We start from the raw sequence: 144179 nt of genomic DNA on the forward strand, positions 1-144179 counted from the left end.
GGTCTGTCCATCTCCGTTAGGACAAAGAGCGTCCAGCAGCCCTTCGCACTTCTGAGCAAAGCCCCAAGGCCGTCCCTCGCAAGAGATCCTTCACGCTTGCCCTTGGGGCGAGCGGTGCCTGGTTAATTCCTGCAGCTGGCTACAAGGAAATATTTCTCCTCCCCCCGCTACCCCAGAAAAGCTTTGCATGTGGAACTTGTTAGAGATTTGTCCTGACCTTGTTTTTTAAACATAAGCCACGAGTCAGGATGGGCCAAGGAAAACATACCAGCGCGGGACACACCTCATCGGCTCCACCAGCGGCTCTGCAGGCACCGGTGTCGCCGCGGCCGGAGCCAAGGGCGAGCGGCGAGCCCATGGGGCGGCGCGGCCGGAGCGGGGACTCGGCACCGGGAGCTGTGGCCGTGGCCGGGGCGCAGCGAGGCGGTGCCTCGCGCTAGCCACAAAATGAGAGGAAAAAGGCTGATCTTCTTGGAAATGACACGATGCTGGCGCCGCGCATCCGGCGGTGACTTGGCGTGTGAGCTGGCGGGGGACGCCCGCGGGGGCAACCCTGGAGGTGTGGGCATGGGAATGGCGCCCGCGTGCCCTCGCCAGCCCCGCCGAGCAAGGGAGAGCGGTCCAAGGCCCGGACTGAGCGCTCCACCCTCCCAGCAATGCCTCGCCATCCCCAAAATTAGGCCGAGTTTACTATAGGTGGGATGTGCCTGTGTGGCTGATCAATACATTGACAATATAGTAACTGAAATTTTATTATGACTGCATGTATAGTCAGTACAATGTATACTATTACAATGACACCATACGTAGGGCTGTACAGATGTATATTGTCTCCCCGCTCTTGCGAGCGCTTCAGGCACAGGTCTCGCCCGGGGTGGGGCGAGGGGCGCGGGCCCTTTAAGTGGGCCCCGCCCTCCCGCCCACGCGTTCCAGGACTCACCGCTCAACCAACCTCGCTCCACCGCCTTTCCCCGCCGCCCATTGGCCAGACGGCGCCGAGAGTCCCGCCTTCCGGCGCTGCTAGCCAATGGGAGGCGAGCTGGCCGAGAGTCGGGGCTAGGTTGGTGCGTGTGGCCGATGGCCGGCGAGCGGCGGGTCAGTGCAGGGGGCTCGGGACAGGGCCCGCCACGGCGGGCGGGGGCCGAGGGGCGGGGGCCGTGGGCCAGGGGCCCTCCGGCGCTGAGAGGAGCGGGGCCCGGGGCCGCCGAGGCGATCGGAGGCGCTGAGGGGACCGGGGCCCCTGAGGGGATCGGGCCCCCGAGGCGCTGAGGGGATCGGGGCGGGCCCCTCACGCTGGGCTGGGGCTCCGGGCGCGCCGAGCCGCCGGGGACCGAGGGAGGCTGCGGGCGCGCCGCCGCCTCGCTGTGCCCTGTGGAGGAGCCGGCGTCGGCCCGGGGAGCGGAGCGGCCGTCCCGGGGCGGGGGTGGGGGTGCCCCTCGGCCCTGCCGCAGCGGGGAGCGGGGCGCGGGGCGCGGGAGGCCCTGCCTGTGGGGGCCGGCACCCGCTTCGCCCCGTGTGTCGGTGCGGGGCAGGGGCCAGGCCGGCACCCTGCCTGCCGACCCGGGGGTGCGGGCCTTGGGGCGGCCAGAGCCGGGCTGGAGAAGGCTTTTGGCCCTCCCTGCGGAGTGGTAAACGATAAGTGAAGTGCGTGGGGAGAGCACCCTGTGAGGAGGGCGCTTGGCTTACGGCTTATCAAAAGGCAGAGGTGGCCTGCAGGAGCGTCCAGGGAGACCGTGGCCTGAAATCAGAAGCTCTTCTAGCACAGCTGTGCCCCTGCCTGCAGCTTGCAGGTGCCATGCTCAATACTAATGAAATGCCATAAACCATTGTGGTTTCACCGTAAGAAACCCTTGTGGGTAGATTAAGAATGTTAAGGTCAGTGGAGTTCCCTGAGAATGTGGGGGTTTCCTACCTATACCTGAGCCTGACAAATTGTGGAGCTGAGGATTGAAAAAAAAAAAAAAAAGTAGCTTCCTAATAACTTAGTGCTGTAGGCCTAGCAATAATTAAAGTGCTCAGGCAGGTTCTTGTCTTTATACAACAAAATGACCTTGTCATTCAGGTTGAAGTTAAGTGTGGCTTGAGCTGCCCTTATTTAAAAAGGTGCAATTCCATGAAATTAAAATGTGGATTCTTAAAGTGTAGAGAACTAAGGGCTTCTAGAAAGGTGACATAAAGGATAATGTTGGTCAGTTTTTAATGTATATTGGTAGGAGATCTGATGTGGTTCCAGTCTATTGATCTCATGGATTTTTTTTTTCTTTTTTACCATACTTGAAGACTCATGGATCAAGTGACTCTGCTGCTTTTTTTATGAAATTATGGTAAGAATAGTAGTTAAGATGTGTAGCAAAGTAGAGTTATGTAGTGGTTTGTCCATAGGTAGACAAAAAAAAGGTTTGGAAACAATGTGCCCATTGTTGAAGTTTGTGTACATAAGGTTTCTAGTATTTCTGTCATTACTGGTAAGTAGCATCTTTTGGGTTTGCCCCGAGAAGCTCTGGGTAGAAGGAAAGCTTTGTGTGTGTGTGTGTGTGTGCACGTGCAACTACTGTGCTTTTTGTCTGTTCTCCCATATCTTACGTGCTAAGAAATACACACGGGTATTCAGGAAATTAAAAACGTCTGGTTTTTGTTCCAGGTGCTGGTATAAAAGATGAGGCTGAATGAGAGCCGGACAAGATCCTTCCAGGCTCCTGTCACCATCCATAATTACCCAGGCAGGCAGGTGTACGTGTTTCCCAATGGCCGATCTGATTCAGAAGAGTCATCAGAGGAGGAACTCAATGTAATGGAATTACGACCGAGGGGCAAGGAGCAGCAGCGATGCAGCACTTCTCGGGACAGAGTTGGAGATGTGGTACTTCTGGAACGAGAGATTACAGAGGATGATAATCTTAACAAGCTAGCCCTGCAGTATGGTTGTAAAGTAAGAGCTATCTCTGTTTGTTTGGTTTTAATTACTTTAGACGTGGTTTATGTGTAGCTTAGTTTCCAGAATGACAGGAAGGGGTGCTGTTGTCTAATAGTTTTGACACTGAAAAGTGTTTGCCCTGTGTATTTCATGAAGGGTCAATATCTGGGTAAAACTGAGCTGGAGAAAGGCAAAAACAACCAAACAGACAGAGTTCTTCAGCTAACAGCCTAGGAGGATGTTGTCAACCCCATGCCCTGCGTGACCTGCTTTCCTGTTTAATTTGGGTGATTAAGCACAGCATAGCAGTCATGATTTGTACTTAGTTATTTACGTGAGGGCAAAAAGTAGGAGGCTGAGTACAGAAATGAGGGTGAGAGCTCTGCTTTCAAGGAGCATACGGTTTTTGAAGCAAACTGAACAGTACGAAGAAATGCCACTCTGATGGGGTCTGGTTTGGGGGTTGTTTTCGTTTATTTTTTGAAGGGTATGAGTGTACCTATTGCAAGAAGGCCTAAGTCTAACAGGGGTGGACTTGCAGAAGGAGAGATGCCAAAGTCCAGGTGTTGTCTCTGCATGTGGGTTTTGACTGTTTGCTGTCCTACCCAGAAGTGTGTGTGGTTCAGCCATCTGCAGGCAGAAGGGAGTGCCTGTGCATGGTGAATTTTCTCCAGAGTTGGAACATACTACAGAATCCATTTTCTTTGTTCCAAAGCAGAGAGCTTGATAGAAAAACTGTTGAAAAGTTTAATTATGATTCTGTGATTCTATTCTATGATTACCTGATCTGAACGTTAGAAGTACCCTGTTGTTCGGCAGTTAAAGCTGTATTTTTAGAGCCTCCTTTATCTGCAGCTAGACTGTGATTAAAAAGTTCCATGATGCAAACAATTGGACAGTGACCTGGATGGGGATAATGATACAGTACTGGCTCAACTGCTGCAGTACTATTGCAGTCTGTCTTGCTTAACAACACAGCTGTGTGGTGCAGCTGAAGCAAGAGGGCTTAGAGGAATTGCGACAATTCCTCCCCTCCCATTCCCTTAGAAACGAAAACAAAACAAAAAAGAAACCCTTCTAGGTTTTGCTGATGAGCCTGATGCGTGTGAAGAAGCAACTCTGGCAGGACTTGAATAGGCTTTGATTGGTGCCGGGAGAGCATGAGGGCTTGGAGCTACAGACGTTGACTTTGTAGTCACGACTGTGTGCTCATCTCTGAGCGGTAGCAATTGCCTTGTTCCTGCCACTTATGCCAAATCACAGCAGTTTCGTGAACTCAAAGGAGGAAGACTGAACCAGTCTTTTGGTTTATGGCATGACAAAGCCTGCTGTGCCCCCTGTGCTGTAATTCGGGAGGGCTCAGTCCTGTCCCTGCCTCCCCTGCTGCCCCGCTCCCACAGCCCTTCAGCCGCAGCAGGTGCCCGGAGATCTGCTCTGCCCGCCCTGCTGAAGGCTGCTGGGCTTGTCTGGTGGGGAAGGCAAGCTGATGGGGAGGGACCAGGGAGTCAGGGTTCTCCTGCCGAAGGGAAAAAAATGTCCTGCTGCCTCCCTCCCTTCCAGAAAGGGTGCTTCTGACTCGTTCCAGTTAAATTGAAGAGGTACAGAAATCATTATTATTGGATATCTGTGTATTTGTCCATTTGCAGACTGGCTCTGATCAGTTTTCGTGTATCTTGTTTTACTTGCACAAATAAGCAGCTCCTGAAAGGCTACCAGGACATCAGCGAGGAAGATTTGTAGCCACAAATGTATGCAGCTGTGTTTAAAAAATCCAGGATGAGCTTCTTCTTGAAATCAATGAGAACTTGTCATTGGTTTCAGAATCATCAGGGTCTACTTGGGGTGGGGGTATCGAGACAGTGCAACAAACAGCTTCGTGCATGCTACAGATAGCTTGGCGGAGATGCAAAGCACTTTAAAATTCTCATTTTTACTCTTGACCATTTATAGACTTGGCCTGCTTTTGGCATTGTTCTCAGCTGGGACAAGAGGAGCTCACTGCAGCCAAAAAAATGAGTACGGAAAATAAGCCTAAATGGCTTGTGTAGCCGAGTGCTCTTGCATGCTTCCCATCAGCTTTGTTTGTCGTTTCTGCGTGAGTGCTGCTCCACTTGCTGTTTCCAGAGCCTTAGCACAACATTGCAGTGTTTGATTGCAGACACTGCGGGGGATATTTACTGTCCCAATAGTTTGCTTGCATTGGAACAAAACAAAAAACTGAAGCACCACCTCAGTTAGGAGGCTTTGAGCGAGATCGTTATTTCATAACTAAGTAATTTTGTGGGGTTTAAGTCCTGATGTTACGCTGGGGCAAGCTGTGAGGAGTCTGAACCGGCAGCTGAGGATTCCCTTCGCCTCAGGGGCACCGGATTAGGATCTAGATTAAACGTCTCATTTTCAGATTTCTCAAGCTTTGCAGGGTAAACGTGAGATTCGGGCATTCATCTCGCCTCTGCCCTTCGGCAGACTCTTGCTTTCTGGCTGTGACGTAGCAGACTTGCCACCTTTGCGCGGTAGGTGAGCTCGCTGTGCGGTTCCCTGACGGCCCGTACGGGCTGGAGGGGAGGTGCACGGAGAGAGGCGGCTCCGCAGGCAGAGCGGCCGCAGCTCCTCTCCGCTGCGGCCCAGCGCGGGGCCCCCCAGCCGGTGGGAGCTCCCCGCAGGGCAGGGAGCGCCGCCTTCCCCGTGCCACCTCCCCGTGCCTGCAAGTAGCTCTGAACGTTTGTTGCAACGGCAGAGGAGATGGTCAGGCTCCCTTCTGGCGTGTCATCTTTTAAAAGGAGATCTTTGCCCTCAAGGAGGTCTTTGCCCTCAACGATCAGTGATTTTGGCGCTGATGGCACTTCCACATTTGCTTAGGAAGTCAAATCGCTTTCTTGTTTTTAGTTCCCCCGTTTCATTGGTAGCCTCAAGCTTGGGAATGCAGTTCATACAGTAAGTGATGAGATTTCTAAAAGAACAAATCAAACTTCTCCAAAAGCGTGGTCCTTGTACCGTGTGTCTTCTGTGTGATATATTGGAGGCGGTTAACCTGTTCGTGTTGCCTTTCTCTTTGGTTTGGGGTCTCGCTGTGTTCTTTGTTCTGCATCCTCCAGCCTTTCCCTTGAGGTTCTTCCATGTCTTCTTGGCTGCTTTGGAGAGCTCCTTGCACTCACTGACAGTCCTGTTTGTTTTCTGTGACAGAGGATTAAGGCAACTGAGAAGTTCATGTACTTACTTATTAGGTGGTTGTCCATGCACACTGTATTAAGCTGTCTTCTCTTTATTTAACATTAAATAAAGAAACACTGCCTTGCCTTCGCCTTTTCTTTGATACCGGCTATCCTTGTGACTTACGCTGTACGTGTGGTTTGTTCTTTCTTGCTTTTCTTACTGCTACTTGCATCACTGAGCTGGGTGGGAATACCGCTCGCAGATGGAGACCCTACACACGAACAGCCAAAGATGATCACAGGTGCACGGAGGTTGTTGCCTTAAGCGTACCGTCAGCCGGAGCATTTTCCCACTGTGGAGAAATGAGCTGTGCGGAGCTGCTGTCGTGCAGAAGAGGGGTGGTGCTTGGGAACGTGAGCACAGGGAGCTCACGCCTGCGTGGGAGGGATGCTCGCCTGCGCTGCCAGGCTGTGAGCTTGCTCTCTGAACTGCGGTGTGCTCCGAAGGTGGAGCTCTGTGCACTCCGAAATTGCTTTCCGAGCAGGGGGAGGGTTTTCTCTGCTTGTATTGACGCTGTCCTCTCCCCTTAAACACTCGTGCGTTGTGAAAGGTATGAAAACTGTTTTTAACAGGATCTGTTTCAAAGGGTCTTCTTGCTTTAACTTGGATTAGAAAGTAAGTGAGAGAAAGGTAAAGCAAAAGGAAGAACCGTATTAAGCAAAATACAGCCTATGAGAGATACGGGAGCACTAGAGGAGGTCACAGCCTGGTTTAATACGGGACCATCCCTATCCTGCAGGACCTGGAGCATCCCTGGAGCAGCTGGGAAATTGCTGCAAAACACTAAGCCACTTGCAGCCCGGGCTTGCTTTTATTTTCTGGCTGCTGCTCGTACACTGCTTTTGTAGCTACTTCCTGCTTCAGTACTGGTAAAAGGCCGGGTTGCCCTGCACTAATATTCATGTCCTTTTTGGATTCTGTAGGTTGCGGATATCAAACGCGTCAACAACTTCATCCGGGAGCAGGACTTGTATGCACTGAAGTCCATCAAGATCCCCGTGAAGACCCATGGGCTGTTAACGGAGAACGGCAGAGACCTAAGGCCGCTCCCGACTGCGCCCTCCCAGGCCGGCCTGACGCTCGTGGACTTGCCGGAGCCTGATGACGGCGCGGGTGGCTCTGCTGACGGCGGGCACCTGAGCGACTACTTCAAGGGGATTGACAAGAGCATTCAGGACGCGGTGCAGGCGGAGGTCCAGCTAAACGCAGAGTATTGCGTGGAAGCACGGGAGAGGCCGCTGCCCGAGTCAGGGAAGCCGGAGACCAGTAACGGCGCGGACTGTGGAATCCAGTGGTGGAACGCAGTTTTTATTATGCTCCTGATAGGAATCGTCCTGCCGGTATTTTATATCATCTATTTTAAAACACAAGGCCTGGTGGCCCATACCTCCAACACAACAGTAACCTCAAATATTTCAACAGATGGATTGGAAGGGAAATTACCACAAAGCCCAGTTGTAGAAGAGAAATCCTAAGGGGGAGAGGCAGCCCAGCGCGCGCCCTCTCCTCCCGGCACTGAAGCCCATATGCCAGCAACTCTGACTCAAGTGCATTCAGGGGGATAACAATACAGATTATTTTTATTTTTTTAAGTAGCTGATGATATAGTCCTGAACTTGCCTGAAAGCGAGGTGATGTGATTTTATGGAAGAATAAGGATGCTGTGTTGCTTACGAAGCTCATCAGGCAGCTGGCTTAACATTCGTGACCTCTCTCGAGGGAAAGCACTTTGTAGCAATTTACTCATCTTGGATGCTTCAGGTATTTCTTAATGCCTTGCCTAAGCAGCGAATCCTTTGCTGCTGAGATAGAGTGCAGTATTAATGTGATTGGAAAGTTTGGGGGTTTGCATTTTAAGTAAACACTCTTTGCTTAGAGTAGGAGCGGGGACTCTTCTTTTTCTCAGAACTGTAATTTTTATCTCTTGCAGACCATGGCAGTGTTGGCATACTTAACCCTAAAATGACTTCTGGTGTGCTAAGCTAGGTGTGCCGTGGCACGGGGATGCTGCCAGCACCTCACCTTTTCCTCCTTTTGCGCAAAACTTTAAGCTGTGTTCATTAAGCTGCTTCAAGCCCACCACTGAGACCGGTGAGCCCAGACCATCTCCTTGGTGAAATCCTTCAGAGACAGCTCTTGAAATGCAGTGTCTCTGCAGGTGGAGCTCGTTGCCGAATCCGTGCTTTCGCTGGGGTGCTGCTCGTCCAGAGCCAATAGTTCGGCAGGGCCAGAGAGCACTGGAGGAGGCGGTGAGTGGAGCGTTAGGCCTGTGGTACGCAGCACGCGCTTCTCAAAGGCTCCTTTGTTGGGGGGAGGGCTGGCCAGTGTGACTTTTTGGGGAGCGGGGGGGAAAATCCGTAATGGTGCATCTCAAACAGCCGGTTGCAGTCACTGATTTGAGTTTCCTTCTAGTTTTCACATGAGGGAGCATTGCTAAGCTGCGTTTAGTTTGCAAGGTCCAGGAAGGAAGCCCTGCGTTACCTTAGGCAGTCACGGAAAGAAGCGCAACTCCTTTATCGGATGGGATGGTGAAGCTGCTGCACGGTAAACGTTTCTGTGAACCCCTGACGTTTGCATTAAAAAGCTTCTGAGTGTGTGGGAAAGACCGGTGACGCTTGGGAGGCTGGTGGTGTCCCGAGATGTCGGTAAGCCTGAGGTCCGTGCTCTTTAGGACGCGTCAGTAAACACTACGTGCTAGGAGCCAGCAGAAGAATGAGGCTTCAGGGAGCTTTTATTTGGCAACTGGAGGGCCTGCGGGCAGACGTAGGGGCTCTCCTAGACCCACGCACACTGGGGTATTTTTGTAGCACGCTGTCAGCTGGGCTGTGAGCAAGGGCCGCACCTTTCGCCAGGCCAGGGCAGCGCTGCCGTGGCACTGGGAGGGGAGGGTTTGCTTTCGGGGAGGGGTTTGGTTTTTTTGGTTGCTTACAGCAAAGGTGAGGCCGGGCGAGAGCTGAGGCACGGGCTGTGTTGTGCAGGTGCCAGGAAGCGCGGGGTGGGATTGAGGCGCCCCAGCAGCGCGAGGAATGCCACGCCACGCGAGCAGAACCACACGACGTAACACTAACCTGTGTTTCCTGCACCTGTCAAAAAAAAAAAAGTGCTCAGGAGTCGGAGGGAACCTAATTTTGTAAACGAGGACTCTAAAGTATCTTATACTGGCGGGGGGGGAACCCAAACAACACACCCTTGTATTTTTCTTCTGTGAAGGAAATGTATCTCTCTTTGTTCTAGGGGGAGGATTATTACATTTTTAAATAAAGCAAAATGAAATAAAAGCACAAGGGGCACCACCCACCCCAGATGGCTTGCGCTCTTTTTTTTATGGGGTGGTGTGGTGGTTTTTTTTTTTTGTTTGTTTGTCACCACAGCTGGGCGTCGCGCGGCCCAGCTGAGCGCTTTCCTCGCCACAGCTCCACGGGCCAGGAGATGGAGGCAGCGCCGCATGCCCTGCACTGCCCGGGTTTTCCTCATGCAAAGGTTGTTTCACACAGCCCCGGTTCGCCGTGCACCGTGTCCTTACTGCCAGTTCCAAAACACAGAACTGTGGCCAGCAGTGGCGCAGCTCTGCCCACAACCACCGCACCGGCTTGCTGGCACGCACCCTGTCCAGCTGTCTGTCCATCCACCCGGTGTGCAGCAGCACCAATGGCAGCAAAAGATGGGACCGTCTGGAGACACCGAGGGCAGGGCTTGTCTTGGGGGCATGGAGCTGAGCCCGCCCAGGGTGGTGTGGTTTTTTTTTTTTTTTTTTTTTTTTTTTTTGCCAAGTTTCTGTAAGGGCTTTGTAACAGGATTCTTACAGAGCCTCAGATCTTAATTTGACTGTAATGGTGTGCACATGTCCCCCAAATGCACAGTGACTGAAGGAACCATTGCTGCGGTGGAAGAACCACTACTTCCAGGCCACTACTTTCGGATGCCGGGAGAGGGGCCACGATGCGCTGCGCGCACACGCGCTCTGCAAACACGAGAGAGGCGGGAGTACACAGTAAAAGCCAGTATCTTTACTTTAGTGATTGCAGAATACAAATATTTTACAACAACCTCTAGCATTTTCTTAACCGTTTGATAAAAAGTTCACTAGAATATTTATTGTATATTGAAGAAAAAACAACACATTCAGGGAAAAAAACTGAGATTAACTTACTCTTTTTTCTTAAAAGATTCGTCTCAAGGATGGCAACAAAGTCCAGCTTGTGCCGCCAAACGGCTTATCATCATTAAACCGTGAACAGCTTCTTTGTGAACTGTTGACTACAAACATTTACCAAATACATAAATCTCTTTTAAAAAAGCCATTTTAAATATAGCAAAGCAGTGTTCTCTTGCACAGCAAAGTGAAGAAAGTTTCTACTAAGATTTAAATGTTTACATTTGTTAAGTCTTTCTTTCACATTCTGATTTAACTTCTTCCCATGATCAATTGCTAGGAGTTATTTTGTTCCTTATTTACTATGTATTTCTTGTGCGCGCAGTAATTCGCAAGTTTCTGATGCATTAGTGTCCTTTAAGTGAAAGGCAAGGCTAAAGCATTTTTCTCTGACGAATCCCTGATAACGTGTATTTTTAAACACCATAGTGAGAGCTTGGAGATGGAGAGGTGATTTGTCACAATAGCAGATAAAAATCTTAAATCATTCAGACGTGAATGGGTTCAGACTCGGATCAGATCCACTTGCAACTTCATATTTATAGTTAATTAAAAAAAAGTATTTTTTTTTTACCTGTTGAAATATCTGTGCTATGTCGTCTTTTTTTTTTTTTTTATAAAACATTTTTACAATTCCTAAAAAAGTACGTTCCAAAGTTCGATACTTGTTATTAAAAATCAGGATTCCCATTTATTCAACGGTACGAGATTCTCGCCCTGAGGCGGGAGGTCTGTGAAAAGACTTGTTCTGCTGAGTCTGGCGGAGGGTTTGGGGCAACCTAGGAGCAGTCCCGTCAGCGGTTCTTAAGAACTGATTATTTTTTTGTTTTGTTTTTAATTCATTGGTGCAATTTCAATACAAACTCTAACCCTTACGTAGCTTTTTTTTCTTTTAAGAAAACAGTAATCATACTGTTTAAAAACCTGCATAGAAATAAAGACTATTGAGATACAGTCAGCAAAGCCATCTTATAAGGCACACAAGAAAATAGACAGTAAATGTGAATGCAGAACTCCCACTCGGATGTACAGCAAAGTTCATATATGTGCATAAATAAAGAAAAAAAATCACATAACTTTTCAGAGCATTAAAGGTTCTCAGAAGCGGTAAGTGAATTCAGTCACTTTGGAAACAAGAGTTGCCATCAGAAAGAGCCTCAGTTTCCTCTGCTTCTGCAAGCCCGTAACTAACTGCAACAACTGGAGAGCCACTTCCAAAGGGAAGCGGCTGAAACGAACCGAAACCTGTCCGGGTTCGGGATTTTTTGAAGTTACCATGACAAGAGGAGACGGGTTTGGAAGCCGTACGCGCTGACCTTGTTCTTCAGTCACACGTTAAAGCAAGCGGCCGAGCAGACAGCTGTCCCCGCTGGATTTCCGTTTCTCACACTTCTTAGTCACAGTATCAAGTAATTTTTTTCCAATTACCCCCCCCCCCCAATTATTAAAAAATAAAAAATTTAATAAATATCAGGGATAACTTTAAAGGAATTTGGATAATAAAAGAGCACTGTAGTTTCTTCCCCAGTACAAGAACCACCAGCAGTAAGATCGATTTATTCATATCTACGCGATCTGGTTCGCAGTACAACGAATGCCTCCCGCGTGGGGGAAGGCGAGACGTGGAACCGGGGCCTGGAAAGGGACCAGATTGCAACGGGGGAGGAACCCTCCCCAGCGCGAAATCGGCTCCACGGAGGCAGGCTGCCGTAAGCCGGCGTACCCAGGTTTTGGCTCCCGAGACATCTTGCCGCCCAGGCGCGGCTTTTACCCGCTCCGAGGGACGGTCTGAGCGGGGCCCGGACGTCACCGGGAGAGACGGCGCTGCCCGTGCTGTCCCTGTCACGGCACGGCCAGATTCTGCAAGTAAGATCAAGCTCCCGGAACCAAAGCGCAACCCAAACACCCTTCTCGGAGCCAGCTGTCGGACACGAGGGGTCTCCGGATCCCTCGCTCTATCTCACAGAAGCAGCGAAGAGGAACAGCAACTTTATTTCTGAGGCTTTCTCCCAAACCACTTACCAACTTCAAAAACCATTTGTGCTCATCTGATATGCATTATTTCCCTATCATGAGAAATTAGGTCAAGTTTTTCCACTTTTTTTTTTTTTTTCCCCCTCCTCAGAAGAGGCAGTTTTAAAATGATGCCTTAAAATGTGTTGTAACAGATTTTTTATATTTATGCAGGATGAACTTAACACCGGATTTTTTTTTTTTTTGCCACTTTGCTATTTATATACATATATATAAAATGTATAATGAAGCTTAACCATACAGCACAGAGATTACAATTGAACGGCACACATTCACCACCAGTGAGGGGGACAACCCCTTTATACACCCTTTGAAAAATCTGGATAATAATATTAATAATAATTAAAATTCGAAGAAAGGACAGTATATTTAACAAAATAGTAAATATTAAACAGTGAATACTCTACTTAATAAGGACCTCGCCTTTTTTCAAGTTGGCGTCAATCCACAAAAATATACTTTTTAATCTGGTGAACGTACAATACATAGGTACTTACACCGAAGGTGATAATATACTTAGGATACTATATACACAAAGAGTTTGGCTCAAATTTAAATTTACATATAAGTGTTCATGGCTTATTTTTCCCCCAAGGTTCCGCCTGCAAGTTTTTCCTTTTCATCTTCGAAAGCAAAAACTAGAAAGTCAAAATAAGATAAAACTATACTCTACAAAAAAGCTACAACATACAGCTTTGGCTTATATAAATAATTCATAGCAGAATGTGTTCAAAAGTACTGTATATAACTTTATATATAGTCTTCAATTCATTAGGGTATTGTTTTCTTTAATATAAAATATACACAAGCTAAAATCCGTTTCTATATTTTTCAAAGGTATGAACGTAAAAACAAATTTGTCAAACATATTCCAATTATAACTTAATATATTAATTTTATTTTGTTAATGTTCTATTTGCTAGGCTAATATTTTCTGAATATTTCATGCGAGTTCTCTATGTCTCTCTTTCACTCATTAAAAAAATCAATTCTTTGACCCAATATGCTTTTTTTTTTTTTTTTTTTGCACGTGCAAAACAGGGTTTTTGTTTGTTTGTTTGTTTTATTTCTTATAGCATCAGCCCTTCTCCATGCACCCTCTGCAATAGAGACCCATGCCAGGTTGGGTAATATAAAGGTCGTTTTATGTACAGTATTGCTTTCTTCTTCCTGCTTTTCTACTGCTCTGCTGCTACAAAGCATTATTTCTTAACTACAAGTAACCATACAGCTTGAATAAAACACGCAAGGGACATTACTACAGGCGAGCCCTCTCGGTTTCTGCAATCTAGTGTGGTAGGATTATAATGCGGGTACAATGTTTCTTTGCAAAACAGGTTATATTATTAAAACACCAAGTCCGGGTAAGTGCCAGGCTAGATCAATACCTATAGGATTGTTCTGTTACATTTTACCATGGGACATCTGCAGCTATACAAGAAGTTTGTCGTAAGTGCCTGATGATTTTGTGTATGCTACACACACTAGCACATATATATGCATGTGAAGATATATATATGCACGTATGTATATACATATAAATATACTTATGTCATGTCCTTATTTATAAATTTAGATATGTCAGGACAGTTCATTTTGAGAACGCAAAACTGAAGAGGCAACACTGCGAGTTTATGTCACCCACGTGTCCATCCTCATTCGTTTTACCGATGGACTCTCCCTATCTTCGGAATTCGGTGGCCTTCCCAGCACGACAGGCGAATGGAAATCGCTTCTCGGGTCTTCCCGATCGCTGCCGTCGTAGGAGCTGCTGGAGCTGCTGAGACTGTCGACAGGAGAGCGACCCATTTCCTGCCGCGACTGCTGCTGCTGCTGCTGCTGCTGCGCTTGTGGCTGCTGCTGCGGGAACCCAGAGGGAGTTACACGGTCCCGGGGAGGTGAAATTGGTTCAGATTTTATGTTGATGTTTTGGTTGGTATTAATGGATAAATTTGAACCCTGAGATAGCTGGCTGCCAGTACTGGGAAAAAGAAAAACCAAAAGGCAGAAATAAGAAAACTCGAAAAAGGAAAAGAAAGTGACAATTCACGTGTCTGCGTGATGGTGCGGTCTTGTGGTTCAACACCCTCACAATGAGTATGTAAATAAATGCAGCTTACTGAAGCGAAGAAACAAAGTTGAAAAAAGTGTTAATTAGAGGTCTGAATCATTTATAGAAGTTACAAGCAAACAGAAATCTTTCCAAACGTTTAAGTTCATCATGCAGGTGACTCCTTTGTAAGAAGCTGGGCCTGCAGGGACACGGCTCGGCAGACAGAGTACAGAACTCACGGAAAAAAGGGAACAACATGGAACGTGAATTGGCTCTTGCAGCCAAGGAGCAAACTTGAAAGGCACCGCACCATCACCAGCAGACAAGAAATTAAAATGGTCTCGTGCTAAATATTCCCCCCATGCAGATGATGCAGCTTGAAGTGGCAGAAGTTCCCGACTGGATGCGGTACTGTACGGGTATCGGATCTACTTACACGAGGGAGCTGAGGGCTGCTGGACCGAGATGGTGCTGTTGCCAGGCAGATACCTGCCCTAAAGACAGCATTCCTGGGGAGTTAAATCCCTGCAAGGCAGACAGGTCTGCGCTAGTCAAAGAGTAATCTGAAAGGGAAAAACAAATAAACAAGAAAGCAGTTGATAGATCTATTTTTTTATATATACATGCATATATACACACATACATATATTTTAAAAAGTGAGTATATGCGATACGCACGCGCGCACACACAAATACAAAGGCTTTCTGCCCAAAACAAAGGCAGGCAAGTGACCCAAAGGAGTCCACACATGAAAACTTTGCAGTCTGGGAGCACTCCTCCTAACTTCACAAGGAGCTTAAGAGGACATAAGCCTCCAAATGACAATGTTTTTGCATTCTGCTTTCAATTCCTAGATGTTGCTGTCTCATATAGCTGCTTCTAAACCCACAGGTGCAACACATTTATGCTTTTATATATATTTTTTTATATATATATATATGTGCCTCTTACAGTAAGACAAGTATCTGCATTTTTACAGATTTTAGTCTGCATGGAAATTTCAAAGTGAAACAAAAAGGGAAGAATTAATACAAGTCATTAGAAAGGAATGGCGTTTCTAGCACTGAACTTACTAAAGAAGTCCCAACTCTGGCTCAGTTCCCCGAGGGCAGGCAGCAGTCAGAGGAGACGCAGAGACCATTTGGCTGCCTCGCGTTACAAAGCGGGTCACTGTCCTACAACCCATATCCAAAACCACCCAGCGGAAGGAGCAGCGCTGGCTGCGTGGGCCCAGCTGGGACCCCCGAAAGGCAGGGACCGCTGCACGTGAGCTGCAGCCCGGGCGGAGGCACAGGCAGGGGCAGGGGACGGATGCCTGAGGGATGGGTGACCAAAGTCACTGCCGCTGGGAGCCTCCGAGACCCCTCCGTTTGTGCCCTCCTGCTGTAATGCATCACATTCTCCCTCTGCCCACAACAGCTTCGCTCGTTACTTTATGTCTGATTGAACGGTCACCTCTGTGTCAAATAAACAGAAAGAAACCTCTTTATTTAGAACAAAACATTATAATTGTTTAGAAAGACAACTTAGCAGAAAATACAATATATTCCTAATCAACAGTCAGTGACTGGCTGTTAGTTTTGGCTAGGCCAGAATGCTTAGACAGTTCTCACTTCATTCACACAGGGGAAGTTATTTTCACTTTATCACTCACGCTTTTCTTTCAGGTTTTAAAACAAAGCCGCAAACACTTCTCTGCTTTTAATTATTTTGCAATACAGCTTCCTTAAAATAATCTCTAGTTTCGTGAGAATGCGACAAAACGCTAGCAGCCAAACCTATTTGATACTGCCCGCAGACGAACCAAAAATTCTGCTTAAGTAGGGCCCGTGTTTTGTTTTATGCTTGGGTTTAGGTTTTTTGGGTTTTTTTAGTATTGTCCTAAAGTGCCAGCACCGTTATGACTTGTCTCTCTCGAGACAGGCTTTCTCAAACAGTTGCCCCACTCCCATCCACCAACTCGTTTGCTGTGGACAACTTCCAGGTCTCCCTTTCACCAGGTTACAAAGGCGGGCAAGCCCAGTGCCAGCAGGGCGCCGGCCTCTCGGAGCCGGGTACGCACGACTGCGAGAACCCCCTGGGGACCTCGGGCAGCCCGGCTGCACCCAGCAAGTGAAGCTACTTAAGCTGCCTTTTTGTTTCATTTCTTCTCAGTTGACATTTTTATTGGAACTCTGAAAAACCCTCACAAGTATTTCTGCGCAGATTTGGAAAGGTTTTTCCCAAGCTGATCAGTTCAAAGCCCTTTTGCAAGACTAAACTAAAAACAGAAAAAAAAAAAATCCAACCCTCCAATGACTAAGACATGCACTCAACCTTCAAAGCAGCCAGACCTATGGCAGTGTGGAAGTGTAGTACATGTAAATCCTTGAGATGGATGTGCTGCGCTGCACCAGTGGGATTTCTGTGAGAGCAGACCTGAAGAAAATGTTTATAGGAATTCAGTTTCCATGTGGGTTTTGTTGGGGTTTTTGGGGGTTTTGTTTTTGGTTTGGTTTTTTTTTTTTTTTTTTTTGCAATTACAGATCATATGATACTGGACAATTAACTTCTGGTACTTTAGACAGAACATGTCCAATGACAGGGTTTGAGGAGATACTTTTCCAAAGAATACATATGCCACTACACAATTAGCTGCATTATAATTTCCCTAAATAATCATATATACCTGCTAGCAGGAAAAGCAGCACACCAATTTCTATACATGAGTGGCTTGATGCAAGATGGAAAAGTCATTCAGACAAAAGAGTGCCTTCTACGTGACGGAAACCATTACTGCTGGGACCCTAACAACAAGATACCTTTGAAGTTTGTGCCTTTGCAAAGTAACTGACCTAAAGCCAGTAACATAATTTATGGCTAGATATGCTCTGGCAAGTGTAAGTTACTATTTAACTGATCTCTGTGGGTTTTGAGTATTTTTTTTTAAATGCCTAGATTGTTTTAGAACGAGTAACTCGGTTCCTTCTGGCCCTTCCTCCAGCAATCTGCAGAAAGAGTATTTCTCCAGCAAAACAAATTATATAGAATAGTGTATCTGTGCAAAACTAATATCCAATGTTTTAAATTAAGGATCTAAGAGCTGAATCTATCCCTTCCAGCCCTGCAAAAAACCCAGAAAAACAATTTAGGTATCTAAATTTTATCTTAGTCCTTGGACTGCAAAACCAAAATTGCTATGTAAGTGGTGACTCCCCTGAGAATATCCAGATGACAACTTAGTTTTAACATCAGATTTCTTTTTGCGAATCCCCTGAAAGGCTCAATCTAACCGAAACAATTTTAAAGCGTCTGAAAAACACTAAAGGCTAAAAGCTTTTCACAAATTATTGCATTATCAAAGGAAATGGACTGGTTTTTAAAATCGTATCTCGATGATAACAGCACTTGTCCACTGCGTAGGACACCAGTTTGAGCTGTCTCTGCTGCTTCCTGAGATTCAGACCACAGTCCCTCTCACCCAAAAAGCCTGTTTTAGCCATCAGCTTCTAGGTTATTCTGGATGAGGGAGGCACACGACACTGCTTCCCGAAACAATGTCAGACCGCATGAGAGAAGGAAGGGGTTTATTAGGTGACAGGTGAAACTCAATGTAGGTCTTCTGAGCAGGGACCAGAACTATTTTGTTTACTTTAAACAGCCATTAAGTGAAATAGATAAACAATCTTTGTGGCAAGTATCAAAACAAGATCTCTATGTCCGGCAAATTCGTACTGAAGTTTATAATCCAAAACAAGTCACCAATCCCAATTCTTCACTCTGCTCATTATACTGTTATTGCAACCCCATCTTCTCCTTCATTCATTTCTTTAGACTTTAACCCCCCTCAGGGCAGCGATTATTTGCATAAATGTTCAACAATTTAGTTGGGTGCTACCGCAGTATAAATATTTACTGTTGCCGATGACTAAACAGTCCCTCTCAAAATGCAAACCTCACACACACCAACAGCTGCCTGGGGGCAGTGCCTCTCAGGCAAACCCACACAGAAAGTGGCCCACGGGTAGTAAGCGTCAGTTAACGAGCACATTAATACAAACAGCTGCAAATACAAAAAGCTGTGAGTTGTTTGGCTGGAAGATGGCTACAAGGCTAAACTAAAAACTGTAGTGAAGACTTTCAAAGCTAAAAAAAGTGGAGAAAGTGTATAAAATTGCATCTTTTTTGTTGGGAAAATTACTGTGAGTGGATGGCTACTCTATCTATTCCATCTTCCATACTCCTGGTGGGGCCCCTCTTTGCAGAAAAGAAAGAAAATTACAAAACCTCTGTATCACTCAGGTTTTAGACATTTCCTACAAACCTTGAAGTTTTTTTTTGGATTTGTCCTGACCTTTGCACAAGAGTAAGAACATTAGGTCACTGACAATAGACCAGCGCAGCGTTTTTTACCCTTTCTTAAATACATTCTCACAGAGGTGCCACCAGCGTTGCCGACGGGCTCGGCTTTGGGCAGCGGCAGGTACGTTTTGGAGCCGGCTGAAACGCGCTCTGTCTGACACTGGGGCAGCTCCTGATCGAGTCTTAGAGAAGCCACCCCTGCAGCACGTGTGTATCCTCGTCCTGTCCTGTCCCCACTTCCAAATCCACGTAAACCCAATCCAGTGGCTCCTTAAGGAAAAGCAATTCATTCCCTCCTAGTATGCCCTCCACTGCCTCCCAGCTTCCTGAGCATCTCTGCTTGCCAGCTACTTGTGTACGGGCAAAGACGATACAGCTCGAGGGGAGAGACGCTACTGGGGAATCTCCTCTGCTGCAAATGTGGATTTTCCTAGATTCATCGAAAGAAGACAGTAATACTCTCCAGCCCTTCTGCCTAGCCAGAGAGCCAGAGCTGGTCAGCCATACAGGGAAGCTCTCTAGCGTAGCTCAGTTCCTAAGAGCTATCATTGCAGAAAAGAGAAGCAAGAATGTTTATTTTTTCAGAATTTGAAAGTCTACCAAATAAGACATAAACATTGCCAACACAGTGGTCCCCAGTTCAGAAATTCCTATTTTAACAAATTATAGCACTTACATTTGAATGTCTTAACTAGACTTCATCTAAGAAGAGCAAACTGGGGAATTATTTCCTTTGTCTTCCTTTTTAGTTTTAAGCAATAGCTACTTTAACTCTTACGAATTTATTGACACTTATCTGCAATGCATTTTCTCTGCAGGTGCATTTGAAAATTAAACTATGCATCACAGATCAATGGTAATCAACCTGATGCCATCAAGGCTGCAACCTTTCAAGGAAATTATTACAAAAATTCCTTTAATGATTACATTCAGGGTCTGTAACAAATAGAGAACCTTGAGATTGAAGTCAAAATTATCTCTATTGGTATGAAGACAAAATAGGAGGCACCACATCATGAACTACTTTCCAAACCGGCAAACCAAGTATCACTTATATTACCAAATTCCCTGCATCACACCCATCTTGGATAAAAAGTAGTTTTAAGCTCCTTCAGGTATTAGAGGCTCGCAGTGGTGAAATGCTGACGATGCCTTCCCATGAGTCCCTACCTCACTGTCGATAAAACTACTGAGGAGGAGAAGGCCCCATCTGGGCTTTGTACATCTGGGCTTCTTTTATAAATTGAAAGCCCCAGTAGAATCCAATTCCTTCCTGCTGTTGGAACTGAGCTGAGCAGAACGAAAGGGACAGCATGCTCTGAAGTATCAACTACTGCTTAAATGCGAGGCATTTCAGTTCTCAGCTAGATAGCTTGAATACTACTGCTACTATAAGCAATGCGTTTCATTGCGTCTCTCTCTATTCAGCCGTGTGCAACCTGACTGACTGAAAGCTTCTTCCTGATGTAAGTCTCAACATTTACACATTTTACAAGCTAAAAGTAAGAGCCTTCATTTGAACTGAATAGGAAAATAAAGTGAAGTGTCACAGAAATGCAAATGTGCTGGGCTTATGAATCACAAAAGCCTTGTACTTCTGACAAATCAAGCCACTTATTAAAAACAATGCTTACCAGTGTTGTAGGCAGTAGGCATGGCCGAATACACCAATCCCTGCGGAGGCAAGCTTGGAGTTGTCACAGACACCACAGGGGTAGCAAGAGGCTGTGTAGATTGAGAACTACTTATCCTTTGGGTATTCTAGAAACGATTAAAAATAACAACATGTCTTGTGATATCAGTTAGAACAATGGAAAAATCAAGTGCTAATATAAAAATAGCATTCAATTAAAATGTGTTGCTTTGCTTTATTTTTTAGTTACGAAGGCATCCTTTTTGTCAGGACAGATTTTCTAAACAAGCCAAAACATTTTGAGACAACCAAAATGATCTTGGCAAACTGAAATGAAAAACTAATTAAGACTCACTGGTCCGCTTCCCGTGCATGCAGATTTCAATAGTATTAGAGTTGCAGGACATAAAAATAAATGCAATTTCTTGGGCATATACACAACAATTCTCAGAAGTTCTTAAGTGATTTAGGAGTTTTTAGTTTTAGGGGTTTTAGTGCAGATGGTGAGGTGCAGTTCCACCAGAAAAGAGTCTCCCACTTCCCAGCTCTTTATTCCATTTTCAAAATTTTATCTGCCAGTTTTGACACTGTGCTGACTACACCTGTCCTGAAAGGAACACAGAGATCTTCTAAATTTGTGTTGATAAGACCTCAGTGATAAAATAATCTTGCTGTTCCCATGGTTCCTGAGAAACTGAGAGAGTACTTGTTATAATGCAGATACGTTTCAAAGCAAATGACATTTGAGTTCACACAGAGCAACTGTAGCTATTTGTCCTGTCAAAAAGCAAACTGGATTGTCCCACATGATCTGTTCTAACTGTAGGCATGATGCAGCTTTTTAATAACAGCCTGCCTTCCCATATACCAGAATGAACATCTGTAGCAAACATAACACTCAAATTAAGCTCATTAACCCAATTTGCTGTTTAGAAGACCCTGTATTAAACACTGTGGTGAATACCACCAGACAGCAAAGCTGCTCTGTCACAGAACGTACAAGAGTACTTCATGGAGGCAACTTTAAATTTGTCTTCAAAATATGTAGTTCAACACCATTTAGCCATGCCAGGCACTGTCAAGAACAGGAAAGGCTACATTTTTTTTTATTTTTATAAAACAGATACTTAGTTTTACCTACAGAAGTCTTAGAAATACTAGAAGTAGCAGAAGTCTCTACACCCTGTGTTTCTACATTCTTACAGAACCATTCCCAATGAAGTGAGCTGGATTTCAAACTGCTGAAAATATGTTTTTAAAGCAAGCCTCCCTCTATCTCTGAAAAAAACATTTGCTACAAAAGTAGCAGGCTTTCATCTCTTTGGTAGAGTTCCATTTCCTAGCTTTAAAAGACTGAAGCTCCTACTGCTTTTTCCTTATTTTGGACAGGTATACAAGTATTTCAGGATCTGCAGCACTTAATTTTTTTTTCCCCCACTCTGATCTTGAGGAGTGAGCAATATTAAAAATGCATGATTCCCTTCATAATAATGGAATGAGCAGGTACAGAAACATGGCTCTATTCAATTTTAAGCTTAAACTTGCGAAGATGAATCGAGGGCTATCAATCCTTGGCTTGTATCTTTCCAATTTAAAGAAAAAAGTATACCACAGCTACCATACTAAAATTAGCTACAATCTTCCACCAGCTACCAGCTGCTGATCTCTGTTTTGGCTGGCTGCTGTTGAAAGCCCACCTTTGAGCCTCGCAAGAATTTGGAGGCTCTTTGGCATTTGCTCCACAGATGTACCCACTCCGCTTCAGAGCTCCCAGATTTCAAAGCTCTAAGTCACAGAGAAAGTCCCACTGATTTTCTGTGTAATTTATCCCTTTAAATCACTTATGTACTTCTGAAAATCTCCACTAGACCAAGTTTATCTGGCGTAAAGATGTGTTATTAGAGCAGATTTTTGTGTCTGTCAGGAATTGACCTTTTTCCAAAGCTTTCTTGGATGGCAGCCTATAAAGTTGGGATTACTGTATAATGGAAAAGTTAGAGGAGTATACTGGGAAACAATCCAGACCAAAGGATTTCCCTATGGGATTTTTTTTTTTTTAATGGCTAATAAAGGTGGTTTTCTGAGGTAATTTATTTCTGAATATAATTCCTAAACACTCAGCCATACAAAGACACTAAGTAATATTTAGATGTGTCTAGTATTTGTTGTACTCGGAGATTGAGCCAAAGATTCATGAAGACTTTCAGGATTTTTTTAAATTGTTTTTTAAACTGGTGCAAATGATAGCCGTAACAGGAAGAATTCAGTATCCTTATTTCATGCTGTGCTACCGTTCCTAGCTGGTTTTCATATTCAGCGCTCAGTTCCAACCACACAGAATGAATGTTCACAGACGTGATTTGGAACTGCTTTCTAGCACCAGAATTAGCATCAGAAATTAGCATAACAAGAGACGTAATATTGCAGGTGTAGTTCATATTCCTTTACCACGTTTGAGGAAGACACTACTGCGTTTTCTTTGGGTGAGCTTTCTTCCCCTAACAGAGGAGCCCAGTTTTAAAAACCACTAGAGGGCCCACGCTCCATGCAGTATCCTTGCACCAACCCGCCTTCGTTAAGTCGCATTATTTCACGCTGCAAAAAGCATAGCAATTTTTAGCAGGTAGGCATACCTTAACTCAAGCGCTTTTGCGTAATTCCAATTGCAATGCTATTTTGATTAAGTGTTTTTACATTGAATTAAAGCTCTTATTTCTTGCACTGGAAACCAGACACTCCTCTATGAAGGTGAAAAGAACATGCATGACAGCTGTTTATAACTGCAAGTCATTCCAAAAAAACCTTAAAAACTTAAATACAGACTTTCAAAAATCATTTCCCCTTACTTTTGTAAATCTATTGCCCGTGTTTCAGGTAAAAATCAACCAACAGCATGCATTCATCAAGAAATTTATCTAAATCGCTATATTTTCCATGCTTTCATGCAATTAGAGCCTCATATTAGCAACAGGTCCATGTTCAAAACCAAATCAAAGTATGTAATAAGCAGACTTGTTTGTGTATCTTTACAATCGCACTCTGATGCAGCATCTTCTTGCATGGTTTGTGCTACAGCAGCTAAACAATTTGCAAATTGCTCTAAAAATAAGTTATGAATTACTTTAGCCTTGCGTTATTTTCCAGACAGAATGCCAAAAGTTAAAACCTTTTGGAAAAAAATAGAGAAAACGCAAATCCCAAGAGTCTCCTTTCAAAAGCAGAATATCTTTCCACTGGAAAAAGGTAGAATTATTCATTTGCAATTCTCTATTCCTTTTGGTAAACAGGGAACACCCCTGTGGTTTGATAATCTCACGCAGGATGAAATAATTCTGAACTCCAAAAAGGTGACCTCACCACCAATGATGTAATCGCCTTGCAAATAAGAGAAGTAATACAGGGCTTGTGTTACAATCTGAAGAACTTCATGAGTGAAGCCACTTTCTAAAAATATTCCAGTAATTTAGGGGATGATAAGTGGTTATTTATATTTTACATAAAAGACAGTAAATATCCTATACACATGGACAGTTACTCTGTAAGGCTCTTTTCCAATGTTCCCTCCAAGAGAAACAGAAGTATTTTCAGGAAAAAAAACTAGAAGTTTACAATGGAAAGTGCTAGACTTTGGATGTGTTTTCAACTTGAATTGGTCAGGTTTTGAGTCCGATAAAACAAATGTATTTTTGTCTGCTACCAAGGGAACACTGGAATTATTTAAAATATGTAATGAAACTACAGTTAAAAAGCTGTAGTAAAAGTAATTTTCAGTGTCTTGCTCTCTCTCATCAAACGGTAGCCCAAACTCACCAACTCCAATTCATCCTCCTCCGACTGTACTCAGCAAACAAGAGGGATAACACAGTTACTAAAAATAGCATTGCTTTCAAAAATGAAAGAAAAAGTCACGTTTGTGCTTCAGGATTTTCATTTATTTTAATTAATAATACGAATTTGCCACCTGATTCTGTAAATAATACTACTAGGAAGTATAATACTTTACGTAATTCGGGTCAATTAAAAAATAACAGTACTGAAAAACACACATGCTTTGCCAAAATTAGTGCAGAAAGAGCTTAGTGAAAACAAGGACGCAGCTACACATTGACAACATATGTAACCATGGAACACAGCAGTTTCTGGCTGGACTGATCCCATAAATATCCAAGCTCAGTAACAAAATATTTTTCACATACAACCATCATACCATCCCAGCACCTCTACTCTCACATCTCTTTCCAATTGCCTCAAAAGAGACAGACAAAACCTAAATTGAGTGTTATGTTGTTCTTAACAACACAACAGTAAATAGGTACTGAATACTACTAACATTAGAACAACTGCATTAACATGATCCTCTTCTTGTATCTATTTATAATTAATTTAAAAGTGTATTTTTCACTTTAATAATCAGCCAGTGTATTTCCTATGTCTTCTGCACTTCAGTATTCCTAGAAAAACCTAAAGCTTCAAGAATCATTACTCTGAGGATAATTACAGCTTTTGTTACTTGGATTAATTTTGTATTATTCATCATGAATACCAGTAACAAATGTAAGCACTTGTGGTATCTTAAAAACAAATAAGAATTATACAGACAGTACTTGTATTGTTTATATCCTGCTCCTCTTGGTTATGGTTCATTCTTCCATACACAGAAAACAGAAAACGTACACATAGATGTTTAAAATTCCTGCATGACAGTGAAAGACCAAGACCAAAGGATCTGGCCAACCAAATTAAAGGGAAAAATAGAGTAACTCTTCCTGAAAGACCTGTTCTGGTCTCAATGCTGTGGTTGCCTCATGCCTGACACGAAACTTGTCTGCTATTCCAAATCTAGGCTGAACAAACATTACACTACCAACATGCCAAACTGCACAGTAGCATTGAAGAGTACACAAATAGGGACTGAGCCTGATCCTCATTACTCTTTTATGCCTTCACTGAAGGCGTGACATCCACCATAGAACACACAAGGTTGCATTCCAGCACACCACATCAAACAAGCGTGTCTTCTCAGACCATCATTACCACTGAAGCTCCATTTTATATCCCACAACCATTACGATCCAGGAAAAACAGGTACAAAGTGTGCTTTAGGGGATGTTAATACAGTTCACATCACCAATAAGATGAGCCATTCCTCCACAGAATAATGCATAACCCTTTTTAAAACCCACATCCTCCAAACCAGCAAAATTCTCGGTACCAAGTCGGTGAGATGTCATATCAAAACAACAAAATCCCAATCTATGTCTCTAGGATTGCATTCTAATTGCACTTAGGTCAGACTGCTATTTTACACTTTAAAAAAAAACTCCTTACAAATTTAACTTCTCCCAAGGTAACAACTTGTAACTTAGATTTTCATTAGTGAAATTTCAGAATACAAACACATCTCAATTACTGTAACCTATAGTAAGCAGATGACATAGCTTCCCCCTGTGCATGTGAGCAGAACACTTCATTTTTACAAAGCCAGTCATAGAACAAATGTTTTAACTTACCAATGGTGGCATCATACCCTTGCTGGAGGGTGGGATGACAACACGGAGGTCAGGTTTGCGGTTGTTCATTCCAAGATTACCTCCTCCAGGGGGAGGTGGAGACTTTGTCGGCATGACTTTGCCTAAGCCATTCCCACCACCAGTAGTTCCAAGTAGACTTGGTGAAGCTCGAGAATTCACAAACCCATTTCCTGAAAGAGGAAAAACAAACGTACCGTAAGACTGAAGAGAAGTAGCAACACAAAACCTTGGTGCACGTGTACAAATTTCGAAATATTTCTTTTGTAAAGCTTCCAATAACAAACTTCTCAAGAGGCACAGTATTGAACAATCGAACAAACAAAAACCACTTTCACCAGAAGATCAATACGTAAAGGTAATATCACCTCAAGGGCACAATGTGGCAGCTTAAACGCTGAGAAGAGCGTATTGCCAAAGAACTATTTCTAATAACATCTGTTGTTGTGGTTTTTTATTTTGCCCTTTGAAGTTCCTCCATGCTGAACTTGCAAAAAAGTGGGTGCTTTTGCACAACCCCACTTCATCCCCACCCCCACAGAACATGAACTATACTGAACTGCTGCCTGTGAGAATAAAAAAAATCAGCTCTTCAAGTCTCTATTTCTAAAATGTATTCTTCAAATATCTTCAAGATCTGCAGGACTCCAATATGTATTCTCTAATAAAATTAATTTCAGTCTCAAAAATATATACTGTCTGATTATTATATTTAGCAACAATGAGGGGAACAAATCCTTTCCCTTCAAATTCATTCCAAGCTCTGGACACAAATATACATGCCATTTATGCCCATCAATTTATTTTACACAAGTAAAGTAGAATTAGACCAGCCAAAGCCTACAGGTCCTGGCTTCAGCACTGAAATCTCCAAAAGCTGAATACGCTAAGATACAGGCCTTAGCTTACACTCAAAACACATCAGAAAAAAGTAACAAGACAGTAAAACAGTTAAGTGCTTAGTATTCCATTTTCCTGAACTGACAAAAGCACCAATCATGTTAACCAAAATATGTTTCTCAAAAAATTTTAAAGCCACATTCCAATGATTTTATCATATTTACAGCAACAATTCCCACAATACACACACCTTATTCAGCTGCAAATGAAAAAAAAAGTTGTTAAGCGAGGAGAATTTCACAACAGGGAACCCTATAGTTCACACTACAGAACTTGTGTATGGGCATGTATAAATAAATACAATTCATAGTAAGATTATGTTTATACTAACATTGCAGTTCTGAAAGCAGGCTTTATAGTCACAATTCAGGGAAAAGTCTATTACACAAAGTTCACTGTCTGAGAAATTCTCTTCTAATAGCCTGTAGCGCCATAGTGGCATGAATTTTGTATTATTATTCTAATTTGAATAGGCCCCTATGCCCAATCCAATTTTATTACATTAAGTACATATTAGTCTAAAAGCCATTAAAGTAAGAAAGTTGTCAGTGTCACACTCTACGTTCTTCAGCAAAACTTCTAATGCCTTTAAAAGCTTAGCAAGAATAAGGAACAATAACATGCATCAGTAACAGCACACCACTCGATGAAGGTGACTGGTACTGCTAAGATACGTGGCTAGCACATGTTGAGAACCAAGGTGTGAATTCACCAGGATGCGAACGAGGCAGCCTCCTCCAATACTACTGATCCTCGCTACATGGTGGGGGAACTGCCAAATGCAATCCTCGCCTTTTCATGTCCACCGTAAGCGGAACCCTACATATTGTTTTAGCCATTTAGACACAGAAAAAGCAAAGATTAATGTAAGAATTACAACAAAGCTCTTACGCTGATCTGAAGATACTCTACTGAAAGGTCTTTTGGAAACAAAGCTATTGCTAAATATTTTTAAAGAAAAAAATTCTAAGTAGATAGAGCTTACTGGAATTTGCAACCACAGTATCCTTTTCACATATGGAGGAGCAGTAAATTCACAACTTTAAAGCCAGGATTTCAAATTCTGGATTTACTTTCTTTGTGGATTTCCTACTGTGCCAAAAGCCTGACCACACATGGATGATCTGATATGTCCCTTGAGTTTTTCAAGGTTAACAGAGCAAGGAGGAGTTATTATAATTTAGTACTTTCCTAAAGCATTTGTATAGGAGGTGTGGGAATATGTTTTCTGAGAATTCTACCATTTAACTTGGAAGTTATGGGGGAAAGAAGGAACACAGACAGCAGAAAGGAGAAAAAGCTTTTTATGTCAGCATTCTTCCTTCTGTATTAAAAACCACAGCAAAAACCCATTTTGTGATTAAAGCATCTACATTCCTCAGTAGAAAACAGCAGAATTTATTGGGATGCTTCTAGGTTTGTGATAAAATTTAGTTAAAGTGGCTGAAAAGTTGGGCTGGAGCTGAGAATACATACTAGAGCTAAATATACTCTTGACTGCCAGGAGAAAACTAGCCACAGCTAGGTCACACAGAAAAACCAACCAGCAAAAAAAGAGAAATTAAGTTGTGTGCTACCCCTAAGGTTCCTGAAACTCTGAGACAGTTTTCATGGAATCATGGTTTGGTTAAATAGTTATGCATCAATACCTATCCATTAAAAAGGACTGCAAACATTACTTATAGACAGCCTACAGAGCATCAGATTGCAAGAGAAATCTTGCACAACGGACAGAGTAAAAATTAAGTGGATTTGGAAACAGATGTGAAGGAGGAAAAACTATTAGGAAATAGCATCATTTTCACCAAATTATATTTTAAAATTGTTACAGCACCTAATGGAAGGTAAAAATGCCAGACCATTTAAAGAACTAACTGTTATAAAAGAAGTAAAGTCTGGGCTTTAATCTAATAATAAATAGCATTTTATTACTCACTAGGCTGTCAGTGTTACCTTTCATATGCCAAAGCTGCAGTGATCTGAGCTGAATTTAAACTTCAGAACAATAACACCTTGTATAAACAATGGAGTTCTGTACAGCATTTTAGTCTATCCTATGATACCATTTCCTGTCCTCTGTTTTCAAGTATTTCGGTAGCTCGTGTGTTAAATCTGGACAGTGTCTTTCTTCCACACCCAATACAGTCATTTCCTGCAGCCCTTATTACAAGGCTCTGCCAATCCTTCAGAAACATTTCATGCTTTTAGTGGTGCTGTCAAAAACAACAAACTCCTTGCCATTGCCTTCGCTGCACAATATCATTCAGCAGCAGGGCAGAGTTAAAGCATTTGTTCTGACAAAAGGCTGAGCATTTCTTAAAACGAGTGTTTAGAAAAAAATATATTACGAATGGGAGAAACAAAAAAATGTCCTAAGTGTCCTATGGGTATTAATCCAATAGCAGCCCTTTGTTATAAATAGCATGCATTGAACATTTAGCAAACACTGGAGTATCTATATTGATTATTTGAAGAATTATATGCTGGGGCTGCAGTAAGACTGTAGAATATTCATTTTTAATATGAAACTTCAAGCCTTTTTTCCCATTAATAATCTAATAAGAAAATCAAATTACAAGTTAAGAGTGAAAGGATAACTAAAAGCATGGTATTTCTTAGAGTAAGGTCAGGAGCCAGAAAAAGATAATGATTACAGGATGATGCAACTATACGGCAGTTTGCCAAACTGACGCTTTAATAACCCCATAAATTCTACTTACTATTTTGTATAATACAGAAATTATATCTACCCCACCCACTACAGATCTTCCCCAAAGGCACTTACTTTATGTTTAAAAACACTATCAAACTGAAAAAAGGAAACAGAATATAAAATCCTACATAAGTGTTAAATAAGACTACTGGGTTTACTTCCATCAGAAGAGTTTTATTTAACTCTTAATTCTTTAAAACAGACTATGAAAGTATGTTCGAAACAATTCTTTGGAAAACAGACACCAATGCAAAGATGATAAGCTCTCAATTATATGAATCATAATTTAATTAGATTTTACAATAACAAACATTGCCAATGTATATTAGCCTACTTCTTGTTTAGGCAGAAAACATTTACTTTTGAAGTAACTTCTTTTCTGAAGCTAAATACTAAAATCCACCCATTTCAACAACTGTATATTCTGCCTTCAGAAACATAATACAGCTTAATCTCATTTATTGTCCTGCAGCCCAAGACGTAGCATTCAATTACATGAGCCAGACTCATATTTCACTATATAAATCACATCAGCTGAAACAACGAACACACGTGGCTGGAAAGTACTCCATGTACTTATTACTACTCAAGGAATAAATTATAGTCATTGATGCCTTTAATCTTTTTTTGTGGTTCACCTTTGGAGAAACTGAACAGTTATACACAGTTTTGGAAAATAATTGTGGGCAAGCAGCTAAGCAATATAATATTAAGCAAAAATAAGAAGGGTAGTAAATAAATATTTATGCCTCAAATGACATCATACAACCCAACAAATGTCACATAATTAGAACTAAACTGAAAATTCTGTTTGCAATAAGCCATCGGTTCACTATGCATCTTAAAGACCAGGAAAAAATATCTACTGAAGAAAATATTTGCTTGTAGGACCTTGAGGTAGGGCGTGGGTGCGGGGAACTGTATTGCAAGTAAATACAACAACAGCATTTCTCTGTGCATTAGTTGCTCAATTTATTTACTTTTTTTTTTTGGTGTGACAGCTTTAAGTGGAATTTAAAAAAAAAAAAAAAAAAAACACAAAACGAAACAGCATATGCCGTTCATACCATTTTCAGCTTTGCACAGAAATCACTGCTGATTCTATCAGCATTTCAAAAAGCCAAAGTTCTCTACTAGCTTTGGAAATAATTTACTACAACATCTCAAGGAAGCTGAAATAAATGTATTTCCACTCACCTTTACAAACCAATACTTCAGATAATACTACAATTAGAATTAAAACATACCTTTGACAGTAATGTAAGATTTTGAGACATCTAACATGTAAGATTTTTACTTCTAAGGTAGTACTTTAGATAATAAAACGCAGCAAAAAAAAATACACATGACTAAGTGTCAAGGGAATGCTTACTCATGTTACAAAACTAAAAAAACCCTCATTTCCCAGGTTGCTGGAAATTTTTTTTTTTGCCTAAAGCTACTTAAAAGGAGAGACAATTTTCAAGGATATTTAGAGTTTAAATGGGCCTTATTCAAGACCAGGGTTATTATTCAGAATGCAGCAGCAAACCTAAGCCAAAGGCATGCTGCTTTTGTATCTAAATGTTATTCGACTTTGTGTGAAACATGAGCAGTGGTAATAGGATGCCTTTTAGGTCTTTCGTCAACTGAACAGTTTACAGTTAATGAAATCAGAGTTCTACTTTCTGAACTTGTTCATTTCTATGCATCTATATAAAGCCAATGTAAAGAATGGTAAAGAACGTACAACAGAAGTGATGATGTTTGTAACATCTGAGGATGTGTGGTGGTGTATCCTGGGCAGGGTGACATTTATATAAATGTTTAGACTTCACACAAACAGATACTCTGCAATACCAGGAGATTAATAATTTGTTATACATGTGGCAAATTCTAACCAGAATTGTCTTGTACCTCTTTGTAAATCAGAAATTACGGTAAGATAATGAACACACAGAACAACATATGAAATTTCAGCTAGAATCTAAGGGTAGTTCAGGGGCTGAACTGACCACATGTGGATGGGTGATTTCCAAGGAGAGATAGCTACAATTTTAAAAAAAAAAAAAAACAAACACAAAACCAAACCAAACCCCACACCACACAAACCACCACCTCAAATGCTTTCTTCTACCAGCATGTTTTTCATGCTGATTTCAGCCAGTCATTTCTTCTGAGCTGATCTAATCAGAGGATGATGGATGGATCAAACTTTGTTATATGCTGACAACGTCTAGCAAAGGAAAAAGGTTCAGCTTGCACCCTGTGAAACAGCTGGTCTGCAGTCCACTTTCAGTACTCCTTTTCCTTGAGGAGAACTTGGAAGCTGTAAGAGTAAATAGCCTGCTCTCAGCGTTCTTCAGGGATCCTTCAACCTCTTCCTTGGAGAATGGTGGAACACTGACTGTTGTATTTACCTGCATAATCTTGAAGATCAGAGCAAGGCAAAACATTATGCCAACAATATTGACATTACAGAGCAAGAACCTTGGTCTGCTGCATTTAGCATCAGTTGAACGTACATTCTTAAGTCAAACCCCTTTCAGTACAAGCTAGGAAGTGAGGCGCTCTGTCTAGTGAAAGACTACCTGTGACAGATACCACCTGTCACACTGAAGAAAAAGTACAGCAGATTAGAAATACCACCAGCAACACATAACCTTAAGTAGGAATATGCTAAAGGTTTACAGCTGCTTTCCTAAGGTGGTTGTATAACAACAACAGTGCCAAGCTTTTAGCTGATGCAGATGATACAAGCTGGTGAGTTTGAGAGTCAGGGTGGAGAGAAAAAGTCTGTTTTCTTAAGGAAGAGGCTGATAGCATCAATCAAGTTTCAAGCAAAATTCCTGCAAGAGGTATGTTTTTCCAGAGTTAGTTGGATACTTGTCATTGGGGTGTCTCTCATTTAACAAACAAAACCACATGAATAGAAAGGTATGCACAGAAAGCTGTTTTGTTATTGGGCCTTCTGGTGTACTGGTAAGAATTGCAGCGTATTAGCCACTTGACTCAGACTTGTGAAAGACCAAGCTGAAAGATGCTTTTATCCTCAGACATGCCGAAAAAGCTCTCCCAATCAGCCAAGCCCTCGAGACAAAGGGAACCATTTATAGGTGTGGCCTTTCACAGTTCTCTGGATCCCTTTCTGGCAATATACCAGCAGTTTACAGGTGCGTGCAAGCTGTCAGTTGCACATCTGTGTTTTATCCTGAGGCCAGGATTAAAATAAAAAAAAAAATCACACATGATCTACATTGGCTCTTAATAGAGATCCAGTAGTTCACAAGACACAGTTTTTCAAACAGGTATATCCTTCAGCTCTATTCCAAAGAAATTCAATATTCCTAAAGTTACTTCACGTTCTCAGGATCTGAATATTAGCAAGGACATTAGAGAAGATACAGCTCTGGAACAAAGAGGAGAAATTCAGTACTCAAGAAGACTAGATCTTTCTTAGCCATTCTCCTGATAATAAAATTTTAAGAGGAAAGATGATTTCCCAGAAGATTAACTGGGTCCATAAGCTGCATTACTGATCAGAAGGGCTACTTCACTGACAAAGAAATGTATAGACAGATAATGTGTCCTTGCAAGATCACAAAGAATCTCTGTTTCCAACAACTTCAAAATCACCGAGGGCTGGGAGAACTTAGGGGACTCACCTTAGTTCAAAGGTCTTGGGGTTTATGGTTTTCATGCAGCCTTGGCAATGAAAACCAGCTCAGGTCCTTTGCATGATTCTAGCCCAATGCCGTATATGAAAGGTATGGAAGAAAAAGTAGAGAGTGGGTAACAGTGGGACTTCTTTAGAGCCTTTCTGATTCTCAGAGTCCTCAAGGATGGGACAGCCTCACTGGAAGTGCACTTCATTGGCAACCTCTGGATGATTCAAGGTATAACACCAAATCTACTGGAACATAGTGAAGCAGACCTCGTGACAAATTTGAAGGTGATCCATCCATCAAGTCCTTTCAGTTCAAAGTCAAAGAAACTCTCTGCCGTATTTGGGTACTCGCAGCAAGTGAGGCTACACTTTGCCTAATTAGAACCCACAGCCTTTTGAAAGGAGTAATATAGACATGCAGCATGTGTTCAAGTCACGATGATGTTGCCAACAAACAGCAAGTTGTACGCATCCTGGTGATACGAGATTCCTGAAGCATATTAGATGCCCATCACAAACTGAACAGAGTTTAACACTGACCATGGGCAAGAGTATCATGAAAATTCTAGCTCCAAAACATTTGATCTAGTTAACAGAAAAAACAAATTAGCTCAAAAGCAAACACTGTTACAATGCCGGACATTTTTCCCCTCTCAAAACTGACTTGCCAAGTAAAAATTTTCAGCAAATATTTTTTATGTGGTGGGTAAAATTTTTTAAATATTACAAAATAAAAATGCTTTTTCAGAGTTATGACAGCTGCATGTGAAATAAGCTCTCAGTATTATAAAATGATCACAAAATTTTCTGTTCTAGACATAAAAAAACCACCTACCATTCTCTGCTACAACATGCAGATATTTTTACTCAAGTTATTTTCCACAGAAAAACTGTTAAGTTGGCAGATTGACTGCTAAAGCAAATCATTTCTATTCCAATCAAGTTACACAGGACTTGAGAAAAAGACTCATGAACTAAATACGAGCCATTTTATGCAACATCTTTCTTTGAACTGGGTCCCAACTATGCAAGATAACCTTTATTTGCTTTTTACTCAGAGATAAAGGTGTATAAGTATCTTTCACTGAAATGAGAACAAAGTCTCAAATGCTCAAAACTTCATAATGTTGAGTAAGACTTGGGTTTTTCCTTTGTCTATAAAAGAATATCTGGGAATAGGGGTATGCCAGCACTCCATCTTTATCTTTGATATCTCTCCTATAAACTGTGAGCTGCAAGTTTGACACATGACTTTTCACAACTATATCCATGGGAGAATTCTCCATTCCTAAGAAGTTTAAAATAAAAGATTGAAAGCTAAAAGAAGAAAATATTTTTTTTTAAAGTGAAACCTACAGTAAATGTAGCAAAAAACTAAACCCATTGTTCTCTGCAGACATAATTAACGTTAGACATTATATTGTGTATATCAGTACACGCTTCAATGGCAGCTATCAAGCTCAAATTGAAAAGTTAGCAGATTTACTCCATCTGGTTATATATGGTTTCCTGATTTTGGTTGCAACCGAGAAGGTTACCGTGCACCTGACAAGTGTTTAAAAGCAGCCATGCCACATCCTAGTAGAAAGTGGAGCTCTGGCAACTTAGGGTACTCTGTGGCTTCGCATTCTGGCATTAACTAGGTATTTTGAGTTTAGCTAGAGGTAATTCTAGATGCTCCCCTGTTCTTGTATAGCCACGGCTTTACTTGTAGGAAAAATCTATCTAGAAACGAGTGGGTATATGTATAACATTTTGGGTGCAATGTTCTGGAAAGTAAGAGATAAGCGATGCATTTTGACTTTTCACATAAACTATTAATAAATGCAAGAAGGACAACATTTTACTGCATTAAATATGTTCACCAAGCTGCTGTGACTGGGTATTTCTACGGTTTAATATTCTAAAGCAAGTGCTGTAAACAACTATTTTATTTGCTTATTGAAAGAAGTAGTCTTAAATCTGAGGCTGCTGTTACTAAAGCCTGATTTTGGAAAAGAGGCCTGAAACAGCTTGATAATAAACTTATTTAGTCTGACTTGAGAAACACTATGGAAATCAACATCTGAACTCCACAGTTTCTAAAAATAGTCATCTTTTTTCAACTGAGGAAGTTTCCGCCATTTAAAATCTTGCTTACCTGATGGAAACCACACTTTAATATTTCATATCTTTGCTGCACATAGCCAAAGAATGGATGAACAGTGGAAAGTCAATCCTGTGCTTTCAGCCTTGTAGTTGCAGCATTTTTTATTCATAAATTCAATTGCCTGACTTTATCTTCAAAGAACTTTTTCCCAGTTGCCACACTAAGCAGACAGTGGGCAAATACTGAAAGGTCAACAGTTGCTTCTCTAATTCCTTGCTATGAACACACACCAAGGAGAGTTATGTGTATTCCAAAATTGACCTTCAGTTACCAAGACATCTCAAGGAATGGAAGGACCATGAAGGAAGTGGGTGAACTGTCTTTTATTTTGTCTTTCTGTGGCATGATAAATTTCCATGGTTGCCTGCCCTCTATCAGAGTAATAATTTTGTTTACGGGAGACAAAGTATTATTTAAATGAAAAAGTGCTGTCATATCTTTTTACTGAAGACCAAAAAAATACTGTGAATTTGATTTTTGGCAAGATCTCCAATTTGTTTTTGAAAGAAATTCTGATCATCTTCCAAAATTAAGACAGAACCTAGATATCAGCTTCCAAGATTTATTGCCGCCTTTGTATAACTGCTAGAAAATAATTAGCAATATGGCAATACAAACAATACAGTCTGTATTTCCTTCATTTTGATTGGCACCACAACCATTACCAAAGATCCAGGTCTTGTGAATACTAGAGTTGAGAACACAGCTGAGCTGTCTTTAGTGTAACAGTTTAGTAAGCACAGTGAATTTCATACAAAGTAAGAAACTTGGTGAACATAAGATCTCTTTAAAGTGCTGTAATTACACCTGCAGAGAAACACAAAAGCAAGAGCAGCATGCTACTACTGAAAACCACTAAAATAAAAAATGCAAATATTACTGAAATAGAAAGGGCATGGCAGTAAAAAGTTAAATGCCTGATAAGAATTTACAAGATGACAATTACAAGGCAACTAAGAAAGGTACCTTTGTTCTTCCACAACCGCTTTTTCAAGAGTCCAAATAAAAAATTGCTTTTGAGTAACTGTGAAACTAAAGCCACAATACTATTTTTCAACAAAGACATGATACTGCACTTACCAACTGGACTGGTACCAGCTCCATTTGGCACTGTGAGGTCAGATGTCCCCAGCATTCCACCTAACAAAAATAAGCCAGAGCATTAAACTAACTTGCCCTCATTACAGTGTCATATCATTTTGCGCTTCAAAACTTAAGCTGTTAAAATAAACCAGGAAATGCACAGATACCATTAAGAATTTGTTACTTTTTTGTTCGGGGGTGTGTGGGGGTTAATTAAAAAAAAAAAAAAAAAAAAAAAAAACCAACCAAACAACACCACCATAAAAAGAGGGTATAAAAGGAAAGCACAACAGTACTGAAATCTTACCTGCGTTGCCAGTACTCGGTGGTCTCTGAGGGGCCCCAGGTGATACGTTCCGATGCAGGGTGGTCTGAGGCGGGGAGAGCATGGTCGAGTCCGTTAACGATGAACTGGCTGCCAGTGATGGGGATACAAGGGAACTCCCTGGGTTACTGTAGGTTAAAGTGTTGGGATTGGACACTGGAACTGTAACCGACATCGAGAAGTTCTGAGCAGGCAAGCCAGGCTGGAGGAAAGATGACAAGGAATACACACAAGACAACAACATTAGCATTAACTATGATTGCAGAAATAGTACATTATAAAAATAGACATTAAAGTTTGCCAAGAATTACTCAGGTTTAAAAAAAACAAAGTTAATTATGTTAGTTTTTAAACTCTATTAAGCATACAATTTTAAAACATCCATTTGTTGTAGCATATGGTGTTAAACTCTTACACATCATATAAATACAGTTCCAAAAGAATTACTCATAAACTTCTAAAATACTCAAAGTTCAAATACAAAAAATTGAAGATATTCATATGAATTCGCAAACTCAGAAATACAACAAATTTATCAGTTAATTTGGATTATTACAAAGCAATGACAAGCTAAACAGGTCTACAAATCAATGAACTGTTGCACCTTCAAAATGTAAGCATAAACATGCACATTATAAAAAGTCAGTTATTACACAAAAAAGAAAGAGTTAGTAATAACATTTTCTATTAATAACTTCACAAAATATTGCTGCTAATCTCTAAAACTTTTTCATACTAAAAAAAATAAGCAGATCTTTAGAAATTCACTAAGTTCAGTAATTTGAATTCAAACATCTCAATTGCCATTATTCTGAGCTGTGTTCCACAAAACCGTGCTTGAATAACCATTCCATCTTGCTTTTTTGCAAATCTTTTTTTTTATTCTAATTTTTACAGCATTATTTAAAAGGCAACTATTTTTCTGAAGCGTATATGTTTGTTATTCAACAACTGTTTGAATCAAAAGCTTAGATGCCTGCCCATCTATGGTACTCATTTGGTTATGACTAACTTCTTCAGCCTTTGTCTCATTCCTATCCTTTGACAGTGATGAGTTTCTGAAACAAAAGGGACTATTTTCTTTCACAACTCTCATAATTACTGGAAACAAAACCATGACAGGTACAATTTAAGGGTAAAAATTCGGTAATATTTATTGACAGACTAGAGAGATAGTAGTTTTGATTTAGAGGTCAAATGCAGATGACAAACATTCATGACCTAGCAAGTATACTTTTTTTTTAGGTGCACTTTTGTCATGCGCGGCTTAAATTTTACTTAGAATGATACTTCTGTACGACAATTTTGATAATATTAGAAATACAACAATAAGTATACTAATTAAAAGAGCATAATACATTTTCTACAAGAAACAAAATTGCTTACTAGTGAAAGCCAATGACAGTGTCCCTACTGAAGCATTCCTAAGAATTACCATCAATTTTTGGCACAGATGGAAGGAAAAAGTAATGAAGCATAGCGACGTAATGCTAGCAAATCATTCACAGTATCTAACTAATGACAAGCTGTACTGCTATTTGTTTTCAGGGGAAACTACTTCAAGAAACTATTTAGTATCTACCAGAAAAAGGTTGTTTTTAAACAGCAGGTTGTCAACTAACTCAAACTAAACTTGAAATACCTGAAGTATGCTTAAAACAATGCTAGAAGCTAGAAGCAGTTGGAACATTTTTTCTGTAGGTTTCTCGATATAGAACTAAGAAATGACAGCTTCCCCCCACACCTTACAATAAAGGCTGCCTCTGCCCATCTATGGTAACTCATTTGGGTTACAACTGAATTCTTCACGCTTTGCCTCATTCCTATCCTTTGACAGTAATGAGTGCACCAGAACAAAAGAAACTGTGTTCTTACATACAGACCCATAAGTACTGGAAATAGAACCGTAACAGGTCCAATTTAAGCTATAAGTACAGAACTATAGAGCTAAAAAATAATGTTGCCCTTTTTATTTACACTGATGTCCACACAGACAATTTAGGCTGTTCATGAAGACCACAGAAAATCACGGGAGAGCAGTTTAGCTGTATTGTACTGAGAGATGAGGCCTGAAGAAGATGTCTCAACACAGAAATGTTGGGTATCAAAAGCTTCAGAATAAGGAAGGAACAGAAGATATTGGCTTCATTCAAGTATAAAGAACTTGCTAAAAGAAGTGATGCTGGGTATCATGACTGTCAGTTTGCTGTTAAGTCCCCAGAGGTGGCCTCATTGCTCTGAACAATGAAATAATTTCTAGTATCAGCAAGTCATCTGGGGACATGCTACTCAATTACCCCAGGATCTATGCTGATTACCTAGGCAGTCCATTTACTTTAATTGCTACAAGATTTGCAACGTTAAAAAATTCAAAGGCTGTGGCAGAGCCCGGTATTTGTTTTCTTAGAAAATACTTCCCTGTAATACTCAACACTAATTGGGTTTTATAGATGGAAATTAAATGTCATCATGCACACCTGCATGAAAAACATGCAAAGTTTACACTACTGTTATCCCCAAACTTCTTGAGTTCTGGAGCCAAATAATTCTCTTCCAAGAGTCCTTCTCCACTAAATCTTCTTTTTGCCTTAGACTCCAAAATTGAAGTGGATATATGAAACTGAGGAGGACATGAATAATCTGCCCAGTAAATATATGGGGTTCAGACAATGACAATTCCATTTTTGAATTAGGTAACACTAAAATGAAAAATGATCCTCTGATCACACTATGGGATAGATCATATCATTCTGAAGCAATTAAGTGACTTATGGCCACAAATGGATTAGACACTTGGGACAAAATTTTCAAAGGTCTTTCAGTGTCCAAGGAAGTATCTGTTAGAATTTCAACAGGAGTAAGACACCAATCTTTTGAGACTCCCATTGTGCACCAGTCTTTACCTTTAAACACCTAAATACCTTTCTACACCCAGTCTTCAGCAAAATAAATTCCACTGATTTGATGACAAAATTAATCCAATTCTGTTTGCCTGTTTGTAACATATTGTAAAATGTTGATCAACAGACAGATAAAGAGCTACAAGATGTAAATAAACTATCCGACATCCCACAACAAAATCTATTTTTATAAAAATATTTTAGGCAGGATTAGGCAATACAGCTAGGCTCCTGAAATTCAGAAACGTCACCTCAGGTTCACAAGGTATGAAAAACTGTGAGTGCAAAAGAGAAGCTAGAGAGAAATCTTCTTATTCTTTAAGGTAAAATGTATTTTAACAAAATCAGGTATCAGCATCTCATTTTTCCTCAAAACTGTATATTCTGTTCTCAAACCATTCTCAAACCATTACATCCTCTTGTCTTTGCAGTGGTATTCAGTGGTAAGCAAACACCGTGAAAATTCTCATGCATGTAATAGAAGCACAAACCATACTTTAGTACTCACTGCGATTTTATGATTCCGCATCATATTATCAAACTCTTCATTAATTTTTTTATATTTTTCTTCTGTATGTGGCGTGAGCACATATGAAGTGTCAGGGTCCGGGCTGTCGCACCCTCTGTGTTCCTTCTTGTTCAGAGCCTAAATAATGAAGTTAATAAAAAGGATCAACAAATAAAAAGTAGAGATAAAATAAAAGTACTTACAGGGCCTCGCTTGAAAATAAAATCACTATCTTCATTTAGTTTGCTGAATCTGTCCTCCGATAGCGGACTGTGCTCAAAGTAATCGTCAGCATCAGGGCTCTCACAACCATTAAGGCCTTTCTTTCTTAAGGTCTGAAATACAATTGGAAAATTCACATACAAATCATACTAACTTGCCAAGAAGTTTTGTACACTACTGAATCATTCAGAGCCACTGAAACGACACGAAACTTTCACAGACAAAACTCACTGTTCAACAGACAGGCTTAGTCTTTCAAAACAGTGGCATAGTACACAAACAGAAAAGGTTCATTCAGAGGCACAGACTCTCCCAGGTGCCATCTCATGGGTAACTTTAACCTACACCCACTTCATCTCTCCAGCGTCCCATGCAAAACCATTTTTAGATACTGGCTGATAGAGAAAAGTTGCCTGACATACAAGGAAAATTCAAGGCTATGGCAAAGGAGTTAAAAGTCATCACTGGTAATTAAAAACCAGTTTACCGGATCTTTCATAAATTGATTTTAGCATCCCAATTTTAATATTCACATTTAAAGAGCATACAGTTAAACTCTGAGAAACACAGTGGCTAACTTGTCGATGGAATTCAATAACTGCAGTACATTAATATAGGTAATACTTGGTCTCAGTAGTTTATAAAGGCAGGATTTTCCTGCACTTCTGTCATCCTGCATGATAACAAGAGCTGCAAAAAACTGTAAAAAGAAATTACATAATCCCTCTCTAAAATTACTTAGTTTGCTAAATGTAAGTTTTTTCAGACTCCTTTAGACTAACTTGATGCAACTGCTTTGTTGGGCTACTTCCTGTTTTTCGATGGAGAACTCACATCAACATCCCCTGGAAAAAAACCCAAACTTGTCTACAATCTAGGCATTCCAGATAAGCTATAGAAGAAAAAGAAAAGGATGTGGAATTATGGGTCTTGTGACCAAATTTTAGAAGATATTTGTAGTCTTTGTTGCTTTTCTTTTTCACCCTGTTACACAATCAGAAATCTTTCTTTGCAAGTTCTCATTTATAACAAACCAAGATTTAAAATGCTACCTATAGAAAAATCTTTAATGTTTTAAAAAAGTTTCAAAAGGAAAGCAATATAAATTTTTAAACCGGTACACATCAGCAGTACATAAGACAGCAGTAGGATTATACAGGCATGAGGGGAGTTGTGTGTTTTCTTTTTATGAAAAATTATTTATATTCTACAAATTTTACACTAGAAACCCTAAAGATGTGAAATCTGCACGCACACATTCTCAGCACCATAAAAAATTGCATTTGTTTTCCTACAGCAGCTATGTTTCCGTAACACACTGAATTTCTGATTAAAAAAGCAAGCTATATTTTAGTTTAGACTACAGGATTCATCAGCATTTTTTCATAATGTACCATCTACTAATTTTTAGCACAATAAAAAGGACACAAGACTTCCTCGCTATTCATATACATGCAAAATATTGACTGTTTCTAGTTCAGTTTGAAAGCACTACATGAAAATTGAATCACACCGTCTGAAATTCTTTAATATCACAGGTCACCATAAGCTGTAATTCCTTCTCAAGTTTCTTGGCTTGCTCCAGCATATCCCACACAGTATCTGGAACTCCCACAAAAATGTAATCACTAAACCAGCATATGGGGAAAACAGGTGTAGCTTCCTCCAGCACCTGTCACGGCACTGATCCCGCTCCTCTAACCAATCAGCTGGACACGTATATGGACTTGGCCATACAAGGGCCGGCCGTTCGGCCTCTCAAGGTCGGAGCCTGTTATCCCTCTCCCAGCCCTTCCTAACAAGTCAGCCTGCCAGTCGTCTGAACACTTCGATATCAGTAGGGAAAATGTTAACACTGTATAATCTGGATTACACTTAACCCCTGCAACCCAAAGAATTCTGTAAATAGAATCCAAATATGTCTTCACGTGGTGCTCGGCGTCAACGTGCACACGCAGTGCCCAAGACACAACTAGAAGCTGTATTTAGATACCATAAAGAAAGATCTTGCAAGACATACACACACTGTCTAGTTCACCTTCTTTGAGAAAAACAGTAGTTTTAAGTATTGCAGCATGGGAGTTTCATTAGTGCTCCTTTCAGTATTCTGAAACAATCAAGTGAAAGATTTTAAGTGTAACGCTGCCAATTTGTCCTCCCGGATCTGTCTGAAAATTATACTCAAAGTTCTAACATCAAGGAAGAGATTTAGTTAAATATAAAAATGCATCCTTCCTCTTGGCGACCGGTTATTTTTATTTTTGATAACAATGGGGTTAACTCTGCTTTGACTCATGAGGAAGGAAAATGCCTCAGTATCTCCCATTTAAGATTCTGGAAACCTTCACTCCAGATGGGGTTCCTGTCATTGTGGAAGGATTTAAGCCATGGTTCACTGTTACAGATAATAAGTCTGGGTCTGATAGCCAAAGCTCTGTCTCCTTATCACTAAAACACGAACTGCCACTTTGAGGACCTAACCATAAAAAGACTGCCAACTTTATCATTGCCCAGTAACATAATAGTAGAACATTTCTGCTCTGTGGCTCGTACTAACAAGTGGAATGCTGTAATCTGTTCACACGGCCAGGCGAAGCCTACGCAAGACAGCCCAGCCTCAGCTTTCTCACAGGCTACAGAGCGAGACGCGATAACAGGCCCTCGCTCAAGGGAAAACAAGGAAGGCCGCGACTACTGGGAATCACTCTGTGGGGACCCAGGAAAGCCAAACTCCACAAACAATTGCTGGCTCCACCCTTAAGATTCTCTATAGCTAAAATTTGTTATTTCTCTGATTAACGTAAATAACTCGCCCTCCCTGAGCTATTTCCAAGATATTATCACGGAGACTGAAATGTTATCTCTGAAGATGGGGGCCAGAGGGGGATACCAATTAGTGAGACCAAATAATATTTGTGCAACATGAAGAGAGTTTCATTTCTTTGCTGTGATACACAAGCTTGTTTAGAATAGAAATCAGAGTTTTGGCAGTTGAGGCTAATAAATATAGAACATATATCGTCTTACTACAAGGAAAAATAGAACATGAAATTTCAAGTTTTGCTACTGGATGCTCACTGCAATTACCTTCTGGTGTTCAGTCTTATTTTCCAGATCATCTAAGGGAATGTGTAGCCTTTTCAGTTAATCTGTATTGCTTTCCACTTCCTGTAAGACTTAGCCAAAATTACTGGAAATTGTTCCAACATGTTTGCCAACGCACTGTATTGTGCCTTCAGTAGCTGAGATTGTACAGCTTTGACATTAGACTGGATTAACTGACGGATGAGAGGAAAGTACTGATTTTTGTCAGAAAATAATGCAGAGTATTTATGAGGAACCAAGGCAGGTATGAATTTTTTTTAAAAGAATCAAGCAAACACAATGATGCAGTTGTGTGACATGCAAAGTTGCTATACAAGTGTTCCAGACAGCTGTGGTCATCTTGATATTGCAGAATGACCCCAAAGTTTTAAACTGCTTTTGTTCCACTGTGTAAAACTGAAATATGCCAATATTATAACTATTAGTTTATTATTAATTTAATTTAATTTATTTTGAATGGCAGAGCTTAGAAAACATGGTGAGAACAGTTGGACTAGCTATGACAGTTTTAAATATTACATGCAAGCACACGGTACAAGACCCCCAATATTTTCCTGAACATGTCCATACATATGCAGATAATTTTTAATTGCACTGCATTTTGCTAATCTAAGAAAAGAATCATGCTTCGGCAAGAAGTATCTGAGGAACAGAAGAAGGGCTTCTTGTAAAACAACAAAAACAAAAAAATAATTAGTTTCTTTCTGTAATTCAGCATAAATTTTATGGAAGCCGATAATACAGATACCAAAGAGTACAAAAATACAATAAAGTTATTTATTGTATGATCCATGAGGAACTTATTGTATGATCCATGAGGAACAAAGATGATATTCAATCATCACAGTGTAATTATCTTTACATAAGCTTCCTTCCGCAAAATCCAACAGAGAAACATGAAATGCAGGAGCTTTAAGCCTGCTGAGTCTCCACAGCGTGATATCGAGTTGCTGCCTCCTCCAAGGCTTGTTCCAGCCCAGCTGCACGCAGCTTCTCTCACATAAACTTACACTGGCTCAATCTACTGGTCATCAGCAGTTCTGGAAACCAGAAACTCTGAACTAATAAACACAGATTACTGCTACCAGAGGTGAAGTTAAAAGTGACAACCCCCAACTGTCCTCCTCCCCATGAAAGATTGTGGGTTTTAAATCGGACTCTGAAAGGACATGTTGCTAATGGTTAAGAGCACAGTCAGCATGGTTTGTCCACCGATTCAGTGAGTGTGGTTAAAAAGCCAAGACTCCTGGTACTAGTGATGTGGGCTCCTTACCAGCTCTGGCAAAACTGTAGAGATCTTGATTATGTTCATTGTCACCTCAGGAAGTAATATTTTTCTGCCTTAAAGCAAAAAAGTAGGATGACCTCAAATGTAAAAAGTGTTACGAAGTGTAAAAAAGTGTCAGTTCACTCAAAACGTTTTCAGCGTTGGGCTTCTTGTAATATTACACAAAAAAGAAATGGCTGTTGCTATCCATGCTAGTATCTATCATGTTAACAGCTCTATTTTCACACTTACTCTTGGGGCTGGCCAGACAGGGTTTTTGCTGATGTTTCATCCCAAATCATGAGGAAAAACATTTCAAAATTTGATTAAGATTGAAATGAAAAGTGATTTCCCTTGGAAAAGGCAAACCTTTCACTTAAAACCTGTGGCTAGTTCTGTTTCTGCCACTGCAGTCAGAGCACAGAAAAGCCATGAAGCAGCACCAATTTGGAGTAAATTCTTTTTTAAAAAATTGTAATTTAAAAAAGCTAAGTATTCCTCAGGCCTGAAGTAATGGAAGGGCTCCACTAGTACTGCCAGATATTACTGCTGCTCCAGTAGGCACGTACACCATGGTTATCAAAAGGAAAACCAATTAAACAGTTTCCTGATGCTCTAGAGAGCTGCTATATAACAGCGGAGAGGGAGAGGACACTGCTGCCACTTGCACCAAATTCCAAAGGCTCCTCGCCCACAAATGCAGTCGCCAAGTGCTCACACAGCTCCGTGCAGGAAGGTCAGGACTGAGCATCACTCTGTCACCCGTGATGGGAATAACAGTAAGATCACTGAGGCAAAAGATTGTGACGATGCAGTAACACCAATAAAATGCAAAAGCCAGTACCGTTAGCCCAGGCTGCAATAGTGCCTTTCCTATCAAAGTTCAGGAACAAAGAAAAGTTAATTCCTAAAACAGAGATCCAAGGATAACTGAGAGCTATGTGGCCGTATCGTAGCCTTCAGCATCAGTCTCACATTCCATCTCTGCAGATGATTATGGAGATCCATGCTTTAAGGTTATTTCCCCATGCTTTAAGGGAACTGCTGAAATCTCCGTGGGAACGGTTTGACAAGCTGACTGACAGTAACAACTTACTGCCACAGAAAGTGCAGCATCCTAGACATCACCCTTATGCCAACTCTGATGTTTGCTTGACCCTGCAGTAAGTCATTTTTAATTCACTAATATGACAGAAAATTCTCCTTGGCCATTCTTTAACTTATTTTTGCTGGGTTTGTTTTCAGCTATAGCAGGAATAAGGTGGTTTTCCAGTGTGGGGGCTGAGCACCACAGATACAAAGTAGGCAGTAGGAATGGCCTGTCCTTTCCGGCAGCAGCAAACCGTCGCCTCAGCCACCACTGATAATCACATCCTACTCAAAAAGCTGCACCTTTTTTCTGCGATATTCACAAAATGAAGGACAAATACAGTAGTCACAGCACCAGACTCCCGCCCAGTTTTCATTCTTATTATGTGAAACATCAGTGAGAGAAAACAGGGCATAGCCCCTTAATGCAGTTCGGCTCCCTTCCCACAGCAGAGAGACTTCAGCTGGCAAGAACTACATGTATCGCTACAGACTCTACGTATAGCAAAAAGTCATGCTGAAAGCATGACAACTGCTTTATTATTTGCTTCCCGTCACACACTGTTGCCAAGAAGTTGAGCCTAAAACCAGGCTGGACTTTTCTTCTTTTTTAACACAAAATATTTAACTTTCATCACCCTGAACAATACTACGCTGCATCCTCCTTTATATAGAATCATTTCTCCCCTGTTATGTATAAAACGTATTCAAGTATCTGAGGAGTATTCTTAGTCACTGAAAGTTATTTATAGTTTTTAAACTTCCTGCAGGTCAGTTTGGCTTCAGAAGAATTATAATTTCTGTTCCTTTCCTCTAAAGTAACAACATGGTTCTTGCAAAGTCGGAGTTTGACCGTGCAGTGCTGGGTATACGAATTTTACCACTGTCTAAAATACAAGCAGGGGTGAATCCTAAGTGCAGCATATACATCAAAAGTGAACAGCCAGAGAAAACCCATATAATACAACTCAGTAACAGTGTTTTGTGTTTAAAGCTCATCAACATTATTTCTGTAGGCTTTAATTTTTTTTTTCCATAGTTATATGTACTGGATTGTTTTATGTAACGTTTACGAATTTTCTAAATTTTCCTCAGGCTCTATTAATATTCGCAACTTCAACCACTGAAGCATCTGCAAATTTCATTAAGACGCTGTTTTCTTTTCCTTTGAGTTCGAAGGCTACTTAAGTTTAGCCCTAATAGTATTCCTTTCAGTACCCCCGCCACATTTGCAATTACATTTTGCTATGCTATCAGTTAGCATTTCACATTCTAATTATAGCCAAAAATACATACATCCCAAAACAGCACAGTAAAGCAGAGTGGTGCCCAGCTTTCAAAACTTCAGTGAAATGCATAGCAGGTCAAATTAGATTATGACAGACCTTTCCACAAGCTAAGCAACTTGGAGAGCTTAACTTCTTAAAAAAACAAGGCCTCACCAATCTTTATGGTAGGCTCCCCAACCAAAATAATGTATACCAACAAAAATCTGAAAAAATGACATACTGTACTTTTAGGTTACGTAAATGAAATTTTCCATACTTGTGCTCAATTAGTAGTGGTATTTCAAAAGTAAATAATTGATACTATGCAAAAGTACCTAGACATCAAAAATTCTGAGTATAGTACTTTAACAAAGCTTGCTACAATGATCATATTTCTTGGCCAAATACTATAGTACATTAGGAAAAAAAGGAGGTTTAGGATTAATTACTTATTCCAGGATTTTACAAACAAAACAAGACAAAAAACCCACCCAACCCAAAACCCCCAAAAAACCAAAACCAACTAAACAAAAAAAGCCTTCCTAGCAATAGGCCATAAAATACAATGAAGAGCCCTTTAAGCAACGCTCTGCTATGTTCAGTTTTAGGCAAAGGTATTCATCATTTACAGATGAAAAATGTTCATGATTTGAAATTTTATCAGTGTCCCTGTTATATACCACTCTAAGAAAAGACACAGTCTTGTTTCAAATGTTGGAGCACTTCCAGTATCTGGCAAATTTTAACATGTATCCCTGGCTTGCCAAACATGAAAGCTAGCTGTCAAATTCCTCTGAGATATGATAAAGATGGCACTCAGGATTCAAACTCTCATTTATATAAAATAACACATACAAAAGGTTTTTAGACATAGTATGGTATGAAGCTTAAGTTCTAGCTTGAAGCATCTTTACTGTGAAATATTATTTTAAATAGATAAACCACAAGCAATTACTAAAGAATAACAATTTTGCGGGCTATAAAATCCACTCTTCACCCCCAGAATATCACACAATGTACTGGACTGGAAGGTACAAGAAGGGAAGCTGTTTACTTGTTTTTGTGATTTTGGAGAAACACTATCTGTAAACTGTAGCCTTTATAAGGCACTTGCTGACCTACAAACAAGCTGGATTGCTTGTTCCTAAATGAACTTCTTGAGTCTTAAAATGATTAGTAATCCATTAGTACTAATAATACTGTTTCCACAGTGAAAGCAAAGCCAAGCTCTCAAAGTCTGATATTTGATGCATTTGTCTTTGTTTCACTTTCTATACAACTTACTAGATTATTAAATTTTATACCACTGAGCAGGTCTTCATTTTACCTGTTTTATAGAAAGTACCATCAACTAGATTTTTCCATGAAAGAGTACTAAATTGCCCATCTAAGTCGATCTTGTTCAATCTTCTTATTAAAAACAAAAGACAAAGCAGATTGTTCATTTTCAGGAAGCAGAAGCTATTCTTTAACATATAAATTAAATATATTTTATAGTCCTTTCAGGGAATGCAGTCTGCAACAAAAAAAACATTAATGGTAAACCCAAGCAAAACATAGTTCTATGTTAGATTGTTCAAAGAGATATTTTATGGCACATAATGCTTTTTTCAATCCTTACTCAAGTGACAACATATATATGTACGTATACATCCTCCCATATACACCTCTTCACATTACTTGCAATGGTTAAAATACAAATCAGCAACAGCAGTAGCCGACTGAATGCCTCCTTTCAGCAACAGTAAATTGCAGATAAGCCATATGGAACATGAAAAGTTTCCAAGTGTAGCAATCCATCTGCATAATATCCTTCATAATCTTTTAGAAGTTCTTTAGTAAAAATATTATCTCCTACTCATAGTTTGCCAAGAAAAATTTTCTAAACCCCAATAACAATTCAATGATATAAAAAGAATGTTCTTCTTTTGGTCTACCTGCCTATACAGTATTGCTATTTCAAACATTTCTTGTCCTGATTTTCTCCTTACAGCTTGAAAATTGGAAAGGATAATGGAAACCATTTCAAAGTCCTGGTACTCAAGATAACTTAGTATTATCAAAACAGTAATTACAACACAAATAGCAACTATTCCCAAAGAAAATGTTTAGTGGATTTTTCTAAGGATTTATATAATTGTTAAAATACCGTTCACATGTAAGATTATGGGAACTGGCTGCACTAACGTCTACCAGAACAAGCTTCAATTACCTTCAATATTGGTATGGAACTGCCATTTTGTTTCGCCTAAAAAAGTGTCCAACTGTATAGACAAATAGCTAGAAGTATGTGCAGGCACATCTGTGCACTCTAAACAGGTTCGGTATTTGTGTGCACACACGCACACAAGCATTATCCTAGGTCATAACATTACTGCAGAATATTTACCAAAAAACCCCCCAAAATAAGCAAGTTGAGTAAGACAACTGAATGCAGGTACTTGAAAACACCAACCGAGATAAGTATGTACAACAGGAAGCAGTGAGCCTCTCCAGAAATAAGGAAGTAGGGTACAAGCAGGGTACTTCTCTTTTTGCTGAATTAAAAGAATTAGAATGTAGGACTTCAAGACACAAAGCTAGAGTAAGTATGTCACAACTCATGTTTTGAATACTGAACTTCTCAGTTACATGTCAAAGGAATATCCTTAATATGTTTTTCCTTGCATAACCTTCACTTAGAGTGAATTATTCAAAAGCCAATGCACCTCTCAAGACTGTCCTTACCTAACCTGAAAAGTGGGGGGGAATCAAAGGTAGGGGGGAATCAAAGGTGGGACCTAGAGAGGTAGCTAGCAAAGACTGTACGGGAGTCAGGGACAGTGAAATATGAGTAAGCTTTATTCTATCTGTGTCATTCATGTCAACATTGGATAAAGGCTGGCTCTGGCATGCTTAATTTTTTTTTTTCTTCTTTTTAACAAGTCACTATACTCAGGCAAGTACTGAATTGTAAGTTAACACAGAAAAGAGCAGGGCTTTAAATGGCATCAGTTTGTTACAGTTAGCAGAGCTTTCAGTGGGACAATGTGCAAGAGCTTTGATCTAAAAAATCTTCACAATATTCCCAATGAATTTAGCAGGTTTTAATTAAAAATGTATTATTCACTTCCTACTGAAAGTAACCAAAAAATAAATTTCAGTAAAACATCATTTAAATGTTAAAATTCACACTACTGCCAATTTAACTAACTTAACTAGCATTCCATAGCCTATACTATAAATTACAGACATGTAAGCTCCCACATGAAATACTACATCATTGATATGACATTAACAAGATGCAATATCACTGGTAAATCACAAAAAGACATTAACACTGTATGTGTATTGATTTATAAGTATTATGAAGAACAAGAATGACAAGATATAATAAGGGCTGTTAGGAGATTCATAGGCCTGTACTACAAGAGCTACCACCATAAATACTTTGTTTATTCAGGTGATAAAACAGTTACTATGCAAAGCATACCAGGTGAAAGGATCAACATGAAGCCCTTTGTTCAGATGAGCGTTGAGAATGTAACAGGCTGCATGGGCCACACTACTTACACTAAAATACTGGCAATGAACAAACCACAGTCTCCATCATATGATCAGAAGTATTTCATCACACCCGCATGTCTGTTACATCACTGGGATGTTTTATGACAGTATGAAGACCTAGGCCATTTCTGCTTGGAGGCTAGAGACTCCCCCAGCCCTCTTCTGCAGAAGCACCATCAGTTTAAGGCCCAAACATTAAGATTATTCAAAAGCAAAGTATTAGAAACTTCTCAACAGCAACACAGCATGTAAACAGGCTGAGGTCGAAAAGGCATCTAGGCATAAAGCATCCTATAGATGATGCTCTCCCTCCTTTTTGACAGTTTATGCTAAACCACTGGTTGATGAACAGCAATGATCAAGAAGCTAGCACTTCTGCTGTCCCTTCTGCAAGGTAACTGATCCCTGGCAGACTGGCAGGGTTGACAGCTGAAGACACTACCAAACCCATGAGCTTGAAAGTCAAAAGCTGGGGTTACATTAACTCTCCACTAAAATCAAGAGTATCACATCAGAAAGAACAGTTACTTTTCTTACAGTAGTTCCAGTAGATGCACTGTTCTGGGGTCTACTCTTTGCATGCACAGCTTGTGTGAAGTCACTCACTCTTGATTAACAGATGCCATGGTCTTCGCTTTGAAATTGCAATGTAAAAATATACTCTTCTAACTGTCAGTACAGAATTTCAAAAGCACTAAATTCTGCAGCAACACAAGGGGTGCAGAATACACAAGACCAGCACAGCTTGAAGAACTTGTTAATACAAGTAAATAACTATGTCTTTGTGTGACTGCCTGCATGAACTCCAGCATTAACAAGCAGTGAGCTGTTACAGATTTTCTCAGAGTTGATTTTCAACCCTACTTAACACAACATCTCCAGAACAGCTAAATCCAGAACCAGATCTTTGATATGCGTTTCCCGAGCAGTGGGTGTGAGAACTGGACTTTGTGTTTCTACCCTATAAATTTCAAAAATAAAAACATTCTCCAAACACACTGCAGAAACCAGTTGGAAAAACATCACTTGCACAGTTGGAAAATAAATACAGGACTTCATAACAGAGGAGAATCACTGTTTTTATGTAGCTGACCGGCAGCACCTATTTAAATAAATACTAAAAAGGGTCTCCAAAGAAAATGAGAGGTATGTGTTATTCACCAAGAATAGAAGCTATATGCAACATTAAAAGAAAAATAGCTGCTTTCATTACGTTCTGATTCTTTGGAACGTGCTGTCCAAGTCTATACTACAAACAAATATATAAACGTGGAGCCTTAATCGCCCTTTGCTTCCACAGGAGGATGGCAAGTAAGAGGTACAGGATGTAGGAATCACTCCAACAAACCCGCACAGGCCAAAGAATCCCAGATGCAAGAAGGATCCTTGAAGAATCTCTCAAAACACTCTTAGTTACTACAGTTGAAAGTGCATCCTTATTTTACAAATGTCTAGAACATTTGACATGGTTTAGCTTCTACAGTTCAAAGTTTATATTTTAATAAAGATTTGTGAGGAAGGGTAGAATAAATATGGTACTACTACCTGCTAATTTGCAATATAAACCAAAGTCAAAGGTTGTTTTCATAGAAAACACATGAGAAATACTTAGAATAGCCATACCCTAAGAAAACCAACACAGATTCCACCTAATGGCAAGTTTTACATTGCAAGGCCTCATTCACAAGAGCACAACAGCCTAAATTTTCTACAGTAAAAGGAGCAAAAGCAGAAGTTTTCTTTATTCAAACCCCATCTTAGTAAGTTACATGGGTACAATGAAAACAAGTTTTGCTCTTACTGCTTTGGACTGTTGAATATTTTGATTTATTCCAATTACATCCAGATACTGCACACTGCAAAGGAAAGCACACAAAAAAAAAAAATCACACAAACAAAAAGTAGTTAACGTTATTGTAATTAGAATCCAAAATATTCATTAGCACTGTTAGCTATTTCTATCTTTAATGGTTAATATGTCTGGAATTCAATGAGATACTTATAAAATTCTTACATGATCCAAACTCAAATATTAACAACTCATGTTACCAGTAGAAACTGGGGAAAGAACCTTTCAATAGTCCTGCTTTCTGTTTAGATATAGTCTACACTTCAGAATTACAACGACAGGCTTATTCCACTGACTGGCAAGACAGGACACTGAACAGTCATGCCTGTAGTCATGTCTGTCACATTGAGACCTGTTCTAAGAATTAGAGCACATCTCTGGGAACTTTACTGATTACGAGTAGCTTGTAGCTACGTATGCAGGTAGTAAGGGGAACGGAATCAAGCCATACTTTAAATTGTTTTAAAGAAAACTGTTACCTGTGCTCAGAAAAATTGCTACCTAAGTGCCTCAACTAGTGCTACTCCAGCTCTGCTTAGAATTTTCATCTTCCAGACTATGATGTTAACAATTCATTTACTATACCTATTAAGCTACAACTATTTATTGTTATTTTGGGTTTCATGTCAAATTCAGGAAAAAAGTTAACAGCATTTGATGGAGGCAGGAAGGTGAAGGGAATTTTTTGTTTAGAGAAAGCTTAATGTATTAGTTACATTTTCTCACCAGGTAAGAAGGTGGTAGAAGAGGGGAAGAAATGATCTCTGGCCCATGAACAGAATATAAAACACTGGCCAAGCATCTAGCTCACAGGACAATTAACCATTTTGTTAAGACAACCAGGTCAAAACACTGATAGCTTGTAATGAGGACAGGAAAGATTTAGGTATTTTCTTTTTACTAATGATTTGGACCTATGATATCATCCATTTCCCTTTAAAGAGAGAGGGAAACAAAAACGGGGAAAAGAAATTCACAAAGAGAAAAACATGCTATTATGACCAACTCAAACTCTTGGTGTGTCTCCTAGATGAAATACTAAGTTATCTTGATTCTTAAATACATCCGCATCTCCTATCAGCAGGGTTGCGTCTGCAGAATTTTCGGTAGACAGGTACCATACAAAGGTCCTCTACTAGTATTTGACATAGATTTAAGATTCCGGTCCTCACAGCAGCACAGCTTCCTGAAGAGCCATCTGATTCAATTTGAGATTCTACTGATGTACAGCCAAGTAAGCTGTCATTCATCAATTAAGTGCTTAGCTTTTTCTGTTAAGTTTACTAGAAAAATAAGGAGAACATCACAGCGAATTTCATTTCACAGCTTTAAGATAATCTCACTAGTGTAACTGTCATAGGACTGTCGTAGGAGAGAGCAATGTGAACTGGAACTACGTAAAATTACTAGCAGCAATACAACAACTAAGCACAACCATTACTAGCAAGAGACTTCAGAAACTATATATAAGGATGCATTCCAGACAAACTTTATATATGTGTATATATATGCTTTAATTAGTGACTAAAGCTGGAATTAATCAAAACTCAGAATACCAGTACAGCATGGTAAGTTTAAAACACCAGTACTGTTTTAAAGGGTAGAAGAAACCTAGTGTTCTTAACCCTAAAAGACCCAATTTAATCACTGGTTTATACGTGAAGAAAGTGTAGCTTTAGATTATCTGCAGGCAAGCCAAAGCCGTTAAAAAAAAAAAAAAGTCTATCCTACTTCTGGCAATTCTTTATATATAAGAAATGAAGGAATGCAAATTAACATTAACTAGGAACAAAACCTAGCGCTGTCAGCTTTCTTAAAGTCACCAACAATCTGTAATTTAAAAAAAAAAAAAAAAAGAAAGAACAAAAGCCATGTCAACATTAGTCACCAGTATGCCCAAAGCAATTTCAGCATAGCCAAAGAATTAAAAGAATATTTTAAAGTAGAACAAAATTAACAAATGGACAAATTAATGATAACAGTAAACAGCTCAAACAATTTTGGGGATTAACTGTTGAACTTAATCTCCCCAATTAACCAAAAAAAAAAAAAAAAAGAGGCAGACACCATTATAAGTGGTAACTATTCTGCTCAGCACAAAATACACAGGTGTCTCCTGTCACTGTATTCAAAATAAGTATTTGCTAGCTTGACCACATTTTAAACTTTTCAAGTTTTCAAGCTTTTCAAGGAAGCTGTTTCTTCCTGAACCCTGAGTGGGAAATAAAACTCCAAAGCATAACCTGTTTAGAAGCCCGGTTTATAGTAAACACTTCCACAAGAAAAAAAATAGATTCAGGCTATTATACGTACATACACACATATATTTTAATATATCTAAGTTTTTGATGAATCATATTCCAGACCACTTCAGTTTTTATGCATTTTCTCTCTTTTTAAGGTAAGCTAAAAGTGAAATTTTAGTCCTTAACCATACATAAATCCTCCTCAATCACCTCCTTAAAATGTCTCAAAGGCATTTGCGTGTCGTCTCAAATTATTTGAAATGTTATATGCAGTATAATTACATTTACATAATCATTTAGCAAATCAAGTCCAATAATGCCTGCATTTTCTCAGCATCATGAGCAGATTACAAAGTCATTTCCTTACTTCACTGAAACGATTTTTAAACTTCTTCCTTCTTTTAAACGTATACCACTTATTTCCACAGTGTGGTCCATGCTATTTGGAGGCCAAAGCAAGTGGTCCAAACAACAAAAACACATTACAATACTATTCATAGTACTCATACATATTCTTCCATCAGCCAAAACCTTTTAGCTTTTTTCTTTCCTTTTTCCTCACTCAGTCTAGCCCGCTTCTGGCAATTCTCCATCTATCAAATATGAAGGAACGCAAAACAACGTTAACTAATCAGCATTGTCAACCTTCCTACAATCTCTAGTGTACATCTAACCATCAACATTCATGGTATCGCCTCTCAGCCCTATCTCAGTTCTATAAAGCTGTGCTGATATTTCATGTAAATTTGGAGATTTTAGTCACCTACATTAAGCATCAGTTTTCATTTTCAACTGAAGCTGGTTATAGAGCATTCTCTTCCTTTTTAAAACTACATTTAGGAACTTACCATGTAATTTCTCTTATGAAACATTTCAAAGAAATATAGTTTTGAAGGATGTGATCTAATCTCCACCATCTTATTTTTTAGCTTTAAATAGCAAAATACGGAAGCCCAAATTGCTTGCCAAATGCGTATCTAGATTGGATACACCAGGTATCCACCAAGGAAGGAAACAGGATCAATTAACTGAATGCCTCTCTCATCTACTTTTGTACATGTGCATCCATGTATATTGAGATACAACTCCCAGACCTTCAATTTCACATGAAATTCACCCAAATTTTAAAAAAGCAGCTGTGAACCAATTCAAGTGCTACCTGAATACCATAACATCTCATGGTTAACAAACTACTATACTGTATGACACACCAATAACAGTTCAAAATACACAGTGGTAGTCCATAGCCTGGAAAAGAAGCAATGCTGGGGAGGTGGAGAAAACTGGATAAAACACAAAACCAAAAGGCTTTTGGTTTATAAACATAGTGTTTCCACACCAACTTTTCTGTTTATGCTCCCCCCACTGTTACACTTGGCATATGCTCCATCTGGCTGTGGAGATGCATCTGCTTCTTTATGCTGCAGGCTCTGCATGTGCAGCTGAGCTCTACGTGCTTACTCAGAGCTATGATCTGACAATCGCATCTCTGATACTAGATACGTCTATGACTAAAGGACATATATTGCTCTATAACAGCTCTTCATGAAAATTTTATGAAAAGGCAGCGAAAAAGAGTGCCCGTTTGGTATCTTAATGATGCACTGAATAGAGCTTCTGTAAGATTAAACTGGCTTGCTTACACTACTGTAAGTAGCGGCAGGTACATTTACCTGCTTTCTGTCTTGTTTCTGTCAAAACTACGACCTGACCACTATCACACCAAGCCATCACAAATGTTACTTCCTATTAGTCAGCATTTCCCATGTCAAGAGGTTTAATACAAACATCCAAATCACCTGCTGTAACTCAGACCAAGAAACAATTATGATTATTCCAATACAGCAGCCTTTTCACTAGAATATGTTTACAGTAATTACATTATATCATTTAGGATAGATTTTTAATATACTTTTTAGTTATGATTTTTATTACAGATTATTTCATATTTCAAGGACAGCTGTCAATATTTGGGGTATAACCTAAGTCTTATACAGCACATTATACTATACTGAAAACAGCATTAAACTATACAGCACTGAAGAGGCTCATTAACTGACACCTATCCGAAATTCTCATGGGCACAGATGCCAACCGGCGGAGTAGGTCACTTCTCAGATAGGCTCCTAAAAATCAAATCACCTCAGTTTGATGAGGTGATATGACAGAATGTGCACAACCCACCCACAGCCAAGCGTAGGTGAAATAAACCTTCTCTTGCTGTATCACTCAAGGAATATCAAAACATGGAAACGAGATAAAAAGTCGAGCTAAACAGGCAAGAAGAGACTGTCTTGAGCTAAACAGGCAAGAAGAGACTGTCTTCAGCCCTTGACTCCCAGCAAACAGAAGACTGGAAGAGAGGGAACAGCTGAATGACTGCTATTTTCTGAGGCTCTCTTGAGGGACAGAAGGACCCAACATGAAGTGTTACCTTGCAGATAATCTGTAATAATCTTAACACCCCCTGCACTAAAGAAGATTGAGTATGTGTGTCTGCTCATTTCCCTCTTTTCCTTTGGATCAAAAAAGGATGAACACTCAAGGTCTCAAGTTGTCTTTTATACATTAAAACATTTTGTTGACCATATGGATACAGAATCCTGATAAAACCTGAAGTTCTTCCCATTTTACTCTGCAGAAGTACTCTACTTCCTTCTTCAGGAAAAATAATTACTTGCCAAGAATAATGTGTTACAGAAAAAAAGTCCATGAACATTAAAGCATCCAATTCTGTAGCACCTACAGCAAGTCCTTCAAATCATAGACAGTACTTCAGTGTAACAATCTTCAACTGTGCCATTACAGCTTTGTAAAACTGTCCTAGTTTCAGCTGGGATAGAGTTAATTTTCTTCCTAGTAGCGGGCATAGTGCTGTGTTTTGGATTTTTTGGATACATGATCCTACTATTTCAAGAATTCAAAGCACACACTAAATAAAAATTTCACTTTTTTCAATATCCCTATATGGTCCTTCTAACTTGTGCAAGAGTACTAGCTTTCACTCAAATAACTATGAAAATTAAGACAAATGAAGCCTTATTGTAAAACAGAACAACACCTCTCATCTGATGTGGAAAGGACCGTATTCTCCAAGAGTAAAAAACATCAAAGAATTGTTCTGAATGATAATTTATATTTCTGAAATCGTACGAAAAGATTATTTTGGAATTTCATTAGAAGATACATTTTTTCCTTTCATAAGGCTTAAAGGAAACATCACACTCACCACCTCTTGAGTAAATATCTTTTACTAAAAGGTCAGGAGATCAGTAATCATAAGCAAAGTTTCACTGTCCTCACCAACATCAGCTATGTTCACCTTCAAATTTCAGAAGGATGCAGAAATTAATCTAAACCATCCATTAGATGAATCCTACCTGATCCTGATAAGCAAGTTTTTTCACAGACCTGTGTATGTTCTGAAGATTCTTTCAAACAATCCTGCTTTCCCTACTCACCTCTTCCTACCAATGCTGTAAAACAGATTCAAACAGCAAAAAAGTTAAAGATCACAGAGGTTGAGTCCCAGCTCAAGTGCCCCACAAATTATCCTTTAAAACTGGTTACAGGCCATCTACTACAAGATCTTCTCCCTTAATTTTAAAGTACCAAATGGCAGGGAATGGACCATCCCCAAGTATACTACTGATTGTTAGAGAAAACTAAGCTTACATTAAAATGAAAATCTGTAACTTCCAGTTCCGGTTATTGAAAAGTGTGTGATTCTGCCAAGATGGCTGAAAAACCATATTCCTTACACCTGTATCAGTTACTAGTTACCAAATAGCTATGAAGGGAAAAAACATTATGATGACAAAACCCACAGTAAGAAATAGGTAAAGAAACCAACAATTTACTGATAGGTAGACTGTTTAGAAGTTGAAGAGAAAAATAAGGCGGGGGGGGGGGGGGAACACACAAGGAAATATTAACAGAAATTAAAAAGAAGAATGGGACCAACAAAAACACATAAAAGGGACAAAAAAATTAGAAACAAATAGGTACAGGACAGCAACAGAGCATTCACATCTACAGTAACGTGTACAATGAAAGACATAAGGGCATGTATCAAAAAAAATTCTAGCATTCATTTAAGGTGCCAGTGCTCTCCCTCCTACTATGTTTTCACACAAATGTTCCACCAGCAACAGAAGATACCAAGCTCTGGGCATATAAAAGCAATTCCTATGCCAAAATTGAACAGGAGGCAACTATAAGGGGAAGATGTCTCATCAATTTCACTTAATCATTTACAACATTACCTTCTACCCAGTACTGAAAAATAAGTAACAGTAAATTTGTTTCTTCCCTTATACAGCTTCTGAGCTGTGTAGAATTAGCTTTCCTTCTAGCACAGGGGGAAAAAAAAAAAAAAACCTGCTGTCATGCATATCAGGAACACAGTGGGTCAAGACTAGTTTCACGGTGAGCCTACATCACAATAAATACCATCTGTCATATTCAAGGAGGCAAGTGAATTACTAAAATGTTAACTAAGATATATATACATCAGCTATAACTCCATAAAATGGAATTACTTATTCTAAATTGGTTTAGTATATATTTGGTAGATTTTTAGGGGGCTTTTTCTGTAATTTTTATTTGTTAAAATAGTATTTCTACATAGGCACAATAAAGAGAAGCCATTTTCTTTCAGCATGTTTCCAAAATGCTGGTGCTGTAACTTCACCTCTCTCATGCCACAAACATCTGTCAATGGTGACATTACATGAAGCAGTGAGCTTCTGGCAACTTGCTACTGCTTAAGTACAGGAGTCTTACTCTTGCCCTATCTCATCTCTTCTCCCATGCTCCTCCCCTACCTATGCTGTACCTGTCATTGCATCTGCTCCGAAGCACATCATATTTTCCATTGAACCAATTCAGCTCTGTTGTAAAGCAAAAAAAGTAGATAATTTTCTACTGAATTTTCCACTGAAAAGGAATGCTTTTCTAAATTAAAGACATTATTTTACTTACAGTGGGAAGCAAACCATCTGAACACAACCATGAATGATATCTCTTAATTGCCTAAAGAACAATAACTAATAGACTACAAAGTTACCGTACAGGCAGAGCAAATCTGAAATGTAATCAGTTGCAAAAAATGAAAACTGTGGAGTACCTCTCTGAAATACTGTACACCTAATTTTTTTTTCCTGGAATCCAACAGAGAGAAAACATCACTCTACCTTATATATATCGAGCTTGTAAATATTTCATCCTACCAACTTAACCTTCCTATCCAGAACGCAGCCATAAACTTAAAGAATATATTTTCCCTGCAAAAAGCTATACACTCCCCCCTCTGGCTAAATAACTTTTTACTAACAAAGAAAGAAAAAAAAAAACCACCAAACCAAACCACAAAACATTTCAAGCAGACTAAAGAGTGCATAGGGCTAATCTGAAGAGACTGGGAGATGCACTCCTAAATTATACTGGCTTTGAAAAATAAGAGTAAAGTCCCAAATCCCACACTACTATAATACAGTAAACCTACAGAGGAAAATTAGAAAGAATCTGAAGAATCTGTAGGTGAGTCCTTGCATGTTCCCCCAGAATAGAAACCATCTATGCACTTGAGTACTGACTGCACTTTTTTATGTAGTTGCCAGGGGTCAAATGCTTGACACTGGTAAAAAAAACCCACCAACAAAAGAAACCCCAAAAAACCTACAGGCAGCCTTACGTAGAAATTATTTTGGAAGAGGTTTGTTCTTAGTCCTCATGATGTGAAGAAGCACTATTATCACAAGTCATAACACAAAGAGACCTTAGATGCAAAACAAAAATCAGCCTGGCTAACTGACTTGCTTGCATCTCTCATCTCAAATTCCCATCTGTCACAGTCATCTCATCTTGGGAAGAATTAGGTTTTCCTTTCCTTTACAGTGGCTATCCCTTATTTATACTCATCAGTGACTAAGTAATACTCCTCCAACTCTTCAAAGCTTGTATTATCCCCCTCATTAGTACTCAACACTGAAGACAGAAGTCGGGGAGGTTTTCTTTCTGTTCATAAAACGCAGTTGACAAATTAGCAGAGAACCTTCTCAAAAAGAAATAAGGCATTTGTCTATTTTTCAGCTTTATCAATCTGATTTTTGTTGAAAACTTATTTACAAGATCAGCTAGTATCCTCCCTGTATTCTGTGATCCCCTTGTCAAAAGATTCTTCAGCTATACAAGGTTAATCGCTATTCCTAAATCATTCCTAAAAAGCAAGGCATTTGTTCAGAAGACAACTTCAGAATTTAAATGAAACACTTAAGTCAGCCACCTGTTTTGGTCTATTTACAGGACTACTGGAGACATGACTCTTATCTGAAATGCAGCTACAGTACATAAAAGCTCCAATTGCCAAGAAAATCCTTGATTTCTACTGCACCCAATTTAGAAATTATGTACTGGAAAGAGTTTCTATTTAAAGCACAAACATAATAAAAGTAGACAAAACCAATACCTTTGAGTAAATATACTCATGCTATTCTATTACTGCAGAAAATGCAGTTGTTCCACTGCTATGTTTTAACTGACATACAGAGTGACTGGACAACAAATTTAATTAAGTTATTTTGCTCCACAGATTCACTTTTTTTTTTTTTTTTGGCTGAACAAGGGGCAGCACAGGCTGTGGCTGATTTGATCCATGTGCAACATCTGTCTGGTAAAGTAGCTACTACCTCAGAAGAGAAAAGGGGCCAACTGTAATTGTCTTTTAGGCTGATGGCACTCCTTGGACCTTATTCTCCATCCAGTGGATTTTTTTTCCATGAAAACCTTGAACACTTCCCTCCCTCCCCCAGAAAAACAACCATCTTTCACCCCTCTATTTCCATTGCCAAATGTGGTTGAAATCAAACATGTTTCCCAGAAACTGGCAGGGTGTAGAGGGCAGATGGGAAAACAACATGGCTGTAAAGATGACTTATCACGTAGTTTACATTTTATGACAAGGTTTTCAAGTTATTAAATACATTTGGTTAAAATATCTTAAAATACTCTACATTACTCTGTATTTTTAGCATTAAGAAGACAAGAAAACTGATGTGTCTTTTCAAATTGTTACCTCAACGATATCTGAGTTGGTTCTGCTTTCATGGGGCTCGTTGTATTCTGTGTATTTAAGTAGAACTTTGTCCATATCAGTGCTGGCATACTGAAAGAGTTTGTTAGAGCTGTTAAAAATGATGAGTGCTATTTCACAGTCACAGAGTACACTCAACTCATATGCCTTCTTCATTAATCCAAACTTCCTCTTTGTAAAGGTGACCTAGAGAAGGAAAAAAAAAATAATCATTATTCTTTAACACGACAAGGGTTTAAAGGACTATAATCAAGCATTCAAGGAATATACCAAGCCTACACTATTTATTCATACTAACAAGCAACATAACTGAACACGTGTACAACCTTAAAAGAAGAACTGCCTATCATATTTGGGTGTCACTTTTGGGGCCAATGCTCTGTATTAGACTAAGCTAAACAATTACACCCCCCCAACTCTTCCACTGGTATAGAACTACCAAGGAGGGTTAAAGTTTCTAGGATCCTCTAACCGTATTTCCTTCTGTTCAACCAACACTGACTTTCCAGGTATCACAATATTTTCTTCTATGATGATCAGTTATTCTGTAACTAGTTTATAAGTTACTCACAACCTTAACTCTAGTAAAAATCAAAGAAAATGGCAATATCAATGGAAGCAACACTGTTACTATGATTCTATGATTTCTAATTATGCAAAGCTAAGAAATATGCTTATTTTGTTGCTATTAAACCATCTACTCAGATTCACTTATACTTTCAAGCTGTTTTCTGCCACTTGGGAACATCATGAGACAATCATTCTGTCCAGTTAGAACTGCTGTGGGGAAACGAATCCATTACAGACCATCACAAAGAAGCATTTGCCCATTGGGGAATGGGGAAAGACACTTACTTATAAAAAACACCATCAATTATGAAAAAAAGTTTTAAAAAATTATTCCTTCTGCAAGATTTCAGTTAGATAATGATACAAGAGTATCGATGTATTTGACATCAAGTTGAATCAAAACATAAGTCTGATGCTAAGGCCAGCTTTTCTTCAAGGACAATATTTTTACTAAACGTCCTCTTAAGTGTCTCAAAAAGGCACTTAGTCTACTACTATGACGTTAATGTTCTGAGACCTTTTAAATAAAGATGCTGTTTTCGAATCTAGCCTTTCAATCTGAGCTTCAGTGTTGAAGGGAACACCTCTGTCCATGGCCACAGTCACACCCCCATATTACAATTCAAAGTATATGCCTCTGTGACAGGTGAGTGACCTACGTGACCTACATGTTTAACAGACATGAGAATACTATTGCAAAATATGGAATGAAGTAAAACACAAGGAACAATCAAACCTGTTTTATGGGTTTCTATAGTTTAACATGTTAATTACCTAATTGTACATTAAGTTTTTGGAAGATGGATGGGAAAATTCTGTGTATGCATACCTCAAGGCATTTTTTCTAGAGATGAGTATCTCATGCATATTACTTTTTTAATACTATCCATAATACAAAATATATACTATCCTTCCCAACACATAGTCTCAGAGGGATGCAGACAGATATACTAATAATGTTACATACATAGCACACCGACAATAACTATATTATTAAAACAGTACATGCATACTTTGCTCTTCTACCACAAATGCTTGCAAAGGTACTGTGGACCTGAGATTCTTCTCCAGCTACAGAACAGTATCCACATCCATTAAAAAAAAAAAAGTCTGTTTTAACATGTGCCCCCTACCCCCAAAAATGTACTGTGCCTACGATTTTTGAAAACCTGGACTGTTAACACTTAGCCACAGTTGGAATGGAGGTAATAATCAGAAGAGCTAGAAAGATGAGAATATCGAATGTCAGGCATATTAACCACAGCTCAACCTAAGTTCCTGTGCAGCGCTTCTAACTTGGAAACTTCTTCAGATTTAAAGACCACTAATCACAGAGCGTTTTGTGTGGCTTGCATAATCCATGTTCAGATGACAAGTGAGTACTTACCATAACTTTTTTATTCAACCCTTTTAAAGCACATTTGGTGAGAAGCTCCATTAAGATACAGCACATAAAATTGTTTCAGAGATAGTAAGAGCACAGTAACACACTCTAGGTTCAACTAGAGTAAGCAGATCTTTCTACCTACTTATTGTTTAACAATTCCAATACATTTGTGAGACGAGATGCCAAAAAATCTGACAGACTTTACCTTAATGCATCTTCGTTGGTATTTTATTTTCAGTTACCAATTCAACAAGTTGACCAAGGACAAATGTAGGTTTTACTAGGTTGTGCTTTTCCCAAATGCAAGTGGAAATTTTACTATCCACATATAATACAATACAGCTGCTTTTAAAAAACAGATCTTGTGTAAGTCTCCTAGCAGTTCTGTCACTTTACACATACCTTCTTTCAGAACACTTGGGATTTATTTATTCTATCTTGGATGGGACATTAAGAATTACTTTGTCAGGATTCCTCTGGGGATTTGGGGAAACTGTGGGGTCTTTTTTTAAAATAGCTGTTGTTGTTCTAGACACTTCAAATTACAAGACATTTAAGAGATCATTACCTGAGTATGAGCAGGTATAGACAGATACTACTGTTCAGTTTTTGTCAGGAAAAAGGCATCATAAACAAGATGTGTGTGCACTACATTACTTTGAGAAGTCATTAAATGAAAAGACTGAAGGCTTAGTTCCACTGAGGATCCATATGATCCTGGGCAAGGGATCTTACCTTCTCTACTGAAATGTTATCCTTCTCGCCTCTTGTAAGGCTATTTTACTCATGAGATTTTTTTACTTGTGAGATTCTCAGTTAGCATTGGTTTCTCACTTTGTGTTTAGACAGTGCTTAGCACAAACCCCACTACCACTGGAGTCCAAGCCTCACTTTAATGCACATAGACTATTATAAACTCACAACTCAGAAAGCAGAATATTAGTTCTGCAAATTCTTTTTTTTTTTTTTCTTGACATTTAGTATGACATTTAGGACCACACTAAAAACAAGAACACGTATCTTTATTGCAGGCCAACGGCTTCCTCAGCACTATTCTAATATTGCTTAGCAAAAAAGGGTGAGGAGGAGACAGCAAAGGCAGCAAGATTGAGCTCCTTTGATATCTAATTTGCTGTACTTTATTCTCTTCAGCTTAATGAAGATAAATGTCCTACAGCTCATTCAAGCAGATAAGACTGCTTAATTAATAATACAATGACAGTCTCGTGACAATTGCAATCCCCCAGAGTAATGGTCTATATATTCTGTTTTGAGCTCACATACAATCCCACCAGAAATAAGATGCTTCTGATAAAACAATAACTTTCCTTCCCACATAAGCTATATGAACTTGCTCTGCAGGCAAAGCTCTATCCCATTCTACTCAGATTTCCAAACAAAAAAAACCCCTAAACATCATACTAAACATCTAAACAGAACATCATACGCACGTTCAGGAGTGACCTACTAACCAGCTATGTATGCCATAGAAAAACTGACAGAACACAACTGAACTATACCTTCCATTCAGCAAAACAACCCCTAAATGCCCTCCTTATCTGGGCAATAAAAATATTCTCAAAAGTAAATTAATACCTAATAAATATCCTGTGCATCAGGAGATTTTAGTATGTTAAAACTCTATATACTAGCTACCAAAACCACAGGACACCAGTGGAGTTAAAGAACACCATCAATACCCCTACACATCAAAAATGTTGGCTCCACTAACAAAATCTACTTAATCTCTTTAAAACCTTTTAAAAACAAGATGCGGTATGTTATCATCTCTGAGTTTCCACAGAAAAAGGATAAGGCAAGCCTAATCACATTTTTAAGTTAGTGCTTAAAGCCTCATCCTAGTCACTAAAAAGCCCAAAAAAGTGCTAGCCAAAAAACAGCCAGAAAGAAAATTTAGAATTTAATCCCCATATTTTACTTCAGTCACACCAACGGTACAAGTGGGCTAAAATTTGATACAAATGCACTAATTCTCCTCTTCTCCATTGTTCCAATCTGAACAATGAGATGGAGATCCAAAAAAAAAAGCAAAAAAAAAAAACCAAAAACCAACTCCCCCTGAAAAAAAAAAAACCCACCACCACACCAAAGTCAGCATATAGTATAACGATATTTGTATTTCAAGCAGAACAAGAACACGGTTGTCCAACTTACTCAAATAAGTTAAAAAAAGGGGGGAGTGGGATCAATTTCCACCTCTTCAATGTGCCTGAAGTTCTAGAGCAAGATCTGAAAGAACTGAAGTTATTAATTCATCTACTTTTACTACGTGTACTTAAGACATTTATCTACATCAAACATACAGCCACTGTGCGATTAAAGCTGTTCAAACACAATACTTGGCTTTCTCCCAAACTCCAATAATACTTTTCTTGCTATATATAGTCTTCTCAGAGTTTACATTGCTTTAAAGTGATACAGGGAGAAAAACAATGCTGATTTCACAAACAAAACAATGGGCTCTGAGCTGCTATGTCAGCAACAAGAGAGTCTCATGGAATTCTGACACTACCCCAACATCAAGGTGGTGCTCAGGAGAAGTTAAAAAAGCAAATCAAATACTAGGAAGGGAACAAAGAACAAACATGAGTACACCACTATCTAAGACCATGTTTTGCACGCATCTTGACTACTGTGCAGTTCTGGGTCCCTTTGCCATCAAAAATAACGTAGCAATACTCAGGAAAGTTTAGGGAAGAGTAGCAACAACGGTCAAAGGTGTGGAATAAATTCTGTACTAAAACAACTGAAGTAAGCTAGGGTGCTTCAGCCTGAAAAAGTTATTTTAAGAGAAAATAAGAAAACATGGCAGAGGCCCACAGAATAACAAGCAAGATGGACAGACTAGACAGGGAGTGACTGCTGCCTTTTTCATACAAGAGCTACATAACTAGCAGAACCATGACGAAGCATAAATGAAAAGGTGTTTCTTGAACAACAGGTAGTAGACCTATAGGAAATCCTAGCCAAAAGATGTTGTAAATGCTGCAATTTTATAAGGGCTCAAGGGATAACTGAACAAGTTCACTGGTGGGGGCCAGGGAAAACAAAACAAAAAAAAAATCCATTAATGGTTACTAAAGATACGGAAACCACATCCAGCTCAGGAAATCCCTGAGCTAAGAATAGTTAGAAGCTGGAAGAGGATTACAGAATAGCGTAACATGTGCATCTCTATTCTACGCTTATTTGCTTATGACCATCGTTGGACAAAAGATACTGGCCTAGCAGCATCTTTGGTCTGACCCACTAGGACTATTCTTAAAGATCCTAAGTCATTCCTATGATACCTTTCCTTAAAAATGGTATAGCTTCCAGACACCCCACTATACAGTTCAATATCCAGTTAAAATTTTATTTCATACCTCATGTAGCAATTTAGAAGTTAAGAGAAATCACAACTTCTGCACAGAGTCAATTTCTGGCGCTTTCCAAGTTCACAAAACAACATCTCTTTATTAGGGCAAGAGCAACCAACTAAGCAGCTTTCCCTAAAACAGTGCAGTTTTGAGTACTCTCCCCTTTTGACTGACAATTTTTGAAGACTATTACAGTAAACAGCTCTTACAAGGAATATAAATCAATGCTTTTAAACAGAATCATGTTAACAGAATTCATTACTATATCCAAACCACTGTAGATCATTGTCCACAGCTATGTCAAACTCCTCTGTCAAAGAGCCTGCAGCAAATACTTCTACTACATCCCTTCTGAATTTCTCATCCTTTTTCCATCTTCATTATTAAGTGTTCCTAGAAGCTATCAGATCAAGTAAGGTGTCTGTTTCAACACAATCCTCCAGTCTACTAGAAGTACAGACTAGGGTACCATTTAAATAGGAACAGTAGTTTTATAGTGAATTTGATTTAAAGTAGTAATTGATATTATTTGTAAGTAACAATTTCCCCTACAACAGCAGTAAAACCATTGAGACATATTTCTTATTTGTATTCTGGTAATGCCATCTGTAGATACATGAAGACAAAGCTCAGCTTTAGAAGAGTGAATTAAGACAAATGTATTCGAAGTTTCCATTAATTTTTAGGATTACTGATGAACTTGTTCATACAGACTCCTTGTTTCTCACCTGTCTGTTCCGTTCATCCATTATTCTTGTGATCTGTATTTTCTTTCTCCCCATTTTCAGCCTCTTCTTCCTTTTACTTTGCAATCCAGAAAAATACTACTTCAAGGAATTTCACTCTTCAGTATTCTAACACATGATATAGCTTTCTTTTACTTTGTCTTCAGCTTGAGAAAAGGTTTCTATTTCTTCTTATAAACCCCTAAAAAATAAAATTTTGAAAAATAAAATTTACAAATTAATAAAGAGGAAGCATCATTAAACATGTGTATTGCCGTAAAACATGTGCATGCATAAAATAATTTCAGTGAAGAACCAAGTATTTTCATTAGTAAAATATTATACTACATACTTTATTCCAATTAAATAAACTCCAGTTAGTTTGCTAGATTCTAAATCTATAGTTTGTAGGTAAAACGACCAATAATTTCATACAATTTCAATTGGATGCCTTAACAAATTTACAGTTGTCAAAGGGGGTGGTGCTCACCACTCTAAGCTTTAGGCCTTGAGTGATCTGAGGTTTCAAAAATTTACCCACAAAGTTTTGGTAAACTCCATTCATTATTTTAGGAAACCTTATAGAGAAACCACTTTGTATTTCCTGTTTGTCTTATAAAATTATCATCACAATAATGAAACAAAGCCATGAGAACATCAAGTTTCCGTTCCTAAACTAAATTACATCTCATTTTGTATGACAGTATTTGGAGTTTCATTGGGAAGCAGGAGGGAGAAGGAAAGAGGGAATATCTTTACTTAAAAAGGATAAAGACCACAGAAAGTATTTCTGCAACAGAACTATTTCACAGCTACGAAGACACCAATGAATAATTGAGGCAGTCACACAGTTGCTCTCTCTACAATAACCTCTAAGTCGCACATTTGCCAATACCAGTCCAGCACTTGCTTCATTTTAGTAAACTGTTTAGAAAGATAAGAGTGCACACAACTTAAAAGATTATGATTGCACACTGGCTTTTCATCTGGTACTAATGCACCAAACTGACTTGTAAAATACTGATACTTAACAAACTTCAAATGCATGTTTGGTAAAAAAATTGCTAAGCCATATTCCAAACATACTGCTTGAACTGTAGGATAACATTAATTCAACAAAACTGGAAAACAATTGAAAAGAAACAGCCTCTAGAATATCAACTGTATATTAGAATGTATAAACATGAAATAGGTAGACCTTATTCTATTACCACCTAATATTCATTAAAATAAAAGGGGTAAAACCAGCCACAACATTAGCTTATAACCTCTCTAACTTTCCAACCCAAAACATCTTTTGAAATCCAGCCTTGCATATTTTAATATGGGTGTCACAATGCCATATCCTTGAGGCCATGTGTAGAAAGTGGCGCAACCACATCACCATCAGACAGCTAATACGTAGAGACAGCAAGAGGCAATTAGTCACAGGCTACACGTCACAATACATTCAATTTACATGGAGGAAACAACCATGACATTCTGATGCAGCTTGGGAGAAGAGAAAAAAAAAAAAAAAGAAAAAGAAAGAGGTGGAGGAACATCACAAAATGAAGGGATGTCATTTTATATTTACCCAATATCAACAAAGGACTGCTTTGGTAAAACATCATAAAATGCCCAACAGTATTTAGAAATACTATTCCATGGAATTTAAGACGATGTGATGTCCATTGGTCAAAAGAATATGCACTAGACATTGTTTCTACATCAAAACTCTTAGAAGCATGCATCAGAGTTGCATTCCTTTTATTTTCTTCAAGAAAAAAAATTCTTCCAAGGTGCTGCTGAAAAGGTATTAACAGCTAGCTAAGGTCAGATGAACAAGCCTCTACACAACCAATAGCACACAGCAAATTTTACATGGAAAGCAACAGCTGGCATATAAATGTATACCTTTTTTGTTAAAAAAAACCAACCCAAACAAAAATACCCACTGGACTCTAAGCTTCAATTCATAAAACATTGTCTTAAGTCAGCTACCCCACTCTCTTAAAAAAAAGAAACAAAACCCAACAAAAAAACCCCACCACCAAAAAACCAACCAACAAAAAAATCACAAACCCAAAAAACCTCAGCTCATGCTATTGTCACACATTAAATTTAGTTCTGCAAAAATCTGGTTGCATTCCTTGAACATACCTAATAAAAGGGTCTCTATAAGCAGCTCTTAAAATTTGTTTTCTCCTTCATGCATGGCTTCATTTTTTAAATATACCCTACATTATTGAAACAGTTCTCTGAATACAGAATTATCAGATTCCTTCCTCTGCTTTTTAAAAGCACTCACCATCCTAACTAGTCCATACAAGGAGCCACCACATGTGAGACCAAAGATTTGTCTGGTCCAGTGTTTTATCCATGGCTATTACAATGGTAAAGGAGGGACATAGGAATAGAATAAGCATATATCACTTAAAAGCAGTATTTATAAAGCATTTTATCCAGATACTCAGTGATTTTTGAATCAGGAACTTCTGAAGTCACATAAGGAATCTTAGATTTAAAGCTGTTCATCAAATCTTCTTCCATGAATATTACTTTTGAATCTGTGTAAATTTTTAGCACCTAGAAGCAAGGAGTTCCACAGCTTAGTTATGCATCAGAATAGAAGATGTATCCTTTCATTTAAGCCTGATCCTGCTAATTATAGTTGGTATCCACAGATTTTTAATTATACGAGGCAGTAAACACACACTCATCTTCACCTTTCATGTTAGTCCTGATTTTGATGCCTATATTGTTCAGTTACCTTTACTCAAAGCTAAAGAATCCTACTCCAATTAACCACTTCTTACACAAAAGCCATTCTCTGGCCAGCCATCCTGTCCTCCTCTCTACCCTTCCCAGTGACGCACTGCTCTTTCTGAAACAGAAGGACACACAGTGCATACAGTATACAAGATATGAGGTATATATAATTTTATGATGATCTACCATAAATTTATACAGAGACATAACAGTATTTCATGCTCTACTGTGTTAAACATACACCTAGGCAAATTTATTAGTTCACGATTTTCCTAAGGAAACAGACCTATGCTCCAGAACAGAGTTTTAAAACCCTTGTGTGGGACCACACACTTTCTTCATACAGTCTTACTCACTCAGCTCTTCCACCTTCTACAACAGATACTCAAAAGCAAGTCTATGCAGTGAATAAAATAAGGAGCTCATGGGAGAACAGGGTAGAGAGGAAGAGAAATATGATGTGAGGTTATACAATATATATATACTTAAGGATACAAAATAAGAGATACACAAACGTTTTCCATGAGCTAATGGAAGAAACAACAACAAGGAAACACTATTATCTGTTCCATGTACCATCACACAAAGGGAAATGGGAAAACTGACAGTAATTTTCACCAACATTTTGTTATAGTTTTGGGGTGTTATTTCAGGTCTTTTAAATTTAGTATGCTGTATTAGGCATAAATGCATCAACCCATTTCCCATTTACGACCTCTGCTTCACCTTCTTTAATCAGTCCACTGTTGCCTCTCATCTCAGGTCTGTGACTTTCTCCAACCTCAAGCGCTTTTCTCACTTAGCAAATTCCAAATTCCTATTTGCGCGTCGGTCCCCATCTGGGTCCAGCCTTCTCCTCCCTCTCCACAGGTTGCTATGGGCACCAGAAACCTGGCTTTGAAACACATTTGCCAAAGGCAACCCAGCGCTGAAATACAGCATCCCTTTCATTTTGAAGTGATGATTTTCAAAGCTAAGAATCGAAACCTAAGTTTGGCATGAGCTTAAAGTAGAAAGGATCTTGACACTAACTGCAAAATCATCGAGTAAATTGTGCAGTAAAAAGCCACTTTTCATGCGTGCTCAGAATGTCCAAATGGGAAGTTACCACCAATGACAAATACGTTATATTTCTCATGGAAGCAATGATTTTTTTTCTAATCCTTGATCAAGTCGGAGTTGCAGTTTTATTTTCCATCCTGACTAGCAACAAAACTATGTGAGATAAGATATAAGACTGTGTCCACTATATGGTTACATCAAAAATGTAATTAGTAAAGTTTTCATTTTGCTAAATCATAGTTGCATTGCAAACATACTTAGGTAAAATTCTTAAGTCACAAAGCCATTTCACCTAGATCATGAACAAACTTTTACCCAAATAGAGGAAAATCAGCAGACATATATGAAGGTCAATTCACATTTCTTTCTGAAAGTAAACATGAAACTAATATGAAGTAACCTTGACAAAGGTAAAGTTCTACTTCCTTAAGTGAACAGAATTACAGCCACCAAAATTGCTCTACATTACTTGCATGGGCACATAGAAGCAAAATATTGTTCTTTCTTTTTTTCTTTTTTAGTAAGAATCTCAGGCATGTATTAAACAAAACAATAAAAGCAGAGAAAAAGAAGGAAAAAACCCCTATGTACTTCATGATGAGCTTCACACAGAAAATAATGTCAGCTTACAATGATAGCAAGAAAAATGATACTTGTAGCTGTCCAAGTAAAAGCCTCTATTACTGTATAAAAGTAAACTTTATTCCAAATTTTCTGGATATATTCCCTTCCCTAATACACATGAAAACACTACACTAAATACTGAAAGACAACAGAACCATATGCAAAACAAAAAAAACCAAACCCTCACAACTGCGTATTTTCAGCTACTCAGATCAGTTTGTTGCCAAGGTTGCTTACAGTTTCATAAAGAGCAAGAGATACACAACTTTAAAGCAAGGAAACTGTATTTGACCTATTTAAAAAGATTCTTTCAAGGGTTCAGTGGAAACAAATTATATCTGTGCAGAACTCCACAAGGTCTTGAAGCCTTCTGGCAGAACAGGTTAGGAAAAACTGTCAGAATTATACCCCTTCCATTTAGTTTCCTTTTCCTTCCTTCTGCCTCTCTGTTTTCTTGGAACTCCCATTTCACCATCACGGTTACAGGTTACATTTGACAGTAACCATCTCATCACAGCTCATTTGCTGCAATGCACACAAAGCAATGAGTGTCATGACGTCAGGTAATTTGCATGATAACTCACAAAAGCCACAGCTGCACAAAAACACAGATCTGTATAGATGCATCTTACACTGATAAGCTAAGACTGAAATAGCAGACAATAATTTTGACTAAATCAAGGTTAACAGGTCTTTTTCTAGTCTTAAAAGAGCCTGTGCAGCTATTTTTGTAGATTTGGCCCCTAAGCATGAACCGATGGGCACAGACTGCACAACCAAATCTCGGCCAAACTGCACATTCACTGCTAATTCTGACTAATACTTCGTGTGCTTACCAAGGATGTGACCAGAATATAAATATTACCATACATATCCAGATGGAGACCAGGCCCATCACCAGGTGTTGACTCTTTTACATTAACAAGGCAGATAACACAGAGTATCTCATTTTTCCATAGTACCTGTAAACATGCACGTGTCCTCCCTCCCTGCCCCATAATTCTAAGTGGAAATAGCTAGAAAAAAAATTGAGTCAAATAACGTCTTCACAACACAATCAAAAGAAGTCCGAGAACCTTTCAATTAACCATGTCACTGTCTAGAAGTGAGAGATAAGAACATTTTCTTCTTCATAACCTGAAAGAGAATGCAAACCCATAAAAAGTAAGTATACAACTCTAGGCGCCTTTTTTCCTAAATCCCAAACTAATTACAAAAGAACATATTCACTCAGGTTTGGATCTGCACTGAAACATGCTGAGAGCCATGGGATGTTATTACTGTGCTCTAGACATTCTACCAGCCCCGCTCCAAGATTCATTGCTACCACTTTGAAGCTAGATTTTAAAATTAAGATTTCAAGCAAAGGGACCCCACCTATCTATAAGTGCTTATCTATATGCACTTAACAGAGATGACGCTCAGATTCGTGCTGCAGTTTTTGCAGAGGTGTGCAAAAACAGTAACAAAAATGCTTCCTACAACCACATTTCTATAGCCTTGTCATCATACATTAGTGTCAGTACTGTAAAATATAAGTGTAAAACAATAGCACGGCCTACCCCTTCAAAACAAGACTACATGTTGTCATTTATCTCACACTTCTTGCTGTACCACAATATTAGGAAATAAATCTTTTTTCCATCCTCAGTTTAGAACCCATTCTTCTACATCCAAGTAGAGCCTTCCAGTAAATGAGACCGGCCTCAGAGCTCCAAGGTCCTCAGCTAGCAAGTGATACACAAGCATTGTTATAAAACAATAATACAACCCTTAGCCAAAATAACATTTTTTAAAAAAGTGGGACAACATAAAAAACCAGGAAGCCCTAAACAATTCTTTATTGATATTCTTTTTTATGCATCATAACACACTTGTTTCTTTCAGCTGGGAAGAACAAACGCACACCTTAAGTAAACTGTACTTCTAAGAGTGGATTTGTGGAGTTCTGCAACTAAACGTGGTCCTCAGTTTCCACATTAAAATCAAATCTATTTTTAGCTTCTAAGTTGCACAGCTTTTCAAATTAAGTTTTGAAGGCATATTAGAAAAGATCTCAAAGTACTTTCAAAAAATATGGTCTTATTGAAGAATTGCAACTTCCCAATACTACCTAAATATCTGTTGCTCAAAATGGCCTTTTCTGCCATTCTTTTCTATGCAGTAAGTCCTGTCTAAGATGAAGTTGACTAACTATATTTTCTTGCAAACAGAACTACAGACATCTACGCTGTATGAAAAATGAACTAAGATTCAGATGCCTGTTTTTAAAACAAGTTTTATTACTCTTAGAATGAACATTTTTTTTAAAGAGCAATTTTCCCAAGCTGACAGACCAAACCGTTTTTGAGAACTATCAGCATCACCTATGACTATGAGTACATGCACTCCTAGAGAGTAAGACAAATCTGGCCTTGTCCAGGACAAGGCACATCCAGAAATCCTACTCTAGTTAGTTATTCAAAATTAAATGGGTTCACATCACAATTAAACTCAATACCCAAATATTTTTCACAGTTACATTGCTATAAACTTTTTTTGTCCAAAAAATATGCATCGTCCTATTCTGAGCATTTATACTCTCTAGAAGCAAAACAGCCATTATCAAGCTATCTGCAAAAGCATGTATCTTTACCAAATATTTTCAACTGACATTAAATTCTATTTTATTATTCCCATCCATAAATTTGGTCTTGATATTTTCTAAAATAATTTACCTTTGCATTCTCAAAGCCACATCAGAACGCAGTTGGAAAATAGAATCTGGAAACTGATGAGCTAACAGTGGAGAAAAAAGACCACAGAAAGAGAACTAAACTCTCAATATTGGATTGTAAATCCAGTTTTAGACAGAAGCAGAACTTAATGTTTTAAGTAGTCAAAAGAACTCTGTTGCCAGACCTCTACAAACAGATTAAGAAAATAACTGTGTGACTGAATAGGAGTCTGGAAAACATGCTCCAGAGAGTTTCTCAAGAAACTTGTTCCTAATTTATCATATAATTTGTTGAAAGATGCAACTTTTCCATGGTATACAAAAATAGCCCCAAAGAAAGATGATTCTGAACACTGTTAACAAAACCCAATATTTAAAAGCTGTGGCCAGAAAGACTAATTTCCTTGTGAATGAGCCATAGCTTTTAGAACAACCATGTCAGTTTGATCACAATTTTAAATCTTTTGACCAGATAATCCTCTCTTTTTTTCCATTTACAGCTCTTAGAAAATTAATGAACTAGATGCAGAAATCTAAACTTAAGTTTCAATATGATTGCTCCATAACAAAACAGAAGAGCATTGGCAGGTAGTTTAAAACTCATTATGTGTTTCGTAACTTCACACGACAAGCTCAAAGTGCAACTAAAAGCATTTAAATACAGGTTTTAAACCCACAGACCTCTGTGCAACATAAGCCACTTAAGGACGGTTTCTTTCCTGAAGTAAAATATAAATATAAAATATATTAAATGTTTTTCAAGATCAAAAACATCTGCCTCAAGTATATATACTATCACTCTGTAATGGCTGTGGAACTCAACACCCATGGTGGGGGGGGGGGGGGGGGGAGGGGGGGAGACGGACACAACATATTGTCTTATCAAAACTCCTTTCTGCCTCTAAAGAAGGGAACCACCAGGATGTATCTTCCAAAATGTCGATAAGAACATGTCAACTGGAGATGTCTTTAAATTATATAGCATTTCACCCACAACAAAAAGCTGCTACAAAAGAGCTCTCCCCTGTTACAGAAGACAAAACAGAACCATGTGAAGTGAACTTTTTACATTCACTGGGGGGGGGGGGGGGGTAAGGTGGGGGGGGAGATAGCTGAAACCATGCTGTTATTCTCAGCTGGGAAAATAATTTCTTTTCTTTAGAGCCATCCTAATGATTCAGGAAAAATCAGCTGAAAAGACCTTCACAAGCATTGGTAATTAACTAAACAACAAACACTTAACAGTGTTGACAATTAAAAGGTTCATTTTAGTGTTTTTCTTCATCTTACAATGAAAGAGAATAAAATACATACACAGAACTGTTCAGTTTCCAATTAATGAATTTACCAACCAGAATGGAGCTCTCTTCTGGTTTTGCAACATCTTAACACTTCATCAATCTTCTTCAGGCTCATTGATGCATCTTTAGATAAAAGATGTTACATACCTCTAAGTCAAGTTATGGCTTTAAGAAAAAGTACTATCATTGGGAAATCTATTTCCAGAAGTCTTCATATATCATCAGCTACTGCAGTGACACTCAAGCTTTAATTACTGCTACCTTGGCTCACTGCTTTTCCTATCTCATCTTAAGTTTATCTGTATTCTTCTAATCTATTGATAATCTTACTTGGCAAAGGTACAGCGCACTATCTCAAAGTTCTCACAATACCTCTGCCCCATTTGTCACATCTATATTTATCTATGGGAATGGGTAGAGCAAATCAGAGTATGTACAGTGAATAAGGCTGGGGACTGCAAGTGGACAGAAGACGGTTTCACAGTTACAACTGCTGAATACCGTTCTAAAGTACTAAATTGATTTGGTCAGATTTCTGTGAAATTCTAGCCAAGCTGCATGATCTGCTTTTTTTCCCATATATATGTGGTCACCCATTGTTTTCATCATTTCCTACATAATTAAATTGAAAGCTTTGCTCTGATTTTTTAACATGGCCATGCCAGGCTGAATTCAGTGGGAGCAGCACTTTAAACATAAGCAACAACATGTCAAAGTAACCTTAAAAATTCAGGTTCCTGGCATTTCTACTTGGACATCCTTATCTATAAGGAGCACTGTCCTCCTTTTTGCCTCTGTGAACTACATGATTTAAGTAGATTACCTTTTCCGAGGAGTACTGAAGTTTTTAGTGGGTGCTTGGGGGGGCACTAATTTTACAACCATTTAGAACCTCAGCAAATAACCTACATATAAAGAACTGAGCATTCATAAGCCAAAAACTAGACAAAAGTATCTTTCCATACAAGTTCTGATGTATCATAACCACATCTCACAGCTAGATTATTTGGCAAAAAAAATAAACACCTGAAAGCAACATCAGAAAAACACAAATACAGTTTACTACTTTTACACAGTTCAAAATTAAACAAGGTGCCAACTGAGCTAACTCAAACAGCACCCTGACATAAGGTTTAAAATTTATAGAAATGAAGACAGGCAGAAAAAATATTCAGAACACAGCACATACTGTAGGCCAGTGTTATGAGATTTATTACTCCTACCCTTCAAATACTCTCTTTAAAATTGTATTCAAATTTTGCAGGCTGCATTTCAGTTTCCTTGTAGCAAATGCCAAATAAGCAATTCTCCAGTTAAGTAAAACAGTGTCTGTTCTCAGTATATTAAAACTGACGGGTATATAACTGGCACAGGTTCCCAAGGCAAGAGTAGAAACCGTAGCAGATTTTTCCTTAGGAAGTATGTACACAAAAGACATTTGATTGCCTCTGGTTTTTAGTTTCTTCTACTGGAAAAAACAAAGAACGTAAATTATGAGGTAATCTTATTTAACACTGGTTTTACCCAATGCAGAAAACTGTACTAGCTTGGTACTTCAGCGAACTGATTTTGTGATTTGCAGCAAGACTTCTAAAACTCAGTGAAGTCACTTATCAGTGGCTAAACTTCTAGTAATTGATTTTTACTTTTTACAAAGAGGAAAACTGTCCTCTCTGCCTACAAAGTACAAACTGTTGAGGTAATGCAACAAACAGCCACATGACAGCAACTTCAACACATGTTACTGAACAAACATTACGGCAATCAAAAACATTTACAGCTGACTTCAGGAATGTAATGGGATACAAAGGCAGCCATAGCTTTCACATGGCTCTGCTTATACCTTCTCCTACAGAGAGCTTCCTCAAACCAGACTTGAAACTAAAAAACGCCAGATTTTATTAAAGTTCTTAGCAAGGGACAAATGTGAGTAGATGAGAGAATGGAAATATAGGAGGATGATAAACAGATTCTTCCTTGCACCTTGTGCCCTTGCAAGACAGGTCTTCGTTTCCAAGTTTGCCTTCAGTCAACAGTGGCTTTGTGACACAGAGCACCATATGCTCCCATTTTGTACTTGGGGAACTTCTTCCCAAGCTAAGGCTGAGCTCATTCTTAACTATCTGCTTCTTCCTGATCCCATATATCAACTTTTCTTCATGCTCTGCACAGGCTGCAGGCTCCAAGGTTCTTGCCTGACTCTCCCTCTTTTCTTCTTTTTTTCTTTTTTTTTTTTTTAACCTGCTATGACAGGTAGTCTCCACAACCATTTCCCTCCCGAGCATACTCTCCTTCTTACCAAATACACATTTCCAGTCTTCCAGAGGATTCCACATGGTGCGGGCAGCCCCACCTTTTAAAGGGAACGGGACAGGAAACCCAAGAACAAATAGAATAGGTATCACACCATCAAAGAATCTATAAATCTCTGAACAATTATCCAGAAAGCTTTCTTGATAATTTATTCGATGTCTGATTAAATGACAGCATGCAGTCATATTGTTGAAGTGCAACAATTATAAACCAGACAGACACGACAACATAATGCTTCAAACAGCCTGCATGCCTCAATAAGACATTCAGTAAACCATAAAGACGCCTACATGTTTCTAACGAAGATCAGCGGTAATATTTTTTTTTTCTGTGGCTGCCATAGCCCTTGTTCAAAACTCAATCTCTTCTTTTACAATTCAGATACACCACCAGTTCAAACTTTTAAATAATTAAAAAAAGTTACACCGTACTTCAGAGAGATTAAAACCAAATTTCAGTGAACTACTCCCTTCCCTGCATCCTTTTAAGCAAACAGTCATTTTATATTCAAATAAAAAAACATTACTGTTGGGGGTGGAGGGGCTACAGCAGATCATAGGGCAGGTCCTTTCCAAACATGCATGGAGACTGTTTCTTTATAATCTAAAGGTTTCAGAATCTCAGGCAGGCAGGTGGCAAATAATAAAGTAACATACAAGTTGAGATGAATCCACTCAACTACATCTCAGGAGTGATATATTGGAAAAAGATTAAATACAAGCAGAATATAGGCAACATCAATGAACTCGGGAAGATGGTGCTAGGTGCCCACAGTCAAGAAACAGTCTGATTCCTACGAACTCTCTAATTTCAGCAGCCGCTTTTAAAAGCGGCCTAGAATGAAATTTCTTAAGATCAATAAAGTGTTTTAGGTCGAAGTACTTCACAACCCTCTTTCTCTCCCCCCTTCCCCCCGCCCCCAAGGCTGGCATTACTGCCCTCCATTTGGATGTCTACATTCTTAAAAGCAACCAGAAGCTAAGCTGTCCAAATCAAGTACAGGGCAGGCCATTAAAACCAAAAGTTAACTACATTAAGATACGTCCCCCAACACCTAAACATACTGTTGTAAAGTCAGTTTCTACTAAGAAAAAGAAGCAAGAATATTATGCTGAATATTTACTGCTCCTGCATATAAATCTTTTCCTTTATTGGCAGGTGATGTCTGGTAGTCTGGGCATTCGTATGTCATTAACATTAACCTAGCCACTTTGATTCACTTGCAAAAATTTACCTAAACTACACTGCTTATACTACACTGAGTCTTCAGGTAAGAACTGTTCTCTGAATAGAAACCTAATTCTAAAACTAACTAACTTTGAAACTATTTTTTCCTTATCAGTGGCAACAAACCATCATACAAAGTCATCTGACCCTAACTAACATGACTGCTTCACAGCAAAGATACAATTCAAGTGATAGATAGCAAGATGTACTAATACACCTGTTTCAATAGCTTCTGGAATTAAATACTCAATGACTATAAATAAAAGACGCAGTTTGACCCATTTGTTCCCATTATTGTATTAAAACCAGATATCCTCAAAACTCTGAAAGTATCTCAATTTCTCTTTGTGTCAAAAACCCTGACAAACATCTTACATGAATAGAGCCACTAAAAAGGTCTGAATGAGAAGATATAGCTGACAGAAGTTTAAGTGAAGGCCCAGAAAAATTTGATCAAGGTCCCAAGCAAGAATCAATTAACTGATCCACAGGTAAATACATAAAACCCTTCTGGTAAACTACTACATGCATAAATTACTACATCACTGAAGAGTTAAACAAGAGCAAGGAATACTGAGAAGAACAAGATATCGCAAAAGCTGAATCTTAATGTATTTGAAAGGCAGCTGGCCTATTTTCAATTACATTAAGTAGCCAGGAATCTGAAGCAGAAGCTCAGTCAGGCTTAGATTACTGTAGACTTCCCTTACTGAAAACCTCTTCCATTTAAACAAGTATATTAATTTAACTTTGACATGAAACGTTAAATGCAAATGCAAGCTTTTTGAAACTCTAAGGTAGACATCTCTGTCTTTACTACTTTGCCAGCCAAGCACTATCTGATCCAATGACTGCCTAGACCTGACAATAACCAGGACTGGTCAGGAATCGGAGGCTATACATGTAGCTGGCCATCCAGACCTGCAATTACGCATTAAAAAATAAAATTAAAAAAAAAAAAAAAAAAATAAAAATCAGTCACATACAGCTTACTGTCCTGATTTTGGAAAAGGAAAAAATAATTATCATCACTATCAAAGAAACCTTTAGAAATGCCAAGAAGCAGCCCTGAAACCACTTCAGAAGGGAAGACTGCACAACCAGCCTCAGTCTCTTGCACTATCAGATGGCCAAAGTGGACATCTCAGCATTTAATTATTGCATCAATGATTTAAACCTGCTAGGAAGACTACACAAAACAGTGCCTATTTCATACACACTGCTGGATCCCTTCCATCCATGCCGTCGTCTTCTTCACCTCTGACAATAAAGCAAATACACAGCAATCGGACACGAACAACTTCTCCTTGAAGGTATTAGCTCTAATTGCTGCACTTAATGTTAACAGCAGTATCTTATTTTGGCAAGAGCAGTTGCACCCCACTACAAAACTTTGATACTGCCTGTAGCCCTGGTAGATGAAAGTGTGCAATGTGCAAGTTCAGACACCTCAGCCAATCTTTGAGCTTGGAGAAATGTGTGGTTAAAGCCAGTGTTAAATTCCTGCGTGTGAAGTGATAGACTTATTTAGACATAGGAATGGATTTTTTTTTTTTTCCTAACAGTATCACTAGAGTACACAAGGAAGAATCTGCAATCTTTTCCATTCCTTTCTGGTATGACAATAAAGCATTTTGTCTTCATGCAAAATGCTATATACTTATTTCACTAAGGAAAAAAAGAAGTCACATTTAATGTGTGTTCATGAAATTGGGTTCTGTATACTAGAATCAGATGCTAGCTTAATTATTTCACAGCATCTCATTTTACTCTAAGTAAATAATCTGTGAACATGATTATATGGAGTTATATGAACAAAAAAGTGAACCACAGCAAACTGGCGAGCAGTTTATACACAACTTTCAAGAACCTCCTTAGAAGCATTCCTGCAGTTGCAAGAAATCTTATCTCCTCTTAAAAAAAAAAAAGTTATTGTTGAGTACTCCAGGCCTTCAGGACATTAAAACCATCTTTCTTTTGCATGCTGACTGGAAGCCTTGCAGCAGCTGAAGCAATAAATATTGACAGCAAGCTGGCCAACAGCAGAGATACCAGGGCTTGTAGTCTCCAATTTCACCTGCATCAGCAAAGACACAGCCTAGGAGGGACAGTGTAACTAGGGCCTAATATGTTCATCTGTATTACTGCTGCTTTTGCCTGTATTAAAAGCGTATTTTCCCCTCAATAGGACTGGTGTACCTTTGAACACACCTGCTTTCGTAAACCACCCTGAGAACTTCAGTTATTTACTAAATCTCATTGCAACATACAGATACTTAGTAACAAAGCTCTAACTCTGGCTACAAATCGTAGTGCAAGAAGCTTCCAGCATCCAGTCCCATCCTGTCATGGTCTTACATAGCTCAGCTCCTTCTGCCCTAACTGATGCTTTGCAAGTTTTGCATATGAGGCCACACATTGCTTAACAAATGCTAAACAGTCAACTTACAGCAAACATAGGAAAAGCTGTATGCCAAAATATGAGATATTCCTGACAGCACATAAGGAATGGAAGAAAGAATTAGTGAAGTGGATTTTAATTAAGAAATTGTATTGGGGACCGAGTTCTGCTTTTCCCTCAGTTCTCATCTCATATACTCTGAGGCAGGATTACAGAAGCTGCAAGGAAATGCATTCAGACTTGCTTAAAAGAAAGAAAATTAAAACGAAAAACAAAACACAAAAACTACAAAATTCTACGTCTTCCCACTGGAAGAAAGGTATCTTTCCAGCAATTCACTCTGCAGTTCAGACAAACTGCAGATTGATAGTTGCTTTTTAGCAGATTTCATCCTGCTGCCAAGCTGAACAGGTTTTTAAACTGAGATCTGGAACAAAGACTTCTTAGTATAACCCAAAATGTTGACCAGAGTCAGACCTAGCTCTCAAAACTTCAGCTTCTGATTTCATCTGAAGCTAACAGATTTTTACCCCTGCACAGACACACCTATGATTATGGCCTATGTTTAGATTGTAAGAATTCACAAACATACAGCGTCACCATTTTCTCCAGCACGCAGCTTCACTGGGGGGAGGGGTGGAGACATCCTCCACACTATAAACATTTGCCTGTTTTCAAAAGGAAGATATGAATCAGAACAAGCTTACCCTGTACTTCTAGCAGGCACTACTCTTAACATGTTACGTAAGCCAATACTTGTGGAGATTCTTCCTTCTGGCTTCTTGTAGATTTTCCTTCCTCTTTGTCTACCGCTGAATATATTTAATTTTGACGGTAATATCTGACTAACTACATCAGCAAGCCTTTATAGATGGCAGGCACTCTCCTTTGTATGCATCACTTAAAACACAAACCCTTTAGCACTCCGCATCAGAAAAAGTACCACAGAAAATCTTAAGGCTATCATAAAGGCACAGTTCAGTAACAGGGAAGCGTGCATGAGCCAGGTCTATTGCCTAGGTGTACAGCATCTAGAAAGCAGCAATGCACTGAGCTTTGGTTTAAGCAAGAGTAAACTAAGATTTCTGCTCTTATGCTTTAATGCTGTCAAGTCAGTCCATTTGCGTTATTTGCAAGATGTCAGTTCAGGCATGGAAAGGAAGAAGTACTTAGTCTATCCAGTGAATCTTCAGACTCAAAATCTCATTTTATTCAAATAGGTGCCCTTGCCTAATTCTTTCAGTAGCTGGAACTGAAGCCAAAATATTCCTGAACAGGATGGCAGTATGCCCTATAGCCTTCCCATATGGAGGTGAGATAGCTCTCAAGCCTCTCCGTTTGTTCTTTTTTGGAATGAGTCTAAGTTCGCTTCAGTGAAGATACTCACCCCATACAGCTGGAAGAAAGGCATTAAAGAGAAGGGGGAGTCCCCAAAAGTAGAGGAAAAAGTGGGATGGAGGGCAGCAGCAGAAAGAGTTAACAGTAAGTTTATCTCTAAGGAGTTTTATCTGTGCCGGTTTATCCAATTTGATGCCATGAAGCACAGAACAAAGACACAGACATGGCTTTTTAAATTTAGTAGACTCAAGTAGACATTAAAAAGAAACCGGTTCTCATTCACTTTTACAGATTTCGCCTTAAGGGAAGGTCTTTCAAGGATGCACACAGTATTCTTTGGCCTTCTGAAAGCAGAATCAATTAAGCACAAGACTCAATTCTTACAATGAACATTTATTTAGAAGAGCCATGAGAAAAATCAAGATAAATCATAAAACTGAAATTAATAAATATTTGTCAATAGCCCAACAAACCCACTAGAAACAAGTGGCAGCTTTTGCTAGAAATCCAAGTTTTCACTGGTGGTTCTGCAGTGTCTGAGATCCAGGCCGCTATGGAAAAACAAAATGGGAACTCTAAAGGGACTTTGTTGTTTTCATATGCTCATATTCATGAGCTTGGGCAAGAGGATTATTGATAGTCTGAAAGACTTAGAAAGACCAACCATAGCTTCCAACACAATTACATTCTGCAGGGCTAGGAAACAGTATGCATGCTAAGGTATCTAACTCTCAGCACACAATATCATTATGCTTTACGGAGTAACTTCAGTTCTCTGTTTAAGTTCTACGTTTAAGACCATTTAATGCTGCTTTACTACGTGGGTCCTTAACATACTCAAAAGAAAAGCCACTGGACTTCCTTGTCATTTTTCTGCAAATGCAGTATCTACCAAAACTAGAGAATTCGATAGAAAATACCTTCAGTCCTTGAAGGAGTTTACTAGTCCATAATGACAATGCATCTAGAGAAATAACATCAAAACCCAAAATCCAACAACCCATTAGCTGGACAAAAGTGCCTATGTAGTCTTCTCAACAGCAAGAGGTGGAAAAAGTTACCAGCTGGAAGATGTACAAGCTAAATCACAGCTGGGGGAGGTGGAACCCTTCGTTCCTCTGCTTTTAGCCAAGCCTCACTGGCATGACATGTGACCACTGGACCTGAAGAAAGGAACTCCCAAAGCATTCAGAACCCACTTGAATCTTCAGGCTTAAGGAATGCAATCATGCAAGCCTGAGACTACGAAAATCCCCTAGCAATGGGTTATCAGAAATACGTTGTCCCATATTCAGTATTAAAGCTGCACTCTGGTGCTTAGATCCAGCCTAGGACATTTTTATTCATCTGGGTCCATAGCTGCAGTGCAAGAAGAATCTCACATGCCAATGCCACATGCTAAATGGTATCATGCAACGAACAGGAGACGATGAGCAAGGCACCTCACTCTTTCTGCTCAGCACAAGAAGTCAAAAAACCTCAAACAGTAAACCAACATCAACATCACACTTTCAGCACCAAACCAGCAGAGAAAATGGCCTTAAACTTTATCAGAATTTTGCATAAGAGATTATATTCCATTAAAGAGATTATCCACCTTGTAACATTGTCTTGACAGAGGACTTGTGTATGCCACTCTTCCCTGCGTATCACCTCCCAAACGGTGACCTGTTAAATCTGCAGGAGGCATGGAACTGACACATTAGCTTTTAAGCACAGATGAGACCAAGAAATTCTGACAATATCACAACATTGCCAACATTTACATTTGCAGCTTTTCTTAAAGATTAAGTGCCTGAGGATCAGATTGCTATTTTCAGATTTCATTAAAAAATTAATCTTTAGTCATCGTGGCAGCAGAAAACAGAATCATAACAGCCTAAAAAACAAACAAAATACTCCAAAAAATTATGGTGGATTAAAAAAAAAAAATCCAACTACTTTTGAATTCTCAGTCCTCTCTTACACTGATATGCAGACACAATGCTGCAGCATTCCAAATTCTGCAGCTGGTTACATCTCAGTTACAAACAGAGTCTCTTCAAACACTCTGATAACATTTCATTTAATTAACAGAGCTATGAAAACATTCAGAGAAATTATAACTTTTGAGAGTTTCACTGTTTTATTCACTTGCATAAGATCACATGGTTACTAGACACATGCATGCTAAATATATTACATGCTATCATGGTAGCAGGTCAGTTCTGTACAAGCTGCTTGTATTAAATTTCTCCTATAAGTGACATTAGAGTTTAGCTCTGCTACAGCAAATATAGGAAGAGGCCTCACATTCCAAACAACCATCTGAAGGGAAAAACTATGCCAACAGAGTAAGTATGCCAGTGCTGCTTTAACCCACTTACTATTTTAAAACACATATGTAAACCTTGCATTTATGTTATCTATATTATCAATTTTTAAGATCCAAAACTCCAAAGCTAATTGGTTTGTCTTACCAATGAAAATTTCAGGAACAGGTCACACGATTATAATATATAACATGTAAGACTGATGAAATCCAAAACAGTATGTGTTATTAACTGGATAGGATATTCAACTACATTTGAAATGTTTTGCTGGTCTATTAAACCAACTGGGTGCACAGTAACTACTAGAACACATTTTAAATAAGTATCATTGCATACTGTTCTAACAATTTCATAGCAGATGTTCTCTATAAAAGACAGCGACATAGAAAAAAAAAACCACACATTGTCTCTACATATATTGACATATCTAGAAATACACACACTGGCATATAAAAAGTACAAACAAATCTGAGTTGTCAAAATTAATGGAACGCACACTAGAAATATTTTATCACACTGTCACACTGCTTTCCTATGTCATACTACAGAAGAGGATATCACTACAGAGAATGCCAGCCTACTGGGGAAAGGAAGGCAATCTCTTCTAAAAGTCGCCTACAGACTAACACAGGGGGACATTTCAGATAATGTGTTTCATGGCTTCAGACTGCTTACTTGGAGAATGCTAAAATACAAGGGGAATAGACTTGATCACAGAGGTCAAGAGAGATTAGAAAAGTATCTGTATTCTGCTGGAAGAATACACATTAATCCTTTTCTTTTCTAAGCACAGAGGAAAGCCTAACTCAAACTCAAATACTGATCAGTAAGATTGTTGTCACAGTAAGCTTCAGCACTGAAGTTGGAGGCAGGGGGAATCAGACAAACCTTTGGTAAATATTTAGGCAGCTAGCCCACTTAAAAAAAAATAAAATAAAATCTCACAGATTGTTGTTACTCTAGTGAAACCATATCCACAATGACTAGTTTAAAGTTAGCTTATATACCTAATTAAGCTGCAATTGCACATTTGCTGCATACTATAAGCATATCCTGACACTGTTCCTCTAAAGTAGAAGCTTCACGAGATTGCTCATACATCGCTGGTTTCCAGGTGTCCCCCATCCAGTGGAAAGGGAGGACCAGATAGAACTATCAACGGGTAACCGAGTTATCCGCAAGAAAGATACGCTATGGGCTTATCAAAAGAACAAAGAGAGGCAAAGGTACAGGTATGCTGTAATAAATGGTTGGATTTTGAGTAGTTGATACTTTAAACTAGCTCATTATTCAGTCATTCCTTAATCAGTCTGCAGAGAACAATAGCATTTATCAAATAATACACTGACTGAAAGAAACAGAATACCACACTTTTACAGAAGTATTAACACTTGCAATTTTAGTCACTCAAAGGTTAAGTACCAAACTATCTGAAGTCTACAGTACGGTCCTGATAAATTGACCAGGTTTCATTTTTGACATTAGAACTTCTGCACTAAGCGACCACGTTGGAGGCACCAAATCATCTCTAATATAGGAGAGATTTTTTTAATGAACTAGGAGAAACACTTACATTAGCTACGCACAGAATACGTATTCATATAGTGTCACACATAAGCACATGATTGAGATACTTTATCTGGTCAAATAGCATCGTATTGACTGGGTGCAGTTAACACAGCAGTGCTCTGCCCGATAGCTTTAACATCAAATCTGGGCCATCTTTGCACTTACAGGTTTCTATGCAGCTGCTGGTAAGAATTCCCCACCCCCAACCCACGGGAGCACAGAAGCTGTCACTGCAAAGGGAAAAAAAAAAAAAAAAAAAACCAAACCTCCTCAAGAGCCATGCTTCACCTCTGCATAACTGTCAAAAAACGCGAGCCTAGCTGAATTATAACGTGCCAATTGTTTACTTCTGCTAAACTTTGCATTTGACTTGTTACTGCTCAAATATTTAAGCTGTCACTTCCTTGCCTGCATCAGACTTGAACCCATTTTTTCATTACATCTTATTTGAAAATTTTTTTCCATCTTGCTGACTTAAGAGTTACATACCATTCTGACCTGCTATTAGCACTGAAGAACACCACACACACACACAAAAAAGTACCAGCATATTAGAAGTATACAACAGTTAACACATTAAAAGCAGTCTTATACCAGATTCCTTTTGCAAAGGCAAAACCCACATAACAAAAACAAGAGCTACACTGATGAAAAGTAATGAAATAACTGAACCAGTAAACTTCAACATGAAGACAAAACTAGGAAATGGGATCAACAAATCAACTTGTCTACAGAAAACATGTTTTTCATCCTTCTAATCAACCTGTTTCTGACTGTACCATTAAAAATGTAGCTTTCAAATTTCACCAATATAGTAAAAGCTAAAAAAACAGTGTTTCTGCTGCAAGCAGATAATATTAGGGTCCTACAGAGAAAAGTTACAGTCTTACAATCATGAGAAACATGTTTTCACCAAGAACAATAAATGCTCGATGTTATACAATGCATTTAAAAAAAAAAAACCCTGACTTTGGTGGAGGACTTGGAATTAAATTATCTGCAACTGTTTGATGCGTTACAGGTTACTTTTATTTCAGAAGCAAACAAAAACCCAAGAACAACAGAAATCAAAACCTACCTAACATGATTACCAATGAAAGCATAGCTTGCATAATGTAAAACTATGCAGATGCTCTGTTTTTAAGATCAGATAGTAAGTGTTTTGGTTCTCCAAAAGTGTTGGTACATAACTGGTCAGTTTTGGAGCACCTATTTTTCAAGACCCCAGGTGGAAAAAAGGAACAAAAATCTTTTCATGTGACACACCCAGCTGACTGATCTGGAACTTTACTCATGACAGCATTAGAAGAAAAAAACAAAACTGGAAGGGATGATATTAAGATAAGTAAAAACGAGATACTTACTAAGAGCAGAATTCACAAGACTCTCTCTTTCTTCCTCGGGAGAAAAACACTAGCACTTTAATAGATAAATGTGACAGAAAACTCATCATCTACCCACTAGGAAGTGAAATGAATGAAAGCTCAAAAAAATAGCAGAGAAAGGCAGAAGGCGGGGGGGGGGGGGGGGGGGGGGAAGCTACTTCTGGTTTAGTTGCAGCTATCTCAAAAAAACCCCAAAAATTATCAAGAATAAACAGCTGAAGTCTGACACATTCACTCTTCCAGATCCTCACACCAAAAATCGTATGCAACATAGCTTCAATTGTTTACATAATTTCATTTTAGCCAAGTCATACGGCCATACCTCCTCTTCAGAATATTGCTCTACCCCCTCACACCAACAAAGAACAGGACAAGAGATCATTAAATTGCACCTAGGCAGGGAGACGAGGATTAAGGCATTTGCACCAGGGTCAGAAAGCAATCGGCCAATTCCAAAGGCAATGCAAGGCACCAATCTTAAATTTCCTCAATGGCAAAACACTCAAAACAAGGCAAGGTTTGCTAATAAAAGCAACATTTGTAGCTAAAGCAACAGATTAGCAGACAAGCTTTGAGGCACAAAATCCTCCAGATCTCAACTTAAACTTTCAATTTAACCTACAGGTATCAACTGGAGAACTAAAAACAAATGCAAAAATGCAGCACTCTCACTAGAAAATTATTTCTGATTTTTTTATCTTCCATACTTGTAAACAGCAAGAGCTGACAGAAGTTATATTTGGCAGAAAAAACTCCTAAGGCTTCTCAGAGTCAGGCATCCATTTGGTGATGTCAAATTACAACAGAGTAGAAACTACCACCATCATCATCCAACAATTATCAACACCGCAAGATCTGTATGCTGGACAGTTCAGAAGCCTCTGTCATACATACAGATCAAAATGAAACAAAACTTTTTACCTTCCTAGTTTTCCTGATTTATTAAAGGCCATCTGAGCCAAAACCTCCTTCTTAGAACAGAGGCATCAATCTAGACCACAGACAAATTTGGGGACTACAAGTTTTACTGAAAGCCACAAATTCAGTGTAGTCTAATCATCTAAATGAAATAAAGAAAACCCCAATATTTTTGTTTATGTAAGGATGACTGATTTAAATTTGTCACACAATCATTACGGAGAATTTCAAGCCTACTTTTGAAGGCATTTCATGCAGCAAGGGCAAGGCTTGCTAAATCAAAGAATCTTAATATGTTTTCACAATACCTAGAAAATGACCAAACCACATTTAATAAAGAAACAAATGGAAAAAGAATAAAAGTTGGTGGGTGCAGACTGTCATTTGTTTTACTGGAACACATCAAATAGTTTCAATACTCTTCTGCTAAAGACACGAAGAAAAGCTAAAACAGGAATTCACAGCTACAAACCACACGAGACCATGTGATAAGACATACCCACCTCAAAATGCAGGTGCATTGCCATCCACATCTCGCCAGTGAATAGTCGTAACTGAACACACTAAACTCAGTTTCTCAAAGACTCAGTAGATGACAAATACAACTCTTAAGAGACGTTCTCCATTAAGAAACAGGTATGCCCCATTTAGGTACTACAATTAAAGAGCATTTTGTGACACCATAGATTTTTCAAGTGGTAGTAAATGCTTTCTCTGTGTGGGTCTCCTAACATGCCATTCACTTACACAGCGACATTAAACTAGTTTAAAGGTAGCCTGCATGCATTTATCTACACACATGTATCACAATATAGCTTTACCTTTGATCTAAGAGGGGATCTGAGGAATTCTAGCTAAATAGACTAAAAGACTATTTTCCTGAAGTTGGTCTCTAATCAGGAAGACAGATCTAATTAGCAATACTTTTTTCCACCATATGCTGTTTAGTATGGCACCTCAGCAAGTCTTTCAAATGTGAGCATTAAGATAAGCCAAGGAAGTTGCTGTGTAGGAAATACAGGTAAGGCCTATAAGCTTGCAACATGTCTAAGCATACCGCACAGACCTATCGGATGCACAGGGTCTAAGGTCTGGGAAAAGAACATTCTGGTTTTAGATTTCTCCCCTTAATTGCCTGAGACCAGCAAAACAGCGCTTTAACCCAGAAACACCTTTTCAAGAAAAATTATGAAAACAATACAGATGTTCTCTTCCCTCATTGTCCAAATTACTCTGAGCTTCTCTAGATCCAGTGCATCTTCCCCACGGGCAGAGTACGAACCCTGGGCAGCAAGAGGGCTGAAACCTCCTGCAACAGGCACAGCAGACGAAGCAGGAGAGAAGGGCTGGCCACGTGCTGACTGACGGGGTTGGGCGGGCAAACGGTGCGTGCCCTTCTCTGCCACTAAACTACAGCCAGAGCTCCCTTCATCGAAGTCCTGGAATTCCAGGACAGCATCTCAACTCACTGGGACATTCTGGAAATGAAGAGTGGCAATGAAAGTGCAGATCTAGAGCTAAGTTCATTAGATTGAACAGTGACACTTCAGTATATATTGTAGCTCTCAAACAGAAATGTACAGTTTCGCCATGACTAATTGCGGACGTGTTCTCTAAACAATGATAATCCAATTAAGCATCACTCATTTAGACAGATACATTACTTTAATTATGCTCAAATTGTCTCCTATTGCTAAAATAAAAGTTAAATAATTTAATTTAGTATGGGAATACAGCAGAGGAGAAAGAGACAAAGACTTGGATTAAAAAGCTTATGTGAATGCCAAAAAGAGAAAAAGACAGTTCCCCACACACTCAGGAACCATTAGAACCCTTCAGCATTTTTTTGCCAAACATGGTTTTACATATTCTTTTTATAGTGTTTTAGAAAGTTTTGCTAAGGCAACTTGTGTATTGACTATAATACAGCCACCACACTGTATTATTAAGAAGACAATAGGAAGATCCCACTGATGTGTACTAAAGAAAACACATTCACTACCATGGGAACCCTGTTAGCATTCAGCCCTATTTCAAGTAGGCTACAGGAAGCTTTTCTGTGCTGGACTTCCTCTCCTAATAATCTCTCTTCTAATACTCCTAAGAGATAAACATTAATAGTATAACAGGGAACGAGCACACAGGCAATGTTGTCGGCTTACAGCATTTTCATCTAAACAGGTCTAACAAACAGAAGGAAACATGGTAGAAAGCATACCAGAATAAGATCTCCACCACTTACACCATCACTAGAGCCAAGGATTTAGCTGGAACATTGAAACTAATTCACTGAAAACTCACTGTTAAGCACAGTTAATGAATGTGGGAGAAACAAGGGAAAAAGAAAATAAAAACACCAGACCACACACAACACACAAAACCAAGCGTTACAAGAAATGTACCAAATTCAGTTGAAAGCTGGCTTCATCTCATCTGGTCTAGAAGATTCACCAGCATAATGTTGTTGTAACAAACTGAACCATACTAAAATAACGTCTATACCGAGCTTTTGGGATGCACAGCCCTAACAGGAAGAAAAGCAAGTTCTACCTCCCAATCTTCAGTTATATTGCAACTCTACCTGTATACATTAAGAGCACCAGCAATACCAGTAAAATAAAACTAGAGTTTAATCATTAAACTACATGTAGGACTCGCCAAGCTACTGCCATTTACAGGAAAAGCTCAAGAACTCTCGCAGCATATGCAAGACATGAACATACAGTTAAAACTACTTTTCTCACCTCCTGAGTAGAACTCAAACATTACCACGAGAATTTGTTTTTAACTACGTCTTACAGAGTCCAAGTTAGTCTTTCAATGATGGTCTCCAAACTCAAACACTACATAACAAAAGCACTTCTTTTTTGCAGGGTTTGAGAGATCAAAAAACAGGACCTAAAAATGTCAGTGTAGAAGTTTTTTAGACTCCAGAATGAACAGAGTTATCATCCAAAAATGGAACAAACTTTCCCTAAAAAGCATTTTGCATGTTGAAATAATAGAACTACATTTTCTGCTTAGTCAAGAGCAGCCAGTATTTGTATACCCAGCATCAGCTACTGAGGATCTGAACATTTGACCAAATGGCTAGTATGTCACACTAAACACTGAAACACATTTTTAAAAAACAAAAAGTGTGGCAAGTCAGCCCATAATTTGTTTTTTCTGAACTTCAGAAGAAGAGGTACTCTTCCACAGAAATCAAAACAAAAAGATGTCTTCCAGAAAATATGGAACAAATCACATCACAAGCAGCATCCTCAATGTATTGTATATGAAGTTCCTTCTCCTCCATAGTAACAAGAAACAAGAAGTGTTCTAATCCCTTGAATATTGTAGCAACTACAACAACTAGAGCACAAGCTCTTCCAAAAATATGCATTTTCAATGCAGAGCTTACCCTTCAGAATTAACACACCTACACAATCTTTTTCACCAATATATGCAATTGTTTCCTTGCCCAAATTTGTATTTGTGTCTAAGGAGATCGAAATGGAAAAGGAATACAAGACAATTATAGAAAGTAGTCAAACCCAGGTACACAGTCTCAAGTAAGTAGATACATTAATGGTACGACACTTCAAAGCTTAAAGGTCTGAGACCAGAAATACTTAACAGTTTGAAACCAGGAGGAGTTTGAGGTAAGATGAGATGGGCTCACTCTCTCTCAAGCATAAAAGTTGATAAATCAAGCCAGACAGTGTCATGCTACAAATATAAAAAAAAAACCACCAACCTAAGCAAAGGAACACCCATGGAACTGGTGTTTTGTATCTTTTGTATCTTCTTTCTACTTCACTTGTATCTTGGTTTAAAAAAAAAAAAAAAGCTGCCTTCTAGTTACTTTAATTGGCTGTTGTCAGACTCCTGAAGGAATACATCTGTAAATCCTAACACAGGTGGACTGAAGCATTCATGTTCAAGATCCAGTTACATCTTCGCAAAACTCTCACCTACTCCTTCCTTCCTCCCCTGTGGCCCGAACACAGACACACCTCTGTGGGTGCACTACATGAAACCCAACGATGGTTGGGCAGGCTGTCCCTTTACTGTTCCAATATTGCTAACAGATCACACTATTTTAACATAAGCTAATTATGCCAGCGAAGTATCTTATAAGCCATTAAGATTAAGCCGAAGAGACCATGAAGAATTAAAAGCAGTGAAGTACAGATAAGACAGAAGCAAGAATTGTGATCTCAACTATTCAAGTTAAGAAGCCTGGAGGATTCGTCACCAGATTGCAACTCCAAATTTTAGCCCATACTTACTTGTAATGAGCACAAAAGAAGCTCCACATGAAGGGCTGTTGTTCTTCACACCTTCAGAAAATTAGTCATTCAAGCCTTTAGAAGAACAACATACCAAAATCTTTGTGGCTTGCTTGTAGGCATCATCTACGTGCATGCAAGACAGACAGCTACAGAAACAAACATAGATGCCTTAAAAGAAACAGATCTGAAGAAAAATCCTCTAGATCATAAGTGAGTTTGTTGCACAGAAAGTTTTCAAGAAGTTTATCAGATCACCTTCTCATTAACATTCCATTAAAGGAATGCATGATGGAAAAGCAGGTTGAAACCTCTTTTGAGAACTACTCAGCCAGTATCTTCAGGAATATTGTGGTAGATTTTATTACTGAGTAATTCAGTCTTAAAAATACCATGTTTAAAAAAATAGGATCCAGAAAGTCCTCAATAAAACACAGATATGAGCCTCACAGTGAGGGGGAAGGGGCAGGGAGATTAGACACAAGGTGTTAAAACAGGAAAATCTAAACAGTTTCTAGACAAACAGGTCTTCTGACTTTCTTTGGTGCAAGTAAGCTCCTGCTCCCCCACCTCCAAAACATATGCATAAGAGAAGCAAACTGCTGTCCTAAACAATGTACAATTTTGGTCCAAAGTCTGGCAAGGGAAAAGCAGAGGACAGGCAGTTGCAATCACAACCCATTGAGCTTCTATTCTAGATCACAAGAGTCAAATCCTGAGCACAAATGCTGCATAGTCAATTCCCTGCACAAAATCCCCAAGCCATTACAGAATTTTGCAAACAGCATCCTGACAGACTCTCTGGGTAGGAAGAAATCACAAGTGTTCTACACAACTATCTTCCCATATACTTACAAACAGGCATCATCAAAATGAAGATCCATTTAAGATTTAACTTTATTCCACTGAACGAATGAATCACAGCCTAATATGACATTTAGATCAAATCAAATACATTAGAAGCAAAGCAAATTAAAAAACTGAATGCAGTTTTAAGTCATCCTACCTTTAAGAGTTTATTTTCATAAAATTAAATAAAAACACTTAAGAAAATAACACTATTTACTGATATAAGATTAGGGCATTATCAATGATGGCACTAAAATCTTGAAGACAGAACTGCTTATTACCCACAGCTTTCTAAACCTGCTTTTCTGTAAAATGAGGTTTACGTGATCACAGTCTATTCTCCCTCATTAACAGCTTCTGATTTAGTTGGCCAGTTTCAACCAAGTGCAACAGTAAAAGTATCAATTATTTTAAGACTTTGTGAAGTGCTGTAGAATTTCGGACCTGGCGGTTGCACACAGCCCCCGGGGAAAGCACCTGAGCTGCAGTGACCAGAGAGGCAGCAGGTTCTGTTGGATCACTCAGGCTGTCAGCAGGCACCTGTACACAGACTAGCCACAGCTAGCAGGCCATTTAAGATATTTAAAGAACTTAGGAGAAATACACAGTATAGAGAGGATACTCTGAAAGATGAGGGAATAACAGAAGAGTCAAAAAATAAGGGAAATGCAAGTTCCGTAAGTTTTATTACTTGCAAAACCACTACTTTACTATTACTGTCCAGACTATTCTTAAGTTTACTTCCACCACTTCTCCAAGCCACATTTTAATATCATAAATAAAATGGGCTCTAGTACACAGAATAAAAATTTTCATATACACGTTGTCTTTGTTCTTCCCTCTTCCCCATACCATACTTCATTTGCTCCTCAGCAACCCAGTCATAAAGCTGGAATCCTTTTATCTCATGCAATCACACTGGTTATGCTTGCCTAGAGCCAATATTAACAGGACAGTCTACAGATCCTTTAATGACTTCTATCTCTTCTTAGGCAAAAATTAGAAGGTGAAAAGAAAAAAAAAAAAGGCAGCAAAACCCAATAGCACCCATTAGTAACATCAAGTTGGTTGTAGCCTAGGCTCCTTCTAAAGTATTTCTTCAGTCCTGTAGCAAGACCTGATGGCTACACTCATTCAGAAGCTCAGCCAGGACCCCAACTGCTGCACAAGCATGTTTGGATCACCAGAGGGTGCTGCAGGGGCTCATAACATGACTACACAGCAGATTTGGGCTTGGCTCATAACCTTCTAACATGGGGCAAGTCCTTTTCCCAGCTTTAATATAAAAAAAAAAAAAAAAGTTTTTACTTGGGTCTCTTAGTAGTCAACACTTCAATCCCCTCTCCAATCACGTCTTCTGAAGTGAATGGCTGTTATTTTCTAATAGAACCTGGTGCAAGTTTTATATAAGCACCTTGTGCTGACACACTATTCACTGTAAACACACATGTACTTGACAACAACAGGGTTCATGGCCTAATTCTAGGGCATCCTCAAAAAGATAACTATAAAAACAAGCATGTCACCACTAGGCTTAACTTGACAGTACAGGAGTCCATTTCCTCAGCAAAAACATATGGGGAATCTACAAACAGAGGAAAAAAAGACTGCAACCCACTGAACTAGAGAAGTCTCGTATATAGGGCATGCTAAAAGTATCTGCAGGAAGATTTACTGAAAAGCAGCTAGTGGGATAGCTGCGGGCTATCAGGTTACATTTCATCTTACTGTGAATCCAAGCCTCCTTTGTCAATAAGCCTGTAAAAAAAAAAATTTCAACTAGGAGTCACTAGGAACATCTCTCAGAATGCTAAAACAGCAATAGTAGTTGAAATTTTCAAGTCTCCCATAATCCCATCTCATCTCCTGAACAAATCATTAGTCTTTTAAAGTACTTTCCTCCTATCTTGCAGGAAGCATCTAAATGACTCCAGTATTCGTGAACATTAATCACTTACATTTCAAAATACAGAACTTCCAATCATTTGAACACCACATTTTACTAGTTCCTTGAAGCTACTGAATTAACAGTGATAGAAACATTCATCAACAGCTTTTTTTTTTTTTTAAGGGGGGAAAAAAAAAATCATTTGACAATTATGATAACTCTTGTTGTTTCCCCCCTCCCCTCAAATTTCAACTCCTATTAAACCCATGACAAAGCCTGGGGCACTTTTTTTAATTTCTCTATGTCCTTCACTGAGAACAAGTGTTCTGTATTTCTATCTGATTTTGTAATATAGATTTGGTAAAATATTTTTTAAATTTCAGTTAATTCAATTGGTAAGTTTCCCATTACTTTTTTGATGGCTATTCAGGTTGGCAGTTTTCATATTTGTGACAAAGACAACAACACGCAGCTACTTAAAACTGAAAAATATTCTTTGATATTCAACAATGTTATTACATGCTCTACATATTCCTTGTGAATTTTTAGAGTATTTGTGTTAATAACTAGAACTTCTGCAAATATACCCATATTCCACATCTCCAATAACCAGTGAATACCTGCCTCCTCCTACTGATACATCTCTCTTCAGCCACACAAGACTTTTTCTCCTTCCCCTGCAGGAGTTCCTTAATTTAGCGCTTCCTAATGGAAATCATTAATACTTTTACCGCTGATACTTTTTTTCATAGACGAGCCCAACATCTCTCAAACCAAAGATCTTCATATATGTTTCAGTGACAAAAAGTTAAGACACCACCATTTGGAATGCGATGAACAAAGATAAGGAGAACAACAAGAGGACAAAACAAAAAAAACCAACACCGCACAAACCACAAAACCCCTAACGCTCCGAAAGAAACACAGGAGGATATTAAGGAAGTCTCTCAGAGGAAATCCTTCTTCTGCACTCAAAAGCTTCAAATCCCAGAAGCCAACTAGCCAAGTTAATATGTGTATTATCAAACTCAGACTAACAAACATAGTTTGACAGCCTATAGGCTCAAAAATTTCTGCAGAAAGCACTTTCCGTTTCTGTACACATCAAGTGAAACAGTGTATCTCTTGCCATACCTTTTATTTTCCCCCTGTTTTACCCTGAAACCAATGGGCTTCTGAGCATAAATTTAAGACACCTGAATTGCAATTAAAAACTCATATCATTACACAATAATTTGAAAGAGATTCAAGGGAAAATAAAAATATTTAGTTACTGAAAAATTTAGTTTATTACCCTCACTGCATGACAACATAATACAAGCACAGTGATGATGGAACATCCCATTTTCTCAAATATTCTCAGAAGACTCGGTGCTTTGAAAGCTCACACTGGAAAAAGCAACATTTTTGAACTGCTGTATACACCAACTTATTAGCAGTCATTCTTGTGAGCTTACAGTTTTTAGAACAGGATGCATGCAGTCATATCAGGAAGGGGGCAGTTGCTGTGAAAGAATGATACCAAAAACCAAGATGTCCTTAATGTTGATAACCTCACACAATGTTTCTGAGCTATACTATACAAGTTTTCCACTATACAAGTTTTCCACAACAGTAAGATGGTCAATTAAATACAATTCAAAACATCTGGAGAAAGATGCCCACTTAAAAACACTGAGTTTTGGGTTTGGGTTTTTTTTTTTTCATATCTGAGGGGAAAAAAACCACTATTATAACTTCTTCCTCAGCCTCCTGGACTCAAGTATTGCAGATTTTGTATGATATGGGGGGAAGTCACCTTATCCTCACACCTTTCAACGGTTCTTTAATGGACACTGCCAAGGCAAGTCTGTTCTGCCTTTTATGACCCCTCATCCTTCTGTATACGTGTGCGTATCTGTGAGCCTCTCAAGGTTCAACTGCTTGCTTACTCTCTTCTCTTACAACTGTTTGTAATTCTTCCATATCCCATCTTTTTACAATACCTGCCTATGCATCATAAGGGATACCAAAACAATGTCCTCTGAATTCTTTCTCTCAACTCTGTATGTCAGTTATCTTCAAGAAAGATATATTTTAACAGCATAGCCACAGCACAGCTCAGTTATAGATGTGCTGGCATAATTATATAGCTAAAAGTTTAATAATTTATCCCCCTTGACTTCCCGAACATTGTAAGTGATCACAGAAAATTACAAGATCAGGCCTGTGTATGTTTGTACAGCACTCAATACTGACACTGACCACAGCCTGCAAATATTACTGCAGGTATCAAGATGACATATCCGCTTTACATATTCTCACAGGTCTATGGTTAGCTTTCAAACAATAAAAATAACATTAGTCCAATCCATGCAATCCTAAATTACAGTGTTGGAAGCAATCTGGTTTTCAAATGAAGCTGACTTTCAAAAACACTTGAAGGGATTTAAAGTCAATGGAAAAAAACCCCTTCTTCCCCCCCTAATTATCATCATAAAAGTATCATGAGCACAAACCCATCCATTCTACACCCCACCCTTTTAGGCGATCTCCAACCACCACAGTGAAGGCAAACACATTTTTCTTCCAGTTATTTAGCAATTTATTAAAAAAAAAAAAAAAAAAAAAAAAAGAAAAAGAAAAAAAGATGCTTTGTCATTAATGCCTGGTACACAGATACTTAACTCAAAGCTAGCACCTTTCCACAACTATGCTTGGCTGGTAATTCTTAACACTTACTTTTTATCTTACTATACTTAAAATAGACATGCAATAATACTTAATAACTACTAGTAAAATCCAGCTGAGCACAAAGCAATACAGAATGCACTTTTAAGTCTCTAGGTTGGCCCATAAGGACTTCAGCAGAATTCAAAAGCTCTTCAGGGACAGAGACAAATATAACTGGGAGACCTACCTAATTAAGCATCACTAACATTTTGAATATAAAGTAGTTAATTCCCTGAAAAATAATTCAATTAATCACACTCTTATTAAGAAGGACGTATTTTCTTCTCATCATATGGGCACGTTTGTACTGTTACAATACACGAGGAACAAAAACCATAGTACTTTCTGTAGAAAAGGTTCTATATTCCCCTGCACCAAAATTTTGAAAAAAGACTGACCACAAAATTTAGCTGTCTTTACCTGACAGCCATTCCTGCCTAATTCTTCACTGCAGCGTCAGATTAAGGACCAAAGGAGAAAGGAAGATTACCGTACATACCATTTAAAATATTCCAACTCAGTGACTGTTTTGGTGGGGGGGAACTCAAATCTGAGGAACAGAGTTGTCTTCCAAGATACTAATTCCTCTTTAGTGTCAAATGGAAATGAGAGTATACAGTACAAGGGTTTATGTTGCTAAAGAAAAACATATTTGAGTTAAGGATAAAGAAATCTAGAAAAATTCTCACAGACCCATTAAACATAACTCTAAACAATACAGATGATTAAAAAAAAAAAAAAAAGAGAAGTCCCTTAATATGGAAGAAATAAAAAAAATCCCTTCCTTTCAACTCCGTAAGCAGTAACTTGAAAGATCAAGTGTTAAAATAAGAATGCACCATATGAGGGGGGTGGTAAGGGGTAGAAATCTAGATCAGATGCTTACTTTAAAATAAACAAAGCAAACTACACTATTGTGGGCTACAAACGTAACCCTCCACGGCATTATTTCTTAGCTGGTATTCTACCACAGAACACATGCTGGGGGAGGGGAGGGCAATTGTCATATTACACAGTTGAAGTCTGCTTTTAACTCTTAGTAATACTACTTTGTTCATTCATTAGATACTGTATCACTGACCTAAAAGGTATTTTGATTAGCTGCCTAAAAAAGTTGCTGAAGTCTTTTTACTGGAAGGTCAACAAAATGGGGGGTGGGGTGTCAAAAGAATGCCTTGCTATAATCTTACAGACTTCATAAGACACCAAAACCACCTTTTAAACATTCAGGGAAAGAGTCAGCTGTATTTAGTCATTTCAGGATCTGACTGTATCTTTGGAGATTTTATTCATTTCACATGATAGGAGAAAGAGTTAAACTAAACCCACATTCAGTACCACTTCAGTAACCCATTGGCTAGTCCGTTCAAATAATTACTGCATTAGCCTTTCAACACTAGCAGTAAAGCATACAAGAAAAAGAGAGGAACGGTGCACATATTTTCCCTGCTTACTTCACCAGAGCTGAAGGAATCAAATCTGAACACAAGACAACAGGCACCAAAATTCACCCGTGTTCATCATGGACAGAGATTTTGACTTTTGTTCCATTTGATCAACTGAAGAACGTATTATTACACACGTGAAATACTATCTTTGAAATCCAAGAAATGTGAAAACTTAAATAAAGCCACTTTGTGCATTGAGAAGTTATGCAGCATATATGTCACCACATGACGTTCAAATTAATTCAAAGTGAGTTTTGTTTCAATGAGAAGGAAAAGTATTTCCCAGTGTTTTGCACACATTATCAGGCGGCTGTCATGACTGAATAGGCCCAACGCATAAGTTTTACACAGAGTCTTTAATCCCGTTGCCTTTAAAAATAAAAGTTAGGGATTTGGTGAGGTAAATAAAATGTGCTAATGTCAATTTGTAGAAAACATATTTTTTAAAAATTGACCTGAAACAGAAACATCTTTCATGCAAGGCATACCAAACTACAGTTATTACAAATTCAAGCTATTTCTTATTTAGGCAAAAAGCTTAGTTCCCAAACTAATACAGATTTACACATCACATATCATTACACTATACTACTTTTACTACTGTTAGAGAATTAACCAGCTGTATTTTGTTATGCACGGCATGACTGAGAGCAGGCAAGGCAGCATGGCATCGTTCACAGACTTGCATGGTGCTTCTGGTCTCTCTTAAGCAGCACTTGGGCCCAGAATACACAGAATGACATCAACAAGTTATCTGAGAAACTTGGCTAACATTCTAAAATAAACCCCGTAAAAGCTTTGCTGCCCACATTAATAACCAGTTTAAGGCAAACTGCACGCACTTCAGCTCAAATGAGGTTCCTAGATAAGATAGGTCTTCTGCCATAATAAGCCATTTTATTCTCCAGAATTACTTCAAGTTTTAATTCAGCCAAGTCTTTCTCATCTTACTATTCTGACATGGCTCAGTTCTATAGATCAATTTACCTAGTTTCATAAAATTCAATGTTCACTTATTTCTTCATCCCTTGTTTTGCAGGGAAAGAAGCTAACGTTATGCGAAATTATAGGAATCTAAATCCAGATAGCTAGGCATATGCAAAGCATTCTGTGGGCCCACTCATTTATAGAGGTGAGGAGTAACCACACTGGTTTAAATACGCACTTAAAAAATGAGGCAAAACATGCATACATACAAGCTAAAGACTAATATATTTCTACTGGGGCTTACAATCTGTAAATGCCTAATCATTAGAAATGCTAGAATATTAAAACTGGTTTAGATGAGTTGCACTGGCAGAAAGAGAGACTGCCATCTACATTAAAACTGCTCTGAAGTAGATCCCGTCCCTCTCATTGAAGGATTCTTCTCGTTTACTGATGATACTCCTCTACTACTACTGGTAGACTACGTCAACTACAGATTTAGAAAAGAATTATGGAAGAGAAAAATAACTAACCAGGGCACTGGGTTATTTTCCTTCCTAAATTCCAAACTGAATGCTCTCAATCAAACAAGGCTCATCTCCAACTGGCCAGCACTATTATAGTCCCTTAACATCAAGACAAATTGTTCCATTCTCTCATTTTTGTTTTGCTAGCTGAACAAAAGTATAGTATTTTAAAATATAATTTTGTAATTATGCCCTTTACTGACCAAAAGTGTTAAAATTACATCCGTTATTACAATTCTTCTAAATTATGTAATTGAAAGACATGTCATTTTGCGTATATTCTAGCGCCCAAATGAAAAAAATAGTTTAAAAGAGGAACCTCACACTTCTCCCCCAAATGCAAATCACTTGTTAAAGAGGAGGCAGCAGCCAGAGATTACATTCTTACATGTAAGAGGTAGACATAAACATTTTAAATAATTTTAAAACCAGACAGTATAGATTATAGGAATGTTGCTCTGACACCTTTTGCACAGGTTGTTTAAACACTAGCTAGCAATAACAAGACAACAGAAATATCTATTAAAATACAGACACCTAGTTCCTAAAAATGAAAAAAAGACTTGTATAAGGAACAATTATGTGTAGATGGTTAATGTAATTAAGTTTGAGAGCTTACAGCCTTCCTTATGCTACATAAAAATTTACCAGACTGTGAAAAATAAATACTGTCTATATTACCAATTCCATACCAAACCACATTTTTTTTCCCCTTATTACTGTCTACAAGTTATTCCTTTTTGTGGCTCCTTTGTACTTCCCAGAACCCCTTTCTCCCACTGTTCATAAGAAATTTAGTCTTTTTGGACTACGGGACACAATGGTTTTACACTTAACACCAAAAAAATCCCTCTTCTTAAATTATCTATTTTCCTCTCTAAAACTCCAGTTTCTCAACTCTGAAATTAATCACCTGTCAAACAAGTCACTAGGGCTTAGTTTTTCTACGCAATTCCATTCTCTTCGCCACCTAGCATCTCAAAAGCAGGTAAAAATCTATTGGAAGATGCGGCTCCATAAACTCAAGGAATTTACTGTCTTTCCAGTCAGAAATAGAACAGCCTCTTTCCTTATCCTCACGACTTCTGCACAGAGCCTGCCGAACACAAACCCCTACTTGCAGTACAACACAGCTGTACCTTCAATCTTCTCCTCCTCTGGACAAAACATCCTCTAGCTTACACATTAGCGAACAGTCTCTCCTCCCATTCGCAACGCACCTTTCTGGGGTGCACAAGCCCTTCAACCACCCCTCCCTTCCCCTCCTCCCTCCCCGACCCCCGAGCATTTTCGCTAGCCGGGCAGACTCCTAGGAGGGGGGGTATTTTTTTTTTTTGTTTTGTTTTTCAACGCGATGTTGCTTACCCAACGTGGCTGCCGAGAAGCAGGACAAAAGGTACTTCTCCTCCCCGCCTTTCCAAACACACACGCACCCCCCCCCCCCCCGCCCCCAGCAGAGAAGTTGGCCACCCAGGCGAAGACGATCTTACCTCAGCGCTCCCCGAACGCCAGGGCCGCGTACCCCACCCTCTCTCCCCGGTGCACCAGCCCTCGGGCAGGCTCCGCTGGCCTGGTCCATAAATGTCCATCCTCTCCTCCAGCGAGCGGTGCAGGAAGTTCTGGAGAGGCCGCGGCCGCGGGGAGCTCGCCCACCCGCGGCACCCGCGGGACCCCGCGCCCGCCGCCCCCGCCCGCGCCCCTCCCCCGCCCGCCCCTCGCTCCAACTTCCCCGCCAGCACCCCCGCCCCGCTCCGCCGGCACGGCACGGCACGGCGCGGCGGGGGCGGCGGGGGGAACCCTCCTTCTCCTCCCTCCTTCCCCCGCCCGCCACCCGCCGCCCCTGCCGCCCGCCTCCCCCCCGCTCCTCGCCCCCGACCCTCGCCGCCGGGCTCAGGAAACGCTCCCCCACCCTCCCGCTCGCCCCCCAAAGCAGGGCCCCCCCCGCTCACTCACCCGCCCGCGTCCCCTCGCTCCCCGCCGCCGCCGCTCCTGCCTCCTCCCCGCTGAGGCTCCTCAGGAGACACTGACACCGGCGCACGGATACCCGCTGGGCGCTATTTTTGGGAAACAAGGCCCAACCGGGGCCGGAACTACTTCCTCTGTCACCCTCTCTCTTAGCAGCGCGGCCGTCTCCCAAGGATATCCTTCCGCTGTTTTCTCCGGGCAGCTCGGACGTCGCTGAGAGCGCTCACCCGAGCCAGCCGGGGACGGGACGAGTGGGGAAGCGCGGGGAAACACGAGGTGAACCCGGGGCTGGCAGCGCCCCGGTTTCAACATCCAGCACCGCCGGATTATTTTGTTTTACCATGGGGAGCGGCCGGGTCTACATTCTTCACCACCGGCCCAGTCCTGCGGCGCCGCGAGCCGATAGGGCAGCGCTCCGGAGTGAAGGGGCGGCAGCGCCAATCACAGCGCCCGCAAGAAGCAGAGAGGCCAACCAGAGAGGAGTTGGTGGGCGGGGCGTGAGGAAACGTGCAGGCCTTGAGTGACAGGAGGACGCGCAATCAGAGAGGCGGAGAGGGAAGCGACAGCCAATCAAAGCCGAGCGTGTGCGGGCCTCCTGCCACAGGCGGCCTTGGCCCTGCTCCCGCCTCCCCAGCCTCGGCGGGCGCGCATGCGCACAACGGCGCCGTCGCGCCTTTGGCCGCCAGTGACGCACGTAGCCAGGCCCGCCCCGCCGGGGGGCGGCGCATGCGCCGGGGCGCCTGCACCGGTAGGGCGGGGCCGCGCGCCCGGGCCCAGCCGCGATGTGCCGGGGGCTCCGGGGGAAGGGAAGGGCCGGGCCGCGGCGGGCGGGCTGGGGCTCCGGGGGGAGGGCTCCGGCGGGGCCCCGAGCGGGCTGGGGCTCGGGGGGAAGGGACTCCGGGGGAAGGGCTGCGGCGGGGCGGGACGGGGCTCCGCGGCCGCCCTCTTGCCGACCGCCGTTCTAGCCGGTCGCTACCCCTCCTGCACCCGCCCGCCATCTCGGGGCCCCGCGGCCCCCTGCCACAGCCCGCCTCCCTCCTCGGGAGGAGGAACCGGAGAGGCAAAGCCCCGCTTCTGCCGGCCCGCAGAGCTGCTTCCCCACGCTCTCTTCTCTCCAGCAAGGCGAAGCTTTGCCCTTGGGGTCCAAACTCGTGGCCTCGAGTTAGTTAAAACAAGTCTCAATAAGTGGTCCCTCAGCCTCTTGCCAGACCTGATGACTGGAGGATGCAGCAGGAGACCAACACCGGTTGCCACCCGCGAACAGCCCAGCTGCCTGTCACCCTCACAGAAACCACCACCTCCCCACTATATATAATTTTTTTTTTCTTTCTCTGTGAAAGTCACTGCTTTATGAGGACATGAGCTCTGTCTTTGCTTTCAGGCAAGGGTGACAGTCCACCTTGGTTCCTCCTCCATCCATCACCTCACATGATCTCTGCCAGAGTTCCCATTAATTTTGCTTTGAGTAGAAAAGACTACTTGGGAATACATAATAAAAGACATAAAATTGGCATCTTTCTCCTTCACAGAAGGCAGCAGCTGAAGGATGACCCAAAAATAAAATTTTGATGATAAAAAGATACTTGCCAAAAATCATCTGCACTCTACGGCTTCTCCAGATTTATCCTGCAAGATACCCACAGCCTCAGAGTGAAATGATGGGAGCCATTTCAAAATATGAAATCACCCATGAAGAGTGCACGTTTCTGCTTCAGGACACAAGAATCGAAGGTGCTTTCTCTGGAAAACAGAAATCAGAGGGCATTCTCTGTGTTTGGAAGACTATATCATTAATTGAGTATAAAAAAGTAGCTCCACAAGTAGTTAGAAAAAAAGATGCAAGAAATGATGACAGAAATGCCCAACTCCCAGTGCGATAACCTCACCATTAGAAGGAAAAAGGCAGATCCTCCAAAATCATTCCCAAAAAATGAATGTAAATTTCTGTTGCCTGTTTCCAAACATTTAGCTCAAATGGAAGCAGTAATTCACAAATTTTGAAGTTCAGGATTTATAATATACAGTTTAGTTGGGATTTAAATATACAGCCAGTAAATAAGTCGAACAGCTGCTGAAACATCCACCTTTCGTTCAAAACGGAATTGCAAGAGTATGCACTTCTTACTGTGCATCTAGGAAAAAGCTAATAAGGGGTGTGAATGAAATAACAAAATACAAATAACTGCCATGTAATTGCCATCTACTATCATTTCCAAGCTGCTTGTTGCTGACCTATAATAATCAGGAAGAGATTTAAATACATACAGTTTTCTTACAATTCTCAACATGAACAGTCCACATGTCATTGATTTTTATATGAATATGGTTTATTCTCTTCTTCCTCACTATATCTATCATCCATAATATCTGTAAGGTCTATTACTAGAATCTAATGATTAAGACCATGAAATCCTCTCGTGACAGCAATATGCTGCAAAGATGTTAGATAAAATCCTGAATTCGTTATTTAAGTTACAAAAGTCAGTGGGAGTCTGAGTAAGACACCAAAGCGAGGCCCGAGCAAGGACTTCTGGATATACTCGTTAATTATTTTCAGTATGTAATCATATTATTCAAAGCTGGCAAAAAATAGAGCAGGAAGCTAAAGAGATAAATAATTGGTTCTAATCTGTCCCTTTCAGTGGCACTACAAGAATAAGCGTAGCATGTGTTGCTCAAGGGATTTCTATATATGCCTTACAAACAATAGTTAAGGGGTGTAGAGCAGCGTCTTTCCCACTGAAATGCATTCCTCCCTCAATTGAAACACTGCCCTATGTAACAATTGAGAAAAGGAAGTGCGAAATATGGCACCCAATTGAAATTACAGATGTTGTTTTCCATACACGATGATGTGCTGCTACATCTGCTTCTGCAGCCCCCTCTTGGGACTGCTGGCGAAAAAGAATGGGTGGCAGGGAGGTCACAGATGTTCTCACATGTCACAATAGCGTAAACGACAAATACCACCCCTTAGGGTGACACGAATAAAATCATAGAAGAATTTACATATCGAAATGACTGCAATCACTACATCACTTGATGGCCACGTTCTGCATTAGGTTTAATTTCCAGGACAACTGCAAAGGCCAAATGCATCTGGATAATCCAAAGGATGCAAAGCTGTAGGTGTTTAAGAAAAATCCAGCAGAGTAAAAAAATTACAATCTTTATAAGACCGTAGAAGCAGCAACATAACAAAGCCCCAGAGAACATCACACTTGAGTGTCAATATGACAAGTGAAAAATTATCGCAAGCATCTGCTAGGATCACTATATAAGAGATATAAGAAAACAACCTCTGAACGCATTTCTGCCCATCTTACGTAAAACCCAGAGACTAAAAGAACTGCCTGAAATCTCTTCCTGTGGCCAAATAGCAGGCAGTGTAATTTCCGTGCTATCCAAGGAGAAATAAACCCAGAGAAATAGCAAATATAAAGAAAAATATTGGGGGGGGAAGAGTGGGGGGGGAAGACACCAGTATTCTGAATTTTAACTAAATAGCCTCACAGTTGAATAGAGTCATCATCCAGCAGTTGTTATGGCAATAAAGCTTTCCCTTGCCTCTCTATTCCAGTGCATTTCCACCCACCCGTTCAAGGTATTTTGGAGGCACTCCCACCAAAATCATATCTCCAGTAACTTTCAACTTACATTTTAGGACCTTCTTACAAAACGCTCCAGAGATGTACCATGGCTGTTCCTCAGGCCTCCTTTCAAATGTGTCTTATATTCCCAAAATCAGCTTTTTCATCTTGTGTCCTGGAGCAAAAAATCTTAAGTCTCATGCTTCTAAAGGTGAACTTTGTATAAAAACAAAATGCAGGACTTTTAAAATTATAGATGAGTAGGGGATGTTACGTAGCTTTTGCGTATTTGCCAAACAATTAAGTTAGCCTTCACAGGGAAGGAGGGTCTAAGAACAAGCTTTTAAGAACAAGGTTTCTTAAAATCGCAGGCCAGATTAATTCCTAACATTGTTTCCCTTACAATGGTGGAAATACTCGGTGAATGAAGATTTTGTAAAGGACTTCTTACTGCAACAAAACCAAATTGTACTCCCAGCGTTTCAGGATGGGAACTTGCATTAGAAACAAAGGATGGGAGCAGGGGGGACTCCCACCTAGGGAGCAGGAAATCAGAGAGGAGCAGATAATGGTTCCTTTCCATTAACACTTTGGGTAACCCCGTTAACCCCATAATGACCACTTCAGTCCAGACACAGACTTTTGCTCTCAGAAAGCTGGCTTGGAACAAACTCCCCTGACCTCCCTGTCTGTGGTTGGGAGTATTGCTGTTCCACCACTGTTTGGCTCTGGCGTTCCGCTAACGACAGATACAATCAAGTAAAGATTTCCTTATTTTAGTGAAGTCCAAATTGCTGGACAATGCATGAATTAAATTCGCTCAATCCATTTCATAAACTGCCCTCTGTAAACCACTAATATTTCCACATCGTTATATGGTACATTCAGTAATCTGATTGCCTTGGGAATATTTGTTTTTCCAGAACTTGTGGCCAAGGTACATAAGATTAGATCAGACACAGCTTGTCTAAGAATGCTGTAATGTGGGTGTACAGTATATTTGCTAGTTTTGAGTTACAGGTAAAAGTTCTCTTTCCAACTTTTCCAGCCAGGGGTTCGAGCTCAGTTATCTGAAGTTGTTGCAGCATTTGGCACTTTTCGTTTTGCTTTGCTGTTGGCCGTCTAATACCGGAGGATCAACACGGGAAATATTTGTATTGCATGCCTCACTGACTGCACGCCTGATCCATACCTCAGCAAAACTTGTGATATTTTATAGGTCCTCACAATGACAGAACACAAGTCTCTCTGGGATTCACGCTCTTCTGCTGGGATTTTCTCACCATTCTGCATGTTAACATGAACCAACAGCTGGGTTTAAGAGATCTGATATAAATAGTAACATCATGCTGCGAGCAAGCTTCTTGGAAAGTAAAGAAAATACGTTATTTAATGCACTCTGACATTTGCCTTTCCTCCCCTTATTCCTAAGCTGCATTTCTGTAAACACCCATAATGACAAATGCGACGAAGTTGACTTCTTCACACCGACATAACAAGTGCTGCCTTGAGCCCAGGAGATTACATCCAGAACAGCTTACCTCTCCCCTTAGCCAGGCAGCTGGCAAATTCTGCACAGTAGGAAAAGGAGTCAGAGTGTGGATGGAAATTCCTGCTTCCAACAGCATTCAAGATTACAACCTTTGGTATTTTATTTTCATGGTTGCTCTATGTTGCTTCAGAAACTTCCTGCTTTTGCCATATCTTTCCATTCATTAAAATTGCAGCTTGCAATTAAACATTCTGACATAACATAGCTGAGATTTTTTGGCAGCAGCCTTAACCAGAGGTTTTCAGAGTTTCCTGCAGTCGGCTTTAAATTTTCATATCCTCATGAATGCTTACCACCTTCTTTTAATAACTTGAAAAAATAAGCCTCTCTTAGGAACTTCATTGTTTCTGTATTTCCCCAGCACTCATTTACTGCTTTTAGAAATGTGTCATGCACATGTATATTTATAGAGAGAGCAAAGTGTACATATGCACAGTATAGTTTGACATCTTATAGAGAACACACAGATTGCTTAGCAGATCTAAAGAAAAATAGTTATGTTCAATATTTTCATTATTAAAATGTACTTTTCTCTTCTGATGGTATTGTATTATTTCACCCCTCTAAAAAAACAATCATATTTACCACATTATTCAAAAACTGCAGGCCTTCATCTGTTAATAATTTTGTAGCTTTATACATATCATGACTGTCATATATTGCAACACTAAACTATTTTTACTATTTTTATGCAACAAAGTATTTCTTAGGATAGATCTTGCCCTTTTGCCAAAGAGCTAGCAATCACTTAAAAGGATTTTAAAGTTATTTGTATTTTTAAGGTGTAGAATATATTTTATCATTTGGAGACCTGTTCAAACACTGCTTGCCATTATCTCTAATACAGATTTGAAATTGATTTGAAAGGGGGTCTTTTTAATGTTCAAACTGGCTTTAAAGTCTTTTTTCTTCTAACATTACCTGGCAAATAAATTCTTAAAGGGATATTATCAATTTAAGAACTATGCTTTAGTCTGGAAAATTTTCCAAGAGATTAAAGAGAAAATGTCTCCTTTTTTCTACAAGTTTAATTTCTATATTTGACAGCAGTATGTGTGGTCAGTATCCCATGCTGTTAGGAAACAAAAGGGACAGAAATAGACATCGGAGACCGTAATACCTGAAAAGTCTTTGAACTACTTTTTAAAGTAGATTTGAAGTTGATGGGGCCTCTTCAAGTGACAAAAGACTTGTGGAACTCTTAAAGCCAGGTAAGTTGCTCCTGACTTGTGCAGAGCACCCTCAGCTCCCACTGCAATCGGCTAGCGCTGCTCTTAAAGTGTAACTTTAAGCGTTATTTTTCCTGCATTTTATCTGCTTCACTGTAAACTCCACGCACCAAACTGCACACACGAAAAGGCACATTTCATTGCCCTGATCTTGTAAGCTTCATACGCGGAGCCCACGATGGCTCTGCGTGATCTGTTATAATGTACAAGGCATAACAAAGAAACTTTTAAAGCAGTTAACTTACGACCTAAAGTTTAATTCTTAAACTTGGGCAGTTTGCAAGGTGCATTTTGGGTCTTTTATAATGGTGTCCAGACTCCTCAGCACAGATGTGTGGGTGGTGTATTTCCCATTGATTTCTTTGGGGGTCCACGCAGGATGGTTGGCCTGTGCCCCCCAGGATAAATCACAGACATCAGCTTCCCTGCTCGCTCTGGCCCTTGCAGGTAAAGGCAAGAACACCCTCGCTCCTCTGTGGGAGGTTTTGCTTTAATTTGGAAAACAAGCCTTAAAAATTTAACCAGAGCGTTAATGTGGATCCACTGGCGCGCATTTCCGAGTTCTGTATCTGAAGAGGCATTTGTTAAGGGGTTTATGGTTTTCTTGGCTGTGAGATAGGATTATTGCATACTTTCTCAACCCTTTACTAAAAATATGCTCCGTTCTACCCATGAAATGTGGCAGCACATTTGTTGCAATCTCTGAGGATGGTTTCTTATCTGTCAAACAGTTTAGAAGAGAAACTGGCACTGAGACAGCTCACCTGTTTTCTGTGGTTACTTGACGATAAACTACTTCACAGACCCCGCTGTTGCATCTAGGACAAGAGTTTTGAGACAAAGCTCTGATACACATGTAAACAGGTCACCTCGCGCTAAAATGCCGTTTCATTTCCAAGTTAAGCCAGCTGGCTTTGGACAGAAAGTTCTTTTCTGCTTGCGTGGGCAAACTTTATCGCCTTCCCATCCTTTTTCTCTTGCTGTCACATTACTGCAGAGGTGGCGGTGGCTGATAGCAGAGTGAGAAGCAGCGTTCAAAATGTGTCCATGTTAGCCAAGATAATAATGCCTCGTCCTGCGGCCATGTGTTGAATCAATCCATGCGATCTCGCATAACCTAATCAAATGTCTTTCATTATATGAAAGTAGAGAAAGATTAACTGAGATTGAGTTCAAGTTACTGAATAAAAAGGAAAAGCAGCCAAAGCTGTGGTGCTTGATCCTGTGTTTCACTGGCCCCAGTCACAGTTTGAAAGGGTCCAGACTCATCCTGGGTTTGGAACTTTTGTATCTTTAATTTCAGTTTAGTAAATCCTGTTGTGTTCCTCGTTGGAAAGAAGCACATTTCTTCTTAGCTCTCCCACAGGGTGGAGTAAGAAAACTAGTGTTATCTGGGAGGAAAGCTGAAAGTTTGGGATTGTTGGGTTTCTTTTATTGTTCGTCTTGTGGTTTGTTTTTTTGATGGTTTTTAAGAAAGATGCAAGTTCATCTTTAAATTAGAGTCTAAAATGAAGGGTCTTCCAACTTCTCTGTAAAATACTGCTCTATAAAGTCAATGGAAAGTCTCTTATTTACGCAAAGATTTGACCTGCAAAACCGCACCACCTAAGCAAAGAGTAAAATATGCAATAGGTATCGTTTAGCTGGTGTAGAAGTGGTTTAAATCTGTTTTATTACACTTTAGCCAAGCTGAACTGTTCTAAACTAGGTTACAACCATTACTGCAATGGAAGCCAGGCTCTGAATGTACCATACCTTAGCTATACCTTCCCCCTGGGTAGAAGAGGACGAGTCTACCTCCAATCACCTAGCCTGTCAGGCAGGTATGCATATGGAATAAAGCTGACACATAAAGACTTGTTATCCCCACACTAATTTGTCCATGTGTCCATATCCATAGCTACACTTGTTTATGTAACACCGGTTTAAAACGATACTTTCAGGGTCTGAATACATGAATGAGTGATCTCATTCACGTACTGACATGCTTGACAACCTACCATGCATCAACTGAGCCGCGGTAATTGACCATGCGTGTTTGCTCTTAGCCTGTGGCGATCTCAGATGGAAGAAACCAGTTTAGACTTTTCTTTTTCTTGGCCCTGAGGTTAAGCTGACACGCTGAACCTCATGTTTGCTGCAGGCTAAAGAAAGGCACGCTGCAGTTCCCGTGCCTCAACTGATGTGCGGTAACTCGTTAAGTCGCTGGAACCGGACAGCATGCCTGAGCTGCTGGTCAGAATGGGATAATTGAGGGCATAAATCAGGTGTTAGTTCAGTTCAGTGCAAGTCAATTAGAAATGGATTTAAGGTAAATTGACACAAATCACTCTTAGTCCAGAATAAAAGTGGCTACCCAGCACTAGCTTAATCTAACAGAAATGGAAAGACTTTCAACTAGCCATAAAAAGTCAAAAATCTTACGTGCATTGCCTAGGGCATGTGCATTCACTTCAAGCAACAAATACAATTGGACACATAAACAAAGAAAGTGAGCCAAATTCACAGCTCTCCCTGCAGACGATGTAGAGAGGGGGACAGAGGTAGCTGTGAAAGCAGCAATGCCTTCTGTGGCTCTCCTAGCAGATTCGGTACACTCTATCGTTTTCAGTTGTAAACTGCTGAAGGTAAGAATGGGTAGTCTACATTATCTCAGAAATGTGCACTCTGCCATTATTTAATAACAAGCATGTAACAATGCTAACGTGATCCTGGTAAAAGTCAATTGTGAACAAACATGAAACAGCTGAGTTTGTTTTCATTCCTCGAGCCTGATTAAAAGTATTAAGGATCAGAAGATGATCTAGATACTGAAAAGTAAATCTAGGCTTCATAAATTTTAATAAACGAAGTGTTATTAGTAATTCAATCTAGCAGAAAAATCTCTAATGAATAAAAAGCAAATAAAGCTTGATTTTCTCAAATGGCTTCACCCTTCATCTCCAGAAACTGTTACTGAAATTAGGGAAGCAGTGTTGGGATTAGTCATATAGGAACAATTTTTTAGATCCTTTACCAATGGGAGATTGACTTGAAGGAATCTGGCCCCCTAGTTCCCATTTTCTGGCTGAGTTATCTCTCCTAAGAAATTCTTTTATGGAGAACGTCCGTGGGAAACTAGTCTGAATTCTTTGTGTTGTGTGAGATTTTAGAAGACTCTGTTATGGATCAGCATCCCACTAGGGAGGATACAAGACGCATATGCACAATAAAATTATAGTCTTGCCCCTACAACATACTACGTAGTCCTAGCAGCAGGCTGTGCTTTAAATTTATTCTTGTGTGGCTGTCAAGAACCAGTAAGGAGTCGTCCCGCAGCCTGTGGGAAGAAATGCAGCCCTTTCTCATGGTGGTTACTTGACTCATCGATCCAAGGTAAAAATTACATTGTCCTCCACGCTATGGGACTTGTGCTGTAAGTGCCCTTTGCCGTGGCATGAATTCTGTTCACTGTTTTTTTTCCCCCCCGCACTCCAAACAGCACTGTACGCACACTGCACAGTTGCAGCTGACCACACATTTTGAACACAGGAAAAAAAATAAGCATATTATTATCAGGATAATTGAGTGTTGGAAAGAAAGTTGCCTCCAGCACTTTGTCCAGATTAAAATCTCAATCAGTACCATTATCTGGGAAGTATCTGCAGTGACACGTGCATGCTATGCATCTCAGTCAGCAATCTGGCCTACAGCATTTGCAGAAGCTTTAGCAATTTCTTTAATGACCCTTACAAGTCCTCCATTTATTCAAAAGCTGAAATGCTAGTCTATGTGGGACAAAAACTTCTAAAACAGCAGATTGAAGTACTCCATGTAAATTGAGCAATTTCTGTTAACACATGTCGACTAAACCAGAGCTGCCAATCAGCCAAGCTGCTGCTCTGTGACAACAAACATCTGAGGTAGTGGAGCTTGAAGTTAATCGAAGTTATTTATTTTATCATGCTGAACTAAGCCATCAGCCATTGCTCTCACAGACATGGTTTTCATCTTCCCCCTCAACCAGAGTATACGTGCTTTCTTCAGAAGAAAATAAATGTTATGTACTTAGCCTTAGTATTAACCTTAAAAATTCAGCCATTACAGTTGATGTTTATTCTGCCTCTAGTACCAAATTATGCACGCAAGCATAATTTGGGGATCACTGAAGGTAGAAAACCTAAACCACAGCTATTGTTAATTCAAGACCAAGCACTTTTGTTTGTATCAACATGAAGTAACCACGAATGTAAGAACTGTAGCTAATACTATTTTCCTCTCATCATGTTAGTGATCTGAAAGGTTCCTTCAGAGCGTTACTATTTAAGAAGTGGTTCAATGGAAGAGTAACTAGTTTTAGAGCCTATACGACAAGAGTCAGAATTGAGGGAACTAGCAATAGCAAGCAAAGCTGCGCCATTTCCCCAGCACCATTTCTGTACCCTACCACCAGTGGTTTCTTTTTTTCTGGTGCACATTTTTACTCCTCCATCATGAAAAGTGAAATTATCATTCAGTTGCATTGCTATAAATTTGGACCAGCTCCACCGACTGTTGATAGTAATTGCCTCCAAGTGCCCTGGGGATGCATGTTATACTGCATGCTCTGTGTGGCTCCTTCTAAACAATGTATAGCTGATCCCTTTCTTCACGCCAGTTGCTCGTGAGCCATGCGGCGGTGTAACGGTTCCAACTTCCTTCTGTGTCCTGAAGATTTTGGCTCGAGTCTTGCTTGTTTGCCATGAGAAGGTTCCAAAATAAGAAACACATTCACTCCTGCTCCCTTCGCTTCACATGGTTACATTTAGTCTTTCTTTCAGCGCTCTCTTCTCATCACAAGGCTGGGAGTACATGCTGTCTTATTGCGTACGGAAAATATAATTTATGTACTGTCCCAAAGATTTGCTCGTATTTGAGCTTTTCTTAACCAAGCTGACTTTATAGCCTATAGCTTTAGGTGCATCTCATGATTCCCTTTTTTTTCCCCCCTCATTGTTTTGGTTCCTTAGTTTTAGCACTGCTGACACAAAGAGTGCATTTCAAAAGGCATCTTTCCTGTGGGCTCTGTTTACTCACAAACGTGGTTAAGTGTCATCTGAAGTCCTGGGTGACAGCTCACTTTGCCTTAGATTGTGGCATTCCCATGTATGATTTATCGTATCTGAAGGAAAGCACAGTTACATCTGTAGGAAAGTGAAGAAGAGTCATGGGAAAAGGGGAGCTGTCGGAGTGCTGGCTGTGAGGGGGACTGGGGAACTTGACATTTAGGCTCCTGCACAAGATGTAATTTCCAGCTGAATAGCTCAGGCACTTACACAGCTTCACTTTGGCCCCAGCTGTGCGCTAAGTGCAACCGACATCTCTCTTAAAAGCCGTTCACAGCAACCTGACTTGATGCAACTGTTTTCAGTAAAAGGCAGAAGAAAAAGTTGCTTTAGTAAAGTAGCTGATAGCCCACATGAACTGGATTGGAATATTTCATCCAGGCCACTCAGAAGTGAACCAACGTAGCTGGGAAAATGGCAGATGAATTTGACAGCTTGCAAATAAAGTTTCACTGGAAACATTGCATACTGAGTCAATGTCTGTGTAGCTTCTGGTACTGAATTATTGGTACAATCCCAGTTCTTTCCAATGAATCACATTTTGCTCCGTTCAGGATTAATCAACATGTAATTTAGATGTATTCTTAGACAATAAGCACTACGATATGGATGTCAAACTATTTTAGGTCAGACTGTTTTCTATTTTTAGCTTATCTAGTCCGTTATAGGACTAATGCCTCAAATTCAGAAAAGGCAAGCGTTACAAGATAGGAGCAAAATCCTGACTCCATGGAGGGTCAGTGAGAGTTGTGCTGTTGACCCTGAGAGGACCAGGATTTCACCTGATGGGTCTGTTTTAATTAAAGTGTCTTCCTGTTCAAATTGTAGTTCTATCCTCAGCAACTGAGACAGTTACTCAAATTCCTGCTTTTAAAATGCTTTAATGTTGCAGATGGGGGAACATAAGAGCAGGAGAAGGGGGCTACCTGTTTTGAGTGAAAGGTGAAAGAGGTCCCTGATTCACCGCACCATGATACTGCCTAGTACACGGTGTACTGCATTCTTAGTTCTTGCTGTGGAGCCTTAATAACTTTCTGTATCATTCTAAGATAAGCAAGACTGAATTTTGTGTGTGTACTTACATATAAACATACCTGCTTTCTTGTATTAAACATAGCATGTGTACATATGCACATATATATGTACACACACACACGGTGCTTCCTTCATTAGCGTTAAATAATAATACATGGTGAAATTTCTTAAGCGAAGCAGTCTTCAAAATTAAGACAATAAACAATTTCAGGAAGAAAAAACCAGCAAAGATATCCATCCAAAATGGAGACAGCCTTTCTTCTTAGTTAAGTTGGACTGCACAAACACATTATATGTGCATGGACACCTTCACGGCTCAGAATTCAATGTGGCCAACCAGGTGTCGCATTATACAGCTCCTGCAGAAACTCACAGAGCCAGTGAAGACCAAATTCAAACCCTCCCTGTCCATAACGAGTCACTGCCGTGCAAAACAGAAGAGAAACTCTGGGTATGCCTACAAGAGGGATAGCCAGCTGGAGGCCCACAGAATTTGGATCGAGCCCACAAAACAGTTTTCTTTGGCCACCGAGAAGCTGGCTGGCTCGGTGGCCAACCACGTGGTGTTGCTCTTTGTGCTTGGGGCAGGAGGCACAGTTACGTTGTGTCTGCCTGAGCTTCGTGGGGTCAGCTAACCTGCCCTGACTGACCATAAAAATGGCTTTCCAAATCCTACGCAAGTTGACTATCCTTGTCTACATGCTTTCCCGCATGCAGACGAAAACTTGCTTTACTCACGGTCTGAGCTGGCCGGAGCGCGGAGCCCAAGCTAATATCCTGCCTCTCAGCAGGCCACAAGTAATTTGGGCATGTAGCACATTAGCTGCAGTTACATGGCTTCTGGTTCTCTTGGACAGCGGCCAGAGTAAGCTCACATCTGCCTTCAAAAGACCATGTAGACATCGCTTATGTAGCTGGTAGTCAGAAGACCTATGACAGGAGTGGAAAAATACTGCTCCTGCACAGTGGAAAGGAGGAGCGGAGCTTGGGCTTTACAATCTCTCAGAGCCTTTTCCAAGTCCTGGGGATCTTTACTTCTGACCAAGATTACAGAGTCTGACTAGTTAGGCCTAAAAGTCAGCAAGTTCTTCTGCCTTTGCCAGCGTATGCCAAACATACAAATGCCCACGCAGCAGATCACCAAGTACCTCCCTACTCGAGATTTGATCGCTCTCAAAACCCTGCCTAATTTCTCGTATTAAATTTCCTAATCTCCAGGCTATCATTCCTTTTTAAACTGGCCCATTGATTTAGTAGCGTCTTTAAAAAGAGCATTAAAATTATTCCCCCTCTGCAGCACTGCTCTGGTTCATTACTTGCTTCACATTACCAACATAAAACTTGTAAAGCGAAAGAAAATTGCAGCACTGACTCGCAATCGCTATCGCATTCTCTGGTCCTAGAGCGGGGGACTGGCTGTAGTCTGCAGTTACAGCCCCCGCCCTCAACGCTCGCTGCACACACACACTCGGTCGTTTGCTGCTTTGAAAATAAGTACACCACCACATTGTGTATTAGGGCTCTTTACACTTCGCTCGTAAGAAATCTCTTTCAAGTTGTAACAGTCTTGAGCGCGAATCATTTTTTAGGGTCATTCTGGATTCTTTTTAGACATTTTCTTTCTCTACTGTCAGAGGAGGAAAAAACCACGTGGCCCTCTGCTCCCTTTCTCCAGCCATGCAGAATTACCCTCCTGTGTACATAAGCAATAAAAAGATACCTTTTCTTTTAGAAATCTGCAGATACTGCAGAGTAAGTGACAGCTCTTCTCATTCTGGTAAGCGTTAGGAGCTGGACAGGAGATAACAAGCATCAGAACCACACCCCGATTGATTGCACTTCACTTTAATCCACAGCGGAGGTGGGTGGCACGCTACGAAGTCTGGCTCCAAGGAGTTTCAGTGCCTGGTTGGGAGCAGCAGTGCCGGGAGCACCAGAGCCTTGACCCTGCGGCAGAGTAGGCAGCTGTCGTGGTTCAGCCCCAGCCAGCAACTCAGCACCACGCAGCCGCTCGCTCACTCCCCTACCCCGGTGGGATGGGGGAGAGAATCGGAGGAGTAAGAGTGAGAAAACTCCTGGGTTGAGATAAGAACAGGTTAATAATTGAAATAAAGTAAAATGTAATGATAATAATAACAATATAATAATAATAATAATAATATCCAAAGCAAGTGATGCACAATGCAATTGCTCACCACCCGCCGACCGATACCCAGCCAGTTCCCGAGCAGCAATCGCTGCTCCCCAGCCAACCCCCCCCAGCTTATATACCAAGCATGACGTCATATGGTATGGAATAGCCCTTTGGGCAGTTTGGATCAACTATTCTGGCTGTGCCCCCTCCCAGCTTCTTGTGTACCTGGCAGAGCATGGGAAGCTGAAAAGCCCTTGACTAGCATAAGCAGTACTTAGCAACAACTAAAACATCAGTGTTATCAACATTCTTCTCCTACTAAATCCAAAACACAGCACTATACCAGCTACTAGGAAGAAAATTAACTTTATCGCAGCCGAAACCAGGACAATAGCGAAGACTCCGGTGCACGGCCTGGCTGTAGGAGCTGAGCCGCGGCTCCGCTGCTGCCCAAGCCCCGGGGATTCTCCCCTCCAGCTGCTGCAGGGGTCCCCCGCAGAAACGCGAGCCGCTCAGCCTGCGCTTGCCAGGGTTCACCTCTGCCTCTCATTTCAGTTTTCCATCGTCTCCAGCTTCTTCCCTTTTACATCTCGCTCTCTAACCGGGGAGCTTGCAGAGTCAAGTTGAGTATCAACTGGCTATTCCTCAGCCTCAGCAGACGGGGAAGAGCAGCGATCCCTTCCCAGTGAGCCAGTGGTGCTTGCTGGAGGATGCACGACTCGCCCGTCCCCACTGCCTGCCTCCCCATCGCCCTGCCTCACCGCCAGCCTCTCCTGTGCCAATCCCACCTCTACAAAAATCATCCGTCCTCCTTACTCCTTCCTGCCATTACCTTCCTTGCTATAAGAAGCTTGGAGACAGGGAAAACTTAACAGTACTCCTGTTTTCATATTAGAAAAAAGTGCTGTTGGTTTTCACCACTCGGGTACGCGTCTCCTGGCCCCTCTGGACACGCACGGAAGCTGTGCAGCCACAAACCTGCCTGCAAAGTGACTTTCCAGTGAGGTCTATTAGAAACAGCAATGCCCTGCTCTAATACGTTTGTTCGGGGCCACAGGCAGGATCGCAGTGTTCTTCAGCTTCCCCCCCACCCCGCTGTTACGATTTCTCAGGGGTATTTCTGTTACGAACCCACTCCACTAAGTACTTATGAACCTGGATTAAGGAGAAGCTGTAACTGCTGATTGAACCAAGAGAAGAATCAATGAGCCAGTGTTCGAAAGCAAGGAACAGAGTACTTTTCCCCCATCAGTTCCAGTGCAATGGTGTTCACTTTCTGCTTCCTGACTTTTACAGAGGCCTAGTTATTCTCATCTTACCCCACTGGGCTCATTTTCTTCCCAGAAACAAAGTACTGGCTGCGCAGGATCACACCGGGAAGCAGTCAGGAAGCAAAAAAGCGCCCAGATTTTATGCTATAGGAGGGACAGCCGGCTGTAACGCAGAAATGGTGACAGGAGAAGCTAGTGGCCTTTACAAGGGGAAGAAGGCGGGGGGGGGAGGGTGTTACCTTTTGGGACCTCCAGAAAATAACAGGATACAACTTTTGGAAATACAAGCTTGTGGATTAGTGCTGGGTGCCAGCTTTGCAACACAAACACGCCAACCACAAACTCCAACCCAGGCAGGGCTACGGTTCGCGGCCACCAGCAGCAAGTGTCATTTACATCTGCTGGTGGAGTGGGGGGAAAGAGGCCTTACCCCTTCGTGGTGGGGTCTTTAATGGACGTGCTTATCTGGAATGGGGTCCAGCGAGAGTTCAGGCTCTGCCTGGGGCCTCTAGGTATGACTGCCATGCCGACATTACTGCAACGTTTGCTCAGCAGCGAAGGCGATCTCTTGGCAGGGAGGGGCTTGCCCTGCCTCAGCCCACGCGGTGTTTTCCCAGGAAAAGAGGCAGCTCAGCATCCCGTGCTCTTCGGAACGTAGTTATCTTTTGCTGGCAATAATCACACGTTGCCACTATTAAGAGCAAAACTTTATTAGCCAGCCAGGCCTGGTTTCTCTAGAAAACCATCAGAAAACAGCTTAAGAACCAAAACCCCAGCACATTTGTGCGACTTTGCAGTGAGACATTGCGACAGCCTGAGCTGGACTGCTCATGCCAGTTCCAGCACAGACCCCAACCCCAGACAGGACAGACCCTGCTGCTGAGGGATCCGTAAGAGGACAAAAGCCACAGGATCAGCTTGTCCGACCCCAAAGCTGGGCAGTGGTTGCAAGGAGAGGGCATCTGGTGGATAGAGTGATTCCGAGAAAATTCCTCAGCTTTTTAAAACTGTCCCTGCCCATTGGAAATGCCAAACGGGTAGCAACTCTGCTTGCTTCTCTCTTGCAGTGAAATCTTTTGCCTGGAGTTGACTGGGATTAGCTAGTTTACAGGGCAGCATGCATGACACATCTTTGCCACAGCTTGACTGAACAGCGCGCTCCTTGGGGCAATCCCTGCCTCTCCCTCAATCTTGTACAACGCCACGCACACGCAATAAGGCACGGTATAAATAACAGCTCTGTCTCCTTCCTGTTCTAAAATGCAAGCAATTTAAAACAGAAGCCTTTCTTACAGGGAAGAGCAAAAAGCCGGGGTTTTGAAGCCACTTTTCTTCTCACTTAACATTAAGCCCAGCCTTCTGCTCCTAAATAATGCATATGGCCTCTTTTTCCTCAATTACACGGTAGTGTCAGATTCCACACTCTGCCTTCCCAGAGTCACTTTCTGTCTCTTCTGGAGACAGCAAGGCCCACTTGGATGTCTGCAATAGCCACAGACTCATTAGATTTGAAGAGGATCCTTTCCATACACCAGTGAAAAGCTACACAACACCTTTGGCTTGGAGTTTTGGTAATTATCCCTTGCTGGACTGAAATGCCGGCTGGCAGTGTGTTTACAGTAAATAGGCTTTGCCTTATCCCAGCATTCGTGGTGCAGATTCTAAATACACCCCAGGATGCAAAGATGAGCTGGGCAAGAGGGTCACTGCGTAGCTCATGAGCTGGAGCGCGCCCAGCTGAGAAGAGAGGAATTAAGGCAATGCTCCTGCAGGCCTGGCAGGGAGACAGAAAAATCAGGGGAATTCAGTTTGTCAGGTGAGCTAAAGATGTGAAAACAAAAGAAAACAACCCCTCTTCCTCTCCTGCCCACCACCTTTTTTGATTAATTTAAATTTAACTTGTTGAGATGAGGAGCCAAGATTTCTGCTTTGCTATCAACAGCTTGCTGTCTATAGATACTGACTCATTACAGAGAGGCTGCCTGCTTTTATGCCTTAAACTAGGCAGCCAGAAAATGTTAGACTGAAGTATTGCATGTTATAGATTGACAACATTTAAAACCTGGATGGCCAAGCTACTGATACAATTTCCATACTCATTAACCGTGACATCTCCAGTTCTCCCCCCCAGCATTCTGTCAGATTCAGCCGGACCAAGAACCTGTCTTAGCTGCCAGAAATAATTTCTCTACTCCTCCATGGATTGGCATCGCCTGAATGTACTCTTACCCCTCAGAGCAGAAGTTTATAGAAATCTCTTTCCCATTTCCCAGCTGTGCATCTTGCCTGCCCTGCACACACACACGGTCTATTAGCTGTCCGCAGCTATGCCCGTCTAGCTGGCAAGCTGCCTGTTCACAAGCTGCTCCAAGAACTGCCCTTGAGCGCAAGCCAGTGCCAAGTCCCCTCTCAGGAGTTCACGCTCCGTGCTAGCACTAACACGATCGTACTGGACGGCTCCGCCCCGCACGCTGCTGACAACGACCTCTCACGGACCCCAGGTTTGCTGATGGCAACAAGCTCCTGAGTATTTTCCAGGCTAATATTTGCCAGGTTGTATTGTCACAGCCGTCGCGCAGCCCAGCAATCTGTCAATAGCAGAGTTGGGCTTACAAATGCAGTGTGACACAGGAATCTAGGACTCTTGTGGTTCTTGGTAGGAAAGACTTTCACACATGATGTGGCACTGGAGAACAAGTACGGCCACAGAGGCAAAAGATGGGTGCTGGGCTGGGCCAGGAAACCTTATGTGGGCATTTTGAAATGGAAGAAGTTTAACTGGTGGGTGTTAAAAGGGTGAGTAACAGTATTCCCAAGTAACCTTTTGTTCAAGGAGAGTAACTTTACCCACTAACAAATCCTGTCTGTGAACGGGAAGCAGCTTCCCAGGGTCCTGCCTGCGGCCAGGGTGAATGCCAAAGCATCAGAGGGTGGCTCACCCTCAGTGCTTCACGGCTGAAGTACCATTTGCTTTGCAAAAAAACCCATATTGACTGAGAAAAAAAAAGAAAGGAAGAAAAATAACTCTACCGCCAGCCTAGGTTATTCACCTGTAAAAGGGCACGACTAAATTCTGGTCCTGACAGTGCAAGTGTATGATTATTGCTACCAAGTGCAACAGCGTCAACGGGAAAAAAAATGTTCTCACCCACCTTGTATCTCTCGGGAGAACAAATCATGTCAGCCTGTACAGTCAGCATCGCCACAACACATACGCCAAGCTCTCAGGATGCCCGAGGCGAAGCTCTCGCTAGTGCTCTGTTGCCTCACAAGGCATGTTCCCTGGCATAAGAGGAGCAATATATTAATGGCACATATCACGTACCATTGATAACTGCTGGCCATCCCACACACAGGCTCATCGTAGGTCAAATTACTTTTGCCGGTGTCAACGTGCTCCGCTCATGTTCAACAGGAAATAGTAAAAAGATGCTTTGCTTTACATGCTAAAGCTGGAAGAACGAAAATACATGTACATCTTAAAAATTTCGCTTAAAATATGAAACCGGTCCAAATGCTTCAGATTGAAGCTGCTCAAAGGAACAAAGACGAAGTCTTTCTGACAGACTCAGAACCCAGTCAGGAACAATGGGGCTTAGATTTAAAACACAACCCAGAACTGAGTTCTTGCAGTTCCTGGAAAATATGAGTACTGGACTGGTGCATTTTTTTATTCACTATTATTATCTCCCATGGACATTCATCCTGATCTTAACATCTTTATTGTCCACATAGAGCAAGTTTCCTCTCAAACAGAAATGAATGTTCCAGTAAATTTCCTTAGACAAAAACATAAAAATCAAACAAAAAAAGACCTCTTTATAACTTTTTAAAAAACACACACTTCATGTTCCGATTCAAAGTGCTCTTTGTTTCAGTAAGTATAGATACTGAATCTTCCAAAGAGACAAAAAAGCAAAAGTGAGAGAAAGAAACTGTCATACATGGGTTAAATAACAATTGCAGTCTTGGTTCCAGACTGATTACACTGAGAGGCAAATACTAGGTAAAGTCAGGGTTGTTATTTTGCCTCAAGGGCAACAGATCTTTGTCCTGAACCCTGCAGTCAATACCTATAAATATTCTGAACGTTGTCATGAAATTTTGAAAATCCTCTCTATCAGGGACACAAATATAAGACCTTCTGCTTTAAAATTATAGCCGAGTGAAGTTAGAAGCTACAGTTCACTTCTTAGAAACGTAAGACAATCGTTTTGCATGCTATTCATCTGATGTAAAAGATCTTTTTGTCTGCATTAGTCTGGAATCCTTTTAGCTGAACTCGTTAGCAGTGGGGACAGGCAGAGCAGTATTACCTTAAAGCCCTCTGCACGCCACCCTCTACGAGGAAAATGAGACCCTCTCCCAGGAAGAGAGCAATGGCCAGAGCACGCGGCCGGGCAGGGCTGAGCAGGGAGCTCGGGCACCTCCGAGCCCTCATCTTTAAGTGAGGCTCAATAAATCAGCCCTCCTGCAAAAATGCTGTGTGACCTCTGGTGAGAGACGTAGTATAAATCCACATGAACATTTCCTTTTATTATCAGTAAATACTCTTGGATTGGTGGAAATTGTTCCTGCCACTGATATCACTGATCTCTGAAGAGATAAACACGAGCTGATTGATGACTTGTCGGCAGGATCTATTTCAACCACCCCCAGGCAGGACATTTTCCATGCGGGTAATAATAAATCTTACTATTGAATGTCACCAAATGAAAGCAAATTATGGTAAAAATAGGCACAGTTATGTATTTCTTATTATATAATATTAAGGAAGATTTTTCAAAGATTGGAGGAGCTTTCATTTGCATGCATCATTTTTGGTAATGTAATCCTTTTGCCTACTTTTAATATATATTTTTTAAAAGCCCTGTACAGTCAAGCAATGTAGGGAGACTGTCTCCTCAAAATAGCCTGTCGTGCAGTCAGGTCTGAAGGTAGGTTTCTCATCATGACTGAGGCTGAATGAGAACAACGGCCATTCTCAACAGATACCAGGGCTGCCTTTTACTACCACTTCTTATGTGATATTGTCAGGTATCACTAGTACTATTTTACACATTTTATTTGGAAAGGAAGCAAATGGCATCCTTTCTTGTCAGTTAATAGAAAAGGTTTGAGGGGAGAGCTGTCACTCACTCTTATTGCTCCCAATTCTTTTCTAAAAATGATTGTAGAGTTCCAGGGAAAAGTTCTACCTTCATAATGAGAACAGCATTGAAAATTCTCATGCCACATTATTTGTGCCAAGCTCAGAAATAAAGATCTAAGCAACTTTCTAGGACCTGTTACATACAATAAAGCCAATGCTTTGTACCAGGGTGGCTGTGCTGCAGAGGAAGGAAAATGTGCAAATCCAAATCTCACATTCAAGATGTAAGCATACGAAAAAGAGCTGTGAAGACAAGATTACAGGTGGTCCACTTACCAAATGTTGTATTTCACCATCGTATTATCCGCACAGTATTGAAAAATCTTTGTCTCCAAATGCAATAAACCAGACAGAGAAAATGTGGAGATACAGGAAAAGGACTGGAGAGAATAATTAATCTGAGGCAGCATTTCCCTGCTATCTCTGTCCTCAGTCTATGGAGGCCAGGGAGAATTTGGGCTACAGAGCTTGGGGAGAAAAGCGACAGTGAAAGAAGCAACTTGCGGGAGAAGGAACCACTTGGTAGATGTGCCCTGTGTGATCTCTCCTCTATGCAAAACCTACTGCTCAGTTCTGGGTATAATTTGTGCAGAGCAAAGATGCTGAGGAGGAAAAGAGATGGAGAATAGAACAGAGATGGGAGAGCTGTGTAACTTGAAGGGAACGTATCAGCTCCTTAGGGATCAGATAAACTGTTGGATACGGCCAGCAGGACAAGAGGATGATTTTATAAAGACTAGGGAAAGCTAGGCAGGAGTTCAGAGGCCACAGAAGAAGAGACTGGTACTGCCAAAATGTGACACAACCATGGATCTCATGAATGGAATTCATTGCATATTCAATTTGGCATTGGTCTGGGGGTGTAGAGCACACGATTAATACAATAAACAACAAAACCAAATCAGCTTGGAGAAAAGGATAGCAATTCTTGTGATTTCATTGGCCTTCAGGCTGCCATGGAAAGTCTTCTTTCCAATAGTTGAAATGGGGCCTGTTTGATTTTGATGTGAACCTGAACACCTGGATCAAAATTTCTAGTCTTTCTCGTTATAATTCAAGCACTGCTTTAGCACCATGAATATCCATTGAGCTCCCTCGGAAGGGGACATTTTACTCCTTAAACTGGTTTAAGCCTGGAGACTGTCATCAGAAAGAGCACAGACTACACTAGGTGAGCTTAGAGTCCTGTTACTCAAGAAGAACATCATGTGCTGTAGCTCAAAAGAAGGCACTAAATTAAACCCCTAAGGCCAATTCTCCTCTGCCATTTAGTAATTAGCTTTGTGCACCTGAATCGTAAGAGAGAACTTTCGTGTTTGTAATAGAGCCGAGAGAAGCTTCACAAAACTCTCCATGGACCACCTCTTGGAAGTAAAACTGTGTCCTGGTTTTGGCTGGGATAGTTAGTTAAGTTAATAGAAAAGTTAATTTTCTTCCTAGTAGCTGGTATAGTGCTGTGTTTTGGATTTAGTTTGAGAATAATGCTGATAACACACTGATGTTTTAGTTGTTGCTAAGTATTGCTTATGCTAGTCAAGGACTTTTCAGCTTCCCATGCTCTGCCAGGTACACAAGAAGCTGGGAGGGGGCACAGCCAGAATAGTTGATCCAAACTGCCCAAAGGGCTATTCCATACCAAACGGTGTCACGGTCAGTATATAAGCTGGGGGGAGTTGGCTGAGGGACAGCTATCGCTGCTTGGGAACTGACTGGGCATCGGTCAGTGGGTGGTGAGCAATTGCATTGTGCATCACTTGCTTTGTATATTATTATTACTACTATTATTATATTGTTATTATTATCCTTACTATTTTACTTTATTTCAATTATTAAGCTGTTCTTATCTCAACCCAGGAGTTTTCTCACTCTTACTCCTCCGATTCTGCCCCCCATCCCACCGGGAGTGAGCGAGCAGCTGCGTGGTGCTTAGTTGCTGGCTGGGGTTAAACCATGAAAAACTCAAAATTTGCCACAGGAAAGATAAAAAGACATCATCTGAAAGGGCAGAGAACAGAGATGCTAAGTTCTCTTAGATAGCAAGACCACCTTCTATTTATATATATATATTGAATCAACAAGCATTGGTGTTTCCCAGGACTGGGCTCATCGTGCACACTGCTGGTGGGACAGGATTAGGGAAAGCTATCTTCCATCTTGAGCTCGCTGGGAAACTTGCAGTGTGAGCATCTGGCCATGCTCAGTTCTTCCTGGGCAGCACAGGCAGAGATGAAAGCAGCCTTCAGATCTCACATAGGTTGCTTGGACTTCCACATCTTGGAAAGCAAGCCCACGTCCTCCAGACAAGGCTGTTCCCTCCCTGTCACCATTCGGTCGCCTCACGCAAGTCCAGACAAGACCATGCAAGTACAGTACCCACAGCCCACTCACAGCTGCTCTCTGTGGCCGCATGGGCATGGCAGTAGCTCTGCGATGGTACATGGTGCTAAATATCCAGGGATCGCTACAGACCAGAAAGCCTTCACAGGACTAGAGAACCTCCGTGGGGTGGTCGGAGGCATCCTGGTCTGGACAGTCCTATTCTAGACAAGAGAAAGCTCCTGATAAACTTTGGCCCTGCCCAATTAGATTTAAAACCTACCCCAGCTGTAAGCTTCCAGGCAAACCCAGCAAATATTTCTTCTTCCGCACATCTGACTAATGCAAGCTGTAAGGTTGTCTCTGCTACTAGCTTGTGGCTGAGAGACAGAGGCACTTTTCAGAAGCCTTCAGCATGCAATCTACAAAAAGGGAAGAAATAAAAGACTCTGGTTTATTAGTTTGTTATTCTCCAATCCCAGCTATTACAGGACAGGCGCTATGTTTATGATGGATTAATTCAGAGGACATTTTCTCCCTGCCCATGTAACTGTGCTTCAGACTGAAGCCAAAGCTGTATGGGGGGGTTATAAAAGCTGCAGACATTTTTCAGTACTGTACACAACTCAGTGCTTCAAAAGTGTATACAAGGATATGAGCTGGCTTGACCTGTAGGAAACTACATCCAATTCCTCATTGTACCACAATGTTCTCCTGTAGCTTCGGCAAGCCCCACATTGCAAGGTACAACTGTAAGAAGGGGCAGAAAATTCAGAAGCATTCACACAATCTGCCATTTACTCTTCCAACAAGCAACTTCTGTATTCTTGGAAGGGTTTATTTTAGCCTCAGCTCGAATAAAACGTGGCAGTACTCCCTGACCATTTCTGAGCAGCTCTCCGGCATCACTGACACACACCAGGCTTCCATGTACCACTGCTACCATTTCACCTGCAGTTCATAGCACACCGACCTCATCTCTAATACACGTGTATAGTCAAAAATCACTGTGCCCACAGGGACCAATTTATTTCTCCGTCACCTGTAGCTTCCTTCATTTTATGCAGGAAGAAGCTGGCAGCTTCTAACAAGGAGCGTTATGAATAGCGTGGTAACGCCTTTCTTCATCCGTGTTACATTTCTCATTTCATCTTGTGAAGTCAAATCTTGGTTTCTGCTAAGTCCCTAAAACAACCTACGTTGATTATAATGGGATCCGCAGTTGGACTGCGTGTATTTTATCTCCAGTTTCGCAGACTCATTGCCTACCACTGCTGTCTTCCTACATTTAGATATTTATCCCACTGCCCCAGAGGTTGTTCTGGCAGCTGGAGGTTGTAACAGTCCTGACACAATACACAGGAGAGGTCCCTTCAGTACAAAAGTCTCCTTTCATTCCTGTTTGTACATGAATTATGGCTTTTGCCTTGTCCCTGTATGTGTTATCATCCTCCCTCATTAGGAGCTGAGCATTCAGACAACTGCCAAATTGCAGGGAAAAAGCATGGTGCACAGAAAAGGATCCAATATCTTTGGGTGGCTTGTGTTTTGTATTCTGTGTTGCAGAAGCCAGTAAAAACAAGCCAAAATATCAATTTATGACTCTGGCCCGACCATTTGCATGTAATTTGAAAGCACAGTAATTCTGAATTCATGTCTGATTCCTTATGCATAAGGAGTAATACAACAGAATAAAACTCAATGAAAAACGGTGAGGCTTCACCTCAACAGGCAAAGCCGCAAATTCCGCTAAGACGGATCAAGTCATGGCTGTTGAGGATCTCTGAAGTATTCAGCCACCTTTGTGAACTCTATGACAAATTCAGTCTGTTTTCTTCAACTAAAACCAAGAGCCAAGCAAGTTTCATCGGTATGAATACTGCTCACATTTCTGTTACTTACATTTATAAAGACCAATGTGCATTTGACACTGGGCTTCAGAAGGGCAGATGCTGCTGCCCGGTGCTGTCGATAAGTAACTGAGGTCACTTTACAGACGAAAACAACGCCATTACGGACCAGGACGCTCTAGCCATGTTGCTTCACCATGCTGTATTGAAAACCACAACTTTCTAGAAGACCGCAGCTTTGTTGCCGTGTATTTTATACTTCTTTGTCACAAATGTATCACAACAGTGCTTCATACAGGTTTCCTACTGCTAATGCATCCCCTCACGGGATTATCTAAGCGCTCCTGGTACAAACCCCCGATAAGCCTTCGAAGCAGCCAGCAGCACATCTAGTGCTATCAGCAACGCCTTAGGAAAGGAATGTCATGGCAAAGCGCTGCCCAGTCACAAGACAAAAACCACCCTGGGTGTTTACAGCAGGGTAGGAAATACCACATTAAAATAAAAGCATGACAAGGGAAGAGTGCACACTTTGGGGTGGAAAAAAAATCCCAACCACCTCTAAGCTCCTGGTTCCTTTGTCATCAAGTAAGTACATTAGAGAGAAGATTTTTTTGGAGTGAGAGGCTTTTTGTGAAGCTTTATCTTGGCCTTCAGCAGACAGAACTGACAACCCTGAAGTGGCAAAAACCACTTGCCAAGCGCCACGTTCAGCGAACAAAGGAACACAACACCATGCACGGAACAGCAAACTATCAGCTCCCAGGGGGAAGTGTCATTTTCACATCCAGTTTGCTACACCAGAGTGGGAGAGAAGCTCCAACTGTTTTGAATTCATGTGTCAAGTCAATCACAGGAACAGATAATATTGGAGTTATATAAAATTTCGGAAGGAACCCCCACCCACCACCTGTAACACTCACTCGCCACTGTCAGAACAGCTCTGTAACTGAAGACAGCACTGAAGAGAAGTCGTCCTCACAGCTTTCTGCAAAGCAGATGATGGGTTCATTACAATTTATTTTACATATGAACTGAGGCAGAGAATAAGCATTTATTTTTGTTCCTAACAGAACCATGTCTAAAAGTCTCCACTGGACTCTGCCTGTAAGTGCTAGTTGCTTGGTTTAAGTTTAAAAAGATTTGCATCCAATCCTTGAAACTTGACTTTTCAACAGACTCGGCCGGATCTGCATGGAAGGAAGGAAGGAAGGAAATACTAGCAGTCTGCCCTACAGATTGCTTCAGCCTTTTTTGCTGCAAGGCCTTGCTCTCCCCCCGAGGGAAATCAAACCAGATCTGTCTAGTTTCCTCCAAGTACCTTAACCGAGACCCTCCGAATGGAGTGATTTTTGTTCATGTACGCAGACAGTGTTGGCGTCAGAGCTGGGAAGTGAGAAGTCAAAAGCCACGTTCAGGAGGAGAGTGGGGTCCGAGCACCGGCAGCCTCCGTACCAGCAGCCCGGGGTGGTCTCAGACTTTCTGCTGGGCGCTGTAATGTAACGAGCTTATTCCTGCCCACGCCTAATCCAGCCAAACAGCATTAACGAGAGCTTGGGCACACACTCGGGAGCTCTCTCCAGCTCTTCTCCCACAGAGAATTAGGAGCTTGCAGTAAGGTCATTTCTGAGCCCCGGCAGGAGAGCTTAACGTGAGTGGCACCTCACAGCGTTGATACCAGGCACAGACCCACGGCCAGTGCAGAAACTCGGGGCTTCCTGACGCTGTAAGTCGCACCCCTCGATCTTCCCACCAGCCTTCCTATCCTCCTTTGCAGGCATTCCGTGCTAAAATCCACGGACTCGAGTCTTACACTCTGCTGTGTGGCAGTACACCAAGGAGGAATCACACCTGCCCTGATTTCCCCATCCACCATTACCCAAATTAAAGCTACGCCAGCCCTGTCCTCTTTCACAACCACTGCGCGAGAGCAAAGAGAGAAAGCCACAAGGGGAACAGATGCTATGGTTTGAAGAAAAAGAGAGAGAAAAAAAGAAAAAAAGATGTCATTGCTCTCTGAAAGCATCCAGAAATGTTTCTATTCAATTCATTCAGGCCTAGACAAGATCAGGGAGAGCACAGGACTACTGTGAGGAAAATCTAGGTCACATATGATCACAGAAGCACAGCTGCCATAATCTCAATGGCCATGTGAAGCAAGGACTGCAGCAAGGACCTCTTTTTGCTGAAGAGGGCTTTTTTTTTTTTTTTTCAGTCCAGTTTTACAATTTCCCCTCATTAAGGTGCATTTTCCAGCAGGGCTGTGAGTACATTGGGTCTTCAATTGGGGTGAAGGATTTAGCTATAAATCCCAAAGATGATTCAGTAAGTGGAATTTCTGTAGGATCGTTTAAATAGTTTATAGGCTGCCAGGCAGGATTTTAACCTTCTAACAGTGACAGGAACAGTGTTACTTTCCTGCTCTTTTGAATGCCAACACATTTCTTAGTTCGCTTTGTTTCATATCTGTTGTGGAAAGATACACATTGCTCCCATTTTCATGAAGGAAACAGGAATCCTATGCTATTTTAATGCGCCTGTGAAAACTTCTTGAAATTCTCTCATTTGGTGCTCTCTTTTCGTTAAATACACAGGTCAGACCCTGCGGTTCCTTCCCATCCTTCGAACAGAAAATTTAAAATAAATGCATGCAAAAAACAACAGAAAAAAAAAGCCAAACTACAAAAAACCCCTACCAGGACAACGTAGCCCCGGACCGTTACCTTTTTTCTTTGTATTTAAACAGACCCTCTGTCAGCCTCCCTTCTCCCCTTTTCTACACCTGAATAAAACCAGGAAGGATCTAAAGCCCAAATACTGAACATTCCTGCAATTCAGAAGATTAGAGGGAAAGGACAAATGTTCATGGGTGCCATGAAGTTAAGCCAAGCATCTTGGAGCAGCATTCATTGAGGAGCTCTGCCAAAACTCCTCGCAGGGGCAGCTGTAGCAGGAGCAGCTGCACGGCTGGGGAGCAGGAGGAAGTGATACACAGCACAAGTCAGGAAAATAATGCACAGAGGGATCCTTTCGGTGGAAGCGAGGATGTTATAGATAAAGCATTAATAAGGATTTGTTCCACAAAACAAGCAGCCCAGACAGCAGAGCAACAGGAAATCAAATCACCTAACTGCAAAGCGACTGACTCACGCCTATTGTTAGACCCGGCCCTTTGTCTCCCAAGGTTTTCTAAGCCTGATGATGCTGCAGCCCTTTCCAAGCCCTGGGACCAGTACAACCGCTTCCAAGCTTAGGGGAAGAGCAGTGACACTTGGGGCTTAGGGCAAGGACTCCCTTGAGCCATGGCTGCTAACTCTATACCTTAGTACGTGTTGAAAAGACAGGCATTTTAATGCATGGCAGTTGCAAGAGCAAGGACTTACCTCGGTAGCTTAGGTAATATGCCTATTACCAGGGACTAGATGAAGTACCGTCCCTGCTAGAATATTAAAAAAATCTGATCCTGGCCTGAGATCTTGTGTGCTAGCTAACCCTGGCAGCACGGCCCCTCTGCCCTGGGGCAATCTCCCCCGTGGAAATTCGGGGAGGACTCCAGTCATCCTTCAGAGGCGGCATTGGCCTCGCTGAGATTGGGGGGACTGGATGAAACGGACTGTTAATCCGTGCCAGTGACTCTTACGCTCAGATGCTGCAAGTAGCTGAGGAGCGCTGTGCCCATGCGTTAGCTGGTTTGAATTCAGAATTCCAATCAGATGAACTAAGTAACTTGCAATCTAATTAGGAGAACAGTAGGGTTTGTTCTTAATCCACAGCCATTTAATCTTCCGACTCATTAGTTGTGCACAGGCTCTATGAATATGTATATCTGGAAGGAAAAAAAATGCTTTGACCTTGATGAGAATGATAACGCACATATAAAGTAGGTGTGCACTCACCTTTCATCACGCTCGCTTTATTATGCAGATTCAACAATTCCTATTGCTCTGAATCAGGCTATCGAGAGTTATAGGCAATCCCGCAGCCAATTAGGCATCAGAGTCCTGATGAACCATGGAACCTCTAATGATTAGCACGGTATTTACAGGCAAGCTGCCTCCTACCAATTTGCATGCAAATAAAAATGTATCTGTTTTAGAAGGCCATACTAGGCAATATAACTAGTGCACCAACAACCAGGCTGAGGAAGAGAGGAAACACATTCAAAGACAAAAGATCCAGAGCACTAAATAGGATTTTGTTTAGGATCTTGAATGTACTGTTTCAACACATCGGTGTCATTCCTGCAGTCACTTATGAAAAACTATTCATACGATTTTCTGAAGAATTTAATTTTACGTACAAAAATATTCAGCCACACTATTTCTAGTGTAGAATGAAGATCTCTACTATCAGAAATATTTCCTCAGTCTATGAAATTATTCTGTACCCCTCAGAAAAATAAGCTCATGGGAAAATTCTCTGGTTTTCTTCTGATTTCCTGATTTATACTTTATTTCTCCTTTTATTGAAATTCATGGGGGACCTTCCTTTGACTGCAATAGAAGTAGGATTGCAGAAGCCGTGTCTTCCTTAGGTCTGTTTTACTCCTCTTGCATCCAATTACAAAATCTCCCAAAATTGACCTTAACACCTGTACACACTTTCTGCAATGACAGTTGCATAGCTCCTACTGAAGTCAGTGGGAATTAGGCCCAAGTACCTGGTGCATTTTGGGCACTACACCTGGAAAATATTTCAATACGAAACATTTGTGAAGCACAGACACTGGTTTAGGCTAGAGGCAACCCTAAAGATCAGGGGCTAGAAAAAAAAATCTGACTCAGGTGTCTAAGTAGGACTGTTGTGTAGCTGTTGCTGAAAATCTCCCTCCAGGAGCTGTAACAAAGCTGGGGAGGGGATCAGAGAAAAGCCGGCTCCTGTTCTCTTGCTCACTTGGGTTTTCATTCTAGAGAAGACCAACTTGTCCCATCGGAGTGGTCCAGAGGCAGGAAATGGGAAAAACTAAAGAACACAGCAAGGGAAGGGACCCTAAACCCCAGTCAGACCAGAAAGATCCCAAGAAGGGCCACAAATCCCAGGAAGGATCATGTCAGGGGACTGCAATCTCCCGGTGCTTGCAACAGCTGTGAGGAGGAGAAGAAAAACGTGGATCTCTGCTATGTGAATAATATCCAGCTAAAACGAGGAGCGCAAGGCAAAGAAGTCAGATGACGCTGTAGACTGACTGGCAGAAGGAAAACAAGAGCTATGTTTACTTTAGTTTTCTTCTCCTGATCAGCCATTCTGTTTCTAGCTGTTTGCTGGCTCCATTGTTGTTTATTTTAAAAGCCTCCACGGACCAAAAATTCAACACATATCCCCAGCTTGTGACGTGAGACATTGCAGAAGTGACTTCTTCCCTCAGGACTAAAGCAAATGCCAGCAGAGGAGAGGGCTCGCTCACTGCGGAGACAGCGTTGCCCTTAGGTGAACCAGCATCTACACGTGCAAAGCCTTCACCCCAAGTGGGGAAGACCTTTTAACTTGACTCTGCCAGTATCAAGGGGATTAAGGGTACCATTTAACTCAGTCCAACTTCTCAGTTAACAGTATCCTTGCACGCACCTCCACTGCTCTTTTGCAGCACTGGGCAAGTTCAATTGAGCCAGCTCTGAAGGCTTTTATCTTCAAAGCCAACGCAGATAAAAAGTTTAACAGGCCATGGGGACGCAACCTAAAGCCGCCCCTCTAAAATAACAAGCTCCAGCTGCACAAGGGAACCGCAATAGCCAGTGCCCCGCGAGGCCCGGTGCTTTCGCTGAGGGCTCATGGCCAGTGCCGGCCCCGTTGAGCTTGACCTCCCGTGTCCACAGCGGCGCAGGATTTGTCCACCTAGCAGCATCCCAAAACCCCAGCTTCTGTAGAGAAGTTGCTCACAAACATCATCTGTCTCCAAAGGATGGTTTGTGCTGGGGTGAAATGAAACAAGTCCAGTTGTTGCATTTCTTTTTCCCTGTGGAGCAGGTTCAGGCCAAAGAAATTTAACCGCTACTCAGCTGTTTTCTGCTGACATCGCTTGCATTCCTCTCTCTTCTCAAATAACATTTGGAACTCCCTGCCAGATAATGCAATTTGATATATGCCCTGATGATAGAGGGTGGAGGGGAAGAAAGTACGTTGGCTAATATTTTTCCATTACAAATCTAAATGGCCCAATCTACAGTTTAATCTGCAATAAAAACAGCAATTTCCGAAGGCTGGGTTACTGACTCGGGGCCAACACTTGTACCTGAAACCTTTATACGCAGATTGCTTTTAAGAAGTTATGATAAAATTACTATCAATAGTGTTTCCAAGGTACAGCTTTTGAAACCACCCAATGAATTTTAAGCCCCAGACTCTTGGATCTCAAGACCAGATTTAATTCTGCTCAGAGCCATACAGTTGGCACTCAATCACAGTACCAAAATCCTTATTCAACCCCAATGAGATTTTCCTTCCCAGGTACCTCTGAGATCCTTCAGTATTGAAACGATGGTTTGCCTTTCATGAACCCAAGTCTCAGTGGCTGCCACCAAGGGAGGAAAAAGCCGGCATTTACCACACAAGGGTTTTCCTATACTAATGGCAGGAAATACCATAAATACCAGGATGAAATAAAAGTCCACAGCCCCTCCAAACGCCACATGAATTAGCAAGGTAAGGGCTTAGAATTTCTGGTATTTAGAAGTCAATGCTCCTCTATGTGTTTGGAAATGTAGGGGTTTATTACTGCCTCTTATCCGCAAAAATAAATTTGCTTATTTTTGCCTCCTATCATGACAGCAGTGCTCTCAGAATTATTATATTTCAAACATAGGCAACAGGGATGATCACGTCGGGTAAAGAAGAAAACACTGTTTTGGATATGCCCTCGCTCTGCAGAAGAGGGAAAAAAAAAAAAAAGTCCTTTCCTTTCTGCTGGGACTGAACCATGCTGGGATACTTGGCTCCATTTACTTTGCCATCTCCCTGCGCTTCTCTCCCAGGGCTGGGAGAGCTGAAACACGATGAGAAATTTTACTCCGCTGTCAGCTGGCCTGAGGACAAGGAGGACAGATCTCTCCGAGGAAAGACAGTTCCCAAGGGGCTCACAACTAAGAAGTATTTCAGCTGCCTTGCTCTAAAAGCCTCGCTCTCCCCATAAGCACGGCGCGGCTACTGGACGTGCAGCTGGAGCACAGCCCCCGAGTGCTGCACGGACAAGGGACGGAGCGAGGACGGGCTCCTGGATGGACAGACAGCCCCTTTCATGCCTCACGCCCGTGTCTTAGTGACTATTTGTCTAGCTGTTTGTCCTAGGAGATGAAGTCTGAACCCTGGTGCAGGCACCGAAAGCATAAATGTCCTCAGGCTAAACAAAACCAAGTAGATCTTCAGCCAGAGCAAGTTCCCACTTTTTATATTACTTCAAGATTTATCACCTAATCCAAATTATACTATCACCAATCTAATTTATTCGGCGATCACCTCTCACGCAGGGTGTCCAGGGGCCAAATATCAGTGGAGCGTGACAGAATGTGCCAGCAACGAGTCCTGGGTCCACCCCGTGCCTTTACAGGTCCCTCAGGGCTCCTGCTCACACTGCCAGAGACTGCTGGGCTAACCTGATACAGACATTGCTTCATTCCAAGCAGCCACTAAAACATCTCTTTGTAAGGGATTTCCAAAGTATATTTATCCTGAGGTGTTCTCCAGTCCTTCACCCCTACGGGGACATTCTTCGGGACAGCCAATATTCAGTTCTCTCTATGCCTTACAGACAGGAGGCGAGTTAGTTGGCTTGGGGGTTCTATGAATAAATCGGCTTTTAGAGGGGATGAAAGAAAAACACGACAGAATTTGGTCCTCCTCATTCAAAAGACCTTATCTAGCAGCAGAGGGAGTGAGTAGGGCAGATTCACCTTCAACATGATAATCTCTTGCTAGCTCTCCTTACAGCATTCCCAGCTTCTGCCCTTCACTGGATGCTGAGCATGAATGTGGGAATGAATCACTGCTGATCTTGGCAAAACACCAGTCTCCCTCCCTTTGCTCCAGCTTGGAATAATCCCAATTTTCCAAATGGCTTCAGTGAATCCAGGATTTAAGTTCAGCTATTACAAAGTAGTGGGAACCCATAAATCACAGGCTTTATATCAGTGAGCTCTTTGATGCATTTAAAACAATTACTGGGAAATATATGATCTTCCTAAAAATAACTATTTACGTGAGCACCAGGAGAGAAGCTACTGTCAACATGTAATACATGGACAATCTAATCTCCACCCCTCAACCCCAAAGGCAGGCACGAGGACTGTTGTCTTTACTCTTTTTTGCTTCTCGCAACTGTATTAGAATTGATAATACGCTGAAATGACACATGCTTATGATGACATTAGAGCAGTATAAAAATTATGCAGTAAATTAATGTGTGCAGTAAATTAATGTATGCCTGCTTTCAAGTCCAAGAGGGTGGAGAGCAGCAGCCCATAGGAGGCAATTTTTTCACCCATCATATTGCTCACAAAAAGGCTTGTGATTACAAACTTTTACACTCTGCTTGTGTCAATGGTGACATTTCACTCCTGCCACTGAAACGGATGTATGAGTGCCAGGAACAGACAGAAAGAGCTAATCTAGAAACGGGTCAAAGAAGAAAGCAGATTAATTCACTTTGCAGTCCACACCTTGCTAGGAATTTTCACCAGCAAAACTTTTCCAGCCTGCAACTGGCAACATTGCTCTGTCACGGAAATATAGTTTTCAGCTTTTGCTGATGCTGTTTTCAGGTTTCCACTACTGCTGTTGGTATGTCACTAGAGCATGACCGAGTCTGTGCAGCATACGGATGTGGTTCCTGTAACAGCGTGAATGGGAGTTGCCATCTCTGCTGCACATGTGGTGACAAAATATGACTTGTACTAATTAAGTTTTAGAGAACAGGCACTAAACCAGTGTATCACAAATGCCCTGCTGAGTAGGTTAGAGCACACCTACCATCTGACCTGAGTTAGGACAGATCAGGAAGCCACACACCAGAAGTACATTAGCTCCAGGCCACAGGAAGCACCTGTACTGCTGTGGCACCAGATGCCTACTCAGTGAAGCATCTGCAATGGCAACAGAAACGCATGACCTCTCTCCCGTCACCAATTCTTCTGCAGTGAGACGGGATGAACACACAACTTCCACCATCGAGGCAATTTCTGTCATTAAACCCAACAAACCTGCAACTCGGCCGCGAACGCTCTGAAAACTAACCCTTTAGTGGCGGTGTATGATGCAGCAGAGCTGGTCTGGGGAACCTGTAGAGCAAACCCATGCTGTCATGTGGATTCTCCAGTATGCTGATCCATGCTGAAAGAAATATACTGCCTTGTGGATGCTGGGCCCCCTGAGATGCTCCAGCCAGCAAGGCAGGCGCTTTTTCTGCAATGGTTAGAGCAGGCTGAAACAGGAAGAGGGAGCTCTTCCGCTGTCCCCTGCAGAAACCCAAAGACAGGGACATTCCTGAGTTTTGCCCACTCCTTCCCCATCTCTTGTCTTTGCCCTGAATCCCTTCACCTTCTTCTGTTGCTACTTTCATCACCCCTTCCCCAGGAAAGCGCACATTGCTCAGGAGCTAGCAGTGCTGGAATCCAGCAATTTGCACATCTGAGCCTCCCTTATCGCACCTTCCCAAGGCTACCCTTGCTCCACGGTCCTCCTGGCAAGAAGCTACCAGGAAAAACAAACACAGATTTACCCTGCTGGGGGGAATCCAGCTCCAAATAAACACAGAGCTGGGACATGGGGCATTGAAAACCTTTGGGTTTGGCTTCCTTACGCATCTAACTTTTGACCGTATGCTTTGTCTGCACAAGATTAGCGTTCTGGTACAACCCACTTAGGAAATCTCTGAAAAAGATTCAGCCACTGCAGCATGATGAGGGAAGATGTCTTGATTTAAGAACACAGACATTACTAGAAAGGGGAAAAAAATAAAAGGGTCCCTTACTGTTCTGACATATCAAAAGGAGACTAATGAAGCAGCAGTTCATAGAACGACCCTGCTCTTCATTTCAGAGCCAGGCTGGCCTTTTGTGTTAAGGACACTGAATAACAAGAGCAAGAACAAACAGAAAGAGAAGCCTTTCCCCCTGCCCAAAGTAAATTTTGAAATGAAATAATTTAAAAACTACACCCTTCTGCCCTACTTTAAGGTCCACATAAGAACAGATGAAAAGTTTTGTTCCATTGGCAAAACTGAATCAAGGCTTTTGATCCTCAAAGATCTCTTAATCGCTTTGCACATCACTTCTTTTCATTATTTCAAACATACTTGAAGACAGCTACTTTCCCCCCCCTCCCCTTTTTTTTCTTTAAAAAAAAAAAAAACCACAACCTTTTCTGTGTTTGGGCCATTTCCCAGCCAGCTGTGGCAGTATGGCAGACAGCTGTGGGTTCTTTACTCACTCTAAGTTTCAACATAGATACACATTGATCTGCATCAGTAAAGTCTAAAACAGCACGATCCTTGCCACCAATTGTGCTAGCTCACAATATCCACCTCTTCACCCTTCTGTCGCTTAAGAAGAGTTCCAAGGAAGATTATATGCTTCTGGTTAAAAAAAGAAAGTAGTTGTTGGTGGGATGATTGTCGGTTTTTTTTGTTTTTTTTTTTTTTTTTTTTTTTTTTTAAAAAAAGCTTGACTCAGAATTGGAATCTCCAGCACATCGAACTGAACTTATATCAAGGTTTCTCCAAAATTTCATGTCTCTACAATTCCAGTAAGTCAAATCCAGCACCAACTCACCAATTCTTAAACAAATTAGGGATAGAATTTGCAATAACCCCGGCCATCTCAGCATCCCTGTGAGGTGAGTGCTTAACAGGACTCAGAATTTTCCTGCAAATCTGTAGCGTGTCCTTTGGTTTTTTTGTTAAAGTCTTGCTCCTGGTTTTTAGCTCACTGACCAATTGAAAGGGCACAGACACTTTCTGAAACGAAGACCATTCTTTGTCTGTGCAAGACTTTGCAACGAGCAGGCTCCCCAAAATTATAATACAAATTATAGACAGGAGAGGTGGGAGGTGGAGTCAGAGTTAGCCGGCTCACAAGCCATCAAGGGGGATGGATAACATCAAAAACAAACTCCACCTGGAAAGCTGCATGTAGGCAGCAGAGCAGAGCAACAGTTTAATGCGTTCAGAGCCTGAGGCACTGTTTAGCAAGTGGGTGGATGCTTTTTGAGCCAGCTTCATCTACCCAAATGGTGTCAAAGCCATTGTAAACTGCCTCGTTAAATTCTGGTCACAAAGCAATCCAGAGCCGAGCAGGGCCAGCAACAGAAGGCTTCTGGCTGCACCAACACAGAACAGGCGTACGCCTTGCCATGCTACAAGATACAGGTACTAACTGCAAGCTGCTCTGCAGACAACCCTTCCCATTCAGCCCAGTCAATACAACCAGCCCGAGACCCTCCGGGAGTTTGAGGACGCTGTTTCCATGGGATCTGGGCTATCAGTCAGACTCCTCCACATTTCCTTGCCATTAACAAGAGGAAAGACAGTCTTTCTGGTAGGCGTCAAACGATCTGACTTGAATTTCTGCCCCCTGCACGTAGCTGTCAAACAGTGCAGCCCCTCTGAGCCTCCCCTGCCTTGCCTACTCTCTTTTTCCTGCATTTATCCCCTAAAGGCAGGGGAAGTCTCTGTCTGTAAATAAATACGGTACCTAGCACCACACTGTTTCTACTGATTTTTGGGCTTTCAGATTCAGCCACAGTAAAACAACATTTAGATCCTGGTCATTTATTCCACTGTACCAGATGAGTCAGATGAAACACAGCTGAGACCACACCAGCCATCGCTGCCCCGCAAACCGCTTCGTCGGCACTGAACAGAGATGAAAAAACCCAGATCCCCGTCTGACAACTGTCCTCCCTGCAGGCTTGTGGGTACCTCGCAGGCAAAGAGCGGTCCCCAACGCCGAGCCCACACAGACCTCACAGAGACTGTACACGTCCACACGAGCAGAAGGAGAAAGCAGACCTGGGAAGATGAGCTTTCCCCTCATCAATTTTTAGGAGCAAACCACTGCCCAACATAACAAGCATGTTATCCAGTGTTCACCAGAGCACAAAGCTTGACAAGAGAGGACTAAAAGGAACCCAGGGATTCTAGCCACCTCCCGACTAGCTTTCCGTAACAGGAATGCCAGACATGGGTTGGCAGCTGCGGGTGGCGGGAGAGAACTGCTCCTAAGAGCCTCCCCAAGGACTCGGCTTCCTCACCTACACAGCCAGGGCGTACTTGCTGCAGGTGGCTGCCGCTTTGCAACACCTTCCTGCAGCTCCGTGCCGTATCTGCCACAAGCCACAGCCGAGTTCTGCGCTTCACATGGATTCCTATATATTGCACCTACTTGTGTCTTGCTGCCTGCAGAGTAATTACCAGCTCTGCCCTTCCCAGAGCACGTTGTAACGTTAAACCTTATTTTACTTGGCAGCTCGAGCTCACTTTTCAAGCAGCTGTGAGAAAAAGACCCCTCAACTGATGCAAATAAACATGGTTTTATTTTTAATTTTTTAAATTAAAACAAACAACTTGCCTTCCAGGCTGTGCAGTCCACATCCCTCTCAATAAAACCCCACACAGAGCAAAGGAGACCTTTTGGCCTCTTCAATGCTCGACGAGAGGCCTGGTTTTACCCTTAGTATTGCACATTGATAAGGATAGAAAACTTCAGAAGCGTCTCCGACTCCTTTTTGCTTACTCCCCCAGGAAATCTGAGGCCAGCTGTGCAGACTACAGCTTCCACTGAAATTAAAGTCTAGCTGGAGGTCTAGCTCTAAACCTAGAGCATAGGTTTAGCCTACAGGGAACTGAAAGTATGGAATAGATCTGACTGGTTCTTGTCCATGATCTTAGCCCTCATGGTGAGGGCAGGCTTGTGAAGACCACGTTTGGGAGCTAACTCACAGCAACAGCAGCTTGCTGTTTCCCTGAGAACGGCGGGTCTGAATGCCGAGCAAATTTTTATCCTAGCTAGCCTAACTGCCAATGGCAGTGGTCTTATTCCTAAAAAACATAAACCATTGAAGCCCAGCACTAAAACTGCAAGTTTGTGATGACCTCACCTAGCACGGGTTATTGGAAACACACAAGCAATGACAGATAGACTGATGAGGTGTCTGCAAGCCTGGCGTCACCGAGTTGCCACTTCACACAGAGCTACAGTAATAGGAGCGGTAGCAGCAGATGGAGGAGGATTGTTCAAATGGCAGAGCTGGTCCTTCCTTCGGAGACATACGGCTCTAGCAACAGATGAAAACAACCAGTGAGGAGGTTCGAGGAGAGCAGTCCTGGAACACATGTGAGAAACAAATGCAAAGCTGAGCAGTGGCTCTGCATCTTTTGTTGTTCCTGGCATGGCAGTATGTTGGGTATACAGGTTCTTTTTCAAGTAGAACCAAGTTTAAATGAAACACCCGATGAGCGAATATTTCAAACTATATCCTCAAGATAGAGGAGAGCGCCAAAACCCTGGGTCCTACAGTCTCTAGCATGTTACAGGTCTCTGCCACAAAGCAAACCCCAAAAGGTGAAGATGCACCAAGTATGCACAAAGCCGCCAATCTAGATGTGCCCACACATGCTGCCATAGTACAGAAAGACGCCAGGAGCGGAGCTTTTTGAGTTAGAAAGGCATGCAGGCAGGCAATGAAAGAACTTTAAATTTGCGCTAAGTTCCCTTAGCATATAAACTGCATATACTGTACATATACACACACACTATAAATATTAAAAAAAATACGGATACATAAAAAAGCAGAATAGTAAAGGCACAAGGACCTGGACTCAGGAGCACTTGGCTCAGTTTATGTCCCTCCCATAGGCTTTCTGTGAAGGTTTAGGAAGCCTAGTGCCCATCTCTTCCTCTGGGTTGAGTTGTTACATTTAGAAACCAAAAATGGTAACTCTTCACCTGTTTCTGGTTAGAATCCACTTGCATCAGCATCTGTATCAATGCAGCCGCGCAGACCACTAATTTCTCTGTAAGCTAAATATTGCTACTAGCGCTGCTGGAGAATAGCAAGGGGTTGCCGTTCTACAATTGCTCTTTGGATTACCGTGACTGGGGGAAAGAAGAGAAAATCATGTTGCAAATTCACAAGATTAGCATATCGTACTGTGAAGCTGATCTGTGTAACTAGATAGATCGGAAAGCTTTGCTGTGGCCTTTGGAGATACGAGGCCAGAGTTTTCATTAGTCCCTCCTGCAGATGCTTTAATGCAGCAGAAGATTGTTTCCAGTACCTCTGCCCACCAGCTTTTCCCAATTCAGCCCACTGCTTGTGGGAGATTTGTGCAAGAAGCCAATCTGCTATCCTAATGCAACTCAAAGCCAACTCCTTCAGCGGACAAAATACAGTCAGAGCAAATTTCGTATCTGCTTTCCCAAGGTCCCTTCTCTCAAACAAATAAACAAACAAAAAAAAAGTTTGTTTTTATAGAGCTTGGGTTAAAAAGCCGGTCTTGGAAATGTACTGAGTGGAGCACCACCCAAAACTAGCCAGCAAATGCAAGCTCGCCAAGGCCATTAATTTGGCGGCTGGGGGGAAAATGAAACCTATTGCTACCATCTGCACAAAGGAAACAGAGGCAAAGAAAA

The 144179-nt window shown here is 40.7% G+C and overlaps 2 protein-coding genes across 6 annotated transcripts; one reads left to right on the forward strand and one right to left on the reverse strand.

The window, feature by feature from the left end:
• The first annotated feature begins 1078 nt into the window (after nt 1-1078).
• On the forward strand, nt 1079-8853 carry LYSMD4 (LysM domain containing 4). 2 transcript variants are annotated; one of them, XR_012831205.1, is made up of 4 exons: nt 1079-1095; nt 2642-2929; nt 7051-8399; nt 8540-8853. XR_012831205.1 is itself a non-coding variant. In XM_075714277.1 (3 exons), the coding sequence occupies exons 2-3, from the start codon at nt 2657-2659 to the stop codon at nt 7600-7602; spliced, it is 825 nt and encodes a 274-aa protein (XP_075570392.1). In that variant the 5' UTR covers nt 1079-1095; nt 2642-2656; the 3' UTR covers nt 7603-8432. The 2 variants fall into 2 exon arrangements, 1 of the variants encoding a protein (XP_075570392.1); XM_075714277.1 differs by lacking the exon at nt 8540-8853 and having other exon boundaries at nt 7051-8432.
• A 3543-nt stretch (nt 8854-12396) lies between these two features.
• Nucleotides 12397-94055, reverse strand: MEF2A (myocyte enhancer factor 2A). Of its 4 annotated transcripts, XM_075714671.1 has the most exons (12): nt 94033-94055; nt 67845-68043; nt 61762-61965; nt 40298-40429; nt 40095-40232; nt 36669-36888; nt 36359-36418; nt 25853-26043; nt 24153-24176; nt 20344-20470; nt 14804-14930; nt 12397-14295 (listed from the first exon to the last, which is right to left on the reverse strand). In XM_075714671.1, the coding sequence occupies exons 2-12, from the start codon at nt 67896-67898 to the stop codon at nt 13947-13949; spliced, it is 1626 nt and encodes a 541-aa protein (XP_075570786.1). In that variant the 5' UTR covers nt 67899-68043; nt 94033-94055; the 3' UTR covers nt 12397-13946. The 4 variants fall into 4 exon arrangements, with proteins under 4 accessions (XP_075570786.1, XP_075570789.1, XP_075570787.1 ...); XM_075714674.1 differs by lacking the exons at nt 24153-24176; nt 40298-40429 and having other exon boundaries at nt 40098-40232; XM_075714672.1 differs by lacking the exons at nt 24153-24176; nt 40298-40429.
• Nucleotides 94056-144179: the final 50124 nt, after the last annotated feature.

The sequence above is a fragment of the Pelecanus crispus genome, chromosome 7 (assembly GCF_030463565.1).
Source record: "Pelecanus crispus isolate bPelCri1 chromosome 7, bPelCri1.pri, whole genome shotgun sequence".
NCBI lineage: Eukaryota > Metazoa > Chordata > Aves > Pelecaniformes > Pelecanidae > Pelecanus > Pelecanus crispus.

Coding starts and splice junctions, on each gene's coding strand:
- LYSMD4 (XM_075714277.1), top strand. CDS start 2,657: ATGAGGCTGAATGAGAGCCGGACAAGATCCTTCCAGGCTCCTGTCACC. Junction 2,930..7,050: donor CCCTGCAGTATGGTTGTAAA/GTAAGAGCTATC, acceptor TGGATTCTGTAG/GTTGCGGATATCAAACGCGT.
- MEF2A (XM_075714671.1), bottom strand. CDS start 67,898: ATGGGGAGAAAGAAAATACAGATCACAAGAATAATGGATGAACGGAAC. Junction 24,177..25,852: donor AGGGTATGATGCCACCATTG/GTAAGTTAAAAC, acceptor TGCTGAGTACAG/TCGGAGGAGGATGAATTGGA. Junction 14,931..20,343: donor GCCTACTGCCTACAACACTG/GTAAGCATTGTT, acceptor TTTCCCTTTCAG/ATTACTCTTTGACTAGCGCA.